The sequence below is a fragment of the Prinia subflava genome, chromosome 23, assembly GCF_021018805.1.
Source record: "Prinia subflava isolate CZ2003 ecotype Zambia chromosome 23, Cam_Psub_1.2, whole genome shotgun sequence".
Classification (NCBI taxonomy): domain Eukaryota; kingdom Metazoa; phylum Chordata; class Aves; order Passeriformes; family Cisticolidae; genus Prinia; species Prinia subflava.
In genome coordinates, this window is record NC_086269.1 from 5,226,620 (window position 1) to 5,360,325 (window position 133,706).

At 57.3% G+C, this 133,706-nt stretch overlaps 12 protein-coding genes across 20 annotated transcripts in view; 5 read left to right on the forward strand and 7 right to left on the reverse strand.

Annotated features, from left to right (window-relative positions):
- Window positions 1-15,143: 15,143 nt before the first annotated feature.
- EPS8L3 (EPS8 signaling adaptor L3) lies at window positions 15,144-20,611 on the forward strand. Its single transcript, XM_063418702.1, has 18 exons — window positions 15,144-15,214; window positions 15,448-15,519; window positions 15,614-15,687; window positions 15,774-15,838; window positions 15,918-16,073; window positions 16,605-16,742; window positions 16,815-16,900; window positions 17,500-17,755; window positions 17,838-17,940; window positions 18,018-18,082; window positions 18,689-18,763; window positions 18,881-19,029; window positions 19,120-19,332; window positions 19,417-19,513; window positions 19,628-19,741; window positions 19,826-19,905; window positions 19,997-20,129; window positions 20,400-20,611. Exons 1-18 carry the CDS (start codon window positions 15,144-15,146, stop codon window positions 20,415-20,417), a joined length of 1,965 nt encoding a protein of 654 aa, XP_063274772.1. The 3' UTR covers window positions 20,418-20,611.
- Window positions 20,612-21,261: 650 nt separating this feature from the next.
- On the reverse strand, window positions 21,262-24,010 carry LOC134561303 (glutathione S-transferase Mu 5-like). Its single transcript, XM_063418182.1, has 8 exons — window positions 23,899-24,010; window positions 22,770-22,845; window positions 22,614-22,678; window positions 22,460-22,541; window positions 21,993-22,093; window positions 21,760-21,855; window positions 21,571-21,681; window positions 21,262-21,488 (listed from the first exon to the last, which is right to left on the reverse strand). The coding sequence occupies exons 1-8, from the start codon at window positions 23,929-23,931 to the stop codon at window positions 21,393-21,395; spliced, it is 660 nt and encodes a 219-aa protein (XP_063274252.1). The 5' UTR covers window positions 23,932-24,010; the 3' UTR covers window positions 21,262-21,392.
- Window positions 24,011-25,508: 1,498 nt separating this feature from the next.
- Window positions 25,509-27,814, reverse strand: LOC134561471 (glutathione S-transferase 2). Its single transcript, XM_063418507.1, has 8 exons — window positions 27,664-27,814; window positions 27,421-27,496; window positions 27,003-27,067; window positions 26,847-26,928; window positions 26,676-26,776; window positions 26,369-26,464; window positions 26,191-26,301; window positions 25,509-25,678 (listed from the first exon to the last, which is right to left on the reverse strand). The coding sequence occupies exons 1-8, from the start codon at window positions 27,697-27,699 to the stop codon at window positions 25,583-25,585; spliced, it is 663 nt and encodes a 220-aa protein (XP_063274577.1). The 5' UTR covers window positions 27,700-27,814; the 3' UTR covers window positions 25,509-25,582.
- A 183-nt stretch (window positions 27,815-27,997) lies between these two features.
- Window positions 27,998-37,739, reverse strand: AMPD2 (adenosine monophosphate deaminase 2). Of its 2 annotated transcripts, none has more exons than XM_063418501.1 (18): window positions 37,625-37,739; window positions 34,643-34,773; window positions 33,916-34,046; window positions 33,563-33,631; window positions 32,877-32,988; window positions 32,594-32,780; window positions 32,366-32,507; window positions 32,191-32,280; window positions 31,812-31,941; window positions 31,515-31,709; window positions 31,254-31,385; window positions 30,997-31,160; window positions 30,755-30,881; window positions 30,505-30,668; window positions 30,295-30,415; window positions 30,047-30,220; window positions 29,682-29,792; window positions 27,998-29,050 (listed from the first exon to the last, which is right to left on the reverse strand). In XM_063418501.1, exons 2-18 carry the CDS (start codon window positions 34,670-34,672, stop codon window positions 28,841-28,843), a joined length of 2,289 nt encoding a protein of 762 aa, XP_063274571.1. In that variant the 5' UTR covers window positions 34,673-34,773; window positions 37,625-37,739; the 3' UTR covers window positions 27,998-28,840. The 2 variants fall into 2 exon arrangements, with proteins under 2 accessions (XP_063274571.1, XP_063274572.1); XM_063418502.1 differs by lacking the exon at window positions 37,625-37,739 and adding an exon at window positions 36,281-36,436.
- GNAT2 (G protein subunit alpha transducin 2) lies at window positions 36,577-47,553 on the forward strand. 2 transcript variants are annotated; one of them, XM_063418503.1, is made up of 10 exons: window positions 36,577-36,653; window positions 39,040-39,261; window positions 40,114-40,156; window positions 40,341-40,482; window positions 40,645-40,802; window positions 41,128-41,256; window positions 41,476-41,605; window positions 42,989-43,142; window positions 43,639-43,839; window positions 45,368-47,553. In XM_063418503.1, exons 1-9 carry the CDS (start codon window positions 36,596-36,598, stop codon window positions 43,827-43,829), a joined length of 1,227 nt encoding a protein of 408 aa, XP_063274573.1. In that variant the 5' UTR covers window positions 36,577-36,595; the 3' UTR covers window positions 43,830-43,839; window positions 45,368-47,553. The 2 variants fall into 2 exon arrangements, with proteins under 2 accessions (XP_063274573.1, XP_063274574.1); XM_063418504.1 differs by lacking the exon at window positions 36,577-36,653 and adding an exon at window positions 37,727-38,073.
- Window positions 46,840-74,020, reverse strand: GNAI3 (G protein subunit alpha i3). Of its 2 annotated transcripts, none has more exons than XM_063418506.1 (9): window positions 73,847-74,020; window positions 60,808-60,850; window positions 60,564-60,705; window positions 58,749-58,906; window positions 52,233-52,361; window positions 49,525-49,654; window positions 48,974-49,127; window positions 47,938-48,131; window positions 46,840-47,746 (listed from the first exon to the last, which is right to left on the reverse strand). In XM_063418506.1, the coding sequence occupies exons 1-8, from the start codon at window positions 73,962-73,964 to the stop codon at window positions 47,941-47,943; spliced, it is 1,065 nt and encodes a 354-aa protein (XP_063274576.1). In that variant the 5' UTR covers window positions 73,965-74,020; the 3' UTR covers window positions 46,840-47,746; window positions 47,938-47,940. The 2 variants fall into 2 exon arrangements, with proteins under 2 accessions (XP_063274576.1, XP_063274575.1); XM_063418505.1 differs by having other exon boundaries at window positions 46,840-47,863; window positions 73,847-74,018.
- A 1,222-nt stretch (window positions 74,021-75,242) lies between these two features.
- On the reverse strand, window positions 75,243-77,262 carry GPR61 (G protein-coupled receptor 61). Its single transcript, XM_063418412.1, has one exon. It carries the CDS (start codon window positions 76,542-76,544, stop codon window positions 75,243-75,245), a length of 1,302 nt encoding a protein of 433 aa, XP_063274482.1. The 5' UTR covers window positions 76,545-77,262.
- Window positions 77,263-82,903: 5,641 nt separating this feature from the next.
- On the forward strand, window positions 82,904-85,956 carry AMIGO1 (adhesion molecule with Ig like domain 1). Its single transcript, XM_063418229.1, has one exon. It carries the CDS (start codon window positions 82,904-82,906, stop codon window positions 84,413-84,415), a length of 1,512 nt encoding a protein of 503 aa, XP_063274299.1. The 3' UTR covers window positions 84,416-85,956.
- A 1,264-nt stretch (window positions 85,957-87,220) lies between these two features.
- Window positions 87,221-96,138, reverse strand: ATXN7L2 (ataxin 7 like 2). Of its 4 annotated transcripts, none has more exons than XM_063418239.1 (11): window positions 95,993-96,138; window positions 93,055-93,129; window positions 92,826-92,930; window positions 92,453-92,636; window positions 92,107-92,369; window positions 90,737-90,819; window positions 90,426-90,652; window positions 89,688-89,868; window positions 89,399-89,520; window positions 87,868-88,657; window positions 87,221-87,446 (listed from the first exon to the last, which is right to left on the reverse strand). In XM_063418239.1, exons 1-11 carry the CDS (start codon window positions 96,087-96,089, stop codon window positions 87,432-87,434), a joined length of 2,142 nt encoding a protein of 713 aa, XP_063274309.1. In that variant the 5' UTR covers window positions 96,090-96,138; the 3' UTR covers window positions 87,221-87,431. The 4 variants fall into 4 exon arrangements, with proteins under 4 accessions (XP_063274309.1, XP_063274308.1, XP_063274307.1 ...); XM_063418238.1 differs by having other exon boundaries at window positions 89,688-89,847; window positions 93,055-93,213; XM_063418237.1 differs by having other exon boundaries at window positions 93,055-93,213.
- A 1,489-nt stretch (window positions 96,139-97,627) lies between these two features.
- On the reverse strand, window positions 97,628-102,930 carry SYPL2 (synaptophysin like 2). Its single transcript, XM_063418241.1, has 6 exons — window positions 102,300-102,930; window positions 101,603-101,674; window positions 100,150-100,268; window positions 99,279-99,480; window positions 99,005-99,196; window positions 97,628-97,990 (listed from the first exon to the last, which is right to left on the reverse strand). The coding sequence occupies exons 1-6, from the start codon at window positions 102,348-102,350 to the stop codon at window positions 97,862-97,864; spliced, it is 765 nt and encodes a 254-aa protein (XP_063274311.1). The 5' UTR covers window positions 102,351-102,930; the 3' UTR covers window positions 97,628-97,861.
- A 302-nt stretch (window positions 102,931-103,232) lies between these two features.
- PSMA5 (proteasome 20S subunit alpha 5) lies at window positions 103,233-113,024 on the forward strand. The gene is made up of 9 exons (XM_063418354.1): window positions 103,233-103,404; window positions 104,331-104,397; window positions 106,078-106,204; window positions 107,475-107,542; window positions 108,113-108,220; window positions 108,306-108,364; window positions 109,089-109,191; window positions 110,100-110,186; window positions 112,749-113,024. Exons 1-9 carry the CDS (start codon window positions 103,376-103,378, stop codon window positions 112,824-112,826), a joined length of 726 nt encoding a protein of 241 aa, XP_063274424.1. The 5' UTR covers window positions 103,233-103,375; the 3' UTR covers window positions 112,827-113,024.
- Window positions 113,025-132,321: 19,297 nt separating this feature from the next.
- Window positions 132,322-133,706, forward strand: part of LOC134561409 (sperm-associated antigen 4 protein-like) — a 6,391-nt gene continuing 5,006 nt past the window's right edge. The window contains exons 1-2 of one of the 3 annotated variants that reach the window (XM_063418373.1): window positions 132,323-132,991; window positions 133,102-133,166. In XM_063418373.1, the coding sequence (XP_063274443.1) occupies window positions 133,109-133,166 (58 nt within the window). In that variant the 5' untranslated portion in view covers window positions 132,323-132,991; window positions 133,102-133,108. Of the gene's footprint in view, window positions 133,167-133,706 lie in introns of all 3 variants that reach the window. The other 2 variants (XR_010082906.1, XM_063418374.1) reach the window with 2 other exon arrangements.

Below are 133,706 nucleotides of genomic sequence, written 5' to 3' on the forward strand. Positions count from 1 at the left end.
GCTGGAGGGGGTGTGTGGAGCCGTCCAGCCCGGCCACGGAGCACTGCCGGGGCGTCGCAGGGAGAGCCCAGAGCCAGAACAGAGGAGCTGTTTGTGCTCCCGCCGGGGCCGCTTGTTTATCGGCAGCCGAGCTGTTTACATCAGCCGCTGGCCCCGATGTCCGCCGCGGACACCCAGACGTGGGGGCCGGCCCCGCCTGCACCCCGCGGTCCCCAGGTGCCCGCTCAGCTTTGCTGGGAAGGAGGGGAAGCGGGGCTGGGGCTGGGGCTGAGGCTGGGGCTGAGGCTGAGGCTGAGGCTGAAGCTGAGGCTGAAGCTGAGGCTGAGGCTGGGGCTGAGGCTGAGGCTGAGGCTGGGGCTGAGGCTGAGGCTGAGGCTGGGGCTGAGGCTGAGGCTGAGGCTGGGGCTGAGGCTGAGGCTGAGGCTGAGGCTGAGGCTGAGGCTGAGGCTGAGGCTGAAGCTGAGGCTGAAGCTGAGGCTGAGGCTGAGGCTGAGGCTGAAGCTGAGGCTGAGGCTGAGGCTGAGGCTGAGGCTGAAGCTGAGGCTGAGGCTGAGGCTGAGGCTGAGGCTGAGGCTGAAGCTGAGGCTGAGGCTGAGGCTGAGGCTGAGGCTGAAGCTGAGGCTGAGGCTGAAGCTGAGGCTGGGGCTGGGGCTGGGGCTGAGGCTGAGGCTGAGGCTGAGGCTGAAGCTGAGGCTGAGGCTGAGGCTGAAGCTGAGGCTGAGGCTGGGGCTGAGGCTGGGGCTGAGGCTGAGGCTGAGGCTGAGGCTGAGGCTGAGGCTGAGGCTGAGGCTGAGGCTGAGGCTGAGGCTGGGGCTGAGGCTGGGGCTGGGGCTGAGGCTGAGGCTGAGGCTGAGGCTGAGGCTAGGGCTGAGTCACAGTCTTATCTTGCTCCACACCCACTGGCAGGATCCAGCCCCTGCTGAGCTCCTTTCCCTGCTTGCACCCATCCTTGAAACCTGCAGGACCCCGAGCCCCAAGGGACCCCCTGCCAGCCACAGGGACACCCTGGGGATCAAGGGCTGTTCTCACAGGGTGCAGTGGGGCTTACGGCCATCATCTTCCTCACTGCGGATGGAGGGGGACAAAGACAGACAGACAGAGGATTGGACAGACCCCCAGCAGTGTGTAACTCCATCATTGCATTCCCTGACCCCTGAAGGGCAGCTGGGGGCTAATGGGGACGGGGCACAGCAGGGCCTTGCTTGCCGGGGAGGGAGCCCTCGCCTCCCAAAAGGAAGCAGCTCCTGCCAGGAATTCGAGGCATTACTCAGCTCGCAGCCATGGATCAGCTGTTTGGCTGCTTTGGGGCTGTTTTTCATTAGCAGCAGTGGTTTTAGCACCGTGGAGCTGCCTCCTCCCTCCTGCCAACAGCTCCAGGATGGCCTAGGAGAGCCCCAGCCGCACCTGGCAGGTGGGATGTGAGGCAGGTCAGCGATGCCAGGTGTGGTTCACCTCTGATAAGCCTTGGCCGTGGGAGCTGTCAATGGCTCACCTGAACCCAGCCCTTTGCTGTGTCAGGGATGAAGTTCAGGCAGGTTTATGGAGGGATGGTGATTCTTAGGAAGCTGGTTGTGGCTCCACACCTGAACTCACCCCTTTCCCATGAGAGAGGTGAAGTTAAGGTTGAGTTTTGGAGGGATGGTGATTCTTAGGAAACTGGTTGTGACTCCACACCTGGACTCACTCCTTTCCCATGAAAGGGGTGAAGTTAAGGTTGGTTTTTGGAGGGATGGTGATTCAGAGGAAGCTGATTGTGGCTCTACACCTGGACTCCCCCTTTCCCATGAGAGGGGTGAAGTTAAGGTTGGTTTTTGGAGGGATGGAACTCACAGGGGAGCCGTGGGTGAATCCATACCTAATCCATCCCTTTCCCAACACGGAGATGAAGTTCAGGCTGGTTTTCAAAAAGATGGAGCCCCTGGGGGAGCTGTCAGTGCTCCAGGACACACAAGAAGCTCCCTCAGGAGCCAGGCTGTCCTGGCAGCCCTGGCTGGGGCCAAGTGGTTCATTTTGGGCTGAAAACAGGAGATTTTGAATTTGCAAAGGCTGGTGAGGGGAGGGTGGTGATAAGGGGGTGAAGAGGTGTTTGAGGGCTCACAAAGATCTCTCCAGTCTCGCTCTTTTCCAGCTGAACACCGCACTTGGGAAGGGTCTGGAACCCTCTCAGGTTTATTAGAAGCATCTTTTCAGCTCTGGAAAGCCAAATAAAAATGATACAAATGTCAACTCCAACCCCCTGCTTCCAGGCAGCCCAGGTATCACAGGAGGGGACACATCAGGATGGAGCATGGACAGAGCTGTGCCGGCATCTCCGGGCGCGAATCCGGCAGCCTCATCCCGCTCCCGCTGCTCCCACGCTCCCAGCCAGCGCCGAGGCTAAATCTGGCCTTTCCCAGCTCCGTCACAGCTGGACGAGCAGCTCCTGCCTCCATCTCATCCTCACTCCCCAGGGACATTCCCCATCCTCTTCCCCCCACTCGTGGCAATTCTGTCCCGTGCCAGAATGGAGCTGAGCAGCTTGCAGGGATGGGGTGAAATGGCTCCAGCTGCTTGTGTGTGATTGGACACTCAGATTTTGGTGTTCTTGGCTGCTTTCACCAAGAAAATGAACTGTCCTTCCAGCAGGTGAGCAGCTTTCCTGCTCATCCAGGGATCAAAAGCCCCACCCAGCTCTGGGTAACATCGGTGCTGTGGCTGCAAAGGGGTGGCTTGAGGATTGCTGAAAAGTTCTGCTCATGCAAAATCAGCAAGAAATGGGGTCTCACGGCAGTTTGGGGGTGCTGCAGTCATGTTTGGGGCAGGAGATGTGTCGGAATTGTAGTGTGTGTACCCAGAGGCCGCTCTTGCACCTAGGCCAAGAGCATTGGATCATCCCCGGGACAGCACAAACAACCTTCAGCCACCACCAGAAAAACACAGGCGGATGCATCTTGGCATGCACTGCTGCGCCTCCGCCCATCACCCCGCCCAGCAGCCCTGCAGCCCCCGGGAGCGCCGGCAGAACAGCTCCTCTGGCCCCGCAGAGTCCTCCTCGGAGCAAGGCGCCATCCCAGCGGGAGGAAAGGGTGCCCTGAGGGACTGAAGAGCACAAAATCATGATTAAAAAACCTGCCTGGGCTCTTGTGGCCCCAGAGAGTGGCAATGCTCAGGGGACCCCTCACCTGGACCCTGAGTGTGGGGCACTTTCCACTGCTGGCAGGGGGAGGATGCAGGATTGGGGCCGGGGTGCTGGAGGCATCCAAGCCATGGAGAGTCAGCAGCTCCCAGAAATATTCCTCACACCCAAAGGAATGTAATGAATCAAGAATCCCAGAGGATCTTGGAAAAGTTCAGATTTAGGGCCTGAGATGAGCCAGACAAGTCCCAGCTCCACGAGGAGAGCATGAGGCAGAGCCATGCCAGCCCAAAGCCATCTCCAGCCACGGGCAAGGGGCTCCACAGCACCCCCAGCCCAGCCCTGCTGCAGAGTCCATCTGCTGCTGCCACCCCCACTTCAGCACTCGTAATTAATCCATCAGAATTCCATCCCATGGCTGCTGCTGCCACATCTGGAAGCTGGAGTGGACTGCTTGTAGCTGTGCGGTATTTCCAGGGAACCACTGGGATTTTCCATCCCCTTTTGATTAGCGTCTGGTTGCCGCCCCTGAGCCCCAGGCAGGGCCAGCAGCCCCACACTCAGCCAGGGACCTCAGCCCTGAGAGCCCCCCAAGCAGTGGTGGGCTATTAAAATTCATGATGTCCCTGTGGCTGGGCTGTGCCACCCCTGGGGACTGTTCAGCTCCTGCAGGGGGTGGTGGCACAGCACTGGGGACCTGGCTCCTGTCAGCAGGCCATCCTGCCTCCCAAAAAACAGCCCCAGGACGGCACTGGGCAGTGGGAATTGCCGCAGGTCCTCTGAGGCTGTGCCACACCCCGGGGCTGGTGCTGCTCCACAGCCTCTCCCCAAGGTCTGGGGAGCCCCTGCGTGTCCCTGTCACCCCTTCCTTGGGGACACCCAAGGACACTGTCACCCAACAGGTGAGATAAACCCCCAGGAGCTCCTGACTCTCAGGCCCGAGCTGCCTGACAGGTCCCTTGCGCTGTCCCTGTGTCCCCAAGCCCTGGCCACCCCCGCCGATGGCCCTGCAGCAGCAGCCGCCGCTCCTCCGCCACATCTGGGGCTGATTTCCAGCGCGAAGCCGCGCTCGCCTCTGAGGCTGAAACCGCGCCGGGAGCGCCGGCGGGAGCGAGCAGCAGCCCGAGGGCTGGCGCAGGATGTGGTGGCTTCACCGGGAGGAAAGAGGGGCTGGAGGGGCACTGGGGGCCCGAAACTCCCCCTCCCTGTGCTGGCCAGAACCGGCTGTGGCCCTGGGGACGGGATTACGCCGAGCCGGAGGCATGTCCTGCGGCGAGCCCAGCGCTCCATGACCTCAGCACCACGTGCCTGCGACGAGGAAGGAAAAGAGGAAACTCTGCTTTTTTTCAAGAATAACTTTTGCCCGAGCTTTTCCTGGGGGTGAGAGTGTGACCCACGGCCAGCACCACTCACCCTTTCCACAAGAGCATCACTCTGGGGTGACAGCTGAGCTCCCTGCCCACTCACATCCCAGGATGCGGGGATAGACACGAAGAGCTGCAATGCACCTCCCCAGATGTCCCTCTGCCTTGTCCCAGCAGCACAGCCACTCTTGTCGTGGTAGGGGTTGTCACCCATGGGTGCTGCACCCTCCACACATTGCACATCCTGGGTGCCTGTGGAGAATTTGAGCTGGGAAACTCGGGGAGAGGAAGTTGTGCCCAGGCTCATAAACACATCAAAACTGTCTGTGGTTTCCACATGGGTCACATCCTCCTTCTCCCACCCCTGTGTGGTGTCCCCAGGGGTCAGAGCCCTTGGCTGGATCCCCATCCCTCCCCAGGGCTGGAGCCACCAGGATGCAGCCCAGGAAGGGAAATGGGAATTTAAAATAATGAAAATATTTGGAAGGGCACAGGCCTGGAATGCAGCCCACACCAGCGATGCAGCCCAGCTCCAACTCTAGGGCTGGATCCTGTGTCCACCCTTGAGGCTGGATCCCATCTCCAACACCAGGGTGCAAAATTTCCACCTGGCTGCAGCAGAGACCAGGATGGGGTTTGGAGCAGAGACCTCTGGGTTTTCCCAAGCAGATGGAATAGCTGTGAAAAACCAGGACATGAGCTGGGATCCACTCCCTGGGAAAAGCCCAAACCACTCAGAGCTGCCAGTTCCTGCTGCCCTGTACCAGCTCTCCCAGCCAGGACATCCCAGGGTGGTTTGGCTTCACATCAGCCCTTCCCTGGCAGCCCTTCCTTGTCACACCTGATCCCAAAGCAGCGCCTTCGCTTTGCCATGAGGAAAAACAAGCAAATCCCAGGGAAGGAGGAGACACTGGCAGCAGGATCACCCCCAGGACACAGATTCAAAAAAGAACAAATTTAATCCATACCCAGGAGCATGAGAATGAGCTGATGAGTCCTCCCTGTGCAGGGAATGAGCAGGACCTGAGCTCATTCCAACAGAGACGGATTTCAGCTGGGATTCGGATTAGGCTTGGTAAGAACCAAACAGCCTCTGTCAATGCATCCAAAACCTTTCTGCTGAGCTGGGGGGACAATTTTGTCTTCCCTGGTATCAGGACTAACTCTTGGCAGCTGGATCCTCCCAGGAATGCCAGGGTGGCTGGGCAGGATGCAGCCGGGCATCACCAGAGCACTCCTCCCTTGGAAAGGGATAATCAGATCCAGGGAGATCGATTTGGCCTTCCCCAGGAAGGGGCTGGATTTGGGGGTGTCCAGGCAGGTTATTCAGTGCCAGAGTCACAGCCCACCCTCACAGCCCCAGGATGCTGCTTTTGGGTTGTTTTGTCCTGATTTTCACACATTCCAGCTGGGCTGGGAATGTTTGGCTGAAGGAGGGATGTGGGACCTGCCAGGGGTCTCAGGACCTTCTGGCCTCCTGCCTCCCACCACGAGGGAGACCCACAGAACCTCCCCAGGGGGGAGTAGCCCCAGTCCCAAGGCACCTTTGTTAATGAGGCACCCTAGTTAAAGGAACACCCCAATCTCAGGGCATCCTCATTAATGGGGCATCAAAATTAACAAGGCACCTCCTCCTTGGGGTGCCCTCATCGTTAAGGCACCCCATTAAAGAGGCACCCTTGTTTTGAGGGGCGTCCTGCCTCCATGGCACCCTCATTAACAGGGCACTCTCATTAATGGGACAGCGCCATTGATTGGAGACCTTCACTCCTGGGGTACCCTGGTTTTCAAGGTGTCCTTATTAATGGGGTACCCTCATCTCTGGGGCACCCTCATTAATGGGTCAGCCACGTTAATTATGGACCCTCACTGCTGGGGTGCCCCTTGTCTCCAGGGCACCCCCGTTAATGGGGCACCTCCATTTCAGGGCACCCCTATTAACCAGGCACCCTTATTAACAGGGTTATGTGACACCCACCCCTCCCTTGGCATCCCCCCCTGTTTTGGCAGCCCCACGAGTGCTGCGTGCCCACAGAGGATCCCATGGAATGGGGCTGGGTGCCCCAAAGGCAGACAGAGGGTGCAAGGGGGGTGGGGGGCACCCATCACTCTCTGCCCCCCCATTCTGTGAGCTCCAGGCCTGGCTCTGTGCTTGCAGAACCAGAAGCCAACTGTGGTTTGGAAAAGAAGAGGAAAATTTGAGTTTTCCTCCTCTGTAGGAACGAAACTGGGGGAAGGAGAAGCAGCTCTGCATCCTGGAGCTGTTGGTGGACTTTCCTCCCTGGGGGAGGATTTTATTCAGCTGATACAAACGATAGCTGGGGCTTTCTTGATTCTGGTTTCCTCCCGGCAACGGGTGGAGATGAGTCAGAAATCCAAAATAAAGATAAATAAGTTTAAAAATAAAGGGAAGCAAAGGCACAACTCCCACCCCACTTGTAAATAAACGCCAGAGCTGCTGGATGGAGCTGCAGAGGCTGGAGCCAGAGCAGGAACCCCGAGAGCTGGGTGGTGTTCCAGGACAGGTCCAGAGGGATTTTGGGGCGCTGAACTGCCAGCCCAGGGCTCGCTGTGCTGCGATGCATTCCCTGCTCCACTGCCAGCCCAGGGCTCGCTGTGCTGCGATGCATTCCCTGCTCCACTGCCAGCCCAGGGCTCGCTGTGCTGCGATGCATTCCCTGCTCCAGGTCCCCACAGGCCATGGATCAGGCACGGAGCGTGGCTCCTCAAGGGGAACGCTCTGCCTGGATTACGGTTAATAATCCAAGAGTTTGGCTAGTGGAGCAGGAGTTTGGATGGTGGATCAGGAGTTTGGCTTTACTCAGGCGCCGGCTCTTCCCGGGATTTAACCCCTGCGTGTCCCCGGGCCGTGCCCATCCCGGGGTGCCCGCTCGGCGTTCCCGCTCCGTTCGGTGCAGCCGGACACTGCCGGGGCCCGGAGCCGCCTGGGCGGGTGGTCCCGGCAGGGATTTGGGGACAGCCAGCGTGGCTTGGCCAGACACCCTGCCCGGCGCTGCTCCTCATCCTCACCGCCACCGCAAACCCCGCCGGGCTCTGCTGAGTGACCCCGGGGCCGCCTCCACCGCTGGATCCCGAGCCAACATCTGGGTAGCGCCTCTCCCTTAATTCCTAATTAAGGAATTAAAACACCTCCTGGCCGGGGAGGGGGTGACGGCGCGGGGGCCGCTCGCCACCTCCAGTGACGCTCTTTGCAGCCCCAAAATTCCCACCACGGCCGTCGGCGCTGGATTTTGGCAGGAGCAGCCACTTACTCAGTCTGGAAGTGAGCGGGGGCAGAGCCCTCACCCCTGCGGCCGGCCGCGCTCCGGCTCAGGTCCATCGCTCCGGCTCAGATCCATTGCTCCAGCTCGGATCCATCGCTCCAGCTCAGATCCATCGCTCCGGCTCAGATCCATTGCTCCAGCTCGGATCCATCGCTCCAGCTCAGATCCATCGCTCCGGGTCGGATCCATCGCTCCGGGTCGGATCCATGGCTCTGGGTCAGATCCATCGCTCCGGCTCGGATCCATCGCTCCGGGTCAGATCCATCGCTCCGGGTCGGATCCATCACCCTGGCTCAAATCCATCGCTCCGGGTCGGATCCATCGCTCCGGCTCAAATCCATCGCTCCGGGTCGGATCCATCGCTCCGGCTCAGATCCATGGCTCCGGCTCAAATCCATCGCTCCGGGTCGGATCCATCGCTCCGGCTCAGATCCATGGCTCCGGCTCGGATCCATGACTCCGGCTCAGATCCATCACTCCGGGTCAGATCCATCGCTCCAGCTCAAATCCATGGCTCCGGGTCAGATCCATCGCTCCGGCTCAGATCCATGGCTCCGGCTCGGATCCATCGCTCCGGCTCGGATCCATGGCTCTGGCTCAGATCCATCGCTCCGGCTCGGATCCATGGCTCCGGCTCAGGTCCATCCTCCCCGAGCCTTTTCCCTCGCTCGGGTCACCCGCAGGTGCTGCCTGTCCTGGGCACCCCGGGACCTGCCATCCCCAAGGGTGGATCCCGGTCCTCCCTGGAGAAATGGGATGCTGCTGGGGAACTGAAAAAAGAGAGGAGGGAAAATCAGCAAAATAACAAAAGAAAAGAAAACAGCTCAAAGGGTGACAGCAGGGGCGGTGCTGCATGGAGCATCCACACAGGATGGGCTCTGGGATGCCGTGGGGAAGGGATCTCCTCTCCCTCTGCCCCGTGGACCTGGGTCCTTCTAGTTCCACCACCCTGGAAGCTAGAAACAGGTTGCATTTTATATTTTATTTTATTTTACTTCTATTCTATTCTATTCTATTCTATTCTATTCTATTCTATTCTATTCTATTCTATTCTATTCTATTCTATTCTATTCTATTCCATTCCATTCCATTCCATTCCATTCCATTCCATTCCATTCCATTCCATTCCATTCCACTCCACAAGTTTTTTATCCTTTATTTAATTTAATTTATTTATTTGACTTATTAAATTCAATTTCATTCTGTTCTTTTATTTATTTCATTTCATCTTATTTATCTAATTTATTTTTTATTCAGTGGATCTAATTTTACCTTTCTTCATTTCATTTCCCTAATTTTCTATTATTTTATTTTGTTTAGGTGGCAGCAATTGCTCAATTTCAGCATCTAGATCCAGAAATTCCCTTTTTTGAGGGCTGGGGTCTCTCTGAGCCTGGAGCATCCTGGCTGCTGAAGGGCCCCACGAGAATCCTGCCTTGAAGGGCCCCACGAGAATCCTGCAGGGGCTGAGCCCTGGTTCCCATCCCCCCTCCAGTGCCAGACCCTGCCATGGCTCAGGGACCCTCCGCTCTCTCCCGGCCCAGCCCTGGCCAGGGCATCTCCAGCCAGAGCAGCCTGAGGAGGAGGAGGAGGAGGCACCAGCGTGGGTCCCGTATTCCCCCAGACCCCCCCACATCCTGCAGGAGTAACAACAGGGATCCCCTTGGGAAGCTGCTGGGAGCATCTCAGGAGGCATCAGCCACATCCCAGCTCCACAGATCCTGGATCCTCCCACACTGAAATCCAAAATCCTTCCATCTTCCCTGTCCCTTAAAAGCCACTTTGAGTCTGGGGGATGCCCAGGTGACAAATTCCCCCCCAGGGAATTCCTCTGGCTCCTCCTGACCAGGACAGGGCCCTTCAGGGATGAGCTGTTCCTCAAAGTGAATCACCTGGCTTTGCTCTTCCCTTGCCTTTGCCATCTGTTGCTGGCAGGGACATCCAGCATCTTCCAAACCAGGATGAGAAGTTTGATGAGGATTTGGGCTGGGTTCAGACTGGAGGTGCTGCCTCGGGCTGGCAAACCAGGGACAAAGCCTGAGTGAGTGTCCATGACTCCAGAGGCTGGACACTTATTGATGATTGATAGAGCGATCGGAAGACTGATTCAGTGATCAGAAATCGATTTAAGACAGATTTTCCAAAAGCTTATACACTGTTTCAGGAAAGTTAATAATTACCCACTACAGTAACCAGGTTAAAGATCATACACACAACTCACACACTTTACAACGTCTTTTGCCTGCAGAAGTTTTGATTGAATCTCCTCTCTTCCCATAAGCAGGTTTAATCCCATCTTCTGTAATCTTCAAAGCTCTGTTTGTTCCTGTTGTGGCACCTTGGTTATCAAACCAGCTGTGCTAATTAGGTCTGTTCGACTCTCTGTCTTGTGTGTTCCCACAAATACTCTTCTTCAAAAAATCACATTTTGGACCAACTTTAGGACCTGTTCAACCCATTCCTGTATGGAAAGTGGTCCTGGATATTCACCTCATCCAGGGCACAGCCCTCCTGATGTCCAGCAGAAGCTGCACTGGCTGGAACGGGATGAGTTCCTCCTGCTGTTCAGCTTCCCACAGGAGCTAAACAATAGGGAAGGTCAAACACTTTCCATTCCTAATATTTATCAATGGAATTATGTTTTCTGGCAGAAAACAGTTGAATTTTGGGGAGGAAAAAATAAGCCTGGACTATGTTGGGAGCAGTGCTGGGGGGCCTGGGACAGCTGGGCTCCGGTCCTGAGGCTTCCGTGGGGTGTGAGCGATGCCCACTGATGGCAGGAGCAGCAGTGGGGGTTTTGTAAAACACATCACAGTGCCCCTCACCCTGCTCCAAACAGCTCCCAAACACCCTCCTGGGAGCTCTGTGCCCTTCTTCCACCCCTTCCTGCCCAGCTCCCACCCCGAGGGAGAAAGAACCCACAGGTGATTCCGATGTGGGAGGAGGAACCTCCCACCCGATTCCCAGGGAAGCTCCTGCCGGGGTTCTCCCCACCCCGCACCCCACTGAGGGCACTGCTCCCCCTTTCACAACTTCCTCCAGAGCTTCTCCCTCGGGTGCAACACCCCCAACCCGTGCTGAGTGTCACGTTCCACACCCATCCCCCTCCCCAGGGGGTTCCCAACCCGATCCCAGCGCCCACGGGATCCCCAGGAATGCTGACTCAGCAGCACCTTCCCACGGGAAGGGAAGGGAATATTTGGGGGTTTTTCTCCTAGAAAAACTCTGACTTGCACCCTGGATCCCATTCTGCTCCCCATCATGGCCATAAGCTCAGAGTCCCCAGGTTCATCCATGGGGACGATGGGTTTGGGTTTCTGACCAGCTCCAGGTGCTCCATCCACCCAAAAAACTCACATTGTTTCCTTCCAGAGAAGAGTTGGGATTCCTGAGCTTTGCTCAGCACCTTTTGCTGCCATTCCAGGACCCCATTGGGTTGCTCAGATCCCAGGATGGGGAATTTAGGGCTCATCCCTAAATTTGGGGGGAATTTAGGGGTGGAAGAACATTCCGAGGCCCAGATCCCACTACTAAAGAGGTGCTGCTCTGGCAGAGCATGTCAGGAATATCTTGGATTAGGTTTTCCCCTGCTTGTGGAAGCGATGAGGAGCAGGGAAGGGCTGGGAAGCAGGATGGAGAAGTAAAAAAGACACCAGCTCTCCCATGAGGGAATTCATCCCAAATGCCACAATGGGAGGAGAAAAAGCCAATTTCCAGCTTTCCTTGCTTCCCTCACTTGGATCCCAGGGTATCAGGGACCCACTCCCCATGCTGGAGATGAACATGGAATAACTGTGGAGGTTACTGGTCAGTGTGACAATATCCTGACAATATCAGTGTGACCTCCCTGAGCTCCCTCCTTGCCCTTACCTGGCCATGCTCAGCCTTCCCCTGGCACCTGGAGCATGGGAAATGTGGGAAACACCTCCAGAGCCTCTCAGGATTCTCACGGCCTTGGCCACCCCCGAGCAGAATTTAACCTGCACATTTGCATGCCTTCATCACCTCTAATTAAATCTGTGGTGCCACTGTCCTTTCAGCCCCCACTGTCCCTGGAAATCCCCGGGCTGTGCTGCCAGATGAGGGATGGTGGGAAGAAAACAGGATGGGTCCCACACACAGGAGTGGCCACGGGCACGTTGGTTTTTCCCTCTTCACGCTAAAAAGAAGGTTGTTGCAGGTTTGTGGCCAAAGCCATGGGGTCGTGGAGGAAAACCAGCTCTTTTTGTGGCCATGGGGCTCCTGGCCTGTCCCTGAGCTGGGATCAAAGCTCAGATCACCCGAGTGACAGGTCCCCAACGCTCTGCAGCACGTGCAGCTCCCACACTGAAATCCAAAACATTTCTATTTCAACCTCCTCAAGGCAAAAATCTGATGGTGTGAAGGTCACAGGGCTCCAGCCAGGAGCCACCAGCTGTGGACACCCCTGGCTGAGCCAGGCACAGGCACAGCACTCCCAGAGTCCCCCAGATGTCACCCCCTCACCACCTCCATCACCCTTTGGAAATGGGAGAGGGAAAATAAATCAGCCTCCAGGATGTCACAGGGGGAGTGGGGAAGCCAACGGATTAAAAAAAACCCGGATTTTGTCGTGTTTCTCTGAAGAGATGGGATCAGCAGCACACGGGGAAAACCAGGACAAGCCAGAGCAATGTGGGCCAGGACACCCCACAGCCACTGAGCCCACAGCACCAGGCTCAGGGCTGGGACTTCAAGGGGCTCTCTTGGGGTGACTCCAAGGACATCCCCAGGGAAGTGAGGGGCTTGGTGGCAGCACTGAAACGGGACCTTCAGGAATGGAAGAGGAGATGCAACACCCAGTGACACCCACCACAAAGGGACCAGCATGGTGACAGGGACCAGCAGGGTGAGGCTGGCAGGGTGATGGGGACCAGTAGAGTGACCAGGACTAGCAGGGGATTGTGCCAGGGTGACCATGCCAGGGTGATCATGAACCAGGGATGGGCCAAACAAGACGTGGAGGCAGGGTGACAGTGAAGTGTCACCAGGCATCCTTCTATCTTTTCCTGTCACCCCAAAGGAGCGTGTGAGCCCAGCAGCTGTGACAGCTGGGACATAAACTTGTCACTGTCACTACCAAGGAGACCCCGTGGAGGGCAGGACCTGTGGATCTGAGCACCTCTGAGAGGCACAGCCCTGGGGCTGTGCTTGGTGCCATGACACCCATGCCGTGGGTGTGACCCAGGGAGACTGATCCCACAGAGTCTCCCAGCCCCTGAGGGGTTAAACGTCCCCAGCCATCCTCAAAATGACGAAGAGACGCTGGTCCCCAGCAATTAGGTGACAGATGCGGGTACACCGCAGCCCTGCTGGTGACGTGAGGACGGATCCAGGCTGGCTGGCGGTTTGTCCCTGGCTGGCACCCAGCCCCCGGAGCCGCAGCTGCTTCCCGGCCCCGCGGCCGCATGGCACCTGGCCGGGAGCGATGTGTCACCGGGAATTCCACACACCCTGTGCCCCCCTCTGCCGGGTGACCCCCCGAATTCCCCAGCCCCGTGTTGTCTCTGGGGTGGGGCTTGGTCAGGTGTCTCCAGTGGGGACAGGGTGATGTCCCCACACCGAGCTGGGTGTGCAGTGACCCTCCCCAGGAGCAGAACAGGGGGTGCAGATCGAGGCCATCTCTCTCCACAAAGCAGCTGCTCTTTGGGGTCAGTTCACAGATTTTGCCCATTTTGGTGCTGGGGGTTTCAAAACCTGAAATGGGAAAAGATTTCTGCGTCTCCAGAAGCCTCCGAGCCCTTCCTGGCTCTTCCCAAGGGGTTGGTGTCTCCTGGGGATTTCCCGAGCCTGGGGAAGGACGAGGGGGACACAGCCGGGATAGGGATGTGCAGGGAATTGTGGCCTCCAGCTGGGAATTGAGGAGAAAAACAACTAAAAGGGGGGTTTGTAGTGTATCTGCAGACGGTGCCGTTCCTAGTTTAGCCTGTGGGGTGACTGGGAGGAGCTGGGACGGGGCGGGGCGAGGGGTGGGGATGGACGGGCCACGGTCCCGCCGTGCGCTGGGTGCTGCCGGGGGGGTCGCAGCGGTAAATCGGGAGGGGGGGCTGGGCTTTTGAGGGAATGTAACCCGAAATCTGCCACGGGGACCGCAGGCGGCCCCGTGTGTCCCCTGCCCTGAGAAGTGTCACCCAAATGTCCCCAGCGCCAGGGACTCCGGTGGTGTCGGAGGCGTCAGCAGGACGTGGGACCCTGCACATCTGGGGCTCCACATCTGGGGGCGGCATACAGCGGGGGGGTTTGCACAGCTCGGGGGGGTCACACGAGTGCCACACACCTGAGGCTCCCCGGCTGGGGACGGTGGCTGCGCCTCTGAGGGGGCTGCACATCTGGGGCGGTCACACATCTGGCGCTCCCCACCTGCGGGGTCACACATCTGGCGGGACACATCTGGAGGGTGACACATCGGGGACGCGGCGACGCGGGAACGTGCTGCCCCCTCGTGGCCGCAGCTGGGACTGCACCCCGCCCCTCCCCCAATGGGGAAACTGAGGCACGACCCTTCCCCCGGCCCCCCTTCCCCGCCCCCTCTGGGGGGAATTCGCAGCTCCCCAAAGTCTGTTCCTCCTGGTTCTGCCCGTGTGTGTCTGCTGGGTCCCCGAACGCCCCCAAAGGGGGTCCCTGCTCCTGTAACCCCGGGGGGATGCAGGACCCCGGGGTCCCTCCGTGGTGGGGTCAGTTTGCTCCACAAACCTGAGAAAAAACCGGAGAGAGAATTCAGGCTGGATGTGACAGCCTGAGGGACTGGGGAGCGCAGATGGGACCTTCGGGGACACAGGGGGCACGGCCCGGCTGATCCATCACCCCTCAAGCTGCACCGGAGAAGCCAAAAGGCTTTAAATGAACCCAGATCCCACAGCTCTGTGCCGGGAGAGGGGGCTCAGCGGGTCACTGCAATCCCACAGACACGACCCCGGCCACCCAGTGTCCCCCGGCCACCCCGTGCCCCCCAGCCCAGCTGACCCCACGGCTCCGGGGATGAAGACCCCGTGCATCCATCCATCACCCAAATCCTGGATCCCCCCCGGATCCACCCCCTTCCTCAGCACAATCCTGGGAGGATTTTCCTGGCAGTGACAGCTTCGGGATGAGCCCGGGATTGCTCCGCGGGCAAGGGCACAGAGTCCTGCGGGTGACAGGGCTGGGTCCTGCCAGGCGAGACGTCACCGACACCCAGCCCCGGGGTGGGGGACACTGGGGTGGGGGCACCCCGGGGTGCGTTCCCCGCTGGATGCCCCGGGGCCAGCACGGGGTGGGGGGCCCCGGGTGATTGCAGAGGTGGTGGCTGTGGCAGGTGGTTTTGTCCCCCCCGTCCCTCCCCCGCTTTAACGAGAGGGCAAAGAGCAGGTGGGTGCGGTGCCGATGACGAGCCCTGTCCCCTGCCCGTGTCACCCTCCGCAGCCGCAGCCCGAGCAGCGGAGCCAGCGATCGCGGTGAGCGGGGACACCCCGGGGCAGCGACCCGATCCCGGGACATTGGGGGTCTGCTCCGGCCGCTGGGTGACCCCCCCGGGGCTGGGATGGAGCGGAGGGACTGCGGATGGAGGGTCAGGGGGGTCCTGGTGGCGACGGCAGCGTCCGGGGTGGGGAGCGGGGTGGCATGTCCCTCAGGCGGTTGGGGACGCATTGGGGGTGACACAGGGACCATGCCCAGGCTCCCACAGCAGGATCGAGACGCTCTTGCTGCTCCCCGGCGAGATGGGAGAACCCTTGGGCCGCTGGAGCAGCAGCCTGTCACGGTGAGCACCAGGGGGAGGCGGGTCCCTCCGTGGGACCCCCAAGGCTGGGCGGGGGAGGGGTGCAGGGGCTGTGAAGGTCCCTCTGTCCATCCAGGGGTGAATATGACGACAGGACCCCGCTCCAGCATTCCAACAGCTTCGTCCGCCTCACCGGGAAAAGCATCTACAGTGAGTGAGGGCTGCCTCCCAAAACCCCCTCTGACCCCCCCGCCACCTGTCCTGTCCCTGTCCCCTCACCCTGCGTGTGCCCTCAGACCAGCGCAAGGACTACGGGCAGACCCTGCTCAAGCCCCAGAACGATTTCCAGCACCACGTTGAGGTACAAGCTCCCTCAAGCTGCCCCGCACCCCCAGCCCCTCCAGGGCTCCCCTGTGACAGCGGGCACCATGTCCCCCCAGCACCTGGTGACGATGCGCCTGGAGCGGGGCCTCCGCAGCGCCGAGGACTGCCTGAGCCGCCTGCGGGACCTGGAGCAGCAGGGCCGGCTCTGGGGGCAGGATGTCATCCTGGCAGTCAAGGACCAGGAGCTGGTGCTGAGCGACATGGAGAGCAAGGTACCCCGGGCAGGGCACTCGCAGAGCCTGCCACCCTCTGGGCAGGGAACCCTTCGGTGGTGTGACCCCACAAAGCCTGGTGCCCCCTGAACCCCGGTATCCCCCAAGCAAGGCAACCCCAAAGCCCAGCTCTCCTCAGCCAGGACACGCCTTGAATCTCGGTACTGGTGGGTCAGGGCATCCCCAAATCCCGGTACCCCCAGGCCAGGGTATCCCCTAAATCCTGGGATCCCCTGGCTATGGGAACTCCCCAAATCCCAGTCCTCCTGATCCCCTTTTGGTATCCCCAAACCCCAGTACTGCCCCCCAACCCCGGCCCAATCTGGGCAACCCCCCAGTCTGGCACACACAATCCTGCCCCACCCCCAGACTCAGCCCCCAAACTCTGCTATCCCCCTCCTATGCCACCCCACCACCCCCATTAACCCTCAGACCCCACAAGCCCGATCCCCACAATCCCACTTGCACCCCTTTAACCCTTTCCTAGCCGTTCGGGTGGGGGAGCTGAGCACTCCGTTCTCCCCCTTCCAGGAGGAGCTGGAGGCTTTCCCGCTGGGAAGCGTGCAGGGATGCTCTGCCGGGCTGGACAACACCGTGCTGGCGGTCACTGTCCAGGAGAGGAACCCGCCGGGGACCAGCGTGCTGCTCTTCCAGTGCCAGCGGCTGGGGGTGAGCCCAGCGGGGGCAGGGATGGGGGGCAGCCCCCCGGAATGGGGGCTGATGGCAGGGGGTCCGTGCCAGGCAGAGACGCTGAGCAGCAGCCTGGAGAAGGTGCTGAGGCAGAGGAAGGAGGAGCAGAGCAGTCACTACGGGCACAGGTATGGAGGGTAAGTGGGTCTGCGATCCCTCCCTGCAGACAGCTCGGCTGGGCCCCCAAGGTTCGCTCCCCAAAGTTGTGGTGAGTGTGGCCATGGGGTCTCCTTGTGGTCCCCCAAAGAGCCCTGTGGGCACAGCCCCCTCCTGAGGGGCCTTTCCCCAGTGCCCCGTCCTGGCTCAGCTCGCCCATCTATCCCAACCCCCCCAGCCCATCCACGGGCTCAGCCTCCCTCCTACCCCTCCTATTCCATCCCCATGGGCCCAACCCCCCCATCCCATCCACAGGTTCAGTTCCCCCCTCCCACTCCCTCCTCCTCATCCCCATGGGCACAGACCCCCCCGCCCGTGCCACCCCTGAGCTCGGTGTCCCCTCATCCCCACGGGCACAGGGTGTTCCCCACTCCATTTCCCATCGCTGGGAAATCACCCCCATCACCCCCTCTCCTCCTGCCTCAGCCTCCTCCCTCTCACCCCCACACCCCGTCCTTGGGATCAGCCCCACTCCCGCCCCATCGCCCCGCACACGAACCCATCTCCGCACCCAGCACCGCCTCCCCGGGCTCAGCCCGCCCTCACCTTCCCCCTCCCGGTCCCTCCTGCCCCGGAGCAGCCCGGACACGCCGCCGAGCCCGGTGCCCCCGTACGCGGCCCCGGAGAGCCGGGCAGAGCCCCTCGAGCCCCCCCAGCGTGGGCCGCGCTCCTCCGACCACCGCGGGTCTCGGGCGGGACCGCACCGTGCCTCAGTTTCCCCAGGAGCAGGGGGCGGTGCTGGGGACCCTGAGGTGTCACCAGACGCGCCGGACCCCCCGCGGGTGCCACGGGCCCAGCCCCCGGCCCAGGCTGTGTCCCAGGTGGAGCGAGATGTTGTAAGTCCCAACCCACCCGACCCCCAGGGATGGGGGCACCGCAGCCTCCACCCAGCACACACCGCCCCCCCTGCACCCACAGGAGGTTCTCAACCACGTCCTGGACGACCTGGACCTCTTCGTACGCCGGCTGAAGACGGCCCTGGGCTCGGCCAGCACGAAGAAGAAGCAAAAGAAGAAGCCGGGTAGGAAGGGAGGGGAGTGTCCTTGGGGGACTGCTTGGGGTCCCAGCCCGGTGCCAGACACAGCTCTGCCCCTCCAGCACTGCCCCCGAAGGACGCGTACACGGATTTCTTCCAGAAGGTGAAATACGCCCTCAACCTCGTGGTAGGTCTCGCTGGGCTGGGTGGGGGCGCTTGGGGGAGCGGGCGGATCTGGGGAGGGGGGATAAATGGGAATAGGGGGCTGTGTGGGGATGGGGGGCTATGAGGGAATGGGGGCTGTGGACAACCGGGGAAGAGCGTGGGGAAAGGGCATCTGTAAGGGTGGAGGGGGCTGTGGGGATAGAGGGGCTGTGGGGACACCATGCAAGGATGGGGGGACTGTGGGGATAGGGGGCTGTGCGGGGATGGGGGGCTGTGCAGGGCTATGTGGGGTGGAGGGGCTGCATGGGGTGGAGGGGCTGTGCGGGGCAGAGGGGCTGTGTGGGGTGCAGGGGCTGTGTGGGGATAGGGGGGCTGTGTGGGGGGGATGGGGGGCTGTGTGGGGTGCAGGGGCTGTGTGGGGATGGGGGGCTATGTGGGACAGAGGGGCTGCGTGGGGTGAGGGAGCTGTGGGGGAACCGAGGGGCTCTGTAGGGATGGAGGGGCCATATGGGGACAAGGGTCTGTGTGGGTGTGGGTGGACAGGGGGGCTCCCTGGGGTTGGGGGGGCTGTGTGAGGACAGAGGGGCCCCGAAGGGACACCCCGATGGGACACCCTTCCCCCCCCCAGGGCCGGACCCACCCGAACGTGACGGAGCCCGACCCCCGCGAGCTGCTGCACCTCATCTTCTCGGCTCTGTCCTTCGTGAGTGCCCCCAGACGGGTCCCACCCCGCAGAATGTGAGGCTGGTGGGCGCCACCCCTCACTCCCCCCGTGCTGGGGGTCCGTTTGGGGGCGCTGCTCCATCCCCGGCCCCTGCAGGTCCTGGCCCACTGCCCCAGCCCCGGCCTGGCCCCTGCCGTGGAGAGTCCGCTGCTGCTGCCGGAGGCGCTGCAATTCCTCGAGGAGAACCTGGGCGATGACGACTACGGCGTCTGGAAGAGCCTCGGCACTGCCTGGAGCAAGTCCAGGTGCGGTCCAGCCCTCCGACACCGGGAAAGGGGGTCTGGATTTGAGGGGGGTCACAACACCCACCCCGGTGTCCTCCCCGATGGTTGCAGGGCCGAGTACCCCAACAGTGCCCAGGTGCCCGCGTACACCCCGGTTTTTTCTGACGGGTGGCTGCCCCCCGTGATGGAGCAGGAGCGCCACGGGGGCCTCCAGGACACCCCGCCGCCTGCCTCAGTTTCCCCAGCTCACTTGCGACGCCCTTCCCACTCCCTGTCCCCGGCGCAGTCACCGGCCACCGGCTGGAGGGACAATCCCAGCCAAGTGTAAGTGTCCCCCTTTCCCTAGGGATGCGGAGGGTCGGGGTAAGATTTGGGCTGGGTGTTGATCCACCCCCTCACCACTTCCAGATCCCCCCTCCCTGCCCAGGGGCTGGTCCGGGCTCTGTACGACTTCCAGGCTAGGAATTCGCAGGAGCTGAGCGTCAGGAAGGGGGACACGCTGCAGGTAGAACCGGCGGGGGGTGGGTCCCGGTGCCCTCCATGGGTGCTTGTGGGGAGGACGAGGTTGGCACCCCGGGGCCCTGGCCCCCCACCCTGCCCCCCTTGTCACCTCCCGCAGGTCTTGGACCAGCAGAGGAAGTGGTGGCTGGTGCAGGACGAGTGGGGGGACAGGGGGCACGTCCCGGGCAACATCCTGGAGCCCCTCCCGGAGCCGGGGCACGGCGCCAGAGAGGTGGGTGTCCCCTCTCCCCGCCTTCCCGCGCCCCCCCACCAGGAGGGGGTGGCCGATGTCCCCTCCCTTTGTCCCCCGCTCCAGGACAGTCCCCCCACCCTGCAACCCAACTCCTCGCCGGCAGAGGTGACAGCCTGGCTGATGGACAAGGGCTTCTCGCGGATGTAGGTGTTCCCCTGAGCCCCCTCCCCCCAAACCCCGCCGGGGTCCATTTGGGGGTGGGGGCGAGCCCGGCTCACCCCTGCCCGCCCGCAGCACGGTGCGGACTCTGGGGGTGCTGCGGGGGCACGAGCTGCTGCAGATGAGCCCGGCCGAGCTGCGAGGGGTCTGTCCCGAGGAGTGGCGGAGGGTGCTCTTCAAGCTGTCCCCCATCAGGACATCCCTGGAGGTGAGGGACTCCCACCCCCGCACCCCCAGCCCATCTCGGGACTTTCGCACTCTCAGCCCCACGGCCCCTCCCCACCCCCGGGGCCAGCCTTGAGGGTGAGGGACCTCCATCCCTGCGACCCGTCCCCAGCCCAGGGTGGGCGTGGGACCCCCGGGCCCACACTCCTCACCCCCAGGCTTTCCCTGTGGGTGAAGGACCCTCATGCCCACGCCCCGTCCCCATCCCGGAGCTCCCCACACACAGACACTTCTCCCACCCCCTTCTCTGCAGGTCGGTCCCAGGGACTGAGCCACCGAGGCCACGCTGATGTCCCCAGCGTGTCCCCGCCCCGGGTGGAGCACCCTGGGCACGGCTGGACTCGGGGGCGAACCCACCCCCAACATCCCGCCTGGCCCCCACCCCTTGAAATCAGAGAATCCCCCAAAGGCAGCGGTGACACAGGGCTCGGGGACGTGCCCCCCGCCCAGGAGGGCTCCTGGGGACCCCCGCCCAAAGGAAGCAGGGGGGCAGGGAGGCACCCCCTCGGCGGGGTCAGGCGCTGTGAAATGACTTCGCACCCCCAAAATGTGAAGCGACTGATGTGGAAAATAAAAGTGACGGCAGTGGGGTGTGCAGAGTCTGGGGGTCACCCCGGGGGCAGGGAGAGGGACGGGGGAGGGGGAACAGGGGGACGGGGACAGGGCAGGAAGAGGGACGAGGGCAGGGAGGGGACACAGCAGTTCACCCCCCCCCACCGCACCCAAGGCTCATCCCTGCTCCCCACCTTTGCCAGCTGATGGCAGCGAGGGGCTCCTGGGGACAGGGCTGTCCCCAGCCCACCCCACTCAGCACCCTGGGTGGGTGGCACGGCACCAACGCTCCCTCCCCCCAGCCTTTGTCAGGGCTGCCTCATTAGAGCTCATTAGGAACGCGCTAACGAGGAGCGGGGGTGGGAAGAGCAGAGGTGCAGCGCTCCTTTCCCAGAGCAGCGAGGGAGGGCTGAGCTCGTGCCCCCAAACCAAACCAGCCCCTGAGACTGAGCCCCTTGGGGCAGGGACCCCCCTTACCCCACACCCCCCACCCCCCACCCCAGCCATGGGTGGGGGCCACCTCAGTGCCCCCCAACACCACAAGACCTGTGGGGGACTCAGGGTGCCACATCTACAAAGGACTTTATTGTCTTGGGGGGTGTCATGCCAGCGGTGCCATCCCCCCCCAAGGATGGAGGATGTTGTGGGGGCTGCGTTAGGACTCCCCCCACCCTCTGAGCCCCATGCTGAGCTCCTACAACTTCTTGTTGCCCCACTTGGCCATCTTGTTGTTGATGGGCATCTTCTGGAAACGGCTGGACTTCATGTAGGCAGCCACCTTCTCCAGAGCCTGGGGACACACACGGAGCGTCAGGGATGCCCCTGCCGCGGCAGCCCCCACCCAGGGGAGACCTCGGGGTGCCCCTGCTCACCCCAAAGCGCTCCATGAAGTCCTTGAGGTTCTTGAAGGGCTCCAGGCACTTGGGCTCAAAGATGCGGTTCTGATCCAGCACGTCGAACATGAGGAAGTCTACGAAGGTCAGCTGGGGACACCGGGGGGACACAGTGAGGACAAGCCCCCTCCCCAGCCCCCTCAGCCCCCTCGGCGCTCCTGGCAGTACCTTCTCCCCTGCAAACCACTTTCTGTCCCCCAAGAAGTTGGAGAAGAGCTTCAGCTTCCCTGGGAGCTGCTCCAGGTAGCCCGGCTTGAGCTTCTCCTGAGGGAGGAAGGAAGGGGTGAGGATGGGCAGCCCCAGCCTGCCACCCTGGGCAGCACCTCCCAGTATGGGGTCCCCAGGGCTGGCACGGGGTCCCCAGTGCTGGCACGGGGTCCCCCAGCCTGCAGGACACTCACAAACTCAGGGTTGTAGCAGATCATGACAAGGCTCATGCGGAAATCCATGATCTGGTTCTCCAGCATGTCCACACGCCGGGTCTCCTCCTCTGTCTCACCACCTACACAGGGCGATGTCAGTGCAGGGGGCCCAAACCCCCCCTGACCCCAGTCCTGCTGCTCCAAACCCCCCTGACCCCAGCTCTACTTCATTAAACTCCAGCTCCACGCCCATGCTCACCCTGACTCCAACCCATACCCCAATCCAACTCCAACCCCAAACCAAGCCCAACCGAACCCCAATTCAATTCCAACCCTACTCCAATCCCACCTCCAACCCTGCTTCAATTCCAACTCCCAACCCAACCCTAAGACTAACTCTACTCCAACCCCAACTCAATTCCGACCCTACTCCAACCCCAGCTTCAATCCAAGCCCAACCCAAGGGAACTCCAATTTAATTCCAGTCCCGCTCCAGTCCCACTCACACATGCCGTGCTTGCGGGCGATGTAGCGCAGGATCGCGTTGCTCTGGGTCAGCTTGGTGGGGCCGTCGATGAAGTAGGGGAGCTGAGGGGACAGAGGGGCATGGGGACACCGGGACACCCCCAGTCACAGCCCCCCCAGCTCCAGAGCACCTACGTTGGGGAAGTCAAGGCCCAGCTTCTCCTTCTCGTTGATCCATTGGCTCTTATCGTAGTCTGGAGCTGGAAGGGAAGGGGGGGCTGGGTGATGTCGTGTCCTCCCCAAGAGCCAGAGAGGTTGAGGGGGGTGTGGGGACCCCCTGAGCCCCCTCACCCTCCCCACAGCTGTAGAGCTTGTCCTCATAGGGCGTCTCCGTGTACTCCAGGAGCAGGCGGATGGCGTGGGCGAGCTGGGGAGCAGGGTCAGTGAGGCACCCCAAAAACATCCCCCACACGTGAGCCCAGAACTGGCTCACATGTGGGGAAACTGAGGCACAGGAGAGGGCAAACTGCACCCCCTTCCCAGTACCCCCAGTCAGCACCCCCTGCACAGGGGGACCCCCACCCCAAAAGCAACATCCTCCCACCCCCAAGTGCAGCAGGATCCCCCCCCAGTCCCCCCGCAAGACATCCCAGACTGTCCCCAAAGGATCATGGACACCTCCAACAGCTTCTCCAAAAGACCTGAGGGTCCCTGCAGACCCCCCAGGAGACCAGAGGGACCCCTGCAGCTCCTGCCAAGGTTGGGAAGGCAGCCCAAGACCTCCCAAAAGCCCAGAGGGACTCCCACAGACCCACCTCAGCCCCCCCAAGGATGACCCCCTTGCAGTCCCCCCCAAGACTAATGGTCCACCACAACCACCTCCCCCAAAAACCAGAGGGATTCCCAAAACATGCCCCAAAAACATAGGAGACCCCCGAAGACCCCCCCCAGACTCCCCGAAGGCACCCCCCAGCCGTTCCAAGCCCAAAGGGACCCCCCGCAGTCCCCTACAGGATCAGTGGGACCCCCGACGACCCCTAAAAGCTCAGAGGGATCCCCACAGCCCCCCTAAGGCAAAAGGGAAGCCCACAGCCCCCACCCCCCAAACCAGAAGCGCCCCCACGTCACGCCAAAAGCTCAAAGGGACCCCACAAACCCCCCGAACATCCCCTGCAGCCCCCGAACGACCAAAGGGACCCCCGGAGACCCTCCGCAGCCCCCCAAAAGACCGCGGGGAACCCCGAAGAGCCCCTAAATCCCCCGAAAAAGCGCAAGCGGAGCTCCCCGGTCCCCCTCAGGAAGCCTCGCGGTCCCCGCAGCCCCCTCCCCGCGGGTCCCCGGGGGGGATGGCGGGTCCCCGAGGCGATGGCGGGTCCCCGAGGGGGTGGCGCGTCCCCGGGGGGATGGCGGGTCCCCGGGAGGGTGGCGGGTCCCCGGGGGGGATGGCGGGTCCCCGGGGGGTGGCGGGTCCCCCACTCACGCCGCGGATGTCCCAGTACCCCAACACCGCCATGGCGCGCGCGATCTCCGCCCCGCCCCCCGCGTGACTCGGCCACGCCCTGCCCGCAGCGGGGTTGGGGGCGGGGCTTGGGGTGAACTTGGGGCGGGGCTTAGGGCGGGGCTTAGTTGCGAGTTTAGGGGCGTGGCGTGGGCGCTGCTTGTGGGCGGGGCTTGGGCGGGGCTTAGTGGTGAACTTAGGGGCGGGGTTTGGGGGTGTTGCTTGTGGGCGGGGTTTGTGGGCGGGGCTTTAAGGGCCCGCAGCTCCTCGGGAGTCCCCGTTACCCCGGCTGTTATAAATACATACTACAAAAGTGGCTTTTCGTAAACATCAAGATGAATTCTGTATGTCTAATGTTTGTTTTTATTTCTGCTATTAGCAAAGCGAGGCACAGTAGCGATAGGTGATCCAGTGTGCCTGAACTGGCTGCATGGTTGGGGTAACACCCAGTGAAGGTGTAATGACCCCTGCTACTGCCAGCTATCAGCGCCTGCTGTCTGAGGAAAGCACGGACCGAGGCCCAGACTGGAGGTGATAATAAAACCCCAGCCGAGAAACATGCGTGCTCTAAACAGGCGGACCCAAGGGGGAACCACGCTGAATAGTTTGTGAAACAAACGTGAATATGCCACCGGGTGATGTAATAGAAAAGGTATTTAGGAGCATCTCCGAGATAGTTGGTGTGCTCTTGGCTGAACGCCAAGCACGCGGCCGCTTAACCCGTTGTTTTATCTCTGTCTCGTATTGCCTTTTTATTAAACCTTTTACATTTTACCAGGAAAGTGAACCTCGTTTTTCACACGGAAGTCCCCCTTACACTGGGGGTCTGCAACCCCCCAAGCTCCGTGGGGTCCCCCGTAACAGAGGGCTGTGTGACAGCCCCTCCGTCCATATGGAACCCCCTTATCCTGGGGACTCCACACCCCCTCAAACTCCACGGAATTCCCTACATCCCGGGAGTTCTGCGACCCTCCCCTCCCCATGGGAACTCCCTTATCCTGGAGTGTCTGTGACCACCCCAAGTTCTATGGGGTTCGCCCTTAACAGGGGGCTCTGTGACCCTCCCCATCCCCGTGGCTTTGCGACCCCCTAAATGTGGTCCTCCTTATCCTGGGGGTTCTGTGACACACCCCATCCATCCCCAAGGGAGCACTTTATTCTGGGGGCACTGCAACCCCACAAACTCCGTGGGGTCCCCTTATTCTGGGGCTCTGCAGCCTCTAAATTCCATGGGTTCCCCCTTTTCCTGGGAGCCTCGTGACCCCTCGAACTGCATGGGAACCCCCTTACCCTGGGGGCCATGGGTCTCTCTGTGACACCCCCTCAAGCTTCAGCGGGGTCCCCTCTTTCAATCCCATAAGCTGCAGGGGGGGGGTCTCACTTTCCTGGGGGGGACAGGGACCCCACCTTGGTCCCCACAGTCTCCATGGGGGTCCCCCTTACCCTGGGGATGCAGAGAGGAATGGGGATGGGCTTTCCCCATCCCAGGATCCAGGAGGGCCCAACATCCCCCCAGGGGTTACCCCACAAATGAGGGGTTCCCACAACTCCCACCACAGCCCCCCGGAGCTCAGTGCACCCCACACAGTGGCTGGCAAAGGGGGAGCCCCCCACAATTTATTCGGGCATTCTAGGGGTAACCTGGGGGGCACGGCGGGTCAGCCCCTCACTCCTTGGTGTTGCACCACTTGGCCGTGCGCCAGAAAATTGGGGTTTTCATGAAGCGCCCTGAGCGCATGTAGGCAGAGATCTTGTCCAGGGCCTGGGGAACAGGGACACAGGCATGGAGACACCACAGGGTCAGGGACGGGGACACCGGGGTGCTAGGGATGGGCACAGGGACACCGGGGTGCTGGGACAGGGGTGGGGACACCGGGGTGCCAGGGATGGGCACAGGGACACCGGGGTGCTGGGACAGGGATGAAACACCAGGGGGTCACAGATCGGGACAGAGATGGAGCCTGGGGAGTCAGGAATTAAGACAGGGACATTGGAGCATCAGGAATGGGATGAGGACATTGGGATGTCAGTGACGGGGACACGGGGTGTTAGGGACAGGGATTGGGACACCAGGGGGTCAGGGACGGGGTCACAGGGGTGACAGGAATGGGGGTGGAGACAGAAACACTGGGCATTTAAGGGTGAGGCTTGGGATGGGACACGGACACAGCCCCTGAGGTGTCAGGGATGGTGATGGGGACAGTGGGGTGCCAGGGATGGAGATGATGCTGGGGACACCGGGGTGCCCCCGGGCTCTCCTGTGCCCCTGCTCACCTCAAAGCGCTGCAGGAACTGGGCCAGGTTTCCCTTCAGCTCTGGACAGTCAGGCACGAACATGCGCTGCTGGTCCAGCACGTCGTATGCCAGGAAGTCCACGAAGGTGAGCTGGAGGAGGGACAGCGGGGTCAGCCCGCAGAGGGACTCCCCAAACCCCCCTGCACCCCCCACCTACCTTCTGCCCTGCAAACCAGGGCCGGGAGCCCAGGAACCGTGACAGCTCCTGCAGCTTCTTGGGCAGCTGCTCCAGGTACGCCGGCTTCAGCTTCTCCTGCACGGTGGGAGGGGCACGGTTCAGGGGGGCTGCTCCCCCCTGCCACCCCAGAACGCAGGGGCATCACCCCCTGACTGCAGCCAGGCACGGGATGTGCCCCAACGCACACCCCCGTGCTGGTGGTGGCTTAGCCCCTTGTCGCTTTTGGGGTGACAACCCCGGGGTCTGGGGGGATCTGTCCTCCCCTAACCCCCACGGGGGTGCTCACAAAGTCGGGGTTGTAGCAGAGCCGGGCGAAGTTCATCCTCAAATCCATCAGCTGGTTTTCCATCACATCCACACGCTGCTTCTCCTCCTCAGTCTCACCACCTGTGGGGTGGGGAGGTGTCAGCCCACCCCCCACAAACCCCAGGGACCCCCGGGCTGGGCCCCCACTCACACATGTTGTGCTTGCGGGCGATGTAGCGCAGGATCGCATTGCTCTGGGTCAGCTTGGTGGGGCCGTCGATGAGGTAGGGCAGCTGTGGGGTGCAGGGGGTGGGAGTCAGCCTTGGTGACCCCCACGCCCCCCTCCCACACCCTCCCCATCACCTACGTTGGGGAAGTCCAGCCCCAGTTTCTCCTTCTCGTTGGTCCAGTCGCTCGGGTCATAGTCAGGGGCTGGGGGGGACACAGAGATTGAGGGGGGGCTCCCCCAGCCCCTCTGCCCCACTCGTGGCATCCACAGCAGCGGGGGGTGCGGGCATTGGGGGGTGTCCCCCCTCTGCCCCGGGGCAGCCCTTGACCCCTCACGGGACAGATAAGGGCGAACCTTGCCCCTGAGAGGGGTCAAGGTCCTTTTACGGGGGTTGCGGAGGGGACAAAGGTGACCCCCCGAGGTGGCCGGAGGGGGTGGCGGGAGCGGGACACGCTGCGGCGTGGGGGCGCTCCCCCCGCTGCTGACACAGCACGAACGAGGGTGCCGGGGCAGGGCTGGGGGGTTTGGGGGTCACCCCCGCTTGCCCCCCGCTCACCTGGGCCGGGGCGGTACTGGCGCTCCTGGTAGGGGGTGTCCGTGTACTCGAGCAGCAGGCGGATGGCGTGGGCCAGCTGGGGGGCACAGCACCCGCTTTTGGCACCCCAAAGCCCCCCCGGACATTCCCCCCCACACGCTGGGTCCCCCAGCACTCCCACACCGCTCTGGGACCCCCAGCACCCCCAGACCCGCGCACAGCCCCGTCCCCAGCGTGCCACTGTCACCCCCGGATCGCACTCACCCCGCGGATGTCCCAGTACCCCAGTGTGACCACCATGGCGACACCCGGCCGAGGCTCTGGCAGAACACGGACTGGGACGGATCGGCACGGACCGGGACAGAACCCTCCCCCGTCCCCTCCCCCTGGCGTCAGCGGGGCAGGCAGGGCGCAGGCAGGGTGCCAGGGCGTCCTGCCAGCGCTGGCGCTGCCACCGCCGCTCGGGATCCGTCCCCTGACCCTCCCCCATCACCCTGGGGACCCCAAACCCAAGCCATGAGGGGACACAACCCCCTCCTGTGCCTCCGTTTCCCTCTGGGGCTGCGCTCCCTCCCTCCCCCTCAGTTCAATTTCAGTGTTTACTTAAATACTTTTATTTTTCATGCTTTTTTTTTTCAAAACTTTTTTGTTTGTTGTTTTTACAGTCGCCATTCGGTTTTCCTGGGAATGCCGGCTCCAGATGCAGATGAGCCGGGCTAGGATGGAGGACTGCAGGGATAGAGGGGGTAATGCCGCGCCGGGATGGGAGGAGCCTGGTCCAGCCCGATCTGGGCCAGAGACAAACATCTCCTGGGAGTGTTGGGGACAGGGACACATGTCACTGGTCCCCTTTCCCTTCATCCCTGAGATGGTGCGGATGAAACATTCCCCATCCCACCCCTTGCCTTCCTCCCTGCGGTGATGAGGATGGAGCACCCCCCACCAGGCACCATCCCCCTGTCCTCTGGGCCACTGTGTCCCCACCGACAGCAGAGACCTCAGGTCTGGGTTCCTTTGGTTGTCCCCACGGGGTAGAAGAGCAGGCTGAGAGGGTGGCAGGCTCAAAGAGTGTCAGGACCTAGGTGGGGCTGGGCTGGGACTCCCACACTGCCACCACACCAGGACCCCCAATTTGTCACTGCGTCCTCAGCTTGGGAGGTAAATCCAGGACCCCCTGGCTGTGCCCTCCCCTGTGTCACCTCCTCCTGCCATCAAGCCTGGCAGGGCCCAAGCCAGCAAGGAGACATCAGTTAAAAACAACAGAAAAAACCCCAAAAAAAACCACCCATAAAATAACCAGAACAAGATGAAACGGAGAGGACTCAACAAACTCCGTCCCCTGCAGCAGGACAGCAGCAGGAGCGGCCCCTTCCCAGGGCAGGAGGTAGCAGGTGGGGGGACAGCGGCGGGGCCCTGGAGAGCTCAGAGGGGATCTGGGTGGTCAGTGGGTGCCCAGGGAGATGCTGAGAACATCCTCCTCCTGGATGGGCTCCAGCTCAGCGCTCTGCACCGCCTGCGTGATGAGCGTCAGCTCCTGGCACAGCGTCTCGAAGCGGTAGCTCACGCGGATGTCGGGAACGTTGGTCCGGCGGATGTCGTTCCCCTCCGGACCTTCCTTCAGGTAGTTGGGGCCCAGCCAGTAGCTCTTCACCTGGGGGAGTTGGAGAGGGTCCCATGGCTGCCCGGTACTCCTGAGTGCACCAGAGCCCACGGGGAATGGGAGTGGACAAACTGGAATGAGGGAACTGGGAGTGGGGATGGGCAACTGAAATAAATCCCCCTGTAGCCCCTCCGATGTTCCAAGGCTAGCTCAGACCTTAGAGGGCTTTGGAGGAATATTTCAGGGACAGGACAAAGGATCCAAAAGAGGCTCTGATCCCCAGCTGCAGTTCAAGACGTTTATTCCAGGTGGTGACCAGAGGGGAAAGAGGATGAGTGTGGAAGGAGAGGGCCTTATCTGAGCTTCTCCCAGGGAGGGGTAATTGGACACAGCCAGTAGGGTCAGAAAGGGGAGGAAGGGTTAAACAACACGGTTACAGGCTCCAGGGGTCTCTGAGGGGAGAGAAACCATTCCCCAGGGAATGTAACAGGCAACTGGGGATGGGGGTGGGCAAATGTGGGCACTGGGGATGGGAATGGAGAAACGGAGGCGAATGGGAATTGGGAAGGGGGTTGGGCAAATAGGGGAAAGAGGGAATTGGGAATAGGAATTGGGAAATGGGCGCAAATGGGAATTAGGAATAGGCAAACTGCAGAATTGGGAATGAAGGAATAGGCCTCACCTTGTGGGAGAAGCCGCTCATGAGGACGCTGTTCCGGGCCAGCTCACACATGTCACAGGAACTGAGCTTCCACACCTGGGTGGCGATGCTGTACTCCTCCATCAGCGGCTCCTGGGGACAGACACCCCTCAGCTCCCGCCACACCGACCCTCCGGCAGGACGGGGGTCCCCAGCACCCTCCTCCAGCACCCTCCAGAGTCTGTCAGTGCTGCCAGTGGCCCCATCTCGCCACCAGCCACACTGTACCAGCAATCCCACCCCATCACCAATCCCACCCCATCACCAATCCCACCCCATCACCCAGCCCGTGCCCACCCCACAGCTGTTCTGGGGGGGTCACTGGCTGGTGGCCCCCAAATGCTCACCTTGGTGAAGTGGAACTGGAGAGGATCATCGGTGGAGAGGGACACCATGAGCCCCCGTGAGAGGTACTCGGGCAGGGGGTTGCGGTGGTAGCTCAGGAAGAGGCTGTTGTTGCTCAGCGGGGACATGGCGATGCCGATCTGCGCCAGGTAGTACAGGTACTGCAGCACAGGGGCCTGTGGGGCACAGCAGGGTAAGGGGGGCTCCCACCACACCCCCAGCCCACCCCAGGCACCCCCTCCCCGCTCACCTTGCGCAGCAGCAACCCGTGGGAGATGTTCTCTGAGACCATGAACCCTGACACGAGGTGGTGGATGGGACCGGCCTCGCCACAGTGTGGGCGCAGGACGAAGGTGTGGAAGCCCCTCTTCCTGCAAGGGGTGTTTGACTGTCACCACCCCCCTCTGAGCTCCCCGGAACCCCCTGAGGGGCGCAGGGTCCAGGCCAGGGCTGTCCTTACCGCCGCAGGTGGTTGAGCACTGTCATGTTGGCATACATGTAGTACAGGTAGTAGGAGTAGGGTGGGTTGTCCTCCTCCACCCAGTTGCCCGGCAAAGGACTGTCCAGGTTGAAGATGTGATGCTCCGGTTTGGATTCATCATCCACACTGTCGAAGCCATCCACCTGCAGCAGAGAGAGCCCCAGGGTGGGATGTCACCCCTTGCTCCAGCTGGGTTTGGGTGTCCCCAGGAGCAGGACGCAGCACTCACATGCTCCAGGAAGAGGTGCAGCTCTGGGTGCTGGGCAGGGTGGATGGTGGCCTCGTAGAGCGGCAGGAAGATATTCTCCAGCATCTCCTGGAAGTTGGCCAACTGCTTCTTGGTCCGGTAGATGTCACTGCAGGGAACGGCCCCACTCAGAGCCAGCTTTCCCCCGTCCCTGCCCCAGCCAGCAGAGGGGTGTCCTGGCTCTCCCCAGCCCACCTGAGGGCTCCTCTCCCCCCTTCACTCACAAGAGCCGGGGCACCTGCACGAGCCAGCGGACGTTGTTGGAGTGGACGCGGTGGCTGACGGCCCAGCGGGCCAGCTTGTCCCACTCATCCCGGGAGCGGCCGTAGATCGACAGGCGCAGCTCCGCGTTCTGGTACTTGCTCTCCTCCAGGTCTGCCATCACCTCCTGACGGGAGGGGACAAGTGACAACTGTCACCGCTTGGCCACCGGGAAGGGGACATGGGCTGCACTGCCACCACGAGGAGGGGAGGGGCCCACCTTGATGATGTGGGCGAAGTACTTCCCCGAGACGCGGTTGTCGGTCTTGATGAAGATCTCCCGCAGGATGGACTCCCCAATGGGGTTGTACTTGGCATTGAACTTGTCGAAGCGGTGGAAGGTGTTGCGGTCCTGAAGGTGGGACAGGTGTGACCTGAGACCCCTCATGGCCCACCCCACCCCTTCCACAGCCCCCAGCAACCCCTGCCAAGGATGGGCTGGGGGCTCCGCTCATGCCCAGGGTCTGGGAGCCTCCCATACCGCATGGACATCCAGCGTGTCCACGCTCAGGTCGTAGGCTGTGAGGTTCATCGTCTCAAACACCTCCTTGAGCGTCTGCTCCTTGCCCTTCTCCACGTGGACAATTTCATCCAGGTGCTTCTTCATTGCGCGCTTGATGAAGCGCAAGAGATGCTTCTGGTTCATGCAGGACGAGGCGTGGATGTGGGTGTCCACCTGCACCAGTGAGGTGATGCTCAGCCCTGAGACCCTCCAGGAGCTCCCCAGTCAAGCCAGGAACCTCCCAGGACCTGGGACTGGCTCAGGATCCACAGGTACCTTGCGGATGTTGTAGAAGTCGCGGTGAGGCACCTTCTTCTGGGCTGCCAACTCCTTCATCTCGTTGAGCAGCACATGCATCTGGAACTTGTTGCTCAGGTATTGCAGTCGGCGGTAGCAGAAGGATTTGCTGCCCAGAACAGGGAAGAGGGGCTCAGTTTGGGGGTGAGGAAGCAGAACATCCAGCCCCAAAGGGCTGGTGCCCCCACGGATCTGGGAACACAGACTCTTGGGCACAGGTGAGGGTGGATGTGGGAGCTGCACCAGCACCATGTGCCAGTCACTGCCATGTCCTTGGGGCTGTCCCCTGGGTTCTGTCACACCCCCATCATGGGATCCCCCCCTGGGTAGGACCCTCCCATGGGACCCTTCCCCTTACATGGGCCCATTGATGATCAAAGCCATGAGGAAATTCATGTCGGCGATAAACTCCTGCAGGTCGGGGTATGGCAGGTCCAGCTCCGTGCTCCTGGGGGGACACATGTGGAGGTCATACAGCCCCCCAAAAAACTCATCACCCCCGTGAGTAGGACCCTCCTCCTCACAAAACTCACTTGTCCGTGATGTCCTGCTTGGTGTAGACATGCACAACACCATCCACCATCTTCAGCCCAAAGCCCAGGTCTGCCGGCATCTTCTGGGGGTCCCACATCTCATAGGGGTGCTGCTCGGCAAACGGGGGGTGCACGGGGGCATCTGCAGCCAGGAGACACCAAACATTAGCCCAGAAGCTCCTCCAGCACCCCAGCCCAGCACTGAAACTCTCCCCACACCGTGCTCACCAGCAGCCACAGGGGTCTCAGGCACCTCCTCGTAGCCGTGGGTCTCCAGGGGCTTCTCGGAGAGCTCCTGCAGGTAGCGGGCCGTGGTCTTGCAGAAGCTCTGCAGCGACAGCCCCATGTACTTCTCCCGCACAAACAGCGCCTTCACCACGCTCTTGGCCGCATCCAGCAGGTCGGTGAAGGGCACCTGGAGAGAGGACAGCAAACAAAAAGCACCCCCCAAGCTGGGGTTGGCGGCCTGGTGACCCTTGCCTGGGTTCTGGGGGGTCAGGGGGAGGCTCACCCCACATTTCTCCTCCCCAGAGATGGTGACCCGCTGGAATTCTCGCTCCAGCAGCGCCTCCCGCTCCTTGGGGACATGGTCCACCCGGCTGTCGTTCTGCTCCTTGAAGAGCCTGTGGGGACAGACGTGGCCAGTGGGACAGTGGCAGGTCTGTCCCATTCCCACGTACTCCAACAGCAGCATGAGCCCCACCCCAGGGACCGTGTCCAGCCTGGAGTGGCAGGACGGTTGTCCCCAGGGACTCCACCACGAGGCTGTGGCAGCTGTGCCACCCATGTCCTCTGTGATGGTGGCACATGTCCTCTTTGTCCCCCTTCCCCAAACACATCCCCCAGCCCTGATGAGCACAATAAAAAGTGGGGGGAGGAGGGGGGGCACAAAGAACAAAACAACTCACGACAGAGACAACTCCCAAGCGGAGACAGGAGGGAGGGGGACACGCAGCGTCAGACCCCCCATCCAGGGGAAGACAGGGCCAGGACAGGGCTCCTGTGCCAGCAGCAGAGCTGGGACCCCCAGCTCCCCCCAACCCCCCTCCCCAGGCGCGTTGACTCCTTCAGTGGCAGCGAGAGTGGCTGGGAGGGACCTCTTGGCTCCGTGCTTGGGTGTGCTGGGTCAGAGCGGGGCCAGGCGGGTCCCCGATCCCCCCCGAGGCCCCGGCCGGTGACACCGAGCCGGACACTCACTGTAAGTCCGCAGCACTGTCAATTTTCAGGAAGTCCTGTTTGGCTCTGAGCAAAATGTCGGGCTCAAGTCTGGGGACAAGGAGGCGGCGGTGGAGGGGGGGGACAGCCGGGGGGACGAGGGGAGAGAAATGGGGGGGCCGGGGAGAGAAAACACCCCGTTAATGCCGAAACAACAGAAACCAGACAGAAACCAGCCAAAAACTCACTGTAAAGGGGACACCAAGTGCGACACCCACGGGAGAGGGGACACAGAGCTGGCACAGAGACAGCCTCTTGTGGGGGGAGGTGGCCTGGCCCCATGCAGGGCTCCCTTCCAGCGATTTGGGGGGATATGGGGGAACCTCCCAGCTTACTTGACGTCCTGGCTGATCTGGCGCTCCAGGCGCTGGCGCCGCTCCTCCAGCTGCTCGATGGGGCTCTCCTCTGGGAACTCATACGGGGCCGTCCGCATCTCATTCTCGGCCAGCGAGCGGCAAAACAGCTCCTGCCATGAGCAGCCCTGCCGTGAGCTGAGCCCAGAGCAGCCCTGGCATGAGCTGAGCCCAGAACTGCCCTGGCATGAGCTGAGGCCAGAACTGTCCTGGCGTGAGCTGAGCTCAGAGCAGCCCTGCCGTGAGCAGGGTGCAGCCTCAGTCCTGCCGTGAGCTGAGCCCAGAGCTGCCCTGCCATGAGCTGAGCCCAGAGCTGCCCTGGCACAAGTTAAGCCCAGAGCAGCCCTGGCACAAGCTGAGCCCAGAGCTGCCCTGGCACAAGCTAAGCCCAGAGCAGCCTTGGCACAAGCTGAGCCCAGAGCAGCCCTGCCATGAGCTGAGCCCAGAGCTGCCCTGGCATGAGCTGAGCCCAGAGCTGCCCTGGCATGAGCTGGGTGCAGCCTCAGCCCTGGCATGAGCTCTGCCTGGCCTCAATCCCCTGGGTTGAGAGGGAAAGGCTCACAAGGATTGCTACACTCAAAGCTGAAAAAGTGGGAAGGGAGGAGGGTTTGGGGAGGATAAGAGTGGGAAGGATGGAGAGGAGACCCCCGTGCTCCCCCAACATACACTCACCCCCCAAGACCTGGCACACTTGGTCCCCCAGACCCACCTCAGCGATCTCCTTGTATTTGCCATCCATGGAAGTGCGCAGATCCACTGGGAAATGCTTCAGGCAGTGGGGGGTCCCGGGCAGGGACCAGGCTGACTGCAGGGGTCGGGCCCCTGGGCCCCCCCGCAGCTCTGCAGGGAGTGGGACAACATCAGCTGGGGGGATCTGGATCCCCCACCCAGGCAGGAAGGGGTTAATCAGCCCCTCCACAGCTCCCCCTCCCCACCATGGAACTGGGATGCTCTTCCCAATGGCGGTGATGGGGAAACTGAGGCAGCTCAAGGGTAAGAGGGACCCTCCCTCCCCTAATCCCCCTGGGGCACTGGGAGGGCTGCTGGCTCCACTGGGGAAAAGCCAGGAGTGAATGCGGGGCTCAGGGCTGGGCTGCAGGACCCCCATGGCATGGGGGGCACAACACTGGGACCCCCTATCAGTGCTGCATCCCTGGCCCCCCATCCCATCCTTCCCATCGCAGGGACACGTCCCCACACTGGGAGGGAGGGGAGGCAGCATCGGCCCCTCCAAACACACCCCATTGTCCCCATTGTCCCCCCCTGCTCCCACCGCCATCGGGTGGCACAGTGCCACCCCCCAATGCCAACACCCTCCTCTGCAACCCCAAACCCACCACAGCCCGGGGGGGCTACTGGTTAAACTGGGTCCACCAGTAAGAGCCCCTCCACTCAGCACAGCCTGGGGGGAAGGCCCAGGGCTCCTGACCCCCAAACAGCAGCCTCCACCCCTCTGCTCCCTGCATCACCCCAGCGGGAGAATGAGGGCGCTGGGCTGGTGTCACCCAGGGCAGGGATGGCACTGGTGCCTCACCTGGGGCACGGCAACACCCAGGGTGCCCTGTGCCCCCGGGACATATCCTGTGCCACCCACATGTGTGACAGGTGGCAGCCCTGGTGGCACTCCGAGATCTACCCCCAACACGGGTGCCCAACACATGACTACCCCAAAGTGCCACCATCCAGGACACCCTGTGCCACCCACCCAGGACACATGTGGGTCACCAGAGTCAGGGGTAGCCCCAATGATGCCCCTAGACAACCACCCCCCCCCAAACTACCAGCCAGCTGACAACCCCGAAGTGCCACCACCACCCTGTGTCACCACAATCACCCTGTGTCACCACCACCATTTGCCATCCACCCAGAACACACGTGTGCCACCCACGTGTGGGAACAGCCCCAGTGACACCCTGAGTCCCTCTCTCAACAGGGCCGGCCGGGTGCCAGCCACAAAGTGCCACGCTGCCCACCCCGTGCCAGCAGCCCCCCAGGTGCCACCCGAGATCGCCCCCGAGGAGCTCCCCCGCCCCCTCCAAGCCGGCCCCGCATCCCCCGGCGCTCCCCCTCCTTCCTCCTCCTCCTCTTCCTCCGCTCTCACTGCGCCACCGCGGCGCTGGCAGGAGGGGACACTCAGACCCCCCCAAAGCCGCCGCCACCCCTCCCGGTGCCGGGACACGGCGGTGGGCTCCCCCCGCACCAAAACCCCTCTAAGCAGCAACGCGGCATTGCCCCCCTCCCCAGACTGATCCCCCCCGCTGGCAGCAGCGCGTCCCCCCCACGCTGGGCGTGACCTGCGTGTCCCCCGGGCCGTCGGGAGGGTGCGGGGATTTGGGGGGGGTCTCACCTGCGGGGCTGGGGGTCTGCAGGCTACCCCGCTTCTTGAAGGGACACTTGGCCGGGGGGACAGAGGACATGGCGGCTCCAGGGGGCTCGGGGAGGGGCGGAGGGGTTGATGCTGCTGGTGATGATGGTGATGATGGGGATGATGGGGGGGGCAGGGGCTGGCGGGGGGCGCCCGGGGGACTCTTACGGCGGCGGGGCCGCAGCGGCCGCTCCCTCCCCTGGTTGATGATTGATGCAGGAACCCGGGAATGGACCAAAGTCCCCGGCGGGGCCCGGCCGGAAACCGGGACGAGGAAGAGGATGGGGCGGGCGGAGGATGTGGCGAGGAGGAGGAGGAAGGAGGAGGAGGAAGGAGATGTCTGCGGCGCTGGAGGGTGGGGGGGGCAAGACCTGGGATGTGAGCTACGGGGGTGCGGGGCTGAGACACCCCCGGGACCCCCCTCACGGACAGCCCTGTGCCCACCCGGGACAAACGTGACACCCCCGGAGGACCGCCCTGACCCCGTGTGGGGTCAGCCGTGACACCCCCGGGACAGACGTGTACCCCCCCGTCGTGTACCCCCCCGCCCCGACAGCGCTGTGCTCCCCCGGACGGCCGTGACCGCCCCCCCCCCCCCCCCCCGGCAGCTCTGTACCTCTGTGGGAACACCCGTGACCCCCCAAACCGTCGGGGACCCCCTGGGACAGCCCTGAGCCCCTCCTCGGGGACAGCCCTTACCCCCCCGCCTTCAGCCCGAACGTCCCCCCCAAGCAGCCATCGTGCCCCCGCGAGAGGTGGGATTGGACCCCCCCAAAGTGACAGCGACGCTTCCAAAACAGGGTAACCCTCCCCGAGGGGGACATTGTCCGCCCCCAACATGGACATTGCCCCGCATCCGACAGGCACTGCTCCCCAAAAAGACAGGGTGTCGTTCTTCCCCATCCAGAGACCCGTGGGAATCCGTGTGCCCCCCCAGGATGGGCATCCCCCTCCCCAGGGCTGGCGCTGCGCCCCCAGCACAGACCGTCACCCCCCGTTAAACACTGTAACCCCCAAAGGCACCGAGTACCTCCGAAATCAGCGAATACCCCCAAAATGGGGCATCACCTCCTCCACGATGACGATCCCCCCCCAGATGTGGTATTGCACCCCGAAAGGACTCACACTGTCAGCAGCACCCCCCCGGCTCGGACCCTGCTGGGGGGCTGCCCTGAGCCCCCCAGGAATGTCCCCATGGAGCCGCTGCTCCCCCGAATGCCCCCACTCACCCCCGGCCAAACTGGGGCCACCCCAGAAGCAGGGCCCGGCTGCGGGGGTGCCGGGGGTGCCACCTTTGCCCCTGCCTCGGTCTCCGCGAGTCCCTACCTGGGCCGGGGCTCCCGGTGCCGGGGTGGCTCTGGGTGGCTGTCGGGCTGTGTCCCCTCCGCGCGCCCCGAGTGTCCCCTAAGCTGCCACCAGCGCGGGGGGGTATTTTTAGCCGCTGTTAGAGCGGAGGGAATGTCACCCACCCCCCTCGCTGTGTCCCCCACCCCTTGTCGAGGGGCTGAAGGGACAGCGAGGTGACACCACCCACCAGGGCCACCGCTGTGCCAGGCTGGGAGGGCACAACAGCCACGGGGCACAATGGGGACCCCCAGCCTGAGTCATGTCCCCTGCCCGGCAGTGTCCGCACACCGAGCGGGAGGGGGGGTGGTGTCTGGTATTTTAATTGGACCCCCCTCATTAGCGCCGAGTTCATTAGAGGCTCAGAAAGGGCTTTGTGTCCGCGGGGACAGCGGGAACAGAGTGTCCCCAAGCAACGGCGCTGGCAGGGAGTATGCGCCCGGTGGGACGTGGGGACACCGGTGCGGGGACATGGAGCCCCCAGTGGCCCTGTGGAGTGCAGGGATTGAGGGCACCTTAACCCCAAACATCGGGGACCTGCAGGACTTTTGGGGGTCCCAAAGCCCACCCCGGGGCGGGGGCCTCCCCCTGCGGCCCCCACCTGGAAGCAGCCTCGTAGGAGAAAGGGGGAAGCACTTTCCCCAGGGCTAGGGAGGGCCTGCTGGGCGGGGGGATGGGCTGGGACGGGGGTGCTGAGCCCGGGAAGAGGAGGAGGAGGAGGAAGGCTGAGCCACGATCCCATTAAAGAGCTTAGGCAGCGGGAGGGCGGCACCCAGCGGGGCAGGATTAGGGGGCCTCGTTACCCACCCTCCGAGGGTAATTAGCTCCCTTTTCCCTGCAGGAGGAATCCCCCAGTGTCACCATCGCCCGCCATCAACCCCTGCCACCACCCCGTCCCCCTGTCACCACCCAGTCCCCTGTCACCACTCTGGAGCACCCAGGTGCAGGGGACACACAGCCAGGGGCTTATCCCATCCTCAATGCCCCCCAAAAGTGGGATGACAGCCCACAGACAGGAGCGAGCCCCAAAATGATCTCCACTTCCCAAGTCACCTCAGGGGACCAGTCCCCACAGGCAGGGGGTGTCATGCTGATGGCCCCCCCTTATGTAAAGCCCCCTGCCCACCTCCCTGAGATGCTCCATCTTTTTTTTTCTCCCTGAGCCCTAATCTTTGCCATCTTGGGCTAATTGGATTTCCTGGGTCACATGGCAAGATAAAAAGTCCCCAAATCCCACGGTCAAAAAAAATCAGGTTATCCATGGGGAATTAAGGGAGAGAGCGGGGGGCAGCCAGCAGCGAGGACCCACCAAAGAGTGCTGCCGGCTTGGGGCACCCCTACATCAGGGTGTGGGGTACCTGACTCTTCTTTTTTTGAATTTCTGGTTCACCCCCCAGTGCCCACCTCGTCTGCGAGGTGTGCGTGTTATCTTCTTGAAGAGCTGGAAAAGCCTGGGGACCTAGAGGAGCTTGTGGAGTTATTGGAGGAGGAGGACGAAGCCATGGGGAGCGGGGCCAGTGCCGAGGACAAGGAGATGGCCAAGAGGTCCAAGGAGCTGGAGAAAAAGCTCCAGGAGGACGCGGATAAGGAGGCAAAGACGGTCAAGTTGCTGCTGCTTGGTAAGGCTGGGGGGGATTTCCCCTGGAGATGTCCCTGTGTCTCCATTCCATTGAGGCTGAGGGGATGTGAGGATGGGGAGGGGGACAGGGAATCCATGACCCTCTGGGCTCCTCCTGCCCTGTCCCTGGTACCCCTCAGACAAGCTGCCCTTGGCCTGGAGAGGTGGTCCCGCCACCAGGACGTTCCCAGGGTTACCCTTGGGAAGGGCTGGAGGTGCCATCAGCTCTTGGGCATGGCAGGCACAAAGGGGGAAGGGACCCCTTGGGGGAAGGGACCGAGACCCTGGGTCCCACTGAGGATGTGCCACATCTCAGGGGGCTCCGCGAGAGCCTGGGGAGCTCCTGCCACCAGCACCCCAAAACCTGCTGGTGCGTGCCAGGCAGGAGATGGTTCCTTGGGGGTCTCTCCACACCCCACAGGGCAAGAGGGTGACCCTGTGGGGCAGGGGGTGACTCCATGGGGCAGGGGCCAGCAGTGGGGCCTTATCCAGGTGGGGGGGCTGGGGTCAAGGCGATTAACACCCTAATTCTAAGCAGCTTCCTGTGCTGCCTTAAGCTGCTTACGGCCCTAAAGGCATCGCCGGGCACTGCCCACGGTGGGCGGGAGGTGTGAGACCTGGTGGACCTGCACCCAGGAGATTCCCACCACTCTGGGGGTCCCCGAGCTGTGGTCCCACACTGAGTGCAAGGGGTGACAGGAGTGTTGGAATGATGGTGGTCATGGGACAAGGCCAGGCTGGGTATCCAGGCAGGGGATGGGTGGGGGACAGTGGCTTTGGTCCCCGTGGGGTGCCTATCACTGTGGCATCAGGCCCTGATGGGCACTAAGGTGTCCCTCCCACCCTTTTGCAGGGGCTGGAGAGTCAGGGAAGAGCACCATCGTGAAGCAGATGAAGTGAGTATGGCTTGAGCCAGACTGGGGAGGGGGAGCCCACCAGGATGAGCCACCAGCTCTTGGACATGGGGTGGCTGGACCCCCAGTCACCCCCGCCATGTCACCTGGTGGTCCCCAGTGTGGGGTGGTGATTCCCCCCCAGAGGGGATGTCCTGGCTTGGGCTGAGGCCGCTGTGCCTGCCAGGATCATCCACCAGGATGGTTACACGGAGGAGGAGTGCATGGAGTTCAAGTCCATCATCTACGGGAACATCCTCCAGTCCATCCTGGCCATCATCCGCGCCATGTCTACGCTGGGCATCGACTATGCCGAGTCCTCCTGTGCGGTCAGTCAGGGGTGTCCCTGTCCCCCCAAACTCCATGATGTGGGGCCAGGCCAGCACCTGGAACCAGGGTCCACAGCGGCCCCATGTTGTCCCCCCACTCCTGAGGGCACTTTGGGGGGACAGGGGCCACGGGAGGGTTGGTGACGAAGGTCCCTCTTGCAGGATGAAGGCCGGCTGCTCTTTAACCTGGCTGACTCCATCGAGGAGGGCACGATGCCCCCCGAGCTGGTCGCCTGCATCAAGAAGCTGTGGAAGGATGGGGGGGTTCAGGCGTGTTTCGAGCGCGCTGCCGAGTACCAGCTCAACGACTCAGCCGCGTAGTGAGTGGGGACATGGCGGGCACAACAGGGACTGGCCTGGGGCCCCCCTAGCAGCTCATGGCTGGTTCCAACCCACCCTGGCAAAATCCATCTGCTTCCTGCTCCTGGGAAAACCCCAGCCTGCCGTTCTTCATCCCACCAGTGCCATCCCCATCCCACAAGTGCCGCTGACCTTGATGTCCCTCAGCTCCCCTGGGGATGTCACTGCCCTGGAGTGCCAGTGTTTGGCAGAGCTCAGCCCCACAACCATCCCCAAACCTCCAGGGGGAGGGGGAGACATGGGCAGCCCCTTGGCAGCAGGTGACGTCCCTTCCTGTCCCCTCAGTTACCTGAACCAGCTGGACAGGATCACGGCCCCCAACTACCTCCCCAACGAGCAGGATGTGTTGCGATCCCGAGTGAAGACCACAGGGATCATCGAGACCAAGTTCTCTGTCAAAGACCTGAATTTCAGGTGGGTGGGAGCCTCCCCCACCTCCATGACCATTCCTCCATGATTCCCCCCAGCCCTGATGGCGGGGAGTGATTTTTGGGATGATCCTGACACTTGAGGGGTCACCAATGCTCTCCCACAGACAGTGATTCCTGTCCCCCCGAGGATGTGGCACTGGAACCATCACATGGGGGGGTCAGGACCAGGTGTGTGTGTCCCTCATCCTTGTCCCCTCCCCAGGATGTTCGACGTGGGAGGGCAGCGCTCAGAGCGGAAGAAGTGGATCCACTGCTTCGAGGGGGTGACCTGCATCATCTTCTGCGGGGCCCTGAGCGCCTACGACATGGTGCTGGTGGAGGATGACGAAGTGGTGGGTCGGGGGTCCTGGGGGCACTGGGAGCCAAGGGGGAGAGCAACAGGGAGCTCTGAGGGGGCTCTGAGGAGGGAGGAACAACACTGTGCACTGTCAGGTGCTCTGCGTAACCCAGGAAAAGTGTGGGAGATGCAGGATGGAGCTGGTTCCACCCAGTTGTACCTGGTAAAGGTGTTTGCACTTCCTCTGGGGCATGAATCCATGGGGCTGCCTACAAGGAAACCCCCAAATGCTCCTGTGCAGATCCTCAGAGCCACACAGCCAACAACTGGAGCAAAGCCAAAGGGAAGGGTAAGAAGAGCCAGGAACCTGCTGGGATGAAGGAAAATCTTGTCCTGAGGCACCTCATGCCTCGCTGTGCCCTCCAAGGTGAGCAGAGGGGTGAGGAGGGGCAGCTCCCACCCTCCCAATGTGAGGGCAGAAGGACGTGATCCAAAATGTGTCCAGTGAGGGATGCACCAGCAGAGCCCTGGGAAAGCAGCTCGAAGGGCAGATCCAGAGAGGAGGAACACGAAGCTCCATAATGGGTTTTTCTTTGAAGAAATAAGGAGTGAAGAAGAGAAGTGCAGGAGAGACTTCTTCCCTGGCATCTCCTCCAGGCCCCATGGCTGCTCCCTGGGATCCAAATACCTTCTCCTGGAGCTGGATCAGGGCTGGGATCTGCCATCCCTGGACCCTGCCATGGCCAGGCAGGAGCTTGCAGCCTTTTCTCAGCCATGTGCAGGAGAGCACATGGGAACCCCTGGGAGAGGCTGGAATGCTCACCCAGGACAGCACAGGATTTGGCCAAAGCCAGTGCTCTGCATACAGAAAAGCTGCAGTGAGGGGAAGCTGGATGAGGGAAAACCATCCCTGGAGAACCCACCTGCTGCCCACAAAGATGGAAGATCTCCCTTATATCAAGAAAACCCCCGCACTGGACTTTACTCTGCCTAGATGAATCCTCATTCCCTCAGGATGACCCAGCAGCAAACTAAGAACTCAACATTTGCTCTAAAAACTGGAGTTTTCCTTTTCCCAGCTCCTTCCTGAAGCTGTGGGTAATGGCTGGAAGCCATGGTCCAACATGATCATCCCTCTGATGACTGGAATGGTGCTCGCTGAGCACCTTCCTCACAGGCTGCGAGGTTTCCATGGATAATTTTCCCAGTGAAATCACCACAATCCTTCATTTCTGACAATCCCAGGAGGGGCTGGAACCACTCCGTACCCTGAGCATCACCTGGATTTATCTGTGATTTTGGGTGGGCATGAGGAACTGGGCAGGCAGCAGGACCAGCTGCAAACAGGGAAAAGCTCTTTTCTTGGGAATGGGGGCTTGGGGGTGGGCTGCAGTGGCCCAAAAGCAGTGTCAGTCCATGATGATCTGCTTCCCTGCAGAACCGGATGCATGAATCCCTGCACCTATTCAACAGTATATGCAACCACAAGTTCTTTGCCGCCACCTCCATCATCCTCTTCCTCAACAAGAAGGACCTTTTTGAGGAAAAGATCAAGAAAGTCCATCTCAGCATCTGCTTCCCAGAGTACGACGGTGAGTCGGACCCTTCCTGGCCTTACCCCTCCTCCTCGAGCCCCCCCAGACCAGGGGCTGGGGAGTTGTGTGGCCCCAGCAAAGATGCAGCGACTCAATTTTGGGATATGTTGTGATAGGGCTGGGGAAGGGGAGATGAGGATGATGAGAACTGGCTCTATCTCAAAAACAGGCTGGGGAAGAGGAGAGAGATGAGAACTGGCTCTATTCAAAAAAAAGGCTGGGAAGGGGATGAGGAGGATCAGAGCTGGTTTTATCCCAAAAAGTGATGGGAAGGGGATGAGGAGGAGCAGAACCAGCTCCATCCTGCTCTGTGGGGTGGTGAGTGACCCTGGAAGGTTGGAGCTGAGGAGAGGATGAACGTGGCCTCAGGAAGGCGTTTGGAAGAATGGAAATGGGGTAAAAAGGAGTTCTGTGCTACACACGGTCAGCACTCCACCCTTTTCCTCCAACGCCCGCCCCCATGGAGCAGCTTGGCAGCTTTCCCTCTCCACAGGTCCAAACACATTCGAGGACGCAGGGAATTACATCAAGACCCAGTTCCTGGATCTCAACATGCGGAAGGACGTGAAGGAGATCTACAGCCACATGACCTGTGCCACAGACACGCAGAACGTCAAGTTTGTCTTCGACGCTGTCACAGACGTGATCATCAAAGAGAACCTCAAGGACTGCGGCCTCTTCTGAGCACCAGCAGGTACGGGAGAGAGGCTGGAGCCAGAAAATAGGGACAGGAGAGGGGAGAAGGGTGGTCAGAGCTGGCTCCATCCCAAAAACAGCTGGGGAAGGGGATGAGGAAGAGCAGAGCTGGCTCCATCCTAGAAAAAGGGCTGGGGAAGGGGAGGGGCGTGAGGATGACCAGAGCTGGATCCCTCCAAAAAAAGGCTGGGAATGATCAGAGTTGGCTCCATCCCAGAAAAAACTGGGGCAGGAGAGGGAGATGAGGAAGAGCAGAGCCAGTTCCATCCCAGAAAAAGGGCTGGGGAAGGGGTAAGGCTGATCAGAGTTGGCTCCATCTGAAAAAAAGGGCTGGGGAAAGGGAGGGATGTGCAAATGATCAAACCTGAATCCCTCCCATAAATGGCTGGGAAAGGAGGACAGGGATGAGAAAGAGCAGAGTTGGCTCCATCCTCAAAAAAGGCCTGGGAAGAAGGAAAAAGAGGAGGATGATCAGAACCAGCTCCATCCCCAAAAGAAAGGGCTGGGGTAGGGGATAAGGATGATCAGAACCAGCTCCATCCCAAAACAGAGGGCTGGGGAAGGGGCTGGAGATAGGGATAAGCAGAGTCAGAGCCATCCCCAAAAAAAAGTACTGGGGATGAGGATGAACAGAGCTGGGTCCCTCCCCCAAAAATGGGCTGGGAGGGGGATAAGGATGATGAGAGCTGGCTCCACCACACTTTGTAGGGTGGTGGGATGTAGGTCCCCCCTGGTTTTGCCATCAAGTCCTGGAAATCCTAGGAGTAGAGGAGGGGAAGATGGACTGGGAGCAGTGGGGGCATCTGGGGTCCCATTAGCCCAGGGACGTGGTCACATCCCTGTGCTGAGCACCCACGGGATTCAGTCCCATCCCACGGTGGGGTGGGCTCAGACAGGCAATTCCCACCCTTGCACATGGAATGACCAAAACAGATTCCCAAGTCCTCCACCTGAGCTAGAGGGAATGATTTTATTTCTCTCCTGTTGCAATTCCACCTGCCCAGCCTCAGCGGATGGCAATATCCCAAGGCACACTCTACTGCTCCCAGCCTTTTAGCTCATCCTAAAACTTTAATTAGGGTTTATCACCCTAATTAGGGTTTATCATCATAATTCTTGCACTAATTCTGAGCAGCAGCAGGAATTTCATCCTCTCTCCCCCCTTTCCAAGCAGCTCCCAGCCACTGGCTCTGGCATTTTGCTTTTCAGGGAACCTCTGGTGATTCCCTTATCCTTGAATATTAACAAAAAAAGCAGCAAAAAGCTAAAAAAATGATACCAAAACAACCAAAAAAACCTCAAGCAGGTTCCCTGCACGCAGGAGGCACCAGAAGGTGACACTTGGAAAATATGGGGGGGGTGAAGGGAGGATGCTCCATCCTCATCACCACAGGGATGAAGGCAAAGGGATGAGGTGACACATGTCCCTGAACCCCACCTGAGTTTTTCCCTTGTTTCCATAAAATTGCTCCTTCTGTCCTTCCCTGGGTGTGTTTAACTCCCTGTTTTCTCTCCCTCCCTCCCAGAAGAAGAAATCATTCCCATCTCACCGTTCTGCTGAGCAGAGCCAAAGGAAGAACCAACCCCCACCACACGTCACTCGCTCCCACTTTTTCTATGACCTACCCAAATCTCTCTTCTTCCAAACCCCAACTAGGAAGGGGCTGAAGCTCAACTTCCTGCTCCCTTTCATGGCCATTTCCTCTTTTTTTTCCAAGGAAGAACCCCTGTTTCAGCGTTTTACAAGAGGTTTGACACCTGAGAGCACAGCCAGGAAAAGGAATATTGAGGGAATTTGGGAGGTAGGATAGACATTGCCCCCTTGCCCATCCCTCTGCAGCCCATTCCTGCCCTTGGATCGAAGCTGGATTAATCCAGGATGGAATTTCTGGGGAAGGTGGAGGCTGCGTTATCTCCAAATCGCTCCTGGGAACCAACCTCAGTCTTTCCTGGGACCCAACCTCAGCCCTTGGGCAGGAGAAATCAGGGGTTTGTGACGTTGTTTTGGGCCCTAAATGGAGGGAATTTCTCAGGCAGCAGGGGCTGGGGAAGGGAATCTCAACTCCAGCCCAGGAATGGGCTGGATAAAGAGGAAATGGTTACTTGAAAGATTTTCATTCTGCTACTTAGAGCTGCATTTGCTCTGTCTGTTTGTAAATAATCCATAGATGAGCCCTGTATCCATCCTCTCCCTGATTCCTGCAGAGATCTCCCATCCAGCTTTATTTAACTGTAGGAAAACACAATAAAGGAATACGCATGATGTGGATGTTCTTCCTTTCTCCCACTTCCACTTTGCTCCATTTCTGTGTCCCAGAGCTTGGATCAAGGGATATTTCACCTGCTTTGCATCCATCCTGAGGGTGTGTGGATCTCTGGATCTCACCTGGATCACCCCATGGCCACTGCTGGGCTCCTGGGGGCTGGTGTGGGGGTCACCATCCCAAAAAACTTCCTGGCCAGTGCTCTTTGATGAGATGAAGCTCCTGGATGAGTTTAAAGGATGGGTTATCCCATGTAGGATGGCTGGAAGGGAATTGTCAAGCAGACACAGCTCCAGACAGCTTGGAATAGATTCCAGAAGAGGGAATCTCCCTCAGGGCTCCCCCTGCCAGCATGCACGAGCCTCCCTGAGGAATTTATCCTGGATTTCTAAGCAGGTGTTCTCAGAACACCTCCATCCCGCAGAAGTGCCCAGAGCAGGATTCCCAGGGGGGTCACAGCAGCCAGTGAGGTTTGGCCTATAAATAAGCAGTAATTATCCATCTGCCAATAATCCCACGGGCAACGGGATTCCTGGCATGATCCAATTGTGCCAGCACGACTCAAGTCTTTGGGAGCAGCACAACACCAACACTGGTGGGTGATAAAGCACCAGGAACCTCCCTGTCCAGATAATTCCACCCAATTCCCATCAAAGCTCCTCCTTTCCTTCTCCAGCAAAGCACAAAAGCTGGGAACACTCCTGGAAAAAGGAAGAATAAAGTGGAGAAAAGGCTACAATCTTTACTCACCATTTTAATACTGCCAACAAGTCTAACAGATCCAACTGTACACATGACAAACTGGGAGGAGTCTGGATGCAATCATGGATCAGCAAAGGAATGTAGGACTGGTTAGGGATGGCACTAGAGGGAAACAGGGATTTGGCACCACACAGACAAAGTAAAGGCATGCTCAGGACAAGGCTGGGCAGGGAGGGCCATGGGAAAGGCAGCACAGAATAATCCACCGTTTTCATCCCAAAAAATGCACAGGAATCAGTGGTTTGAGAGCTGGGAAGCAGCAGTTTCCCCCCAGCGAGGGCTCAGCTCCTCTCCCCACTGAGCTAGGATTATGCTGAGCACAAATCCCTTCTCATACTGGCATAAAACTGGGCTCAAACCCCCAACAGAACCTAAACCCTCCTTCTGCTGCAGGAGCCTTTCCCAAAGCCTGGGGGGAGCAGGATGGTAACAAATCACACATGGAAAAAAAGCCGAAGCTCTAAGGATCCCTTAGTAGCTGCAGAAATATTAAATCCTGGCCATAGCAAGTGTTAAAAACAAGGAATTCCTGCTAAGAGGAATATTTTCTGCAGGATCTGCTCACATGTGCATAGTTAAGTGATTTTTTTTTGTTGCTTTTTTAATTATTATTATTTTTAAAACAAGGTTTGCAAATAAAGAAATAAAGTTTAGTAAAGTTATAGTTTTCTCGATGGAAAAAAAAATAACCTTAAAAACAGACTAGTGGTGGCTTGTTAACCAAAGGAAGAGAGAAAGCTACATATCCAAGGTCTGGAATCCAGCTGGAATGCACCGCACATCCCGGAGTTCACGCCGTCCAACGATGCCAGGAGGATCTACTCCCACTACGTGGCTTCACTGTGCCCTAATTCCACATCCCACAGCAATAAAAGGTCCCTAAGACAGAAGATTGTGCTAAAGAATTCCAGGATTCCACATGTTCTCTGCTCCTGGGTCATGCTCGTCGCTGTCCCCACGAGGCAGCAAGAGGCTGGGGCTCACCAGGCAGAAACACTGGGAAGGAAACCAGGAATGTAGAAGGGAGCAGAGAGAGCAGTTCCCAGCGGGACACCCAGAGCTGGATTTACCTCTCAGTAGAGCCCACACTCCTTGAGGTTGTTTTTGATGATGACGTCGGTGACGGCGTCGAAGACGAACTGGACGTTCTTGGTGTCGGTGGCGCAGGTGAAGTGGGTGTAGATCTCCTTGGTGTCCTTCCTCCGGTTCAGATCCTCGAACTGGCACTGGATGTAGGCGGCTGCCTCCTCGTACGTGTTGGAGCCTGGAAAGCAGAAGATCCCTGGCTTTGCCCACCAGCTCACGGGAGCTTTTAAGTCCATATTAAGCTGCTTGCAACCATCTGCCTTATCCAGCTACAAATCCAAATCCACCATTAACTCCTTCTGGGAGACCTGAAGTCTATTCCCTGGCCAGTGACTTTGGACGTGGGATCCAGGGATTGCTGTGTGCTGGGACAGCCATAGCTCCACAAAGAGTAACAAATCATGGGAGTTATGGGCTTGAAGGGACCTTCAATCCCATCTCATTCCACCCCTGCCAGGAATAGGGACACCTTGCACTACACCAGCTCGAAGCCCTGTCCAGCCTGGCCTCAATCACTTCCAGGGAGAGGGAATCAACAGCTTCTCTGGGAATCACAGAAATCAACAGGCTTGAAGAGATCTCAAGGAATTTTTTGAACATGTAAATGCCTCGAGCAGTGCCCAGGTAAAACCTTCCACGTGTGTGGAACCACAGCAGTGACAGCTCCAGAACAATCTGTGCTGAACACAGACACTCCAGGGTGGACAGGAGCCAGAGCAAGACGTGGTTAAGTTCCACAGCCTCTAAAATTGAATTTAAATGGAATTATTGTCCCAGTAAGGTGTGAAAACAGAGAAGTGACCTGGATTTGTTGGAGTGCAATATTTTACTCCAGGGAAGGACAAAGGTTGTTCCCAACCACAGCTACCAGCCAAGTGAACAGGCCAGAGACGCTGTCCAGGAGGCACAGAGAAGGAATTGGAGCAAAAGTTTGTAACTGATTCTGGGTTGTGCAAGGCTCTGACTCACCCATTCCTAGCCCAGTGACACAGATCCATGATCCCAGGGATCCCAGCCTACCTGTGTACTCTGGGTAGCAGATTGTTAGTGGGCTCTTCTTAATCTTCTCCTCAAACAGGTCCTTCTTGTTCAGGAAGAGAATGATGGAGGTGTCTGTGAACCATTTGTTGTTACAGATGCTGTCAAAGAGTTTCATACTCTCATGCATCCGGTTCTGGAAAAGGAAATCCAATGGAAGAGATGTTAGGGAAGGGTGGGATAGGGGAGAGAGGCTCTGCTGCACAGGTCAGACTCAAAACTGGGGTGTCACTGCCATTGCCCCGGGAGGAACACAGGGGGACAGGCCACCTCCTCCTGTTCCTTCCTGGAGTGACTCACACGCAGGGAACAAGCCATGAGAACAACTCCAGGCACCTCCCAGCAACCAGGAAGGTGGAAAACCTCATGGATGGGTTGTATTTATCACTTTGTGGAGCAAGATTCCACTTGTCCTTGCAGCTCTCAGACAATTTAACGGGAGGAGTACACCAGGAGCATTCCAGCCCGGTGCAGGATGGAGCTAGGCTGCTCCCAGCTCCCTTCCACGCAGCCACGGATCCCACATCACGCACCATCTCCTCGTCCTCAGCCAACACCAGGTCGTAGTCACTCAGGGCCACACAGAAGATGATGGCTGTCACCCCCTCGAAGCAGTGAATCCACTTCTTCCGCTCCGAGCGCTGCCCTCCCACGTCGAACATCCTGGGAGAGGCGGAGAAGGGGCTCAGGAGCTGTGCCCACGCTCCTGCCCGGCCCCCTGGCGTCCCAGGGATGGGGAGGCTGAGCCGTGGGTTGGGAACACGCAGGGGTTTGGGAGCTTCTCTTGGGACAGGGGGTTTAAAATTCCCTTCCTGGGAGAGGGGATTTTAAATCAGAATTCTCTATTTTCTTTCAAGCCGGGGTGGATAGAGGTTGCAGCAATCTGGGCTAGTGGGAGGTGTCCCCTGTTCCAGGTGTCCCTGGATGAGATTTAATATCCCTTCCAATCCAAACCATTCCATGGTTCTGGTTTTCAGCAGGAAGAACTGGAAGTCACCATCCAGAGCTCTGCTGATTTTTTTTTCTCTCTCCTATTTCTTTCTATTTCCTTAGTAACAACCCATTTGCTTGACTGGACTCCAAACACTTTCTCACAGCACCTCCAGGGAAATGGATTATTGGGAACACACTACTTGCAAGCTCCTGCTGGGACCCAGGAGGAAATTAAAGGGGTTAAGAAATAATTTCATGTATTAAAAAATAATCTTGAGGTACTGGAGGTTAAAGGCTGAGCAGTTGCTTATGGAATTTCTGTATAAATTGAATTAGTTTCTAATTAAATAGAAATTTGTGTCACAGGTAGTTCCAGCCCCCTGCTCATCCAAATATTTTGATGAGAGTCTAGGATTGGGATTTAATTAAATCAAGTTAATATCTGAGTTATTAAGTCATAGACATTGATTTGTTCCCAGAGCAGACAAGGAGCTGTCCAGGGGGGATTTAATGATCCCAAACTAACTGCCATCTTCTATTTAACCCTCTGGTCTAGTAGGAAAGATGGAAATCTCTGTGAGAATCCAGGATATCTACATAGTTTGAATCATTTGCCATTAGCACAGAGAGATCCATGAAAGAAGAGCATCCCTGACAACTCAGCTCATCCCAATTCCAGTCACTGCAGCTTCCCCATCCCATTATTAATGTCTGAGATGGAATATCACAGCAGAGCTGGCAGCACCAGGGTTTCTGATGGATTAATGCTTCCCTTGGTGGAGCAAATCCCCCTGGGATAGCACCTCGTGTGTCTGGGGCTCTGCACAGGATCAATGGCTCCAGGCGGGATGGGGAAGGAGGGTGGAGATGATTAAAGGAACACACTGGAGATGCTAATCATGATCCATCACCATGGGAAGACAAGTTATTCCCTGGGTGAACCAGAAGCTGCATAAATAAATCGATGATGCCGAGTATTTTGGCATTATTGTTAAAAATGTTCTTAAATTGCACAGTTCAGACGCCAAAAGTTCTCCCAAAACTGTGCAAAAGTTTCCTTCTCCAGAGGAGACCACAGAGATGCTCCAAGGACTGGAGCCCCCCTGCTCTGAAGCCAGGAGAGCTGGGAAGGAGAAGGCTCCAGAGAGACCTGGGAGTCCTTTCCAGTGCCTAAATGGGGTCCATGAGAGCTGGAGAGGGACTTGGGACAAGGGCCTGGAGGGACAGAACAGGCTGAATGGCTTTCCACTGCCAGAGGGCAGGGTTAGACAGGCTATGGGGAAGAAACCCTTCCCTGGGAGGGTGGAGAGCCCCTGGCACAGGGTGCCCAGAGCAGCAGTGGCTGCCCCATCCCTGGAAGTGTCCAAGGCCAGGTTGGACGGGGCTTGGAGCCACCTGGGACAGTGGAAGGTGTCCCTGCCCATGGCAGGAGGGTGGGACTGAATGGGATTTAAATCCCATCCAGTCCAAACCAGTCTGGGATCCTATTTAAACCCTTGGGATTTAGAAGCACCACTTGGATTTTGCTGCAACTCCATCAAAGTGTTTCACACCCCATTTATAAATAAGCCAACAGATGCTTTATAGGAATGTGAGCAGGAAAGGCTCCAAACCACTGGCACAGACAGAGGGAAGGGCGCTGAGCCACAGGCACTGCACTGTCCTACACCACCCTCCAGCACAGGAATGCCGTGGGGCTCCGGCTGTTTGTCAGGACCTGAAGCAAGGAATTCCTAAGCAGCAGGAAGGGGAGCTACAGGGATCCAAGGTGAGGAACGAGGGATGCAGCCTCAGCGTACGGAGGCAGCGGGAGCCGCTCTGAGGTTAGAGGAAGCTCGTTAGTGACATGTAAAGGGACACTGGCAGGAGCAGGCTGGATCCACAGCCTGGCAGGGACTGGATCAGCAGAGGGGACAGGAAAGTCCCAGCCCCTGCAGTGCCAGGCACAGCTGGCAATTCCCAGAGGAACACATGGAGCACACCATGCACCCCGGAGCCACAGCCTGGCTGCGGACACGGCTGGGTTCCTCTGCTCCGAGGAAAGGGTTAAACTCAAACTCAAACTCCAGTCAGTGTCCTTTTAGTATTACTTTTGGGATTGGATCCTGGAAACGAGCAGTCAGTACCTGTGTCTGCGATTCCAACATAAAAGCAGCTGAAAAGAACAGAAGGCAAATCAAAGTCAAACCGGTCTCTCCAGTGAGCGATGCCAGCGGAGAGGGATAACGGAGGGAAGGAGGACAGTTAAACCAGGAGCCAGAGTGGGGTGTGCCCCCAGGGCAGGGCACAGGCACAGCCCTTCACTCACTTGAAATACAGGTCCTTGAAGGTGAAGTGAGTCTCCACGATTCCTGTAGTTTTCACTCTGGTCCGCAGCACATCCTGCTGAGTCGGAATGTAGGTCGGCTGGGATATTCTATCCAAGTCATTTAGGTAACTAAACCAGAAGAGACAACACAAGAGGCTTTTTTTAGTCGGCTGCCTCACCATGAATCTTTTATAAACTGCAGAACAAAGCACTGAATTTATTTGTCTCTCTCACACAGCACAGCCCTCCAAGCAAACAACCCCCCTGGGGCTGTCCTGAGGGATGTTTTGGGGGTTTGGGGATTTTAACCCCTCCCTGCATGACCTTGGAGGTGGTGCTGGTGGAGCTGAGCTGGCTGCGGAGGGTAGGGAGGGAATGCAGAGCTGTGCCAGGGCTGGATTTCCCAGGGCAATCCACAGTCAAGGTCTCTCGCTTCAAAGCACAAGGCAATAAATCCAAGGGTTTGTTAAAGGGCAGGGATGCGTCAAAGGAGCCAGGAGGGAGGGATGAAGCCTTAAAAACCATCCCAAACCAGGCAGATCCAGCCACCTCCTTCCCCAACAAGCTGACACAGCACTCTCTGAGGGTACAGCCCTGGAAGAAGCCACATCCTTGCAAAAATTTTCCCACCAAGACCTCAACCAATTCCAGCCCCAGCACATTCCTTTTGGAGTTCAGCTCCCAGGCACACTGGCACGAGGCATAGATGATTCCCAGCAGGATCAGAAATCCCACTGCAGCCAGCAACACCTCTGAGCTCATCTTCCCTCCAGGCTCAGCCTCCTGCTTTCACAAGGATGACACAGATCCCACAGCTCTGCTGGGATGGCACAGGCCACGCTCTTTCTCGGGAGCAGGTTTTAATCACCCCAGCCCTGTGTCACTGGGAGGGTTCAGGGGCACGAGGGCTCTGATGAGTGTAATAAACCCTCCCAAATCACACATTATTATCACAGTTGTCAGCCAGGAGTTACTTCTTCCCACGTGCCCGGAAGCTGTGCGAGGAATCCCTCCTCCAACAGCTCCAGCATCCTCCTGGCCAGGACTTGCAGAGCCCTGCCCTGTTCCCAAACCCCAGAGCCCAATGATCTGCCTCGACCTGCCCAGTGCCATGGGGCTTTTCCCACGGAGCTGGGATCTGAGAGTGGATTTAGTGCAGGAAGTGCTGTCATCCCTCTCTGGGCTCCAGAAGGAGGGCAGGTGTGTGAGCTGCTCTGGGACCAGGGCTGGGCCTGGCTTTAGTTTCAGTTCAGTAAAACATGATTTGGGAGGTATTTACCTTCCTTAGCTTCAACCAAGGAGTATTTCTGCTGAGGCAGTAACATGCCCAGACTTTTTTTCTCCTCTCTCTTCTCTCTCAGTGTAAATTTAGCAGAGACACAATGTATCAAAAGCCAATGGCAATGCTAAGACCTGAATAAGCAGCTCTTTAAAGCCTGGCTTTGACACAGGTCACACCACTGAATGTGACAAATCATGGAACCGTTTGAGCTGAGAAGTCCTTTAAGATAGAGCCTCACTCTTATCTCAGCACTCCAGCCCAAGCTGAAGCTGTCAAGCACCTGCTCCCAACAGCCAGTTGGAAGTTTGGGCACTGAAATTAGTATAATTCCTAATTAAGGATTGGGAGCAGCCAGGGAGGAGGGAATGGAGCTGGCAAACTCCCAGAAAACAAACTCAGTCAGGAAATAAGGCATATCAGATTCAGTGGTGCTGCCTGAAACAATAAACTTTGCCAGACTAATTCCAGAGAGATCTAAAGGGCAAATCCCATGGACATATAAGCGGTTGGAAAACCCAGCAAAGGGGATTTCTGGGAAACCCTGGAAGTCCTGCCAAGTGTGGACAGAGGAAGCAGCTGTGCCCTCCCAAAAATCCAGGCCGTGCAGCCCAGCTAGTGCCCCTTGTGTTTCAGGTTAAGTGGAACTTGAAAAAGATACACCAAGAATCTGGAAAAGCAGGGAGGGGAGGGAAGGGGAGGGGAAACGAAAAGGGGAGAGGAAAAAAAGAGGATGAAAGAGGAGGGGAGGGATAAAAGATGAGAGGGAAAAAGAGGAGAAGGGGGGAAAAAAGAGCAAAAGGGAAAAAGAGGAGGGGAGAAAAGGAGGAGAAAGAAAACCCTACATAGAAATAATCTAGGTTTTATCCAGCACCATGTTAGGGAATTTAGGCCAGAACTGGCATTTGGGAACACAAGGAGATGTGCAGGAGTAGAGAAAGGCTCATCAGGAACTGTGCTAATTGCCCATGAGACTGCAGATAATTACCTACGGCTTCCACAGGCTGGGATCTGCCTGAAATCCAGGGAAAGTATCAAAACTAGGAAAACACTTTAAAGCGTTATGTGCTTGGTGATAGTTCCAAGTATCTTGAAAATCTGGAGACGTGTGAAATGGAAATAATCCTGCTGCACCTCAAACGGGTTTAGAGGGGATATTGGGAAGGAATTCCTCCCTGTGAGTGTGGGGAAGCCCTGGAATGGCATGCCCAGAGCAGCTGTGGCTGCCCCATCCCTGGAAGTGTCCAAGGCCAGGTTGGATGGGGCTTGGAGAAACCTGGGATGGTGGAAGGTGTCCCTGTCCATGGTAGGGGTAGAAGAAGATGAACTTTAAGGTCCCCTAATCCTGGAGCCCCTCTGCTCTGGAGCCAGGCTGAGAGAGCTGTCAATGTTCAGCCTGGAGAGGAGAAAGCTCCGGGGATGGAGACCTTAGAGCCCTTCCAGGGCCTAAAGAAACTGCAGGAGAGCTGGAGAGGAACTCTGGACAAGGGCCTGGAGGGACAGGACAAGGGGGAATGGCTTCCCACTGCCAGAGGGCAGGGTTAGGTGGGATATTGGGAAGGAATTCTTCCCTGGGAGGGTGGGGAGCTCCTGGCACAGGGTGCCCAGAGAAGCTGTGGATGCCCCATCCCTGGAAGTGTCCAAGCCAGGTTGATGGGGCTTGGAGTAACCTGGGACAGTGGAAGGTTTCTCTCCCCATGGAATCAGATGGGAATTAAGTTCCCTTCCCCAACATGCACAGAGGTCCCAAATGCTTCTCCATGGCACTGGCTGGAGGCAGGAGCTGTGACCCACAGAGCCATTGCTCACATCAGAGGGAAAGACACATGGGAAGTGGCAAAAAGGCAAGTTATACAAATAAACATTTGCAATATTCCACAAAGCCCAGGGTGGTTCCAGGGGGCTTTATCAGATGGTGCTGGGAAAGGCACTGAGAATTTCCACATCAACAGCTTGGACCAGGAGCTACTGAAGTGGTTTTTTTAAAAAAGAAGGAAACATGGAAAATGCTGTGATTCCAGGAGAGATTGTTTGATTAGCGTTATCCTCCACCTCCTCTCCTCCCATACCATCTCCAGCCTGCCAGGGCAGTGCTCTGACAGGCAGGATCTCTGCCTGCACAAGGCAAAAGTGCCCAGTAATGCAGGAAACAGCAGGAAGGGGAGTTTTTGGAACAATTCCATGCTGAAATGCTCTGCTCTCTGCCACAGCACCTTTGCTCTTGATGCCACCTGATTTTCACAAGCAGTTACTTGTCTGTTCCTCTCTTCCTCCATTCCATGTGTCTCAGCCCCAGAATCTGATCTGGATCTAGAACTGGTTTGGAGAAACAGCACTGAACTGAATTTCAGCTGGAAAACCAGAAAATGGGGCACAGATTTAACAGCTGCTCACCCTGAGGTTTCAGTGCTGTTTGTAGGAGCTAATGAAAGGAATAGGGAAGTGAAATTCCCAAGAGAAATGGGACAAAGCCTGCGTCATCCCAGCATAAAAAGGGGTGCACGACATCCATCCTTGGTGGTCGGGTGCTCGAACAGCTCCCCAGGGAATGGTCACAGCCCCAAGGCTTGCAGAGCTCAAGGAGTGTTTGGACAACGCTCTCATCCATGGAAAAATCCCCTCAAACACAGGGTGGGATTTTGGGATGTCCTGTGCAAAGCCAGGAGTTGGACTTGATGATTCTTGTGGGTCCCTTCCAGCTTAGGATATTCCATGGTTCTAAGGATGGACAATGGAATTAATTAGGGAACACCAGAGATAAGGCGGGTCAGATGCCATGTGTGGAGGGAGAGGAAAATCCTGGGAATTCTGCAAGTCCTGGGGAAGAACCAGAAGAATTTTAACAGCATGAATTTACTACGAAGTAATGAAGCCACTGGCAGCATTTCCCAACCACAGAGTTGCTGAGCTGCAGATGCATCGTAACATCGGTTTGGTGCAACTTCCTGTGGTTTTGGGACAGGAAGTTGAATTTTCTGGGGCACTTCTCAGAAAATGCCTGGGTGGCTCATCCCAGGTGCAATGTCCCCATGCCAGGCTATGCCAGCTCCTCACAGCAGCCAGACCTGCACTGGACCTGGACACAGGTGGGTGGCAAATATCCAGGAACAAGAAGAACCCTCCAAAATCCCCCCTCTGGAAGGCAGTTGGCTCAAGCAGGCACCTACAAAAGCGGGGTAACACTCTCTTTTCCCAATCTGCTCCATTTCTCCAGCTGCCTTCATATCCCTCCTCTTCCAAAGCCATCCAGACACACACCAAGGTTCCTCCTCCACCTCCATTCCTGCTCTCTGCCCAAGTCCTTAAGCTTTCCTCCTCTTCTTCACATCTTTCTATTAAATAATTCCTTCCTTTCCCCCTCCTCATCAATCTCTTTCCTCCCTTGGAATCTGAATTTCCTCCTTTCCTGCTGCAAAGGCATGCACAAATCCAAGAAAACTGTCAGCCCTTCCCTTGATCCAAACCCCTGCCAAGGTGCTGCAAATGAAGGAGGATTCTGCCTTGTTTTCAAGCTCAAATATGCTCTGAACAGCAAAACCTGGCAGGCAGTGAGCTGTGGTACAGCTAAAACTCCTCCACAAACCTCTTCCCAACTCAATTTTCTTCCCAACTTCCAGTTTTTCCAAGGGTTAAAGCTTAAACTGAGATGAGTTTTCAGCTGGAAATGCTGAAAATCACCTTTCAGAGTGTCAAATATTTGTTGTGGAGAGACCAAGAATATGAGTTAAAAAAGGGGAAAAAAACAACAACTGTTTTGCTCATCAAAGGAAGAGTTTCCCCTTCCTGCACTAACCTGCCCTTGGAAAAATATGAGGCATTTCATCAAAAATTCCATTAGCAGCCTGTTTATCTACTCAGAATCTTCCAGTTGTTCAGAAGCTGTGTTGATTTTTGGACCAGAACAAGGAGATTTTAAAATCAGAACAGTTTAGAGGCAGCATTGCCTGTGAGGTGCCAGGCACAGGGACAGGAGGAAAGGGAAAGCTGTAAGGAGAAAACTGGGAATACTGACATGCAGGGTGAGGGGATCCCATTTTGGAAATTGCTGAATGTCAGGAAAGTGGCAGTTTAAATTTTAGGAGTGCTGCTCCCCACTGCAGGAACAATGGAGGTGACACAGCCAAGCAGCTGCCACTTCCATGGAACCCCAGAATCGCTGAGCTTGGAAAAGATCTCCAGGATCCAAGCACTGCCCTTGTGACCAGACCAGAACAGAGCACTGAGTGCCACGTCCAGTTGTTCCATGAACACCTGCAGGGATGGGGACTCCACCACCTCACCTGAGCAGCCCCTTCCAATGTCTGAGCACCCTTTCTATGAAGAAATTCCTCCCGATGTCCAACCTGAACCTTCTCTGGCACAGCTTGGGGCCACTTCTCCTCATCCTGTCTCTGTTCCTTGGGAGCAGAGCCCGACTCCCCTGGCTGTCCCCTCCTGTCAGGACTTGTGCAGAGCCACAAGGTCCCCCCTGAGCCTCCTCTTCTCCAGGCTGAGCCCCTTTCCAGCTCCCTCAGCCCCTCCTGGGGCTCCAGCCCCTTCCCCAGCTCTGTTCCCTTCCCTGGACACGCTGCAGCCCTCAATGTCCTTCTTGTCATGAGGAACCCAAAACTGACCCCAGCATTGGAGGTGTGGCCTCAGCAGTGCCAAGGACAGAGGGACAATCCCTGCCCTGGGCCTGCTGGACACACTGCTCCTGACCCAAGCCAGGAGCCTTTGGCCTTGTTGCTCCCCTGGGCACACCTGAGCTCGTGTTCACCTTAGCACAAAATGACAAGTTTCTTCCATGAAACCAGCAAATTTGTCAAAAATCACATTTTTCACAATCAGATTAAATCCCTTGCTGTGAGGGAGGGGAGGCCTTGGCACAGGCTGCCCAGAGGAGCTGTGGCTGCCCCATCCCTGGAAGTGTTTAGAGCCAGATCAGATGGGGCTTGGAGCAACCTGGGATAGCGGAAGGTGTCCAGGCCCATGGCAGGGGGTGAAATGAGACATCAAAGGCCCCTTCCAACCCAAACCACTCCAGGATTAAATTCACCAAGGCACAAAACAAGGAATGTGAGGTTTTCCCCAATGCTCCATAGAGAGAAGACAAACAGCCCTCCACCCCCAGTGTCCCCCAATCAGACCAGTGTAGACAGGACCTTCCCACCCAGTCCCGCCCCGCTCCAGCCACCCTGGCCCCTCATGGACCATTGTGGGAGCTGGGAAGAGCCCAGGAGCTGGTGTTGGTTCCTTACTAGGAGGCAGAATCGTTCAGCTGGTACTCCCTGGATCTGCTGAAGCAGGCCTGCACTCCAGGGTCTCTCCAGAGCCGCTTGATGACTCCAGCCAGCTCAGCCGTCATCATCCCCTCCTCCGCGCTCCCCGCCAGCACGAAGAGCTGCCGGGCGTCGTCCTGTGGGACAGGAACACATCCATGGATGTCCATCCCAGAGAGATCCCCACCAACAGCAAGGTGAACATCTCAGCACTAATCAATCACTGCTCTACTCAATCACAGTCCAGCCACGTTTCTCCCAAAAGTCACGGAGCTGATACCTCCAGCAGCTTCTTTTGGGGAGAAAGCTCCAGGCTGTGGGGTGAGATGCCCTGATCAGGGATGGTCACAGCACTTCCATGGGGATCACAGCTCCAAAGGCACCATTCCCATCAAAACCATGAGATTTCAGTAATTTGGTGCAATGTTTCAGAGAAAGGGTGGGAATGCTGATGTGCTGCTACAGATCAGTGAACTAAACTAGAGGTTTCACTTGGAAAATCTCTGCTGGTGTGACATAGCACAGGGAAAAGGGAAAAAAGTGAGTTCTGAGAGGTGATGGGACCAAAGCTTTGAGGATTTGCGTTTTGCTGGTGAAGCTGTCAGAAGTGAGGGAGACAGATTCCCTAATGAAACATTTCATCAGGAGATGGGAGGGACTGATTGGGATCTGGGCATGAAAAATCCCCCTCAGATCCCAAGGACCGTGCTCTTGTCCAGGTTATCCAGTGGTTTAGGACAGGGAACCCCACGCTGCCCTGTAGCCCCCTGTGCTTTTATTCCTACTCTGATCAGATCTGTCAGGTCCTCCTGGGAGCTGTGAGACCTTCCCCTATCCCAGCATTCTCCTTCTAACACCGGTTCCTCTGCCCAGAGCCCCAAACCCTGCATGTGCCAAGCCCAGGGCACTGATCCCAAATCCACTTTATCGAGGTGTTAACAGCCAAATGCAGAGGGACCCAGTTCTGGATCTCTGTAGGTCACTCCATGGTTTGATGCATTTGGCCTTTTCCTGGGAAAGCATGGCAAGGTTTTTGCCCTTCAGGATGCTGAAAATTCATGGCACTCATGTCTTGTGAAGCCACCACAGCATGGGCAGGTAACTGAGAAAGGACTTGGATTCAGCATCTTCCCTGTTCCAGCTGCAAGATCCCAACTCAGCTTCAACAAGCCAAGAAAGGTGGAAGAGAACTCCAGGAGGATTTGAAGCAGCAGCTGAACAACAGCCTGGGTGAAGATGTGAGTGAAGATGTGCCCTTTGGCCAGGACTGGGAATCATAAATCCAAAATAAATACCATAAATTCAAAGTATCCAGGGCTGGATCAACTGCAGCATGAGGCAGAACAGTCACAGTGCAGCCCTGTGCTGACACAATTCCTTTCTCCTGCACATTTCCAGGAGTCCCTAGTTCCCACCCTGTGCCTTTCCCATCACAAGGATCAAGGCTTCCTGATTTCCAGCTCAAAATGCTGGACACAGATGCAAGGAAAAGGCCAGGAAATGTGCAGAGCTAGAGGGGAGGGGAAAAGCAGGGCTTCAAACCTCCCAAAATTTCAAACTCAAAATTCCCAAAAATTCAAATAATTTAGAGAAAGATTTGGGGATTTTTTTTTGAGCATTCAAACTACTAAAGGTTCTTACCCAGAACCTCAGTAAAACGTTGTTTTGCACTGACAACAGACTAAAGTTTTGACAGGTTTTTTGCTAATTTATCTGGTAACACATTCTGCCACAGACTGAAACTCCAGGATTCATTAACACAGTTCAGGCTAAGGAAATAAATGCAATACTCACTGCTCTGGCAACTTCCCCAAAGTCTATCTTTAGCCTCCCCATGGCTCTGATGATGGCAATGATGGATTGGATGGTGTTGCTGTACACAACCACTTTGTACTGTTTGCATTCCTCCTCTGAGTAGCCATCTTCATGGATAATCCTGGAAGGAAACCAGCTTATTACTCCCAAGCCAAACCAAAAGGACACCACACATATTTTTATCCCATCTCACACAAAAATAAAGGTTCCAGTCTGCACTCACTTCATCTGCTTCACAATGGTGCTTTTCCCAGACTCTCCAGCACCTGAAAAACACAATAAACATCCATTAGTCATATAAAACTGAAAGGAAAAGCAGGATGTGCTTTCTCCAGTTCCCACAGAGAAGCTGATGGGGTCTAGAGTAGGATATTCCTTTTGCCTTGCTGCTGCTGGTAGAGTTCCACCGTTCTGTCCTGGCACATTCTTCCTGGATTTTTTATTTACACATGCCAACAGTCACCATTGGCTCATTGGCTAAAAACCCCTGAATTTCTCGATTTCCAGAGGTCAGCAAGGGCAGCCAATTGGGAGGTAAGTCTGAGGAACTGGGATGAGGATTTATCCAACAGAGCAGCTCCCATCCCTCACTCCATGCCAAGACAGCCAAAGTGCACCTTCATCACAGGATGCTGTTACTGAGCTGGGCAGGAAAGGCCTAAAGGCCTTGGACAAGCAGGTGGGGAGTGACCCTCTGGCACAGGCTGATTTCCAGGTGAAATCTCAGAGCTGCAGGCACATCTGCACCCCAACAGCCTTCCTCCAAGGAATGTCAAGAATACATGGCTTCCAAAGCTCTGCAGAGCTGGGGGGGCAGTTATCCCTAGGGGGGGGGTCACTTATCGCTGGGGATGGGTCACTTATCCCTGGGGATGGGTCACTTATGCCTGGGGATGGGTCACTTATGCCTGGGGATGGGTCACTTATCGCTGGGGATGGGTCACTTATGCCTGGGGATGGGTCACTTATGCCTGGGGATGGGGCAGTTACCTCTGGGGATGGGGCAGTTACCCCTGGGGATGGGGCAGTTATCCCTAGACAGGGGTCAGTTATCCCTAGACAGGGGTCAGTTACTCCTGACTGCAAAAAACCCAGCAAGTTCCCTGTTTCTTCCTATTTTCTGTTGTCACAGATATCAGAGCATTCCCCAACCAAGTCTGTCCTGCATGGCAGTGGACACCTGGGATTCCAAACCATCAGTTATCCTGGTTTCTGGAGCTTAGCAGAGCTGTCCCAGATGCCTGTCCCTAGCCAGGAACATGCCAAAGGCAGGCACGGTGTTCCTGAAGTCAGCACAATCCCAGGACTTCACCTCGTGAGGTAGCAGGAGCTCAGCTCAGCTGGCTCTGCCACTGCCTGAGGGCTCCTCTGCCTCAAGGCTCCCTGAGCTGCAGAGCTGGGCTGGCTGTAGGCAAGGAATGATGTTGGACCTGCTTGGATTTGGATAGATGACTCAGGTGAGCCCAAATGGAATAAAACACCCATAGAATTACAGGATGGTTTGGGTTAGGAGGGTCCTTAAGCCCCATCCTTGTTGTCCCTTGGCAGGGGCACCTTCACTATCCCTGTTTTCTCCAAGCCCCATCCAACCTGGCCTTGGATGCATCCAGGGATAAGGCAGCCACAGTTTCTCTGTGGGTAAATTGGGCAAATTGGGCCAGGGCCTCACCACCCTCCCAGGGAAGAATTCCGTCCCACCATCCCATCGAACGGTGCCCTTTGTCAGTGGGAAGCCATTCCCCTCTGTCCTGTCACTCCAGACCTTTGTCCAAAGCTCCTCTCCAGCTCTCCTGAAGCCCCTTTAGATTTCAGGTCTCCCTGGATCCTCCCCTTCTCCAGGGTGAACATTCCCAGCTCTCCCAGAGCAGCTCAGTGTTTGCGGTCAGGTGTGAAAACATTAACACTCCGTGGACTCAGCACTTCCACTCTGGCAGGATACAAATTCTTGTTTTTATTTCCCACACTCCCAGGATCCAAGTGCTGGGATTTCAAATCTCTGCTGTCCCCAAACAGCCCCGAATCCAGACTGAGAAAGGACTTTTGATATGCCCTCTCTGCTTTTGCCTTCTCAGCACTGTATTTACTGTCGTTTCCTCCTTAGATTATCCCAAAATAATCTCCCGCAGCAGCCAAGCTGTTCTACCTGTCACCAACCCCATCAGATCCAATCCTGCCAATACAGCACTAATTCCAACCAGATTCCTTTAACCCCTTCCCTTCCCCCCTCAATCCTAAACACTGCCTGGTAGAGCAGGAATTCCTCTCTCCAAGGTTACTCACACATTATTTCGGAGGAACAAAGAAGGAATCCACATCCTCCAAACTCTCCTCACCAACACACTACCCCAAACTGGCTCCTCAGCCAGGGCCAAGCAGTGAGCTGTTATTCCTAAAGAGGTTTTTCCTGTTGTTCCAGGTTCTCTCTCTCAGGCAGGAGCCACCCAGACAAGGTACCTCATTCACACTCACTGAAAAACATCTCCCCTCCAGCTGCAGCTCTGGGATGGAAGGCTGGAGCTCCTGCTGGGATGGCCCAGGAGATGGGCAATGCCAGGGAAAAAAGGGATTAACACTGCCCATGTCTAGTCTGACACCGAGGAATGGATTCCCTCTGACAAAAAGAGGATTAGATGGGATATCAGGAAGGAATTTTGTGAGGGTGGTGAGACCCTGGCACGGGTTTCCCAGAGAAGCTGTGGCCCTCCTGCCATCCCTGGAAACAACCAGGTCTAATGGAAGGTGTCTCTGCCCACGGCAGCGGGTTAGATGAACTTTAGGGCCCCTTCCCACCTAAACAATCCTGGATTCCATGATTCAGGAGCCCCTCTGCTCTGGAGCCAGGCTGGGAGAGCTGGTCATGTCCAGCCAGGAGAAGAGAAGGCTCTAGAGAGACCTTAGAGCCCCTTACTGTGCCTGAAGGGGCTCCAGAAGAGCTGGAGAGGGACTTGGGACAAGGACCTGGAAGGACAGGATGAGGGGGGATGGCTTCCCAGCACCAGAGAGCTGGGTTCCATGGGATTTTGGGAAGGAATTCTTCCCTGTGAAGGTGGCAAGCCCCTGGCACAGGTTGCCCAGAGCAGCTGTGGCTGCCCCATCCCTGGGAGTGCCCAAGGCCAGGCTGGACAGAGCTTGGAGCAGCCTGGGACACTGGAAGGGTCCCTGCCATGGCAGGAGGGTGGAATGCAAGGTTTCCTGGAAGGTTCCCTCACTCCACTCCAGCCAATCATTCCCATTTTACTTTTCCTTCCTGGACCTAATTTCAACATCTCTAAGTCTCACTTCTGTCCTTTGATGCTTCTCTAAACACTTGCAGATGTTCACAATGGACAAGCTGCCATTCCCCTTTTCCCAACCCACTGGAAAGGGTTTGCCTGAAGGGATCCATAGTGGACAACTCAGCAGCTTTTATTTTGCACCCTTCACTCCCAGCTCTGGGGACCGCATTTGACCTGTGGATTCAGTGTGGCTGAATCCTTCCGTAGGGGAATTACAAATGGGAATTTAAATGCTACTAAAACACTGCTTCAACCTACAGGAAACTGATGCTCCACACTAGAAATTCACATCAAGAGTGGATAGAGTTACACTGGATTTCTTACAGACTCCTCAGGCAAAGCCTCCAACTCTGGGATCTTAGGCAGGGACTAGATGGGGAGCCAGGAAGACCTCAAAGATCATGAGATGTGAGAATGGATTCAAACCCATGGAAATCAGGGTGTTTCTGGGACATTTCTGCCTGTCAAAGGAGAAGCAAACCTTTCTCTTCTGCTCCCATGAGCACAGCCAGACAGGGATCACGTTCTGCCACAAGAAACCAGGGCTGAGCTCAGCGCCAATGTCGTAACCCCATGGAAAAACTGCTGCAGAAGCCATAACTTCTCTTTTCCCAAAATAGCAGTGAGGAACCTCTTCATACCACCCTGGACACAAAGAGCAGCTCATCTGTTACAGGGATTGTGCCACTCCACGGACACACTGGGCAAGAATTCCACAATGTCCCTGTCCTCAGTGCATCCTTCCACAAGAGTTCAACTATTCCCTCTGGAAACCAGACGGGGCCAGAAGGTGTCACAGCTTCTGAAACCCCCACACCTCACCCAGTAACACCAGACCACACCAGTGACATCCCAAACCAGCCCAGTAACATCCCAGTAACACCACAAGTTCTTAGGGAAAAGCTCAGCTCGTAAGTGCTGGAATTCCATCTCCAAGGGTGCCAATCCCTGTACACGTTCCTACAGCCAGATCCCTTCTCCTCCGGAGCGGGAGGGAAGTGGAGCAGCTTTCCAGCTGGATCAGCGCTGGCCCTGGGAAAGCAAAGGACACATGGGGGGAAATTCTCATCCAACCACTTCCCCCAAGGAAGCCGGAGGATTTCCTGGAGCAGCAGATGGGAAGCCAAGCAACTTGGCATGGGAGATTACAGGGAAGAGAGCAACAAAACACAGCTTGGACTGGGAATTCCAAGGGAGGAATTCCACACAACTGGAGATTTTTGCTTTAAAAAATCTCCAAGGAGGTAGGTCAGACTCCCTAAATCTTCCAGACACAAGCATCCAGTTTCCTGCTCTATAAGGTCCTAAAAGTCCTGTTTGCAGTGCTTTTTTCCCCTGAAGTTGTATCAAAACTGCATTAAACTGTACTTCAGGAAAGGAATTCCACATACATAATTAAGGAGAAAAGCCCTGGAACATCTGCAAGTTTCTGAAGAGAAACCAGGTCACTGCTGAAACAAATCCTTCCAGGGACAGAACAGGGATGCACCCGGAAAATACATTAAAGTACAAATGAGGAAAACAAAACTGAAGGGCCTGACACAGACGTGTGGCTTGGACCTCCAGCAACAGCCAGACCAGAAACTCTGCAGGGATTTGGCAGGAACTCCACTAGCCCATTCCTGAAGTGCTGCAGCCCTTGCTGAGCTCTGAAATCCAGGGGTATTTCTCAGTAGTTCCAACAATCCCTGATAAACAGCTTGGGAATAACCCCAGGAGTTCACTTGAAGCTCCAGGGGTGAGTTACAGACCAGGGAATGCTCCATACGAGGAGCAGGCTAGAGGCAATGCTGGATCATCTGACTGTGGTTACAGCTCCCAAATCTCAAACGGAACCAGCTCCCCTCAGACAGGCTGAAAGGGGCCCAAACAACAGCACGACCAAGCTGGGAGGAGTCCAGGTCCAAAAATATCTAATGGCTTGAGATCCCCAGGAAGCACAGAGCAGGAGCTGTTCAAATCACCCTAAATCTCGATGAGTATCTCCCTGATAAACACATTTCCTCTATTTAACACTCACCCCACAGCCTCTTTATTTAACACTCCCTTTATCCCATTTCCTTTATTTAACACTCATCCCACAAGGAACAGGGACACCTCCCCTTACCCACCGACAGCCTCCTTAGCTTTCCACAGCACTGCATTCCTGGATTGTATTCCATGAGGAATATCTCCCCTACAACCCAGGGACCCATGCAGCCACAGCTGGAGAAAGCTGAACTAGCAAATCCTCATCCTCTTCACCACTTCCCTCCTTCCAACCTCACTGTGTGGAATGCATATCCCAAAATCCTGTGCTGCAATCCCTGATAACATAGATCCCATGTCCCTTTGTTGAGGTTTTTTATTCCAATGGACACCTAGAAAACTATTGGATACCACAGAATCACATGCAGCAAGAGAACTGCACTGGGAATCAGGAGAAAGAAAAAAGCAGTGGAGAAAGGAGCAGTAGTGTTGTACCACCAGGCTTGAAAAGAACAGCTATTGTTGGAAAAGTCAACAGGAACCAGGAAAGATTAGGCTGATACGTCTAGTTCCAAGAATGCTGGGAAAAACAATATATTCAAATCAAACAGGGCACATGGGCTGGCTGCAGCCTCACTGCAGAGAGAACAGGAGCCAATGGCACAGGATAAACCACTTGAGGCTGTCACTGCCTTTGCAGGAAAAAAAAGTGAGGACTTGGCTAAGGAATGGAATATTGAAAACAGAAGCAACACTAGCCCTGGGATCACACCAGTGAAATTCCAGGCACTGCAGGGCCCGGTGGAGCACGTGGGCTGAAGCTGACACGGCTTTTCCCACCATACCTGGAGATGCACACGGGAGCAGCAGCCCAGATGGAAAATTTAGAATCACAGAAGGAATCCTGGAATGCTCTGGGTTGGAAAGGACCTTAAATCCCATCCCACTCCACAACCTGCCACAGACAGGGACACCTTCCAATATTCCAGGTTGCTCCAAGCCCTGTTCAGCCTGGCCTTGGACACTTCCAGGGATGCAGGGGCAGCCGCAGCTGCTCGGGGCACCCTGTGCCAGGGCCTGCCCACCCTCAAAGGGAAGAATTCCTTCCCAATATCCCATCTAACCCTGCCCTCTAGCAATGGAAAGTCCTTCCCCCCCATCCTGTCCCTCCAACCCTTGTCCAAAGTCCCTCTCCAGCTCTCCTGGAGCCCCTTTAGGCACTGTAAGGGGCTCTACGATCTCCCTGCAGCCTTCTCTTCTCGAGGCTGAGCATTCCCAGCTCTCCCAGACTGGCTCCGGAGCAGAGGGGTTTTCCTTTTTGCCTTGAAATTACTGAAGCCTCAACTCTGTTTTAATTAAACAATTACTTTAAAGCTTAGAAATATCCCATGACCACTCAGAAGGTTGAAGTATCTCCAGGAATTCTGCACCATTCCTGGAAAACATCAGGCTGGAGAAAACTGCGCCTGTCCCCTACACCCAGACCTGCATGGCCACTGACAGTTCTGAGAAATTCCTTAAGGAGTTGCTGAAATAGCCACAAACCAGCAGCAAACACCCCTCTGCTGCACCCCTGAAAGTGCTTCAGGCCAGGCTGGATGGGCTTGGAGCAACCTGGGCTAGCGGAAGGTGCCTCTGCCCATGGCAGGGAATGGAATAGGATAAGCTTTAAAATCCATTCCAGCCCAAATCATCCTGGGATTCTGTGAGCACAGACCTCAGATCTGAATTTGTTTTCCCAGCTCTTTGATCTCCCCCAGGAGTGTTTTGAAGGACTTATGGCTGTTGTCGAGCAGCGTGGCTGGAGACCCCCATGGAGAGGCCTTGTGTGGCTCTTGGCTGAACATCAAGCCACCATCTCCAGCCTCCTGGGCAGCCCCTGATCCCCGGAGCTCCTCATCCACACACGGGATTACAGGACCATGCAATCCTCTGGGTTGGGTGTGGCTGTAAGGCTCTTCCCATCCCACCCCCTGCCACGGGCAGGAACACCTTCCATTATCCCAGGTTGTTCTAAGCCCCATCCAACCTGGCCTGGAACACTTGCAGGGGTGGAGACCTCAGAGCCCCTTCCAGAGCCTAAATGGGCTCCAGGAGAGCTGGAGAGAGACTTTGGACAAGGGTTGGAGGGACAGGATGGGGGGGAAGGACTTTCGATTGCTAGAGGGCAGGGTTAGATGGGATATTGGGAAGGAATTCTTCCCTGTGAGGGTGGGAGGCCCTGGCACCCTGTGAGGGTGCCCAGAGAAGCTGTGGCTGCCTCATCCCTGGGAGTGTCCAAGGCCAGGTTGGACAGAGCTTGGAGCAGCCTGGGCAAGTGGAAGTGCCCCTGCCCATGGAATGGGATGAGCTTTAATGTCCCTTCCAACACAGTCCATTTCAGGATTTCATGATAAATGGATGTACTCGAAGATATGGGATAAAAAGGCCAAGTCTGGTGTCTTTGGATCCAAGTCTGGTTGGTGACAGCAGAGAAAGAGCCAAGCAAGGCCTGTAAAACAGGAGTTGGATGATAAAGCAACAGATAACTTGGAAAGAGAGGGAACAGTGGGAAGACCTGGGCTTGGAAAAGATATTCCTTATTCTTTCTGATTATCAAGCATCACCTTGTGCTGGGCCCATTTTTAAAAGTCAAACATCCTCTGAATTTCCTGCAGGGACAACAATCCTGAGCAGTTCCAAACATGCAGCCGGGCTCTCCCTGCTGAGGGATAAGCTCATTTCCCAAACACCGGGGGCCTGCAGGGCATGGAGACCCCAAACCATGGAGCTGCAGGAGGCCAGCCTCGTGTCCCAGCACTCGCAGTGTTTGTGTCTAAAGCTGACCCACCCCGGTAACCAGAGAAGGTTAAAGGAGACACTGAAGTGACCAAACACCAACTGGGAAAACATGAAACAAGAGCCAGGCATCGGATCCCCAGGAACAAAGGAGACAGCACAGGGATCACCACAAAGAGCGTGCTGGAAAAATAATCAGCATCTGTCCCTCATTTCGGCTCCAAACACCATTTAAGTCATGAAGAGACCATTTTAAAATCCCACTTCTTCAGGGAACAAGTGCCTGCTGCATCCCAGGAGGTGCGGGCACAGCTCTGCTCACTGCAAATTTCCAGAAGATTAGATCCACAATCTAATTAAAAAATTCCTCTTTACAGCTCCCTCCCTCTTCCAAGAAAAGTTATTCCAATGCTCTGCCTCAGAATTTAATGAAACTTGAACCATATCCAGAGGGCTCTTGGAGCATAGATGGAATCACAATTCCTCGACCAAGCTGTCTGCTGGGAATTGTCCATCCCCAAATCCCAGTGCTGGGCATGGACACTCATCCTCATGTCCTGACACAAGCACGTGACATACACATGACACAGGGGACAGAAGAATTCCCATTCCACAGCTGGAAAAGGGCACCTGACCCTGGGGGAACAAAACCTCTTTTCCAGGAGATTAAATACATCATGGCTGATTCCTGAAAAACTCAAGGGGTTCAGGCACTCTGGAGGTAAGGAGCGTTTTGCCTACCCTGCATCTGGGTTTGGTGGGAAAAGGGCAGAAAAGAAAAATAAGGGGAAAGTGCACAGAGACCCAATCGAAAGGTGGGAGAACATGGGTGGAAGCTGCAGCTCCTGCACCTGAGGACAGGGAAATTCCAGCCTCCAGTGCAGCTGTGGAAAGACCTCCAGGGAGCTCAAAGCCCAGAGAGGAGCTGTGTCTTCAGAGATCTGACCTGCTATCAAAGAATTACAATCATGGAATTGTTAAGGTTGGAAAAGCCCTCTGAGATCGAGTCCCGTCGTATCCCAGCTCTGCCATGTCCACCCCTAATCCATGTCCCCAGTGCCATATCCACGTTTTTGAGCATTTCCAGGGACAGAGACCCCACCACTGCTGGGGCTGGGCAACCTTTTCCATGAGAAAATTTTCCCTGATATCCAACCTGAACCTTCCCTGGTACAACCTGGCCTGAGGCAGGTCCTTGTGAACTGTGTGAGGAGAATCCTCCCATGGCCACGAGCCACCAGGACCCTCCAGCAGACCCAGATACCTTCAAGATCAGAGGAACAACAGCTCCTTGCAGCTTCCCCAGCAGGATTCCTACAGCAGATCCCACAGGGAAGGACACCTGGAGCAGCAGCCACTGCTGGGACAACATCTGGAGACCAACGCAGAGCTTCGTACCACCATTCCAAGGATATCCAGTAGCTCCAGAGCTGAGGAGCAGCCATCCAACCCCCAGATGGACCCCCTGGAACAGGGAGCCAAGGCACACTGCTGTGCTCCGAGAAAAGCCACTTCAATTAACAACATCATTAACTGCAGCACCAGCTCTGCCTGCATTTGCATCTCCAGAAAACACTTTCCTACCTCAAACCAAAACACAACCAGAAGTGTCCTGAGGAAGCTTTGGGGAATTCAGGAAAGAAAAAAGGTTGGAAAAATCAGTGTCAGGAAAAAGCCAAGGGCTCCTGGAGTAGTGGAAGGGGGTAAATTATGCAAATTAAGGTTATTTTAAAACAAACGTATGCTTTTAATTGTTTTTGCATTAATTAGCAGCACCACTTCAACATAATTACACAGCATATCCAAACTCAGAGAAGCTGTCCAGAGTGTTTTGGGCAAAACTAGTCCAACACTGGTGCACCCCCAGAGCCATGTTCACTGGAATTTGGGAATGGGACAGCTCTGGAATCCAGCTCCATCACTCAGGGTCACACAGACCCTGAGACACAGCCCAGAACAACCTGCCAGGCTTTGAAAAGGCACTGCAGGCAGAGTGAAGGATCTGGGTTAGCTCCTACCCAACCAGGAAGAGCTCCAGCACCTTCCTCCATTTGGCTGGAAAAATCTGCCAGGTTTCCCCATCTGCAGAACCCCTGTGTGCCTGCCGAGGAGCCTTTCCTGGGGGCAAATGGGAGGAGAAAAATGGGAATGACGGCTCCTAGGCCATTCCCAGCCTGTTCCCAGCCTCTCAGGAGCTTCGGCTGCTGTTCCAGAGAGTGAATCCACTGTTGCTGTCACTCCAGCCATGCCGGTGCCAATGCCAGCAGAGCTGCTGGTGGCATTCCAACATGGAACAATAATTACATCCCACAGGGCCGTAACAACCAGGGTCAGCCCTTATACAATACTCAGTTTTCATTTGTTTTAGAAAATATCCCCAGAATTTAGAATTGCTCAACAAACTTAGGAGTTGTGAAAGGGAAACACAACGGAGGGACTCAAAATCTCTGAGGAGAAGCTGCCAGGAGCAGCTCCGGGATTAATTTTATCCCAGCAATCCTGCAGTTATCCAGGTGCTGGAGCTGCTTCCTCCAGCATCCGAACCCTCTCCCAGGTGGAAGGTGCTGAAAAAGTCAAGCCAAAGCTCCTGGAAAAAGGGAGCACAACTGGAATTCTCTTTCCCTCCTCTCCTGCTCAAGAGAAGATAAGGGTTATGGAGGAGAGAAAGGAAAACACACCCAAACCCTGATTTGGGGATTTCTGACTTTCTGTCCTCCACCAAATCTCCTGATTTTTGGGGTATTTGACTTCCTCTCCTCTCCTCAGATCTTCCAATTTTGGCTGTATTTTACTTTCTCTTTTCTCCCCAAATCTCCCAATTTTCAGTGTCTTTACGTTCCTCTTTCTCTTATCTTCCTAAACCTCCTGATTTCAGGTTTACTCCCTCTCCTCTCCCACGTATCTCCTGGTTCTCATGTGTATTTGATTCCTCTTCCAAATCTCCTGATCTGGGCTGTGTTTCACTTCTCCTCTCCCAAATTTCACTGTATTTCCCTTCTTCTCCCTCTCCTCTTCCAACGCTCCAGATTCTGGGTCTATCCCTGCCTCCTCACACTCCAGCTGGGAAGGATCCAGCTCCCTCTCCACAGGCACAGCCCTTTCCTTGCTCATCACAACTCTGCAGATCTCAAACTGGGGCAGCTCTTTTAATGGAGCAAGGAAGGATGTGTGGACTCCAAATCTCAGGAAAAATCCTTTTTTTTTCACCAACCCTCCCTGAGAGGGGCAGAAACCACTCAGGGAATGACACGAGACCCTGCAGATCCAGACAGATTTATGTGGGATAAAAAACTCTTCCTCAAACAATGGAAAAATCCTCATGGACTTTTCCATCGGCTTCTAGTGTCTCATTGAAAGGATGCTCCCACTGCAGACAATTTCTCCTGGAAATCCCCTGTTCTGCTTTACCTGCACATCAAGAAGGATGTGTGTGTGTACGGGGGGGATTTCAGCATTCCCTGGTATTCCCAGGAATCACCACACTCAGTTTTAAAACCAGGAAATACCTGAGAGAGATTTAACAGTGACAACCAGGTGCAAACCTGACCTGGGATCAGGCAGATCCAGAGGTAGGTCCAGCTCAACATTCCAGTTACTCCTAAAAAAGCTCCTCACCTGCAGACACACCAGGAAATGCAGGAATTTTCCTGCCATGCAAAGCCAACAGTGACCCAAAATCAGCTGCTGCTCTGTGTTCTAAAGCCTCACCTGGTTTTTAACACATTCCAGCTGATGATTGTACAATTTTCGGGATACTCCCCCCCATTCCATGTTTGCTGATAAAATCAATCTCAGCCTCAAAGCCTTCAGTGCTTTGGAAAAAACGTCACACAAAAATATGAGGAAAGAACCATTCCATTCCAGGGAATGTGCAAGTGCTGCTTATTAACACCAAAACAAACACCTGGAGAACAAAGGATCCTCCTGACACACAGCCAAGAGCTTTTCCATGGACACATCAAGCACACAGCTCAGAGCAGCTCCTGCAGGGAGCAAAGAAAACAGGCTAAATGGGAAAGAAAAAGGATTCCTGGAGCAGAACGGTTCTTCACACATCCTGCTCTAACAGGACCCACTCAGCACTGCTGCTCAGATCCTCACAGACTCCATCTGTCTCCTCTGAGACAGAAAAATCAGGATAACAGAAAATATATACCCAGACCTCGAAAAGAGGGACCAGCATGAGCAGATGGTTCATCAGCCCCAAGTGGTGCTTATAAAATGTGAGGATTTGAAAGGAATCCCAGAGTTCTACGCTGATTTGGGTTAGAAACTCATCCCAGTCCATCCCCTGCCATGTGCAGGGACACTTTCCACTATCCCAGGTTGCTCCGAGCCCTGTCCAACTTGGTCTTGGACACTTCCAGCGATGAGGCAGCCACAGCTGCTCTGGGCACCCTGTGCCAGGGCCTGCCCACCCCCACAAGGAGGGATTTCTCCCCAGTGCCCAATTTCTCCCCAGAATCTCATCTCAATCTGCTCCCCCAGCCTTCAGGAAGGGCACTTCGTGCCTCCTCTGAGCTCCCATCATCACTTCCAAGAACTCCAAAACACAGCTCAAACACAGCAAAACTCCACTAAAGCGAATCTGCCACCCCTCGTAAAGAGAAATCCTCCATCCAGCTCTTCCCAGATCCTGAGAAAAAGCCAAATATTGACACCTCCTGTTCCCATGCACTTCATCCCCCCAGGATCTCCCACCTCCGCTGGTCCCAAACAGACACCCGGAGCCGTTCTACCCCCACTCCCGGACTGGGAATTTAATTCCAGTCCCAGCAATCCCTCCCTTCCCTGCCCGGACCCGCGGGATGAGCCGTGCCCTGGCCCAATCCCACCCGGGAGGGACCGCCCTGCCCCCGAGCAGCCTGCAGGGAGCACGGGGAAATTCCAGCGGGACTCAGAGGAGACATTCCATCGGGAAGAGCCCAGGGGCCGCATCCCAGGACAGCCCCCACAAGGACAGGCTAAGCCATGCCCTCCCCCTCGGAAGGGGACCAGGGGACTCTCAGGACTCTCCTCAGTGCCCGGGGATCCCTGGGGACCCTCAGCCCCTCCAGGGATCCCTCAGGAACCACCTCAGCCCATCAAGGGATCCCTCGGGAACCACCTCAGCCCCCCAAGGGACCCCCTCTTCTCCATTCCCAGACTCCTTTCTGAGGGCGGAGACCTCCCCTTCCCCCCAAAAATCCCTCCGGAGACCGGAAACCCCCACTCCGCTCTGCCCCCCCGGCCCCTCCTCACCGAGCAGCAGCAGCTTCACCTCCTTGGCCGCCTTCTCGCCGTCTTCCCGCAGGTTGCGGTCGATCATTTTACTCCTCTCCACCGCCGCCTTATCCTCGGCGCTCAGCGTGCACCCCATGGCGGCGGCGGGGGCGGCCGGGCGGCCGGGGGCGGGGTGGCCGGGACCGGGATCGGGACTGGGGCTGGGATCGGGACCGGGGCTGGGATCGGGGCCGGGATCGGGATCGGGGCCGCAACTGCCTCGGCCCGGGCGGCTCCTGAGGCGGCGCCGGATTTCCGGTTCTCCGCCGCAGGGCACGCCGGGAAATGAAGTCCGGCGGGAAGATGGTGTGAGTACTTCCGCCCCGATAGAGCGGGGCATGATGGGAGGAAACATCCTCTTCCGCCACGTTAGAGCGGAGTATGATGGGGGGGAAAGCGCTTTACTTCCGCCTCGATAGAGCGAGACGTGATGGGAAATAATCTACTTCCGGCTCTGTTTGGAGGGCATGATGGGAGTTGTAGTCCTCGCGGGGGTCGGTAGTGGCCGTGGCTGCCCCAGACCCCCAGCCCCCGCCTGCCCCCCCAGCCCGCCCTCACGAAGGGGATCCAGGCTCCGCACCCCCAGAGCACCGGGCCTCGGCTCCGCGGCTGCGGGGCGGGCTCGGGGGAATGGGAGCTGGTCTCCGGGCCTGAGCAGGGGTCTCAAGGCCATGGGGGGATGGAGGGGACCCCCTCCACAGGCAGCCCCCCTCCCCGGCTGTAGAGGGGCAACCCCTCCTAGGGAGACCCCAAACATGAGCCCCACACTGTTATCCCTGGCCCATTGCTGGGCTTGTGCACCCCAACTGCAGCCCCCAACCGCGGCAGTGTCCCGGGACCCCCGATCCCCGCAGTGGTGGCACTGCTGACCCCCCACCGCACCAACCCAACGGGGGTCGTGGGACCTCCCCCACCTGGTCACCCGCAATGGCAACAACGAGGACCCTCCCACACCCCGATGAGCAGGGTGGGATCCGCGATCCCCCACGGCAATAAGGACCCCACACACATCAGCAAGAGTCATAGGATCCCCAATCCCCCGCTGTGGTGACAGAGACCCCCCAAACCCCAACGGGTGCTGTGGGACCTCAAATCCCCCACAGCAATGAGAATCACTCCCACTCCATCCAGTGCCATGGGACCCCCAACTCCCTATGGCTGCAGCACAGAGCCCCCACCCCATCACCCCTGTGGGTGATGTGGGACCCCCAATTCCCTGTGGCTGCAGGGAGGACCCCCCAACCCCCATGGCAATGTGGTGTCCCCAGCACTGTGGGACCTCCAACCCTTGATAGCGGTGACGAATCCCCCCCCAACAAGTCACTATGAGCATCTCTCTCCCCTCACAGCCACATTTACCCCAAACCCCCAAACGCTACAGCCCCGCCTTGGCAGAGCCCGCCACGGGCACGAACACCCCGCTGCCCCCGCCCCACTCCATCCCCTCCGCCGCCTCCTCCTCAATCTGCCCCGGGATGCGGAAATCCACGGGGGGCAGGTTCCGCTGCGGGCTGGGGGGCTCTGGTGGGCGCCCAGTGCTCTGGAGGAACTGTAGGAAGTTCTCCTCGATGGAGCCCTCACGGCTTGGCAGCCGCAGGTCCTCCTCGGGGGGCTGCTTGAAGAAGCAGGTGAGGAGCCGGCCGAGCTCCCCGCGGATCTGCCGGTTGAGGCAGCCGTAGAAGAAGGGGTTGGAGGTGAAGCAGCAGAACCCCAGCCAGGTGACCACAGTCTCAGCTGCCGGCCCGGCTAAGGGCCGAGTGCTCAGCGCTGTGTACACCTGGAAGGAGAAGTAGGGCAACCAGCAGAAGAGGAACTGGCCACCCACGGCCAGCAGCACGGCGGCCGCCTTGCCCCCGCCAAACATCCTCTGCGGGGTGGTCCGCGGAGCCCCCGAGGTGGTGACCATGGTGGAGCGGCTGCTGAGGGACACCGAGCGCCGGCGCGGCGTCTCCAGCCAGGTGGGCGGCGGGCCGTGGTGCATGGCTGCCACCCGCGCCACCTTGAACATGCCGCAGTAGACCACGACGATGATGAGGAGGGGCAGGACGAAGTAGAAGGCGGCGAAGAAGACCACGAAGACCTTGCAGGATGGCCCGCGGCTCCACTGCAAGGAGCAGCCGTGAGCGCCAGGCGCCGGTGGGCGGTCGGGGGACAACCAGCCCAGCACGGGCACTAGCGAGGTGGCCACAGCCTTGAGCCACACTCCAGCCAGCACTCCGGCCACCAGCCCCGCGGTCATCCGCACCTCGTAGCGCAGCGGGTGCACCACGTAGTAGTAGCGCTCCACATTGACGGTGGAGATGGAGAGGATGCACATGGAGGTGAGGCACACGCTGAGGAACAGGTACACGCGGCACACGGCCTCGCCCAGCCCCGGGCTCTCGAACACGGCGGAGCCCGACAGCATCTCCAGCGGCATCAGCGTGAGGGCGGCCAGGAAATCCACCAGGCACAGGTGGAACACGAAGACGAACTTGCGAAGCGCCGGCGTCTTTGCGATGACCGTCATGACGGCGGCGTTGCCCACAATGGCCGTGAGGTCCAGCAGCACCATGAAGAACAGCCCCACAGACTTGGAGGCCACGTCCTTGGGCTTGGCCTCGGCAGTGCTGTTGGGGGGCCGGGACCCCCCTCTAGAGCCATTCCAGCCCCACGGGGAGGGCAGGAAAGGCTCCATCCTGTGCCGCCGGCCTGGCGGCAAGTACGGCACGGACGGGCATCGCCAGAGGTCACATCCTCGGTGGTCCAGGCTGGGGGGGCCGCTGCGGGGGTGGCACTCAGAGTACCCAAAGGTGCCCCCCAGCCCCACTCATGTCCCCGCTGCTCAGCGAGGGGGTACCTGGGGGAGGTGGAGCTGTCACTGGAGGGGACAGGACCCTGGAGGACCCCTGAGTGCTGAGCAGGACCCCCAGCTGCAGCCCCCCCAGTAGCTGGGGTGAAGGTGGAGCTGTCATGGGGGAAAGACCCTGGGGGGAACCCTGAGAGCCCAGGGGAGCTCACGGGTGACCTCTGACAGCCGTGGCAGGGGGCGCAGCTGTGTGGGGGGGAATGTGGAGGTGTCATGAGGGGACACAACCCTGGGGGGACCCCTGAGAGCTGACCCGGACTCCCACCGGCATCCCACAGTACCTGGGGGCAGGTGGAGCTGTCAGAAGAGGGAGAAGACCCTGAGGGAGCCCCTGAGAGCCATGGTGGCATCACAGCCGACCCCTGAGAGACACGGGGTGGGTCTCAGCCCAGTTGTGACCCCCATCCACAGCCCTCAGGCACCTGGGGGAAGGTAGAGCTGCAAAAGGGGATGGGGAGCTCTGGGGGACACCTGAGATTTCAGGGAGGGTTCAGCACAGCTGTGACCCCACACACATAATCCCCATCACCCCCTATCTATCTCCACAACCCCCTACATCAAATCCCTTCTCCAACCAAAAGCCTTGTTCTGCCCAAAAATGAGTAGTTCTAGGGCAAAACCCCCAAATTCCAAGGTTTCAACCCAAACCACTGCAGTGGAGCCCTTTGCCCCGAGTGTGGGGACCACAATGGGGGGCTGGGATGGGTGGGGGTTCCTGAGAATGAGGGGAGGGGAGGGCCCAGCACCCCCAAGTCCTGGGTTCACCCCTTGTGCTTGGAGGCCTTGTGTGACCCCCCCCACCCCGAGCTCACACCTCCTCCACGGGGATATGAGGGGAATGTGGGGGCTACCCCGGGCCCCCCCGGGTGTTCCCCAGGGAGGTTGGGGGTTCCCACCCCTACACCCACTGCACCCCGAGGGGGGGATGCTGACGGAATGGGAGCATAGCCGCGGGTCCCCCTCCCCTTCTCACTGCCCATTTCCCTCGCCCAGAGCTCCGGAGCGATGTCACCGGTCGGGGACCCCCCTCCCACCCCCGGGGGAGTCTCCCCCACCTCCCCAGTATCTCCCCACCTTCCCAGGCCGTGGCCCCGGCGGGGCTGCTCGGCCGCGGCACCTACCCTGGGGGTCTGCATGGAGCCGGCCTGAGGGCGCGGGTCCCCGCTCCGGCCGGGGGAGGGGTCGGGGCTGGGGGGTGTCCCCGGGGTGGCGGGGGATGCTCGGGGCTGGAGCCACTGCGGCGAGGGCTGCTCCGCACCGCCCGGCTGCCGGGTCCTAGCGCCGCCCGCCTCGCCTCGGTACCCCGGGAACGGCGCCCGGAGCCCCGGAGCTGCGGGCCCCGGAACGCGGCGGTCGCTGCCGCCCGAAGCCCGGCTTTGCCCCCGCAGGGGAGAGCGGAGGGTGGGGCGCGCCCGGGTGATGCCCCGCGTACCGCTTCGTGCCTCAGTTTCCCCGTTTGCCTCCCAAAAGCGGTGGGGAGGGCACGGGGCCGTCGCTGGGGGGGAGAAGCCCCTCGGGGAAGGGAAGGGGGGACTCGGGGGGGGGGGGTAGAGCGGAGGTGGTCTCAGAGGGGGACAGGTGGGAAGGGGGGGATGCGGTGCAGATTCTCAGTGGGGGACACAGGATGGGAGTGGGGATGCGGAGGGATCTGAGGGGGCCGTTCAGAGGGGCCGCAGAGCCCCCCAGCTCTGTCTGCCCCCACCCCAGCGCCCTTTCCCGTGCTCCCAGCAAATGGGATGGGGTCAGTGTCCCTCCCCGCCACGCCTCGTGCCTCAGTTTCCCCAGGACATGGCCATTCCCCTCCAGGAAGGGGTGCCCATCTTTTCCATCCCTCCAAAATCTCGCTCGGGCTGCGAAGTTTCCCCCCGCAGTGCCCTGGCCCCCGTCCCAAGGGTGCCCGGGTGGGATGCGTGATCCCACCGGATCCCATTCCCGGATGGGGCTGACAAGTGATCCGTGGGTGACGCGTGTCCCTGCCCGTCACGTGCCCATTGCCAGGCTACGGGCTCCCAAAAATAAATCCACCCAAACCAGATTAGAAACGCCCGACCTCGGATGAACCACCCACGACATTCTGGGGCCCGCGGGCGGCTCCCGGCGGGACCCCGGCACCGGGAACACCGGGAATAGCGGCGTGCGGGCTCCCGGTGAGCGGGAATACGGCGGATCCACCCGGGTCAGTCCTGCCCGGGGTCCGGCCTCTGTGGCAGAAGCAGAGCACGGGAGTGAGTCCTAATCCACAGAGTAGGGGGACACACAGAACCCCCCCCTTTCCTGGGAACCCGTGTGGGCACCCTCCATTTGTGTGGAACACCTGAAGACACCCCGCCATGGCAGACACCCCGCTCTGGTACCCCTGGTATCCCTGACACTGCTGGCACCCCACATCCCAGTTCCCGAGCGCCCCACTGTCCCAGGACCTCGGGACCCCAGTACCTCACACTCAACACCCTGGCATTCCAGTACTCAATACCTCGGCACTCCAGTGCCTCAACACCTCAGCACCCTGGCATCCCAGCCCCCCACACCCTGTCACCCTGCCCCCCCCAGTATCCCCCTGCCCTGGCAGCCCAGTACCTCAGCACCCAGGCACCCCAGTGAACGTCCCAGTGCCCCTGAGCAGTGGACACCCAGTATCTCAGTGTCCTGTCACCCCACTGTCTCAGTATCCTGGCACCCCCAGCATCCCAGTCCCCAAGCACCCCCCTATCCCAGCACACTGGAACCCCAGCCCTGAACATCCCTTCATCCCAGTACTCAATACCTTGGCACCCCAGTACCCCAGCGTCCTGGCACTCCAGGATATCAGCACCATGGCATCCTAGCACTGCTGACACCCCAACATCCTGCTACCCCAGCACCCCAGTCCCCAAGTAACCTACTATCCCAGGACCCTGGCACCGCAGCAGTTCAACACCCCAGTGCCCCAGGACAGTGGTACCTCAGTACCTCAGTATCCCGGTAGTCCAGTACTCTGGCCCCCCAAGCCCCTCAACATTCTGGTACCCAGCACCCCAATACCCCAGGCTCTCCATCCTATGGCACCCTTGCACCCCAGCCCCTGGCACCCCAGCACCCCAATATCCTGGGATATTCATCCCCCAGCACCCCAATACCTCAGCAGCCAAATCCTTTAGTGCCTTGGCACCCCAGCACCCAGGGTTGTGAAATGCCAGCACCAAGACCCCTCAGCACCCCAACACCTCGGGATATCAGTGTCCCAGTACCCCACCCCTGGCACCCCTATCCCATCTGCAGAGCCCCTGCCCGACACACAGGTTCAGCACATTCACACGTGTGTGTGTGTGTGTGTTTGCACACCTGGGTACATGCTTGTGTCACATGTGGCTGCCTGGGGGGGTCACACACATCTGGCAGACACATCTGTGTGTGCACACACGTGTGAGGGGGCACACACAGTCCTTGGGCTGTGCACATGTGTGTGTGCATGGGGGTGTGTGTGCTGACACACGTGTGCTCCCATGTATCACATGCACCCAGGACCAATCCTGCTGTCCCCTGGGACACCCAGGGCCCCCCCAGGGACACCCAACGCTGGGCTGGGGATGTCGGTGTGGGTGGGGCCGGCTGTCGGGAGGGGTGCTGGGCAGTGGGTTCTGGGCAGGGATTAACTCCCAGATTAAAACTGGGAAAATAAGGACGATCCAAGGACAAAATTCCCTGTCTGATTAAGGGGGGCATCTGGCCGAGGGGGGAAGTTAGGGTGAGGGGCATCCTGAGGACATCCTGTTCTGTGTTCCAGGGGTTCCTTTTAATCCCTGCCCCCCTTCGCAGTAAAAAGCTGCATCATCACAGCATGGTTTGTTCCAGCTCTTTTCCCTCTAATTTTGGACCCAAAATCCGGCACGAAGGTTTAGATCTAAAAATACTGCTGGGAAGCAGAGCCACTAGTGGGGGGTGCGGGGCTCCCTGCTGTCTGGGGCGGTGACACCCGGGAGTGCCCCTCGGGGAGCCCCGGGGCAGGGGAGTCCCCTCTGTCTGAGGGTGGTGGGTGGGGCTGTGGGATGGGGTCAGGACTTCAGGTGGAATGGGGAGTGTGGGGCTGTGCCAGGAGAGGGGATGAGAGTGGGATGGGGCTGGGAGCGTAGGTGGAGCTGGGGCTGGCAGGGATGGCACAGGGATGTAGATGGGGACAGGATGGGGATGAGGATGGGGATGGGGACAGAGATGGGGATGAGAGCTAGGATGTCGTTGGATTGGACGGGATGAAATTTAAATGGGGATGAGAACAGGGATGAGATGGGATGGGGATGATGGGGATGGGGACAAAGGACAGGGATGAGAATGAGGATGGGGAGAGGATAGGAATGGGAAATGGGGATGAGGATGAGCACGGGAATGGAAGGGGGATGATAGGGATAGAGGACAGAGATGGGAATGAAGATGGGGATAGGAGAGAGCTAAGTGTGAGGATAGAGATGGGGGATAGGGATGGGGATGTGATTGGGATGATGGAGAAGGGGACAGGGATAAGGATGAGGATAAAGATGAGGATAGGAATACAGGATAGGGATGGGAATAAACAGGGACATGAGGTTGGGAGTAGGGAAGAAGCTGGGGAGGGAGACGGGAATGAGGATATGGATGGGATTGGGACAGGAACGAGGATGGGGAGGGGGATGGAGAGGGGAGTGGGAACGGGCCGGGACAGGGATGAGGATGGGGTCAGGCACAGGACTAGGGAGGGAAATGAGCAGGGGGCCGGGACAGGGCCGGGGCGGGAGATGGGGTCGCACACGGGGCCGGGGCCGGGTCCGGCGCTCGGCGGGTTAAGCGGCGCGCTGCCGCCATTGGCGGAGCGCAGAGCGGCCGCAGCCAATGGGGACGGGCCGTGCGCGCCGCGCCTGCCCCAGACCCCGTCCCGGGGCGGATCGGGGCGGTTCGGCCGCGCTCGGGCCGGGTCGGAACCGTTCGGCTGCGTTCGGGCCCGGCTCGGCTCTGTTCGGCTCAGCTCGGGAAGGTTCGGCTACGTTCGGGCCGACCTCGGCTCTGCTCGGCTCAGCTCGGGGAGGATCGGGAAGGTTCGGCCCGGCCCGGTTCGACCCGATTTGGTTCGGCGCGGCCCGCTCGACTTCTTTCGGCCTCGCTCGGCTCAGCTCGTCTCGGTTCGGCCTCTCTCGGCTCGGTTCGGCTCCGCTGGGATTCCCTCGGTTCGGCTGCGCTTGACTCTGTTCGGTTCGGTTCGTCTGGGCCCGGCCCTGCCCGGTCGCCGCCGCACCGGGCCCGGTAACGCTCCGACCCCATCCCGGGTCCAGGCCCGAGCTCAGCCCCGGTAACGCCCCGGGAGGAAGGGGGGAGGGAGGGAGCGAGCATCCTCCGCCGCTCCGTCCGCAGCACGGCCGGGACCGGGGGGCGGGGGATCCTGGCCGGGGGGAGCAGGCAGGAGCCCCGGGCCAGACGTGCCCCGGGCGGGCCGTGACAGCGGGGCCGTGACGGTGGAGACAGAGCCACTCCGCACCGTGACCTGGGTGGGCAGTGACCCACGGACACCCTGTGACACCGGGGGACCGAACCCCCCCAAGGCGTGACACTGAGCACCGGGGCACAAAGCCATTCCATGTCGTGACACCGGGGGACCACAGCTACCCCAGGTAGTGACACTGGGTGCACACCACGGCACTTGGTGACAGCTCCCCTCAAGGCTGTGACACCAAGCACCATGACACCAGGTGAGCAGCCAGACCCATGTGCTGTGACACTGGGTGAGCCCTGACCTAGAGCATGCCGTGACACCGTGTGGCTGAAGCCATCCTGGACTGCTGACTTTGTGTGAGCCCTGAGCCTGGCACAGGCTGGGACACTGGGTGACCAAACCACCCTGTGCCATGACTCTTGGGTGAGCCTGGTACATGCTGTGACACTGGCGGACCAAAGCCACCCTGGACTGTGACAACAAGTGATCAACCAATCTGCCACTGGCTGACTGAAGCCACCTCGGACTGTGATACCAAGTGACCAAGGCACTTTGCACCATGACATCTGATGAACTCTCAGCCTGGCGCTAGCCGTGACACCGTGTGACTGAAGCCACCCTGGGCTGTAGCCCTGGGTGAGCCCTGCACCTGCTGTGACACTGTGTGACTGAAGCCACCCTGTGTTGTGACACTGGGTGACCAAGCCACCCCACATGATGACACCATGTGACTGAAGCCTCCCTGCCGCTCTCCATGCTGCGCGTCCCCATCATGCCGCCATCCTGTCCCCCGTGTGTGGCCATGCGTGTGCCTATGGGGCCGCTGTCCCTGCTGCTGGCGCTGTCCCTGCTGTCCCCCCCGTGGGGGTCTGCGGCAGGGAGCTGCCCCCCGCGCTGCGTCTGCGCCTCCAACCTGCTGAGCTGCTCGCAGGCCAACCTGAGCGTGGTGCCGACGCCGCTGCCGCGCTTCACCGCCGTGCTGGACCTGAGCCACAACAACGTGACACGGCTGCGCGCCGACTGGGCGCCGGCGCGGCTGCCGCACCTGCACGCGCTGCTGCTGAGCCACAACGGGCTGGCCTTCGTGTCCACCGAGGCCTTCACCCACGTGCCGCGCCTGCGCCACCTCGACCTGTCCTCCAACCGCCTGCGGACGCTGGATGAGAACCTGTTCAGCGACCTGGGCGAGCTGGAGGTGCTGCTGCTGTACAACAACGAGATCGCCACGGTGGATCGCACGGCCTTCGAGAACCTGGGCCGGCTGCGCAAGCTCTACCTGGGGCAGAACCGCATCGCCCGCTTCCCGCTGGAGCTGCTGCGGGAGGGCACCCGGCTGCCGCAGCTGGCGCTGCTGGACCTGTCGGCCAACCGGCTGCGGGCCGTGCCCGCGGGGGAGCTGCAGGCGCTGCCTGCCTGGCTGCGCGACCGCCTCTACCTGCACAACAACCCCCTCAACTGCGACTGCCTGCTCTTCCAGCTGCTGGACCGCGGCCGCCGCCGCCACCTCAGCGCCGTGGAGGATTTCCAGGATGAGCTGCGCTGTGCCCTGCCCGGAACCGGCACTCAGGTCAAGATCCTGGACCTGGCGGGCAAGCAGCCTCTCAACTGCAGCAAAGCACGGGAGGCGGTGCTGGAGGCGCACCTCGGGGACACCGTGACGCTGGGCTGTGACAGCCGGTGGCAGGGGGTGCGCAGCCGGCACTGGGTGACGCCGGGCGGGGACAGGGTGCTGGGGGACGGGGGCAATGGCAGTGTGGTCCTGCTGGCTAACGGCAGCCTTGAGCTGCGGGCGCTGCGCCCTGAGGACACCGGCACTTACTCCTGCTGGGTGGCCGGACCCCTCCTCAACGAGACCGTCTACGTGGAGCTGCTGGTGCACAACTTCACCCTGCACGGCCCCCACGACACCCTGAACACGGCCTACACCACGCTGGTGGGCTGCATCCTGAGCGTGGTGCTGGTGCTCATCTACCTGTACCTCACCCCGTGCCGCTGCTGCTGCTGCCGCGGTGCCGAGAAGCCGCCGGCACCACGTGATGACAGCATCAACTCCTCGGTGCTGAGCACCACCCCGAACCACGCCGGGGGTGCCGGGGAGCCCTGCGGGTCCCACATCGCCTCCAGCGCTGGCACGGGGCAGAATGGCAGGTTCAAGGGTGGGGGGACACCCCCGCTGCCCGTCCGGCAGGGTCCCAAGGCGCAGAGGAAGGTGTCGGATCCAGACTCGGTGAGTTCCGTCTTCTCCGACACGCCCATCGTGGTGTGAGGGGACCCTGTGGGGACAGTCCCCAGGGACACGCCATGGCAGCCACTGCAAGCTGTCCCTGGGCAGGAGGAATGGCCAGACCCCCCACAGCTTGAGGGGTCACACTATCACACCCCAGGACTGAGCACTGCTGCTGGCCCCCGCCAAGGTCACTGACACCATGGGACAGTGAGAGACAAAGATGTGACACACAGCTTTGGGACAGTCTCCCACTGTGACCTGTCCCTGGGCAGGAGAGGTGCCTGGACCCCCACCACCATGGCCCCAGCTTTTGGGGATCCCATCATCATCCCCCAGGACTGAGCCTTGTCCCACACCCCCAGTGAAATCACAGAGGGACCGTGAGGGACAAGGGTGTGAGGGGACACACCATGGGGACAGTCCACCGGGACACCCTGTGTTCCTGCTGCTGCTGTGACCTGCTCCCCATGGACAGAAGGGGTGGCTGGACCCCTATGCCATGTCCCCAACTTGGGGGTCAACACCACTGCCCCCCAGGACAGAGCATCACTGCTGGCCCCCACGGTCACTGCGCAACCGCAAGGGACAAGGATGTGAAAGGACACTGCATGGGGCAGTCCCCATGTGGCCTGTCACCGGGCAGGAAGGGTGGCCAGACCCCCACCACCATGTCCCAGCTTTTGGGGGTCCCACCATCACTCCCAGGACTGAGCATCATCCCTGGCCCCTGCTGAGATCGCTGGGGGACTGCGAGGGACAGGGGCGTGAGGGGACACACCATGGGGAGTCCCCAGGGACATCCTGGGTCCCCACTGCCACTGTGAGCTGTCCCCAGGCAGGAGGGGTGGCTGGACCCCCATCACCGTGTCCCCAGCTTTTGGGGGTCCCAGCATCAGCCCTCAGGACTGAGCATCATCCCTGGCCCCTGCCATGGTTGCTGGGGGACTGCAGTGGACAAGAGTGTGGGGAGACACACTGTGGGGACAATCTGCTGCTGTGACCTGTCCCTGGGCAGGAGGGATGATCAGACTCCCACCACCGTGTCCCTCGTTTTTGGGGGTCCCACCATTGCCCCTCAGGACTCAGCATTGCTGCAGGTCACTGCAGGACCACAGGGACAAGTCTCTGTGAGGACAACGTGGCCACCAGCTGCAGGGCATCAGCCCCACCAGGCACTGGAGGACCAAGGGACAGTGACAGTGGCACCCGTGAGCCCCCAGGAATGGCAGCACCACAGGACCCCCCTCCCTGCAGCTCTGGCCCCCCATTCTCCCCAGCCCCTCTTGGCATGTGCATGGCCAAGCATGAGTCCCCCGGGGAGCATGTGCCACCCCCAGGGGGACACCGGGGGGTGTCACCCCCCTGGGGAACCCCCAACACCCTCCTGGCCCCCCCTGCAACCCACAGCTGCAAACAAAGCCCCCTCCCCCACAGGGGGTGGGACCCGCGGGCTCCGGCACCCCACAAAGGTGGTGCCCCCCTCACATCCCCCTGCCAGCCCAGCCTGTGTCTCCCTGCCCCCACCTGGATGCTCCCCCCCTGCACTGGGCAATGCCCATTGATGCCTTGGCCAAAATAAACGTGTTTCCCTTGTGCCTGTGTCACCTTCACCCGGCCTGGGGGACTGGAAGGGGCATCCCCAGGATGGGACCCCTCGCTGGGGTGGGGGTGGGGTGGGTTGGGGACAGGGGGACACTGCTGTGGGACCCCGCGTGGTGAGGGGTAAGGCTGAGTGGGGGGCCCTGCTGCCCTCCCTGGCCCCCATCTGGGGTGCAGGGGGTGAGATAAGGGGCACGGGAGGATGGGGGAGCAGGGGGAGGCACCCCGGTCACCCCAGTCATCCATCCCAGGGTCCCTCTGACCCTGATCCCGGGCTGGGAGGGGGCTTCTGGGCAGCCCCCTGTGGCCACCCCCACTCCAGTGATCCCCCAGCACCCCAATGACCCCACTGACATCCCAGCACCTCAATGACCCCCTGTGGTCCCCAGTACCTCCCCTTTAACCCCCCCAGCACCCTCATAACCCTCCATGGTCCCCAGGACCTCCTCACTGTGCTGAGCCCCCCTCAAGCAATTCACTGATCTCCCCCCACATTCCCCCCCAGGCCCCAAAGACCCTCTGTGGTCCCTGTACCTTCCTAGCACCCCAGTGAACCCCACTCACTCCTATGAGCTCCCAGCTGCCCCCTGAGCACCCCAAAAACCTCCTGTGGTCCCCGGTATGCCCCCATCCACTGACTTCACTGAGCCTCCCCATCACCCCCTGACCTTATTTACCACCCCTCAGCACCGCAGCCAACCCCAGAATCTCAATGACCCCACTGACCAACTCCCAGCCCCCAAAACCCTTATGGGGCCCTGCCCACCCTGCAGCACCCCGAAGACCCCCTACAGTCCCCACTAAGCCCCCCAATGACCCCCTAAGCCTCCCAAAGACCCTTATGAACTCCTGCCCAGCCCCACAGCTCCCCCAGCACGCCAAAGACCCCCTTTGCTCCCCAGTACCCCCCACAGCCCTCCAGTAACCCTCCACAGCCCCCCCCAACAAGCCCCCCAGTACCCCACTGCCCCCTCAACACTCTTTAACCACTCCAGTGAACCCCTCCCAGCTCCCCAGTGACTCCCCCCGTAATTCCCCATGGTCCCCAGTATCTCCCTGCCCTGCTGAGCCCCTCCATCCCCCAAAGACCCCCTGGCCCCCTCCCTCACCCCTCTGCCCCCCAGCCCCCAAACCCGCAGACCCTCTTTCCCCCACCACGCAACTTTTTTTTTTTTTTTTCTCTTTTTTTTACAAAAAAACAAAAACAGCGACAACCGTTTCTTATAAATATCCGCGGCCGACGGGGCCCCGGGAGGTCCGGGTGGGTCCCCAGTGCCGCCCCCCCCGTCCCGGGGCCGGTTTAGCAGCAAGAGAACAGAACTGAGAGTTTTGAGGTATTTTCTGGAAGTTTGGGATTTTCCTTCGCGTTTCCTTGGGATTTTTTTTTTCTCCCTTCATCGGTTTTCTGGCGTTTCCCGGTGGGGAGGACACGGGGGGGCCCCCGGTGACCCCTCTGTTAATGGGCTTTGGACTGCGGGGGGGGAGAGGGGACAATCAGCCCTCGGAGGGAACGCTGGGGACACAGGGCGTGCTGGGGACCCGCGGGGACTCTCCACAGGGCATGGGGAGCCCCACGGTGTCCCCATGGTTGGGGAGGTCCTCACGGTGTCCCCCCACAGGACAGGGTGTCCCCCGGTGCCAGACCGGGATGTCCCCGAGCTTTTCCCCCTCGTGTCCCCCCACAGGACAGGGTGTCCCCCGGTGCCAGACCGGGATGTCCCCGAGCTTTTCCCCCTCTGGACGATGCTGTCCCCCCCAAGGACAGGGCATCTCTCAGGGGGGACCCCAATCCCAGTGCTCCACCCCATCTCCTGCTGGTCCCAGTCACCCTGAGGAGGGGTCCCCCCACTCCACCACCCACCCACGCCCCCGCACCTCCACCCCAGCCCTACCTTCAGGACGCTCCTCTTCTCCTCGAACCCCGGGGGCGTCCCCGGCTTCTTCCTGCGGATGGAGCCCCCCGAGCCGGAGCCGCCGGAGCCGGGAGGGGCCGGGGCGCCGGGCAGGGCGGGCGCGGCTTTGGCCTTGAGGGGTCGGCAATAGGTGGCCGCGTTCTTGCGCTTCTTCACCTCATCCTCGGAGAGCCCCCGGGGGGGCCCCCCCAGCCCGTGCAGCGGCGGCGTTTGGGGGTCCAGGGCGGCGGGGGGGGCGCGGCAGGGCTGGGCTGGGGGCGGCCGTCGCACCCGCGGGGTCCCGTTGAGGATGGCGATGGAGGGCGAAGCCGGGGGGGTGAGTTTCGTCTTGCCGGGGGGTGTCACCCCCTGACTTTTGCCCTTGGCGCTGTCCCCCAGACAGGTCCGTTTGTAAGGGGGGCTGCCGGCCGTGAGGGGGGGCTGCCAGGGCCGCGGCTCCGTGTCCATCCCGCCGGACGCCTCCCGTGCCCGGGGGGATTTGCTGGCCTTGCTGGGGGGCAGCTTGCTGAAGGAGGGCGAGGGGGTGTTGGCGGGGAGGGGGGAGGTGATGGCCTGCGTGCCCCCTCCCCCGCACTCGGGCTGGCTGCAGGCGGCCGCCGCCGGCGGGGACCCCACGGTGTAGGTGAGGCTGGTGGGGACCCGGCAGCCCCCGGCCCCCGAGAGGCTCCGGAGGGGCGGGGAAGGGGTCGCAGGGCCGTAAAGGGGGGCAGCGGGTCTGGGGGGGGCTGCGGGGAGGTGAAGAGGGGGGACGACGGCTGGAGGGATCTTCCTGTGGGAAGGGAGGGGGCGGGTGAGACAGGGACTGCTCCAAAAATCCCAATCACATCCCCCCACTTCAGCGGGGGAGAGGTGAGACGGGACCTCCCATTCCCATCCCTGCAACCCCACCCTGTCTTCCCCAAATCAGGCATGGAAAGGTGAAATGGGAGCCCCCACAAGTCCTCACTCCCAGCCCCGCATCCTCACCTTGTCCTCCCGAGTTTGGATGGGAAGGGGAGAAACAGGACATCCCCTCAAATCCCCATTACACTCCTGCATTGTTCACCCCAACTCAGGTGAGGAGAGGGTGGAAGGCTCCTCATCCCCAAAATCTCTGCTCTCAGTCCTGCATCCCCATCTTGTTCTTCCCAACTGGGGTAAGAAGGGGGTGAAATGGAATCATCCAAATCCTCACTCCCATCTTTGTCCCCCTCAATCCTTCCTGATTCAGACAGGGAGGGTGTCCCAAATCCCCACTCCCATCCTTCCATCCCCACCTTATCCTCATCAGTTTGGATCAGAATGGGGCGAAATGAGACCCCCTCCAGCTTCCCACTTGCATCCCTGCATCCTCACCTCACCCTGCTCAGTTTGAACGGGGAGGGGGTGCAACAAGACCCCCCCCAAATCCCCACTCCCTTCCTTCCCGCAATCCCAACACCATGCTGGGACCCCGGGGAGCACAACCCCTTGCTGTGTCTGGGTGGGTTTGTCCCCTGGTCCCACCCCGGGCACGGCGGGACCCCCTCACCTCCACCTGTGGGCGCTGAGGTGCCGCTCCAGCATGGAGCCCAGCGCGGCGCAGAACCGGTCCAGCCGCCGGTCAAACACGTAACAGCCAGGGGTGACCAGGCGGCTCCCGAAGGTGCAGAACTGGGGGGGCACCACGCCACGGTCACTGCAGCCCCCCCGAGCCCCCACCTCAACCCCCCCGCCTGGCACAGAGCCGGGAGAAGGAAATGTGGATGGGTCGCTGGCAGAGTTGGGGGTCCCCGCCCCACTCTGGCGTCCCCGCCCCACTCTGGGGTCCCCTCACTCACCGCCTGAGGCCGTGGGGGGCGCACGGGGGTCCGGGGGGGCTCCTCGCCCCCCTCCTCCTCGCTCTCCTCGCTGGACACCCGGCTGCCCCCCTTGGGCAGGGGCAGGGGGAAGCTCCCCATGCTCCCCTCCCCGGAGGTGGCCGGAGCTTCCTCAGGGTCACTGTCAGAGGAAAGGCAGGCCCTGCACCAGGGAGGAAGTTTTGGGGTGCTCGATACTGGGGGGGTCACCGTGAGGCAATGCCCTGCCCCAAATCCCCACTCCTAATCCTTACAATGTGTCCCCCAGTTCAGGTGGGGAAAGGTGAGATGGGACGCCCCAAATCCCCGCTTCCATCCACTTCCCCTCCCAGTTGAGGTGCAGAGGGGCTGGGACAGGACCCCATAATTCTGCACTCGCATTCCTGCTGCCCAGCCACACCCTCAGTGCAGGTGGGGAAAGGTGAGATGGGACCCCCCCAAACCCAACTCCCAGCCACATCTTCCCCTAATTCAGGAGGAGAGGGGGTGAGACAGCACTCCCCAAATCCCTGCTCCCATCCACATCCCCCCAAATTCAGCTGGTGAGATGGGACCCCACAAATCCCTGCTCCAAACCCCATCTCCCCCCAGTTCAGGTGTGGAGGGGGTGAGATGGACCCCCCCAAATCCCCACTCCCATTCCTGCCCTTTCAACCCATCCCCCCCAATTCAGGTGGGGAAAGGTGAGAGGAGACCCCCCCAAATCCATGGGGTACTCACCTGGGGGGGTGCAAGCAGTGGGACAGCCTGGCTCGGCAGGGAGGGGTATTGGGGGGCTGCAGCAGTGCGGGGGTGTCCTGCAGGGCAGGGTGCAGTGGGTCCTTCTCAGGGGGGCTCCTGTCTTTCAGGGGGTCCCCTCGGCGGGTGCTGGCCTTGAGCTCAGCCACCAGCACGTCGAAGTCCTTGGCCCGACCCTGCACCTCCCGGCGCTGGTGAACCGAGTGGATCTGTGTGACAGCAGAGAGGGGCTCAGGACCCCCCAAAAACCCCAGGGTGGGATATTGGGGTGTCCCCTCCCCATTTCCCACTACCTTGCAGGTCAGCAGGCGGGTGCAGAGCTTGTTGGTGTCGGGGTTCCGCACCCCACACTGCCGGTTCAGGTCACACTCCTTACCTGGGGGGACACGGAGGCAGCGGGTGCTGGGGAGTGCTGGGGGGGCACCCCAACACCCCCCACTAGGGCTGGGCATGGAGCACCCACTCCTCTGAGCAGCTCTGGGAGGGGGACACAGCCCTGGGAAGTTTTGAGGGGTGGGGGAGGTCACCATGTGCTGCTCCCTCCCCTTTCTGCCCCTCTGCAGGGTGACCCCCCCCCCTTTTTTGCCCCTTCCCTGGGGTGACCCCTCCCATTTTCACCTGGGTCCTGCTAAAGGCATTGCTGTTACCTGAGAGTGTCTGTGGGCACTCCAGCATTGGCTCCTGTATTTTGGAGGCAGGGGGGACAGGTTTGACTCCCATATTTTGGGGAATATGTGTCAAATGCCCATTTTTTGGGGTGACATATGTCCAAACCCCATATTTTGAGGGGGCACACACATTTGACACACATATTTTGGGGTGATACATATTTGACCCCCATATTTGGGGGGTGCATGTGTTATACCCCCATATTTTGGGAGGGACAACACATTTGGCCCCCATATTTTGGGGGGATATGTATCCAGCTTTCATATTTTGAGTGACACATGTCCAACTCCCTTTTTTTGGGGTAACACGTGTCCAACCCCCATGTTTTTGGGGGGACATGTGTTCAACCCCCACATTTTCAGAGGATACGCATTTGACCCCTGTATTTTGGGGGGAACATGTGTTTAGCCCCCAGAGCTGGGGAGACCATGCACTTAACACTCCTATTTTGGGGTGACACATTTGACCCCCATATGTTGGAGAGATACACATCCAAACCCCATATTTTTGGGGGAACATATATTCAATCTCTGTTCTGGGGGACACCTATTCAACCTCTGTATTTGGGGGGGAATGCACATTTGACCCCCATATTTTTGGGGGGGTTACATATCCAATTCTCATGTTTTTGCGGGGGACACAAGTTCAACCCCCATATTGTGGGGGGACACATTTCCCACTTCCATATTTTTACAGGGCACACATGTTTGACCCCCATTTTTGGGGGAACACATGCGAATTTGGGGATCCATCCTCAGCTCCTGCTCTCGCTGTGGCCATTCCTTGGGAGCAGCCAAGTGGGGACCCTAAACCTGCAGGGTGACCAGAACTGAGGGGAGGGCAGGGACCCCCCAAACCCACCAGAGGAGCTGGGGGAGCCACTCCCCTGGTACCTACCCCACTGCTAGACCCGGCTGCCGGAATCCCGGCACCAGGACGTCCCGCTGGGATCATCCCTTCCCCCCCATGGCCGGCAAGGAAAGGGGGGACTCACGCGCCAGCTTCCTGTGGGGCCTGGGGGGCGCTTTGGGGGCCCCCACATCCTTCTCCCCCGGAGCGGGGACGCTCTCCGGCATGGCCGAATCCCCCCCGACCCCGGCCGGCACCGGGGGCTCTTTGGGCACCACGGCAGCCGCGGGTTTCCCCAGGGATTCCTTGGAGTTGGTGGGGACGGCTTTGGGGGGCACCTTGATCCCGTGCCCGTCCGGTTTGGGAATGCTGGGAATCTTCTCCAGGTTCACCACGGGCACAAACAAGCTGCGGAGAGAATTTTGGGGAGGAGGGCGTGGGATCAAAGCGACCCCACGGGAGCGCCGGTGTCGCCCCGTGCCAGCGCTCACCAGAGGTTGTTGTCCTTGTCCGTGTGCTCCGGGAGGGGCTGGGCTCTCCCTCGGGCACCAGGATGCTTCTCCTGCAGGGCTTTGGCCGCTCCGGGGGTCCTCCCAGGCATCGGCTGCCCATTCATGGTGACGTGGCACGCGGTGGCACGGGCGTAGAGCTTGCTGAGTGGGCCGTGCCGGCGTTCTGGGATGGGGTGGGATGGGATGGGATGGGATGGGATGGGCTCACTGTTAGCCCACACCACAGCTTGCACCACTGCAAGCCCCCGCCCTGCCCACAGGCTGCAGCCCCACAGCCAGCCCCGTGGCACTCCCGGGTGCTGTTCCCAGCACCACAGGGTGGAATTGCCATTCCCGGAATTCCCTGGCTCACCACAGTGCTTCTGGAAGGCCTGGGGTTTCACCACCTGGCTGCAGTGGTTGCAGACCACCAGGTAGAACTCGTCGTGCGCGGGGCAGTGCCCGAAGATGTCCATGTCTGTGGGGAGAGCTCAGTGAGCTGGCACAGACCTGGTACTGCTGGAAGCACTGCAGACAACGATCCCAGCTTGATGGCTCACACAGCCCTGAAATGCTGGGTTTCACCCCAGAGAGGATCTCACCTTCCTTAATCAGGGTCATGGTGTCCAGCTTCTTGCTGCCACTCTTCCCATTCTCCTCCAGCTCTGACCCTGATCCTGCCAGAGACAAAATCCTGTCAGTGGCTGGCACAGGGATGGTCCCGGTGCTCCCACACAGGGATGGTCCTGGCATTCCTGCTCCTGGAACAATTAAACCAGACAAAATTAGACCAGAGACACAGATCCATCCCGTGAGTGGTGCTGTCCTGTGGTGTGTCACCATCTCCAGGGTCCCCATCCTGGCAGCCCAGTGCCAGCAGGATTTTCCTGGTGACATCCCAGTATGGGATGTAACACTCCTGGGAAAACCCTGTCCTGGGATGTGGCACCCCTGGGATATATTTGCCCTGGGATGGAACATCCCTGAGGACACCCTGGTGTGGGGATGGAACACCCTTGGGGACAGACCCATCCTCATTGGGATGGAACATCCCTGAGGACACCCGAGTCCTGGCACATGACACCCCTGGGAACATCCAGGATGTGACACCCTTGGGACACCCTGGTTCCCATACTGGTGGCTCCACTGGCTGTGCCTGGCTGGTGTCCTGGGCTCTGTTCTGGGGGCACTGGTGGCCACTGAGCCAGTGGTGATGGTGACCTGGCCAACTGTGCCAAACCAGGTGCCCAGTCCATCCCCAGTCCTATCAGGCCATGCCATAATTGATTCCCAGTTCCATCCAGCTGAGTCATACTGGGTAACCAGTCCTGCCTGCCTGGCCATGCCATATTGGGTGCCCAGTGCCATCTAGCTGTACCACCCAGACCCATTCAGATGTACCAGTCTGGCACAGCCAGTCCCAGTGCTGAGAGCCCACTGGGACACTGCCAAGCTTCCAGTAAGGGGCACCTGGCTCCCAGTGCACCCTGCCCAGTTCCCAGTGCAGGATATCCCAGTGCCCAGCATGTGATGCCCAACGCCCTACCTGGCTTTCCCAGTACCTCCTGCCTGCTCTGGGGTAATGGTGGCTACTAATTCCCAGTCCAGGCTCTCCAGTTACTGCTCTGCTCCCACCAGTGTCCACTGCACCTGGGATATCTGGAATCCACGATGGGGCACCCAATAACTGGCTCCCTGTAAGGATCACAGGGTTCCCAGTGGGCAGACTGGGGTGTCTGTTGCCCAGTTCCTAGTGCAGAGCTCCTGCTGCCCAGTTCCTGAATCCCAGTGTGGCTGCCAGTTCCCAGTGCAAACAGAGTGCCCAGTTCCAGGTGCCCAGTGTCCCCTGCAAGATTCCCAGTGTTTGGTTCCTGGTATGAGCAACTTTTGTAGGATGCCCCATTCCCAGTTCCCAGTGCTGGGTGTACTGTACATCCCAGTACAGGATGTCCTGTCCCCAGTGCCAAATGCCCAGTTTCTGGTACTGGGTGCCACATCTGGCCGTGCAGTGCCAGGTTCCCAGTCCCAGTTCCTGGTGCCAGATGCCCGGTGCTGGATGCCCCATTCCCAGTGCAGGAACTGCCCAATCCCAGTTGCCAGTGCTCAGTGCTGGGTGCCCAGTTCCCAGTACTGGGTGCCAGGTCTGGATGCCAGTGCCAGATTCCAGGTGCCCATACAAGGCGCCCCTTTCCCAATGTCTGGTTCCCAGTGCAGTGTGCCCATTCCCAGTACCAGGTTATCGGTACAGGATGCCTCATTCCCAGTACAAGATTACCAGTGCAGGGTGCCCCATTCCCAATGTCTGGTTCCCCAGTACAGTGTGCCCAGTTCTGAGTACCAGGTTACCAGTGCAGGGTGCCTTATTCCCAGTACCAGCTGCTCAGTACAGAGTGCCCAGTTCCCAGTACCAGGTTCCCAGTGCTCAGTGCTGGGTGCCCAGTTCTCAGTGCCAGGGTGCCAGGTCTGGATGCCAGTGCCAGATTCCAGGTGCCCATACAAGGCGCCCCTTTCCCAGTGTCTGGTTCCCAGTGCAGTGTGCCCATTCCCAGTACCACGTTCCCAGTGCAGTGTGCCCAGTTCCCAGCACCAGTATCTCAGTGCAGGGTGCCAGATCTTGCTGCCCTGTTCCCAGTGTCAGGTGCCCAGTGCAGGGTGCCCCTTTCCCAAAGTCTGGTTCCCAGTGCAGGGTTCCCATTCCCAGTGTCTGGTTCCCAGTGCAGGATGCCCCATTCCCAGTACCAGCATCCCAGTGCAGGGTTCCCATTCCCAGTGTCTGGTTCCCAGTGCAGGATGCCCCATTCCCAGTACCAGGATGCCAGTACAGGGTGCCCCATTCCCAGTACCAGCATCCCAGTGCAGGGTTCCCATTCCCAGTGTCTGGTTCCCAGTGCAGGGTTCCCATTCCCAGTGTCTGGTTCCCAGTGCAGGGTTCCCATTCCCAGTACCAGGATCCCAGTGCAGGGTTCCCATTCCCAGTGTCTGGTTCCCAGTGCCGGGTGCCAGGTCTGGCTGCCCTGTTCCCAGTGCCAGATGCTAGCACAGGATGCTTCACTCCAGGTGCCCAGTTCCCAGTGCCAGGGAACATCCCAGGACGTGCCAGGACAGCCTGCTCCGGGCACCAGAAACTGGGCACCGGGAGCCCTGCCCTGGGCATCCAGACCCTCTGCCGTGCGCCCAGGTCCCGGTACTGGGTGCCGGCTCTCGGTGCCCAGTGCAGGGCTCCCGGTGCCGTTTCCCGCTGCCCGGTGCAGGATGCCGCGTTCCCGGTGCCCCGTTCCCGGAGCAGAACGCGCCGTTCCCGCTGCCCGGTGCAGAACCTGCTGTCGGTTCCCAGCGCCCGGTGGAGGATGCTCCGTTCCCGGTTCCCAGCGCGGGACGCCCCGTTCCCAGCGCCCGGTGCAGGATGCCCTGCTCCCGGTTCCCGCTGCCGGACTCCCCTCTCCCGGTGCCGCTGCCCGCCCGCCGCGCGGCGGCGCTCGGACCGGGGGTCGGCGGGCGCGGCCCCGCTCGCCAAGCCCCCCCCGCCGCCGCCGCCCTCACCGGTGTCGGCGGGCGGCCCGGCCCGCTCCACCCAGGCGCTCCAGCTCTGCCCCGCGAACTCGTCCAGGCCGGGCACCGGCCGCCGCTCCGCCGCCATCGCCGCCGCCGCCGCCGCGGCACCGCCGCCCCCCCGCGCCGCCCCCGCCCCGCGCATGCGCCGCGCGCCCCGCCCGCCCCGCGGCACCACGGGCACGGGAGTCCCGGCGCGACCCCCGCCCGGCGCGACCCCCGCCGGCCCGCACCGGCACCCCGTACCGAGCGGGGGCACCCGCTGGCCCGCACCGGCCCGGGGGTCCCAAGTGATCCCTGTACCGGGCTGGGGTCTCCCGTTATCCCTGTGCGGGGATGGGGCACTCGGTATCCCTGTACCAGGTATGGGGCACTCGGTATCCCTGTACCAGGTATGGGGCACTCGGTATCCCTGTAACAGGCACGGGGCACTCGGTATCCCTGGTTATCCCTGTGCCAGGTACGGGGCACTCGGTATCCCTGTACCAGGTACGGGGCACTCGGTATCCCTGTAACAGGTATGGGGCACTCGGTATCCCTGTACCAGGTACGGGGCACTCGGTATCCCTGTAACAGGTATGGGGCACTCGGTATCCCTGTACCAGGTACGGGGCACTCGGTATCCCTGTACCAGGTACGGGGCACTCGGTATCCCTGTACCAGGTACGGGGCACTCGGTATCCCTGTAACAGGCACGGGGCACTCGGTATCCCTGGTTATCCCTGTACCAGGTATGGGGCACTCGGTATCCCTGTAACAGGCACGGGGCACTCGGTATCCCTGGTTATCCCTGTACCAGGTATGGGGCACTCGGTATCCCTGTAACAGGTACGGGGCACTCGGTATCCCTGTAACAGGTACGGGGCACTCGGTATCCCTGGTTATCCCTGTACCAGGTATGGGGCACTCGGTACCCCTGTAACAGGTATGAGGCACTCGGTATCCCTGTATCAGGTATGAGGCACTCGGTATCCCTGTACCAGGTACGGGGCACTCAGTATCCCTGTAACAGGTATGGGGCACTCGGTATCCCTGTACCAGGTACGGGGCACTCGGTATCCCTGTACCAGGTACGGGGCACTCGGTATCCCTGTTCTCGGCTGGGATTCCCTGTTATCCCCATACCGGACCCAGAACCCCAGTTGTTCCCATAACGGGCTGGGGTCTGGTGTAGTTATTGCTATACTGGGCTGTGAGCCCAGGGTATTGCCATACAAGGCTGAGGTTCCAGGTTATTCCTGTACAGGGCTGGGGATTCCCGTTACGCCTATACCAGCCTGGGATCCCCCATTATCCTTCTGCTGATTCCCTATTATCCCTATTTGCAGCTGGGAGTCCCCGCCATTATTGCCATACCAGGCTGGGGTTCCAGGTGATCCCTACACTGGAGTGGTGTTCCCAATATTATCCCAATACCGGACTGGGGTTCCTGATTATCCTTTTATAGGATAGTCAGACAGGTCTGGGGTGCCCTGTTACCTGTCTGAGACCTCCCTTAGCCGAATACTGATCTGAGCTCCACAGTTAACCCCACACCAGAGATGGGACCGGTTTATTCCTATACGGACCAGGATGCCCAGGGGTGTGCACGCCCCTCCACCCCGAGGCAGACACCAGGAGCCCCAATCCAGAGCTGGTACCCAGGACTTTATGCACCCCATACAGACATGGACCCCTCGGGGTGACACACAGAGCCCCCCACAACAAGCGGGACCCCCGGGGTTCCGTGTCCCCCTTCGGCATCCCAACCCCCGGCGGCTCCAACCGCGGGGACAGCGACACCCCGTCCCCGGGCTGGCGGCCGGCGCGAGGTGCCGGGGGCCGGGCGGGCTCCCCGGGCCAGGTCGGGTCCCCCAGGGGTTACTGCTTGTCGATGGCGCCTTGCTCGGCCGCGCTGTCGCGGGGCTCGGGCGGCCGCAGCCACGGCGTCTCCCGCAGCACGAACCAGCAGTTCCCGGCCCACAGCAGGAAGTTGAGGAACCCGAAGAGCTGCAGGGGAGGAAAGGGGGAGAGGGGAGAGGGCAGAGAAGAAGGGAGAGGGTCCCACAGGGCACTCTTGGGGGAGCATAGCACCAGCACCCCACACACTGGCACCCCATGAGCTCCAAGCACCCCATGTACCCTGCACATCGTGCGTGCCCTATGCACCCCATACACCCCATGCACCCATACACCCCATGCACCCCATACATGCCATAATTCCCGTACATCCCATACACCCCACTGTGCTCCAGTCACCCCATGTGCCCCCTGTTACCCACATGTAACCCATGTCCCGTGCCCCACAAATGCCATACTCCCCATATGCCCCATGTGCTCCATGCACCCCAGGCACCTTATCCACCCCATGTGCCCTACATGTGCCATGCAGCCTGTGCACGCCATGGACCCGTATGTCCCATGCACCTCATGTACACCATGCAAATCACATGCACCTCATGCACCCCACTTCACCCCATAAACCTCATGCACCCCACATGCCCTATGCCCCCATGCACCCCACACATCCCAAACACCAATACCAGGGACTGCATCATCACCACCCACCCCATCCTGGGCGTGGGGGGTGCAGGGTGGATCCCGCATCCCGTGGGCACATACCACCCAAGGCAGGTGGCTGTGGAATGTTTTCAACCCCATTTCCATGTGTGTGCGTGCCCATATTTTTCATCTGTGTGTCCACAATCCCACTGCCCTCTCCTGGCTGAGCTCAGGAATCTGGCACACGTGTGCACACACAAGGACACGAATGTGTGAGCGCCTGTATGTGTGCTGTGTATGCGGGGTGTGCTCACATGCCCACCTGTGCTGTCCTGTGAACACACGTGTGCTGTCCTGTGAACACACATGTGCCTTCACACGCACAGGTGTGCAGCCTGTGGCTTGCATGTGTGTGCACATATGCTGCTCAGCTCCGCCTGAACCCCCTAAACTGCGCTCCCAATGAAAAAATCACACGTGTTTGGCCACGTGTGCCCACGTGTGTGCCCGTGCGGCCCTCACCACCGAGATGTTGGCCAGCCCCATGGCCGGCGTGGTGCCGGCGTTGCAGACCACCCCGTCGCCCTGGCACACCCCCATGGCAGAGATGAGGGTGGAGGGGCGCGTGGCTGCCTTCACATCGCTCAGCCCCTTGCCCCACGCCGCCGCTGCCACCAGCCAGAAGAAGGCAAAGCAGACGGTGACGCAGAAATCCTGCCGGGACGGGAGACCGGGGTCAGCTGCCGTGCTGGCACAGCGCTGGATTGGCGAGTCCCGGGGGATGAGCCTGCCTTACTGTGAAGGGGAGCTTCGTGTTCTCGGTGTACAGGGAATGGAAGCGGAGGTAGAGCACCAGAGCCGCCATGGAGTAGAGGAAGGAGAAGACCCCCAGGGTCACGAAAAACTCAGCGGGAGCGGAGAAATCACCAACGAGGTACAGGGTGCGGGCTTCTGATTCATCCTCACAATTCGGCATCCCAAAGGGGATCTGGTATAACCTGGGGTAGAGGGAGGGGTGTGTCAGGGCCCTGGGAATGGGGAGGGTGATAGGGGTAGGTGCTATAACCACGCTGGGTTGGTCCCCTGGGAATGGAGATGATGACAGGGATGGCTAGAATTACCAGGCTGGGGGGGTCCCCCTGGAATGGGAGGGATGGATGGAATAAGTGCTGGGGTGGTCCCCTGGGAATGGAAGGTTTGATGGGGATGGCTAGGATAACCAGGCTGGGGTGGTCCCCTGGGATACAGGGCACAGATCTGCTGCTGTAACCTGGATTCTTTTCCAGGGTTTAGTATCCTGGCCTAGGGCTGTTGGCAGAGGAAAGGGGTTAGAACCATGATTTTCATCTGGCCTAACCCCATCATTGCCTTCCCAGATAAATCAGGATTCCCATGGTCTTCCCCGAGTACTGAGAATTCTCCTCCTTTCCCACCTCGGTCTTTGATGACTAACAAGAATCCCCCGGGATGGTGCCAGGAACTGAAGCCAGGGGATGTCCCATGGTGTCAGGGTGTGGACGGTCCCCAGCTGAACACGGCACTGCAGAGACCATGGCTGTGGCCCCATGGAGGTCCTGCCAGCAGGAAGGGAGCCTAACCCCAACCCAGCATGTCCCAGCTTGTCTGGGGGCAGTCCTGGGGGGTGTCAGGGCTCAGCACTCCCTCACCTGAAGGGGTACCCGAACTGGATGCTGATGGCTGTCATCCCTCCGCTTTCACATTTCACTGTGGCTCCGGTCTCGCCGCTGAAGGAGCCGCAGGAGCCGAAGGCGAAGATGGCAAAGAGCTGCAGGAGAGGGCAATGGGTCTGGGGGGGTTGAGGCTCTGGGGTACCCTTTTCATCCTTGGGGGGTGGGTTGTATCCCTGGCACTGAGTAATGGGCAAGCTGCCATCCCCCAGCTGTTGGCCTCAGGTGCCTCCCTCCAGCACTGGGATTCTACTGGCACCAGGATTTGAGGATGGGGGTCATGTTTGGGGGAGTGGGGACATCAAGGCCAAACCCACCCTGACCCCTCCTTAATTTTGGGCAGGGTACTGAGTGCCAGAGTGGGTTTCCAGACAGCTGGGAGCACCCCTGTGGTGGGACCCCTGGAGCTGTCCCCTCCCCAGGAGCCAGCACTGCCCTCCCTTGCTGCTGGAATCACACTGTCCTCATCTCTTGGATGAGGGTGCTGGGAAAACACCATTCTCAAAGTGAAGTCCCCCTGGCTGAGCTCCCAGCCTCCCGGGTGAAATGGGGAATCTCAGCTGCCAGGCCTGACGCTGCAGGGATGGGCAGCCCCATGTGTGGCACTAAGATTTAAACACGGGTGTCAGTGGATCCTTCAGGGATTTTCTGCTCATTTTTGTTTTTGGGCTGTTCTTGCATGTGGGGTCTGATCCCATGTGGTGGCTTCAATGGCAGGGGGAGCCCAGAGCCTCTGTGGGTGGGATTATGCAAACCAAAGAGCTGTAGCATGGGGGGAAAGCCCCTCAATCTGCCTCCTCCTGGTGGGAGATGCCCAAAGAGGGCTGAGTCCCTCCTGTACCTCAGTTTCCCCCTGGAGCCCCCCAGCCCTGGCAAAGCTGAGCTGCAGAAATGCCACCCTGAAATCCAATCTCACAGGGAGCCATTCATGGCACGGCCAGGACGGGACAGAGCCACGGGCCCCTGGCTCCCCCCCACCCCCAGGGTCCCCCTTCCTGGGGCTCACTGACCCTCAATCCCTCTCCTCACCCACCCACCCAGTGCCCCCTGAGCCCGTGGGAATGGCAGGGAGCTGACACCCCGATGTCACTGTCCCCTTTGGCATGGCTGGGCAGAGCCACCTGCTCAAGGTCACCGGGGAGGGGCTCGTGGCCTGAACCCAGGCGTCTGTGTGGCCCTGCTCCCCTCCTCCCCCAGAGCCCCCAAAATGGGGTCTCCACTCCTGGTGCTGATGGGGTGCAGGAAGCTCTGGAGGGGCAGGAGGGGGTCTGGGATTCCTTCGTTCTGGGGAGGCTTCAGGAAAGCAAAGGAACACCCCAAATCTGGGGGGACCAGGTCCTTGGGGGGCAGCACCAGCAGTGCTGGGGAAGGGGCTGTGACGGGGGGTCCGGGATCAGGGCCGGGACAGGGGGACACACCAGGGGTCACTCACCCATTCCAGCACCTTGATGAAGCCCAGGGGCTCCTGGAGGCGGCCCCAGCGCAGCCCACGAAGGACACGGTCCTGCAGGAGACAGTGGCGGGAGGGAGGGAGCACCGGGACGGCACCGGGGCTGCACCGGGGAACCAGCGGGGCTGCACCGGGGGAGCTACCCGGGGGACGGGGGTCTACAGCGTGGGCTACCCCCGGTTGCCAGAAAGGGATTGCAGCGGACAGAGGGCTGCAGCGGGGGATCAGAGGGCTGCAAAGGGGTCTGCTCCGGGCTGGGGGTTACCTCGGTGGAGAGGGGTTTGCTCCAGGAAACAGGGGTGACTGCACCGGGGGCTGCCCCGGAGAATCGGAGGGGCCGCACCGGCGGACCGAGGGGCTGCCCCGGGGAAACGGGGGGATTGCCCCCGGCAGGGGACTGCCATGGGGGACCGGGGAACGGCATCGGGCACGGCACCAGAGCAGCGGAGGGCTGCACCGCGACACTGGGACGCTGCACTGGAGGTCGCACCGGTGGCTGCAACGGGACACTGTGGGCTTCTTCGGAGGGCGGCACTGGAACACCATGGACTCCTCCAGGGATCGGCTCCGGGACACCGTGGGGGGACCGGGAGTTGTCCCGGGCAACTGTGCCGGGACACCAAGAGCTGCACAGGGAGCCTGCCGCGTTCGCCGTGAAGGGGACGCACCAGAGCCCTACCTGGATACGGGGCGCTTTATCAACAGCCGGGGGGGCGCCGGGCTCCGACATGGCCGGGCCGGGGGCGGTCGGTGCTGCCTCCGCCGCCCGCTGGGACGGCTCCGCTGGCGGAGCCGCCACCAGGCACCCCAGCGCCCCCGGGGCGGGCAGCACCGCCCCGCCCCCGGCAGCGCCCCTGGGCCGGCCCCGGCTCCCCCGGGACAGCCCCCCGCCCCGGCCCGCCCCCAGGCCCTCCGGCCAGCGCTGGGGGGGTCCGTCCGTCCATCGGCTCCTCCGATCCCCCGGCAGTCGGGAGCGCTGGAACGAGGCGGGAAGCGCGCCGGGGGCCGCTAACGGGGCCGGCAAGGAGGCTGACGGCGTCGCACCGTGTGCTGGGCGTTGGGGTGCCGGTATGGCCCCGGGGGGCCCAGGGGCATACACCCCCTCCCGGTATCTCCTCCTGGTATTCCCTTCTCTGCAACGCGGAGTCCCTTCCCGTGACCGCCTCCAGTAGCTTCTTCCCGGTGCCCCATTCTCGCTATCCCACCCCTGGTACCGCCTCCCCGGTCCCCCTTTCCCGGTCCCCTTTCCCGGTCCCCCCTTCCCGAGTCCCCATTCCTGGGAACCCCTCCCGGCACCGCGCCGTGCCCGCTCGCAGGCCCCGCCCCCTGCTGCCCTGGCCACGCCCCCATGACAACCCCTCGGCGCCCCGCCCCATCCCACTTTGGCCCCGCCCCCACGCCCAGACCACGCCCCTCCACAGTCGCCTCTGCGCTGTGACCACGCCCCGTCCGTCCGAGCCCCCCTCGTGCGATGGCCCCGCCCCACTTCTGGCCCCGCCCACCCCCTGCCCCCCAATCCCCTCCCAGCCCCTCGCCTGTGGGCTGATCCCGCCCTCCGCGCACTGCCATTGGCCGGGCCGCAGGGCCGCTGTCCAATGGGGGGGCGGCGCGGGCGGAAGTGCTGCTCGGGGCCGGAAGCGGCGTTGCAGCCCCCGGTGAGGCCGCGGCGCTGCCGGTGCCCCTGGAAGCCCCGAGCCCCTCCGGCACCTCCGGAGCCCCCGGGATCCCCCGGAACCACCCGGCCCCGCCGCAGCCATGTTCCTCACGCGCTCCGAGTACGACCGGTGAGTGCCCGCCCGTGCGGCTGAGTCACGGGCCTGCGCCCGGCGCGGCCCGAGCGGTCCAGGGCGCCCCGACCGGCGCCTGCCGCACTGGGACCGCACCGGGAGCGGCCAGGAGCCCGCAGCGATGGTGGGGGACCGGAGGCTGCCGGGATGGGAGGGACCCGAGGGCGGGGGGACCCCGTGAGCCCCTGGTTGGTGTGTGGGGTGGGGTGGGTTGGGATATCCAGGGAAAGGAGCGCGTCCAGTGGGGAGCAACGGAGCTGCGGAAGGGCGAGTCTGGAGCCCCAGGAGGGGCTGAGGGAGCTGGAAAGGGGCTCAGCCTGGACAAAAGGAGGCTCAGGGGGGCCCTTGTGGCTCTGCACAGCTCCTGACAGGAGGGGACAGCCGGGGGGGATCAGGCTCTGCTCCCAGGGACAGGGACAGGAGGAGAGGGAACGGCCTCAGGCTGGGCCCTCAGGGGTGTTTAGTTTGGAAATTGGGATTTTTTTCCTGGAAAGAACTATCCAGCCCTATGGCAGTCCTCATCCCCAGAAGGGCTCAAAAACCACTTTGATGTGGCACTTGGGGACAGGTGTCAGTGGCAGCCTTGGCAGTGCTGGGGGAAGGGCTGGACTCCATGATCTCAGAGGACGTTTCCAACCTCAAGGATTCCATGATTCCATGGTAAAATGAGACTTTTCTCGTTCCTGGTGCATCCTTTGGATTCTGAAGGCTTCCAGCACCCACAGTGTGCTGGGACACCCCACCTGCTTCTCACCTGTCCCTTGAACACCACGATCACCCTGAATCCAGGCCCTGGGGGTGTCCTGTGCTGGGGGGGACATGTCCCTGCTGCCCCCCTGTGCCCAGGGGGCTTCACCCCTGAGCAAGGAGGTGCCTTCCCGTGGCTTCCTGCCCCTCTCACTGTGTCTGTGTTGTCCCTGCAGGGGTGTGAACACGTTCTCTCCAGAGGGGAGGCTCTTCCAGGTGGAATATGCCATCGAGGCCATAAAGGTACTGTTAAAAACTTTCCAAACTGGGACATCTGGGGCTCCTTCAAAGCCCAGGCGTGGATTGCTGAGGACTAATCCAGGCTGTGTTTCCTCCAGCCAAACATCTGATCTTTTATGGGTCATTAAGAACCAAACCCCATCAATTTTTCCCAGAGTTCAGCAGAATGTTCCCACTCCTGTCCTACCAAGGGGTTTATCCCCAACCAGAATGCAAAATGCAAAACCAAAGCTGTTTATCTCCAGATCAAACCTGAGACACTTCTTGGGTGGATTTAAATGTAGAGGCTGTTGCGAGCAAACCACCTTTGCAGGGTCAAATGGCCTTTGGGGATTAAAAATCCTTAACTGATAAATGTCTTTAATTAATAAATATTCGGTTTTATTATATTGATAGAATGTGGGTGTTGATTTGTAATAAATTTAAATTTGGAAGAAACAGGTCAAGTGATGAAGGGAAAAAGCTCTGAGGTGTTTGGACTGGGGAAAAGTGTCCTGACTTTATATTCCCTGTGTTGCTTTAGCTCCTTGGAGCACAAAAAAGAGGAATAAAGTAATAATGTAACAGAAGAAAGTAATAAAATTATCAAGGACTTGGCAATTAAAGCTCCCAGGAGGATGTTGGTGATCTTGCATGATAAATTAAATTAGATCTCCTGCCATACCTGTGGCTTCAGGTGCCTCCCAGGGAATTTTGGGGTTAAAATTAAACCCCGTGTCTTGGGGTGGATGTTGGGAGTGAGCATTGCACACTGCAGCTGAGACAGCTGTGCCAGGAAATCCCGTGGTGTGGAAAAGCTGCAGGTGCTGGCAGCAGTGGGGGGTCCAGGCTGGTGAGATCAGGGTGGGATGAAGGTAATTGTTGGTGGGATCAAGGCTGGATCAAGCTTAGGAGTTGGTGGGATTAAAGTGGGGTTAAGGTTGGAGCAATGTGGGGGCTGGTGGGGTTAAACAGGATCGATGTAAGGGCTGGTGGGATCAAGGAAGGGGCAGGTGGAACCCAGGTTAGGAGCTGGTACATCCAGAAAAGCTCAGGCAGGATCATGGGGGGATCAAGGCATTGATGGTGTGAGCAAGGTAGGATCAAAGTAGGGGCTGTGGGGATGAAGGAGGGATCTGTGGGATCAAGGCAGAATCAAGGTGAGAGCTGGTGTGATTGAGTTGGGATCCAGGCAGGGTTTGTGGGATCAGGACAGGATCCACACAAGGGCTGCCAGGAGCCCCTGAGCTCAGTCCCTGTGGCCCTGGTGACAGTGAGGTGTCCTGCAGTCCCAGGGTGGAATTTGCTGCCCGGGATGCTGGGGAGAATAGGAACTTATGGAAAACCAAGTGCCCAAGGCAGAGCTGCAGTGGGATTTGTACTGATCGAGGAAATTCTCTCACCCTTCAAGCTCTTCTTTCCCTTTGGCAGAGGAGAATTCCCAGGGCCTTTTGCACTCACCAGGCTCCACAAACTGCTGTTGGATGAAGGATGTGCAGCAGCCCCACTGGGTTCTCATGGGAATCACATGGATTTCACCTTCCCCATTTCCCACTTCAGGGAATAAACTTTTAAATCCACCCTGCAAAGCCAGAGTGGGTTTGTGTGTGGGCGATGCAATTGAATTCAAACCAACAGACCTGCAAATAAGTCAGAATTAGCATTGATACTGTGTGAGCTGGAGCCTGTGCTGGTGTTTTGCAGCTTGGCTCCACAGCCATTGGGATCCAGACCTCAGAGGGAGTGTGCCTGGCTGTGGAAAAGAGGATCACATCTCCCCTCATGGAGCCCAGCAGCATCGAGAAGATCGTGGAGATCGACTCCCACATCGGTATGGAGGAGCATTCAGCCCTGGGGGTCCCTGAAATTGTGAATTATTTGTGACAAGAGTCTGTCCTCTGGGAATTTGGGAAGTTGTGTTTTGGGATGAGCCCTCCCTGCAGGCAGTTCTGCCTGGAGCAGGAACGCTCATCCCTCCCAGTGCACACCAGCTGCAAGTCACTGGTTTTCCAGGTTCCAAGCCAGAACAAGGTAGCTCCAGGAAGCAGAAAGAGGCAGCTGAAGCACTGCCTCCTGCCTCAGTGACCTCCCTCATCCCAAATTTAGCTCTGGGAGGGCAGGGAATTATGGTTGGTTTGAGACTGGGGCCACTTTCTCCAAGATTACAGATGCCACCCTGGAGCCACCGACACCCTGAGTGGTCCACAGCGGGCTCATGACCAAATATGTCACCCTGAAAGGCAGGAAACCTCCAAAATTCCCATGTTATTGTTGTTCCATGGGCATGGGAAGAGCTCTTAAGAGTCCAATTTCCTCCTCCCAGGAGCTTGTGATGCAGCTCCCTCTTCCCAGAGCAGAGTCTGTGCTGGGGGCTCCTGCATCTGCTGGCTGTGGGGCAGCCAGGGCCCCTTCCCTGCAGGTTGTTCTGGAGCAAATCTGTTTCAATCCCACGGAATCCTCGAGGCTGGAAACGCCCTCCAAGATCACTGAGTCCAACCAGACCAAGGTCATCCCTAATCCATGTCCCAAAGTGCCACATCCACACTGTTTGAACCCTTCCAGGGGTGGGGACTCCACCACTGTTCCCAGGGCAGCCTGTGCCAGTGTCTGACCTCGCTTTCCATGAAAAAAATTATTTAATATCTCACCTCAACTTCCCGTGGTGCAGCCTGAGGCCATTTGCTCTCCTCCTGTCCCTGTTCCTGGGAGCAGAGCCTGACCCCCTCCGGCTGTCCCCTCCTGTCAGGAGCTGTGCAGAGCCACAAGGTCCCCCCTGAGCCTCCTTTTCTCCAGGCTGAGCCCTTTCCCAGCTCCCTCAGCTCCTCCTGGGGCTCCAGCCCCTTCCCCAGCTCTGTTCCCTTCCCTGGACACGCTGTAGCCCCTCAGTGTCCTTCTTGTGAGAAACTCAAAACTGACCCCAGGATTCCAGGTGTGGCCTCAGCAGTGCCCAGCACAGTGGGACAAATCTCTTCCCCACCTTCCCACTCAGGCAGCAGCTTCTCCCTGCAGCCCTTTGTGTTTTATAGGCTTTGGGCAATCTGGGGGAAAACATAGCCCAGATAATGGGTGGAATGACTCCTGTTTCCTCTTTCCCATTCCAGGGTGTGCCATGAGTGGCCTAATAGCTGATGCAAAGACCTTAATTGACAAGGCCAGAGTGGAGACTCAGGTAAGATCCAACATCTCTGTTCTTAAATTAGCAGCACAAATCCCAGGAACTCCTTGAAGGTCCTGGGGAAGGGAAGATCAAAGAAGCTGGTGGGGAGCTGGAGGCTTGCTGGGAGCACGGGGGCTGTCTGACTGTTCTGGCAAAATACTGCATATATTTATTTTATTTTTATCCTCTTAAATTTCCTGGGTGCCTCAGGATGCTTGGAGGTCCCAGGCACAAATCTGTGCTGCTGCAAAGGATTTTCCTGGGGTTTTCTCCTGCATATCAGCACTTTTTAACTCTCTGGAGAGTTGGGTAACACATAACTTCCAGAGCAGATGTTGGGGTAAAGCCCTTCAGCCTTGCATTTCCCTATTGGCATCCCAAGCCTTGGTATCCAATTTTCTGTGGATTTTTGTACATCCCACTCTGCCCTGATGCTTCCATGGGAGAAGTGGCTGTGCCCTGAGTTCCACAGGGAAGTTACCCCTGAGTCCACACAGGGTCTCACTGCACCTCAGCCATGCAGGGGTGTCCCATTTTGGGAAGATGGGGATAATGGGAATCTTTGTTTGGGTTTTCCTGCAGAATCACTGGTTCACCTACAACGAGACAATGACGGTGGAGAGCGTGACACAGGCTGTGTCCAACCTGGCCCTGCAGTTTGGGGAGGAAGATGCTGATCCAGGAGCCATGGTGGGAGCCAGGGGGGATCAGGGGGGTGCTGGGGAACCCCCCTTTCCTTCCCCTTGTCTGAGCCATCCCCTCTTTCCTCCTGCAGTCCCGCCCGTTCGGTGTCGCTCTGCTCTTCGGAGGAGTGGATGAGAAGGGACCCCAGCTGTGAGTTCTGCTCTCTTAATCCAGGGGAAAGACCAAACCTGCACTGCAAAATTCCCAGGCTGTTTTAACGACTCAGTTCTGGGATTTTCCTTAAGCCAAGCCCCCGAAGTTTATCCCATTATGTCCCTGATATGTTTGTTAATCCTGTTAAACCCTTTCCAGAGCCCCACCTGCCTGTTTGGCATAGAGAAAACATCGTATCTTCCCCAAAAAATCGTATCTTCCCCAAAAACATCACATCTTCCCCAAACCCTTGCTGTTTTTAAATTAAAAATTAGATTTCCTGGGGAGGAGGGAAGCATTAAAGCTCTTCTCGTCCTGGGTGTATTCTTACCTTTCCCTAAAGGACCGGCAGAGCCACCAGTAACATAATCCATGTGACATTCCTTGGGGAGGTGTTGGAGCAGCTGTAACCTGAACTCAGGACTCCAAATGGCCCCACTGAAAGTGGGAAAGGCTTGGCAGAGCCACACCAGTCAAGTCTGCCTTCCAGCAGGGAAAACTTGCTGAATTTATTAAAAAACAAATACAATAAGGTGGGAAATGCAAAGGAAAATGGTTCTGTGAGGAAGGAGAGCAGTGTCAGTGTGTAAGCTGCCAGCCTGGGAGCTCTTGGGGATGAATCCCAGCTCCAGCAGTGCAGGGAGCTGTGGGGGGCTGGTGAGAGCTCTTGGGGTACCCCAGGGTGAGACGGGGTGCAGGTGGTCACCCCCTGTCCCCGCAGGTTCCACATGGACCCCTCGGGAACGTTCGTGCAGTGCGATGCCAGAGCCATCGGCTCCGCCTCCGAGGGAGCCCAGAGCTCCCTGCAGGAGGTTTACCACAAGGTAAGGGCTGCATTTGGGGTCACATCTCCTGGGTCTGGGGTCCCTCATCACCTGCCAGGACCCCCTAATTCCCTCCCCCAGTGAGGATTTGAGGTGCCTGAGCTGCTCAGGACAGGATCACTCCTTAGTGGATCCTGTGAGTAAGTGCTGAGGATCTCCACGAGCAGAGCTGCTCCCAGCAGCCACTCTCTGCCTGTGAAATAATTAAAGCCATGTCAGGAAGTTCTCTATAAATAAAAACTGAGCTCTGAGTGCTGCTGTCAGCGTCAGGCCCCTTGGGGATACAGCTGGAAGCATCCTGAGCTCACACCAGCACCTTCACCTCACCAGGGGAGGGAGCAGCTTTTGTGCTGCAAATTCTGGTCATGTTTAATATTAAATGGGAATTTTTTTTTCTCATTTTGGGTGGTAAGAAACAACACTAATGAAAAGCACAATTAGTGATGGTGGCTGGAGACACTCATTTGTTCACTAGAATTCTCCAAATTACCCAAATTCTGGACTTCATGGATTGTAAACCCTTTTTCAAGTGCAAATAGAGTGAAACAGCTGTGCTGCACATCCCTCTGGCTCTAGGGATGCATGGGATTTATTGGATTAAATGCAGCACAGAGGCTTCTGCCTAGAGGGAATCTGGCTTTTTGGGAGGAAATCGGAGAAGAGAAACAGCCCCTCCTGTCCCATCAGATTTATGTGCCCAAATTAACCATTTTTAAATCTCAGAAAGGCAGGATTTCACTCTCCCTGTGGATTTCCCTGCCCTGCCTGCTCCAGTCTCCCAGGGATGCTGCAGATCCCTTGATAAGCTGCTCCCTTGGCTGCCTGGCTCAAGGGATTTGGGAAAGGGGAGGGAGAGGGACTGTGTCCTGAGCCTGCAGCGTGTAATCCATGAGCCATTTGTTTTCCAGTCCATGACGCTAAAGGAAGCCATCAAATCTTCCCTGGTCATCCTGAAACAGGTCATGGAGGAGAAACTAAATGCCACCAACATTGAGGTGAGTCCTCCTGGAGTCAGGATTGCCCCTGGAGCGAGGAATGGAGCAGCTCAGGGCTTCCTGAGCCAGCTGCTGCAGATGTTCCTGCCCTTTTCATCATACTCTGTGGGGCATTTTGGAAAAGTTGAAGCTTTTCCATCCCAGAGGTTCAGAGCCTGGTCTGTTTTCATGCTGATCTGTGATGAGCAGAAGGGATTCTCTGCCCTTCTCCAGTCAGCAGAACCCAACACACCACCCTGACTGCTCGTTCTTCCCCTGCATCCAGCCATTCTTTTTTGCCTTGCTGCTTGTAATATTAGAAGGAATGAAAATTACCCAGCTCCTGGGCTGCTATATTAGTCCTGGGGCAGCGCCAAAAATCCCTTGGACAGTGGGAGCAACAAGGATCCTCCAGGAATGGCTGTGCCCCTGGAACCCTGGGGGCAGGCAGTACCCACAGACCTGGGGATGCTGGGCCCCCCAAACCTGCTCCAGAGGCTCCTTTTTGGGTGGAAAAGGCACAAACCCTCTGCCTTGGGTGGGGTAACTGGGAGATGAGAAGTCAGGCTGGTGTATAGAGTTTGCTTCTATTTCGGGTGGGTTATGAGACACCAGACCTTTCCAAAGTGTGGCATTCCAGCTCCTGAGCTGCTCTCTCCTCCCATTCCTTCCATCTGAGTGCTGGGAAACGTTTTCCCAAAGTCCCCCAAGGTATTCACCCCATTTTTGTATTAAATGTTGCTGCAGGGGACCATTCCTGGCGGGATTAACCAACTTCCTTGGGAGGGGAAGGCCAACAGCACATGAAAACTTGGATACTCTGTCCCCAAATCATGCCATGAGGCTGGGATCTCCTTCCCAGGTGCTCTTCCAGCCCTTAGCCATACATTTTTTTCCTGGTACAGTGCAGGCAGAGGAATGTGTACAGTATCCTGATGTCATGTCCCTGTTTTAACAGGGCTTAACTGTGCTTGGCACGGCCCTGGAGTGGGGTGGAATCGTGTTGGGGGGAAGGATGGCAGGAATGTGCTGAGGATTAAAAGGTTTCTATTGACTCAATTCACCCCCTGCCTGAAAATCTGCCACCTGAAGAGCTCTCTGCTTCCTAGAAGTATGTGCCTCTCCCATTTCTTGGCTCCAGCCACGCTGCTGTGGCATTTTCCATCTAGGAACAAAGAGAAGAGGGAAAGTGTGGCTGTGGAAGAGTTAAATCCATGGATGGCAAAGGTCAGGAGCCTGAAAGAACTTCATGATTTTAGATTAATGACTTCCCTGTGAAGCCTGTCAGGGAGTCCTGGAGTAAAGCTTTGGTAGGCAGAAGGTGAGGGACAGGTTTAAGGAGGTGTGGAAAAGCAAAGCAATTGCTTTTGTTTTATTGTCTCTGCTGGTTTGGGGTGTTCATAAAGGGAGTTTTTTGTACTTAGAGCTGGTTTTGGTGCATAAATCTGGGTCTTGTTGAGCCTGGTTGGGTCCAGGATCAGCCCAGTCCCTGCACACGTGGTTTGGTGCCCACAGCAGCTGTGGCTGCCCCATCCCTGGCAGTGCCCAAGGCCAGGCTGGACGGGGCTTGGAGCAGCCTGGGATAGTGGAAGGTGTCCCTGCCATGGCAGGGGTGGGACTGGATGGGCTTTAAGATCCCTTCCAACCCAAACCACCCCATGATTTGAGGGGCCTAAAGTGGCATCTCCAAGTCTCTGCCTTATCTGAGAGTTCTGGGTGAAACTCTTAGGCTGAGTGCTGGGATGTTTCCACCTGGAAAAACACCTCGTGCTACCTCCCTGCCCCTGGATCAGCTCCTTCCCATTGTGCTGGTGAAGGGGGGGCGCTGTGAGAAGTCACCTTGGAAGAGCTCTGGGATCTGCTGGGATGCTCCAGAGCTTTCCTTCAGCTGTTTGGCTGCATCCAAACACTTTGATCCCTGGAGATCAAACCATGTGCCAGTGCCTGTGAGTTCAGGAGCATCCCAGCCCGCTCCTGCCCCATCCCAGCCTGTTACAGGATACCCCAGGGCATCCCAGCTCTCTCTGGAGCCTTGGCATTTCCACTGGCACAGCTGTCCCTGCTTTGGGCTCCCATCCCTGAGCCAGGTGTGAATATTTCTGCTCACGTTTCTCTCCCAGGCTTGTCGTTCAAGTATCCCTCATCCTTGGTGCTGCCTCTGGAATGTTTCTGCTGTCTGCCCTGTCACTGTGTTGTCCCTGTCCCTGTTTTCCTTAGAGATCTCTGCCTCAGTGTCCCTGAGCCAACCCTGAGTTCCCTCAGCTCCCAGACAGGCCAGGATTTGTCCCCTTGGTTCCTGGGGCAGAAGAACTTGGAGAGGCAGGAATTCTTTCCTGGGAAGTTTTGGTGGCTTTTCCCCCATCAAGTGGGAGCAGAGCCTGCCTGTTCCCACTAAAATTCCCTGCTGCTGCTCCTCTGAGGAGACTGAGTCAATTCAAAGCTATTTGTGCAGCAGGCAGCTATTTTAGGGAGTCATGGAGCGTGTTCCAGGCTGGAATGATCCTGCTGGTCTGGCAGATCAGAAGGAACAGCTGCTCCCTGCTCTCCTCAACCACACTTAACCCCTTCTTCCTTCTCTTCCAGCTTGCCACGGTGGAGCCTGGCATGAAATTCCACATGTACACAAAAGAGGAGCTTGAGGAGGTCATCAAGGATATTTGAGAAAGAGAGAGAGACCCCCAAAAGCTCAAACCTCTGCCCTGACCAAAGGAACTGGTCCAGTTCAGCCAGCTCCTGGGACTTCCCTCCCCACAGCACCTCTACCTGCTGCTCTGCCAACTCCAGAGGTTTTTTACGGTTTCTGGACAGAACTGAGCTTTGCCCCAGGAGGGAATGAAATAAATCATTTTGTTACTCTCATTGGGCTCCTCTGCAGGGGGGAAAAGGTGGGAAGGCAGGGATTTGGAGCTAAAACTGGGGGTGGATCTGAGAGCAGCTGTGCCAAGGGCACTGCCAGGTCTGCTGCAGCAGCGAGTCTCCCTCTCGTGGTGCTGTCCATGGGGAAATCCAGGTGTCATTCCACACTTCTTTTTAAAAAATGGGAGTTGTTAATCTGTTCAGCGCTCTCCTCCCTCCTTCTCCAGTGTTTTTTATCTGTAAAACAACCTCCGGAACTCAATCTCCTTCCCTGCAAAGAAATCTACAGCCTTGGGGTTTGTGTTACCTTCTGGTAGGGCTTGAAAAAAATCCATAAAAACTTTTAGATCAGAGCTCACCAAGCAGAAAGAGGGATAACGGGCTGAGACAGCCCCTCACCACTAAAATCCTGCAGGTATGCTAAGTTTTGACAGTTAGCCTTATTTTTCATCAGAAGATTCCTAATCCCACTTAGATTTTTGTTCTCCAGCAGAAATCTCTGTGTCCTCAAAACAGTGTCAGGGTGTCAAAGATGGGTCTGATAGGGGAATAAATTAAGATTAAAAGAGTATTTTCCTATAAAATCATGGTTGTGGGGAAAGCCAGCTCTGCCTCAATCCTGGCAGCTGGCTCTGGGCTGCCCCCAGAAGGGCAGAGGCCTGGAAATCAAATTCCAGGAAAAATTACAATTCTAAATTACAATTTCAGGATAAATTACGATATCACCCTGCACCAGGCAGCAGTGGCTGGTGTGGAAGAGCTGGATACAGGGAAATAGGGACACTGTCCCCAACATAACGCTAGAAATGAGGAAATGTGTTTCATCAGCTGGCAAAGCCCAATCCCCCCCTCCAGCCCCTGCCTTTTTCAGAAGGGAGGATGCCCACCCTGTTGGTTTTCCCCTCTCTCGCCACTGCCAGATGGATCCAGGAAGGCAGGCAAGGCCTGGAAAACCAGTCCCTGGATAATCTCAATTTCAGCACAGCCCAGCGCCCTCCTCCTGGAATTCCTGTGGGGTCTCCTCTTTAAAGGGAACCCATGGGATCATCAGGTGCTGTCCGAGGCCCTGGCGGGAGCTGGATCCAACACCCGCAGGCAGAATCCAATTATTGTCTGATGGACTCTCCTCCTTTGGGAAGACATTGCTGGGAGCCTGGCTGTGGGGCGGCAGCCTGCCCCTGGCTGTGCCTCTGCCCCTGGCTGTGCCTCTGCCCCTGGCTGTGCCTCTGCCCCTGGCTGTGCCCCTGCCCCTGCCCCTGGCTGTGCCCCTGCCCCTGGCTGTGCCCCTGCCCCTGGCTGTGCCTCTGCCCCTGGCTGTGCCTCTGCCCCTGGCTGTGCCCCTGCCCCTGCCTCTGGCTGTGCCCCTGCCCCTGGCTGTGCCCCTGCGCCTGGCTCTGCCCCTGCCCCTGCCCCTGGCTGTGCCCCTGCCCCTGCCCCTGGCTGTGCCCCTGCCCCTGGCTGTGCCTCTGCCCCTGGCTGTGCCCCTGCCCCTGGCTGTGCCCCTGCCCCTGGCTGTGCCCCTGCCCCTGCCTCTGGCTGTGCCCCTGCCCCTGGCTGTGCCCCTGCCTCTGGCTGTGCCCCTGCCCCTGGCTGTGCCCCTGCCTCTGGCTGTGCCCCTGCCCCTGGCTGTGCCTCTGCCCCTGGCTGTGCCTCTGCCCCTGGCTGTGCCCCTGCCCCTGGCTGTGCCCCTGCCCCTGGCTGTGCCCCTGCCCCTGGCTCAGGTTTAGGGTGCTGGCTCATTCCCCATCCATTCGGGGCGGCTCTGAAGCGGGACCTGCCGCATCCTGAGCGCAGGAGCCGGGACACCCTGAGGCGCAGCCGGGCCTGGCCCTGCCCGGCCGCCCGTCCTCGCGGTCCGGCACCCCGGAGCTGCTCCCCGGGGTGGGCCCGGCCGTGCTCCGGGCCGAGCGCCCCGCGTGCCTCTGTTGGTGTCCCGGGAACGCGAACCCGGCTGCTTCCCACGGAAGAACAGAACGGCCCCGTGTGCGCTGGCCAGGCCGGGCAGTCCGGGGCGGCCCCAGCGCTGTCCCCTCCCGGCCCCAGCGCTGTCCCCTCCCCGGCCCGGGGCCGCTGTCCCCGAGACCTCCGGCCCCGCCCGCACCTTGGGAATGGGCGTGGCGGGCGCCCCATGCTCCCTTGGCTTCGGCCAATCAAAAAATAGCTCCGGCGCTCGCCGCCAATCAGAGGCTGTCGCTGGGTAGATTAGAGACCGGTGCTAAGAGGAGGCGGGATTAACGCGTCGGGCAAGAACTGCCAGCCAGTCACAGGAGGAGGTGGGCAGTGATTGACAGAGAAGCTAACCAATGAGAGCTGGCCTGCTGTGCCGGTGAGGAGGCGTGGCCGCAATCTGAGCGACAGCTCCTCCAGCCAATCGCAGCCGCCCGTGCCGGCCCAGCGGGACACGCCCCCCGACAGACGGACAGCATTAGACGGATGGACAGCAGGACAGACCGATGGACGGACGGACGGACAGAAAGACATCCCTCCTTGCAACCCCTGGGACTGACAGACAGACAGATACCCTTCCCTGCATCCCCCGGGATGGACACACAGAGAGACAGACATCCCCACTGCATCCCCCGGGATGGACAGACAGACAGACACACAGACAGACAGACATCCCCTCTGCATCCCCCGGGATGGACAGAGAGACATCCCCCCTGTATCTCCCAGGACGGACGGACTGACGGACTTTTCTGTGCTTCTCTAGCACCGCTTCTAAAAGCATAAATAAAGGCAAGTCACAGGCAGCGTTGTCTCCCAAGCAGGCACGGAATTCCCAGGCACTTCTGATTCACTTGGAGTCACAGAATGTCCTGAACGGGGAGGGATCCACGAGGATCGTCGAGCTCGCTGCTCCAGTCTGGGGGGACTCATGCAGGTGAGTTCCCCTCCCCAGTTGGGGTTCAGGGGCTTTGTGAGCCACCCAGCCACAGTCTGGGGGTGTTGTCACAGAAGAGTGAAAGCTTCAGACAAGCCCTGCCTTAGTCTCAAATTTTGGCAAGAGTCAAGTTGATCCACAAGTTCTAATGATGGCAAATCAGATTTATAAAAATGAACAATTTATTAAATGGACAAAGGTAAAAGATGAAGGATCTTAATCAGAGTAACACAGGATAAAAATCAAGAACTACAAGTAGATTACAGCATAACATAAACAGTGCACTACAGCAGGGGCCCTGTATTAAAGCTGGCAATAGGAATAGGATTGATTAGGAGCTGGATGTAACTTGCCACCAAAACAATGAAACAATGATCCTGTGCTCAGATTCCTTCACTTAACCCCTGAGGAGTAACTGTGCAGAGGGGTCCCCACTCACAGGAGAAACCCCACACATCTGCAGGAAAACGTGCAGGAGATTTCTGCTTTGTGGAAGTTTGGTGTGGCTTTTAAAGAGCGTGTGTGTCAGTCACAAATCCAGCTGGTCTTGCCAGCTCCCACTTTAACAGTGAGGTGCTCACGGGCAGATGGGAGATGCCAGCCCAGTGCTGATGCTGGCTCCAGAATCACTCACTACAGGACAGCCTGTCCTGCTTGGTTAACAAACAGCAGCCCAGCCCTTGTGGGGGTGAGATGCTCTGCTACAACAATGCAGTGGCAGCACAGTCACACCACGGTGCTCTGCACTTTCCTGCCCAGCTGTGGGCTCAGCTCACACACTGCCAATTTTGCAGAGACCAAAGTGCCCACGTGCTCTGCACACAAAGGTGTGCTAGAACAGAAGCAGGTGCTGGGTGTGCCTTTCTTGTAGCAGCATTTCAACAACACAACACGGGGCTGTGCACCTTCCTTCTCAGCCAGGCTCTCTCACATTTCCCACTCTCACTGAGCCCAGCTGTAGATCTCACACATCCAGGAGCTGCTGCCATAAAAACAAAATCCCAGGGCTGGACTGCACGTTTCCCTTGCAGCTCATAAACCACACCAAACACACTGTTTCCCCTCAACAATTGCTTCACGAATTCAATCTCACACAACCTGAAGGTAACCCAAAGATTCCAGTTACAGCTCGCAGAGGAAAATGTGCCAGCACAGAAAGCCTTCTGTGGCCTTCCCCTTTACAATTGCTAACTTGCACTCAGACTGCATTCAGGCACTCACTGCCTCCTTGAAATTTGGAAACTGCACACAGCTGATGGCCCTGGCACATTTTCTGTGTGAAGGTGTATCAGGATCTTTGGCCACTGCAAGGTGAGTAAGGTGCGGGATGATGCTCAGCAGAGGAGGAGTGTGCAATAGGAAAGTAATTTCTAGGTTGTGGAAAAGTAATTTATGGGTTGTAAAGGAAAGAAGATTGCCACTTGATTGTGGTGCAGATACAAGTTTCCACATGGAAGGAATAAGGTCCAAGCAAGCTTCTTGTCCTGGCACAGTGATCTGTGTGAGAGGCAGCTTTTTTAGATTACAAGAGGGAATGTTTTTAGACTACAAGAGTGACAGAATGTGGTGGTTCTTAGAGCTGGGAAGGAAAGAGCCTGGCACTGGGATGTTTCAACCAGGAGCTCCACCAGTGAGCTCCTACCACAACTTCAGTGGTGGCATACTGGGGTTCCCAATATCTCTGAGGGTCCAGCCCTGCAGAGAAATGGCTTAATGATAGCAAGACAACTTCTCTGGACATGCTTTGTAAAATAAAAGGTTTTAATAATGATGAAAATAATAAACATTATTGAACAAAGAAATACAAGCTGAACACAGTGTAGAAAACACTCTTACACTGGCTAAGGCAGTCCAAAAAAGCCTAGAGCACCTCTGTGCTGTCTCTTTAGTACTTGATTGTTTAGGTGGGCTATTTGGCGCCTTGCCCAATGAAATTGGCACCAGGCTTTGAGGTGCACTTCCAAAGCCCAATCAGTGCCTCTGTGCTGGTGCTGGGCCAGTTACAATGAGCAGGCTTTAAAAAATTCTAGTTTAACTTCCTTACATGTTCCAAGGTCAGCTGAAACTCTTTTGCCTTATATAAAAACACCTGCTCAGGTGTGGAAATGCATTGCTACAGTGGGACAGTGTTCTGTGTGAGAAACACAGGAACATTTTGGATCTGAGGGAGTGAAAGGGTGTGATGGTTGAGAACGAGCCTGCAGAGCTCCCTGGCTGAGTGGCTGCCTCTCGAGTGCCTTCTGAATCCAAGTCATCAATGGCAGCAGAGAAGTCAGTGAAAGTTACCTGTGCTGGCTCATTTCCTGTACAAGCCCTAGGTGGGAACAATTCCCTGCAGCTTTAGGCTCCGAAATTCAGATTCTGATCCAAGTGACAGGGAAAGTACACAGTGCACTGGGGAGTTTGGTGTGCCTTACATGTGGCAGGGGAAGGTGCAGCCCAGCACTGCCTTTTTCTTCTAGAGCATTTTGTTTTTATAGCAGCAGCTGCTGGATGTTTAAAGAGACCTGTGAGAGTGGAGAAATGCAATGGTACCTGTATGTGAGAAGGAAGGTGCACAGCCAAAGTGTGTTGTGGGCAGTTTAAGGGCTGCTAGGAGGAGGGGATAATCCAGGAACTCCCTCTGTCCTGACACTTGACTTCTCTGTGAGATTATGGCCTAGGCTACACTGTAAGATGTGCCCGCAGTCTGTGTTCTATCCCCACCTTCAGGAGCTGCTGGAACCAGCTGGGGCAGTGTTTCCCTTGCCCCTCCCTCTGGATATCTCCTGTTCATGGGCCACCAAGGCCTTGCCCTGACCCACAGGTAACTCCGTGGGGAGCTCTCTCTGTTTAATGGGCAATCAAGGACCCACTGCAGGCTCATGGAATGATTTCAGCCCGTTGGGAGAGGCTCTGCCCAGGGGAGGAGCCAGGCATTCCCACCTGGATATAATCTGGGATTTGGGGCAGCACAGGGGCCTGACCCACTGGATTCCCAGAGGACAAGAGCTACCAGACCTTTCTACAGGATCACTGCTTCAACAAGAGCGCTTCATCTGGACTGCCACCACCACCCTAACTAACAGGGTGTCACGTTGTATTCTGACTCTGTCAGTGGTCTTTTGTGCTATTGCTTTTATTTTATTTTATTTTACATTTTTTTTTCCTCTCTCTCTCTCCTATCAAATTGTATTTCTGACTTGGAGTCTCTCACTGGTTTTGCTTTCAAACCAGCACAGATACAGCTGGTTGAACTCTGTGACATTGTGTGTGAAGGTGGTTGCCCTGTGAAGAGCAGTTTTCACAGGGAAGAGGGAAGGTCATGGAATGTTTTCTGTCCTGGCACATCCCTCAGTCTGAGCTGCAGCTGGAAACTCTCTGGTTTAGTGGTGGACTCTGTGACATTGACAAAAAGTGAAGCTTTATTGAGTTGAAAGTGTGAATCACCAGTGTTTGTTCTAGTTTGTAGGCTGCAAGGGGAAGACCAGTACTGGCTGTTTGTCCTGGGACTTTTTATGGGAGCAGTTGTTGGATGTTTTGGAGGTGTTTGGTATCTGTGAGAATGAAAGAGTGGGAAGGCACACAGATCTTTAGGGAAAGTGCACATCTCCAGAGAGTGCAAGTCATGAGTCATGTGCAGAGCCAACCACGAGAGTTCTCAGCTGACTCTGTTTGTGAAGGAGCTTTTTGCTGGGCCATTGCAATTTTGTCCCTGGGCTCTGAATGTGACTGTACAAACAGAGAGATGGTGCATGGACTGCTACTGTTTTGTGTAGTTGAAAAGTCGCAAGGAGAACAAGGGGTATTCTAGCAACTGTTTCTTGTATTGTCCTTTGACTGTGGTGAGAACTGGGGATTTCAAAAGGAAGCTGAAGTTTCTTCTAAGCTGCATGTTGAATCCTGTTCTTCCAGTCTTCCACAGAGGCTTTCAAGATCCACTGCTTTAAAAAAGAGTTCCTAGAACAGAGGAGATGGTGCTGGGCATCACTTTTCCTCTGCAGTTTTAAACTGACTCACGTTGGTGTGTATTGTGCTTTTTAGTTCAGCTGTGGGTTTCGCGTTCACTTTGAAGGATATCAACAACACCATTCAAACTGGAGCTTTCTTTTCAAACTAAATGTACTATCACATTCCTTCACTCTGGCAGAACCCAACTTTGAATCTTACCACATCCAGCAATTCTCACACTGAAAGTCTTGGAAAAAAAAATGGTAAACATTGGCCTTCACTTTCTCCTTGCACCTTACAAGTTGTGGCACTCACAGGTCTGTGTGCTCACCTCAGCCCTCTGAACTGTCAGTCTCACAGAATCCAGGCACAAACCTAAGGACATCCAGCTGCTGATCCCACAGAAAAGGTTCTAGAAGAAGGAGGCCATGCTGAAATTCACTTTTCTTTTGCAGCCTGTAAACTGCACGGCCAACAATACCCCCTCTTCCTTCCCTGCCGCATGCAGGGCACATTCTGTCAGTCTCCAAGAGCCAGGACGCACAGCTGAGCTCTTCCCCGCGCTGCTCCCACACGAATGGGGCCAGGGATGTGTTTGCCTTTATCCTGGGCACTATCAGCGCTCATCAACCAACCACACGATGCCGCTGCCGACTCGCAAGAGAAGGAAACGCGCCCAGCCCAGCTCGAAATCCCCGAGTGCAGAGCCAGGTTGCAAACGTCTCTGCTCTCAAATCTGCTGAGCCAGAACAAAAAGATTTTGCTGATCTTCCCCTTCCAAGGCAAACCGTTTCTTTGCACCACATTCAAATGGCAACACAAACTTATTCCTGCAAATAAATGTTTTCATTCTTGCAAAGTGATGCTACAAACTTGAAAACATTTGTCAAAACCCTAGCTCACAAAAGTGCCAGCTGAGAAAGCTCTTGCTGCCTACAATTCCAACTGCATCCATCGAACTGCACCACTCCAGCTGCTGTCTGCACTTGCCTTCTCAGCTTTACCATCATGAGCCTTCTGTCTCACAGGATCCAAAACTGACTTCCCTTCCCTTCCCTTCCCTTCCCTTCCCTTCCCTTCCCTTCCCTTCCCTTCCCTTCCCTTCCCTTCCCTTCCCTTCCCTTCCCTTCCCTTCCCTTCCCTTCCCTTCCCTTCCCTTCCCTTCCCTTCCCTTCCCTTCCCTTCCCTTCCCTTCCCTTCCCTTCCCTTCCCTTCCCTTCCCTTCCCTTCCCTTCCCTTCCCTTCCCTTCCCTTCCCTTCCCTCACTGGGTTTCCCTTCCCATGCCCAGCCTCGCCTGCCACTTTGGGGCCCTCTCTTACCTAACACTCCATTTGCTATCACCTGAAGTTCTTGCCTTCCCTACCTCTCCCTTGACTTGCCCAGAATTGCCTACACTTGCATGGAGGGCAAGGCAGGGCAGGGCAAGGGAAATGCAGGCAAGGGAAGGCAAAGCAAAGATGGGCTGGGAAAAAGGGGGAATGGTACTGAGAGCAAGGCAAAGTGAAGTGACTCAGTGCCTCTGCTCGGGAAGCAAAGGGCACAGTGCCAGTGCTAGTGGGGCTCTGTTAAGGCACAATGGGGAGGTAAATTCCAGCACGACTCTTCTGATGGGGCACCTTCTTCTAGGAGCAATTGTTGAATGTGTTCCATACTGGAGCTGGTGTCCAGCTTTCAGTGGTGAGCTCCCGAATGACAATGGCAATACTTTTCCATGGAAAGCACATCATGTAGCCTGAGGGTTTCAGGTGCAGATAAGAAACTGCTCAGTGGAGATCAAGGGCAACTTTCTGTCCTGGGTATTTGGTGTGGAAGCATTCTCTCCATTTGTTACAGAGTTGGTGTCTGTCTTTTGAAGGTGGTCTCCTGAAAGGGTCAATTTGGCATGTGATTTCCACTTCTCAGAGGTGGTCTCCTGAATTTCTGGCTGTATACTTATTCTGGACAGGGTAAGCAGCTATGCTGAGTCTTGGTGTGCAGCTGATGCAGTGCCCAGGGCAGGCAATGCCCAGGAACAGAGTTCTGGCACCTTTGAATGGGATCAATTCCTGCATTTTCTGTTTTGGTGGAGTGAAGCCTATTTCTTTTGGGATGGGCTCACAGTTCCTCTCTTTGTGTGGTGCAGCTGAAGCTGTCAGCAGCAACAGCTTTCTCAACCAGCACTTCTGTGAGCTATGTTTTTGCCAATGTTTTGAAACCAGATTCTGTGAGAGTTGAAAACATTTACTAGCACAAAGGAGCTCTCGTTGCCGTTTGAATGGGGTGCAAACAAGAGCTTGTACCTGGAAGGGGAAGATCAGCAAAATAATTTTGTCCTGACAGGGTTGATTTGGGAGCAGGGACGTTTTCAGCTTGGCTCTCTGCACTCGGGGTTGTTTCGAGCCGGGCTGGGCGCGTTTCCTTCTCTTGCGAGTCGGCAGCGGCATCGTGTGGTTGTTTTGGTGAGCGCTGAGAGTGCCCAGGAAAAAAGCAAACACATCCCTGGCCTGACCCCATTCGTGTGGGAGCAGTGCGGGAAAGAGCTCAGCTGTGCTTGGAGACTGACAGAATGTGATGGTGCATATAGCTGCGAAGGAAGACAAAGGTTTAATTGTTGGCTGTACAGTTTACAGGCTGCAAAAGAAAATGGAAGTGCAACAAGGCTTCTTTCTTTCAGAACCTTTTCTGTGGGACATGCTCAACATGGAATTCACATCCTTTGAATTGCAATCCTGAATATATGCAACTTTCCCTCAAGCTCTATGTACCATCCACTCTGCCACTCTTGTAGATCCCAAACCCCTTCAAAACCTCCTGCAACTGCTCGGGCAGAATAGTCCTAGAACAAAAGCCAGTGTGCATGTTCATCTTGCCCTTGCAGTCTGTAAACTAAACACACTAGTGATTAGCACTCTCTTTCTCAATTATATAGAGCATCACATTTTCTCAAGGTGGCTGAGTCCATTGCTAAAGGGAAGCAATTACAACTGCAATTCAGACTGAGAGATGTGCCCAGACAGAAAGCATTCAATGACCTTCCCTCTTCCCTGTGATATTCTCAACACAATCACATTCACACACCTTCAGTGTTGCAGCTATATCTTACAGAAAAGCAAGTGTCAGGACAGAAATTGTTCCTAAATTACCCCCTTCCTCTAGCAGCATTTAAACTGCTCAAAGGGTGCTTTGGCTGTGCACCTTCCCACATGTATGTGCCACAGCATTTTTCAGCTCTCACAGCTCCCTTTCAAACATCCAGCAGATGCTGCCAAAAAAAAATGGTTCTAGAAGAAAAAGGCAGTGCTGGGCTGCACCTTCCCCTTGCTGCATGAAAGCCACATCAAACTCACCGGTGCACTCTGCAACTTTCCCTGTCCTCTGCATCTTACCATAATGTTCTCCAGCTCTCGGAGTCTAAAGCCAAGTGGAATTGTTTCCACACAGGGCTCAGACAGGAAAATGTTCTAGCCCAGGCAGCTTTTGCTGACTTTTCCCCATTACCACTGACAGCTTGGATTTGGAAGGCAGCTGAGAGGGGGCCACGCTCCTCTTGCAGCCTGTACCCTGCACACAGGCACTGGGATCTGCGGGCTATTCTCAACCTTACCTAAGGTTTCCTTTTCCCTGAGTGTGATGTGTCCACGTGCTCCTCACAGAACGCTGTGCCAGCACACAGCCTGCAGCTCACAGCTTCTGTCAACACAGGCTGGGGCCATGCCCTTTCCTTCTCACCTCTAACCACCCTCACATTCTATCAATCCTGAGTCTGAATCGAAAAGGAAAAGTTTTCTGACTACATCTCACACAGGTTACTGTGCCAGGACAAGAAGCTTGCTCAGAGCTTGCCCCTCATGTGTGGACACTTGCATTTGCACCACAGTCAAGTGAAGTTCCCTTTCCTTTACCACCCACAAAGTGCAATCAGGCTGCTGTGCTCTGCACATTCCTCCTCAGCTCTAAGTGTCATCATGGACTTTACTGCTCGTAATGACCAAATATCCGGACACACCCCTCGCACAGAAAAAATGTGCCAGAACAAAAACATTTTCTTCTCATCACCCAGAATGTAGTGGTTTCTTGAAGGGCTTAGAGGTTAAAGAACTAATTCAGAAACTGCTTCTCTCCTGGCACACGTTGTTGAAATGCTCCCTAAACAAAGGCACACCTAGCAAGCGCTTTTGTTCTGGTACATATTTTTGTACAAAAGCACATTGACACGTTGATCTCTGTAAATTGAAAACTGCATGACCTGAGCTGAAGTCAAGCGGAAAATCGCAGAGCAGCAGAGTGAGAATGCAGCTCATACAATGCAATAGGGAAAGAGGTCTCCACTTGGGGTATGAATGCAACGTGTGAGGGGCATGGTCTGAGCAAGCTTCTTGTCTTGCTGCATTTATCTGTGTGAGATGTGTTATAGATACATATTATATTATTGACTTTTCACAAATATTAAGATGAATATTATATGTATAATGTTAGAATAAGTTTGCTGTATAAATATAGCTTTTATTTCTGCTATTAACAAAATTTAGAAACAGTAGTGACATATCTAATACAAAGTTATGCTTGTAATTAAACTATCTGCTTAGTTAAAATAACATTCAATGAATATATGAAGACTCTGCTACTAACATATTAACTATTAGCACCTGCCATCTGCAAAAAATACAGATTAAATCCCAAACTAAAAGTAATAATAAAAAAAGACCAAAACCACAGCTAAGAAACATGCATGCTCTAAAAAGGCAGACCTAAAAAAGAGCCATACAAAATAGTTCCTAAAATATATAAACTAGTTTATAAAAAAAGTATAAATATGCATAATAGTCTATAAATATAATGTAATAAAAATATTTTTAAAATCTCCAAAAATAATAAGTATGCTCTTAGCCAAATGCCAAACACCCAACCATTTAAGCCTTTACTTTTTCTCCTATTATCTTTTTATTAAACCTTTTAAATTTTACTGAAAAATTAAAACCTTGTTTTTCACAGATGTAACTGAAAGCTTTTCAGTTTAAGGTGGGCTAACAGGAGAGGTGGGATGTGATGGTAGAACTGCTGAGGAATGTGCACAGCACAGGTGTGGGCTGCACTGCTGCTGTGCCAGCAGGTGGATCTGGGGTTGGTTTTCCTCAGATATGTTGGTTAAGAGTCTTTTTTTCTCTAAAGCCTGTGCCAGAAGCAGAAGAAACAGTCAGAGTTCTCCAGTTCTGGTTTCTCAAAGTTGTTTATTATTTCTTATCTCTCAGTTCTTTCAGTGCCCTGCCAAGGTCTTTGCTGCACTGAGGGCACAAGGTGACTCCCCCCAGGTCAGGAGGTCTCTGATCTTTTGTACCTTTTCTCTGACCCAGCCATCATCCAAGATGTATTTTTTATTTACAACTGATTACCAATACCTACTACCTATGTTAGACTTCTATTCCAAACCAATCCCCTGTGACCCACCACAGCAGAAGATGGAGGGCAAGAACAAGAAGGAAGAAGGACAGGGCCACACCCTGATCCCTCCATCCTGCCTTCCCTGACTCCATTCTAAAACCCCAAATTCTACATTTGCACCCTGTGATAAGCTAACCCCTATTTATATCAAACTCTTGTGGCTTGTAATTCTTCATACAAGGTTGGCAGCTTCTCCCACGGACTGAGGTCAAAGGCAGTGTTGTTTTGGGCTCTGTGCCAGGGTCTCCAATCCCCCTGCCAGGGTCCCAGGGTCTCCAGGGCAGCCAGAGGGATGCCCTGGGCTCCGACAGGTGGACACCTGGGACTGTGGGGTAAGGGAAAGGGGAGGCTTCATCGGGCCGAGAAAAGCCCTGTGGAGCACCGTGGTGGTGCATGCAGTGCACAGGTTGCAAGAGGAGTGTTACTGCTTGTCTGAGGCTCCCACTCTGCCCATCAGGAAAGGAATAAGGGATTTGTGTTTACAAACAAACTCTGGGTCTGCTGGTGGATAAAGCTAGATAATGACAGATGAAAGAAACAGTGGGGAGGACCAGAAATTCCATAGGAGCTCCAGTGACTAACACAAGGAAAAGAAAAAAAAGGGGGGAGGGGGTACACATTAGAAGGGGGTCTGTGTTTAGGTGATTTGGGCAGTCTGTACCTCTCAAGTACCTCAGGCAATGGGGAAAGAGAGAGGGAAATGTGGCCTGGAAATCAGGATAGAAAGGAGGCTGCGTCCTCTAACAATTTGGGAGACCCCGTGGGAAATGCCCATGACCTCTCCCTTTATTCAAATAAAGTAACAGAACTCCTCTGTCTCCTCTTTGGACATAACCCTCTGGTGTTTGTGGATTGATTTTCCTGGCAATAACAAGTTCAAACTACAGCAGCAGAGGCAAAGAAGACTGACTGTTGCACATGCACAAAAACCCCATCCTCGATGAGAAATCAGCTCTCCTGTGTATCTGTCCCTTTTGAATTCTTGGTTGTGCAAGGACAAGCAGCTCCCTTATGGATTTTCACTGAAGAAAGCACCATACTTCCCCTGACAAGGCTTTGTCCCAAACATGACTCCTGAGTATGCTGGGAGAGCTTACTTGTCCTGTAGGAGTTGCGAACTTTTAATGTCACAGAGCCTTAAAACTCATAAAATAAATGGAAATGGACAATTCAGATAATTACAAATCAACAAGTTCCCATAACCACTAATATGATGGAAGTTACAAGCAAGAACTCAGATAGACCTGGTGGTATGAAAAGAGTTACTCTCTAAGACCAAAAATGCAATTAAGTTCAATCCCACCCTGTGCCTGAGAGCATTCTCCAAATCCCCCCTGGCAGCCTTGGGGCTGTGACCATTCCCTGGCACCACAACCTGAGGTCCAGGTTTGATTGATTATTAGTTCAGGTTTAGGAGACACGAATTTTCTAGTAAAAAAGGAAAATATTGATTGATTGCATAGGGTGTTGTACTATGTTTAGTAATTTGACGCTTATAAAAATATTTTATGGCTGTCTATGAAGTTGCAGGTGCTACCATTCTTGTGGAGGAATGTACCAGCAGAGCTAACCTTTTCTATTTAAATTGAGAGAAGCATTATTTAATTTCACTTAAAATGTGCTCTTTTGTCCATTATAGCTTGGAGGGGTGGATTCTAACCTTTTAAACATTTTTTAAGGAAGCAAACCAAACCTTTGACTGTGACTTAGTGTAGGTGGAACACCTGAGCTGGTGAAAGTCAGATAATCTCTCACTGATATCCACAATTAGCAGAGCTGTTGCAATCAAGACCTAGAAATACAAAGACATTAATATTAAACACAGGCAGCTCACGAACCTAGCAGTCAAGATAGAGAATAATTTTCTTCACTAACACTTTTTTTTTGTTTTGTTTTTGCATTTTAAAGTGTGTAATTTAATAAATGCAGATGTATTTGAAACTCAAGTCCTATCCTTCCTAGTTTATGACAAGTGTGTGGCAGATAGGACTTTTCTGTTTAAAGAAATGTTGAGCTGGAGTGGAAAAAAGGTTTCATGGAACAAGTGTGAAAGAATAAAAAAGGATAAAAGGGCTTATATTCTCTTTTGTCTGTTTAGTGGTATGAAAATTCTGGTGATGACATCCCTCCTGGCTCTGAGGGAGCAGTGAAATATGATCCTTTATTTCGTGTATTTAGGTATTCATGCTGTATAGTAATGACACAGAGGAGAAGCCTTACTGGAATTTTTTTCTCCTGACATGGCTCTCCTGTGATGTGTTGGGGTGAGGCAGGGCCAGCTGCAGGTGCAGGTGAAGGTGGCATTGCAGCCTCTCCCCTCACAGCTGCAGAGCTGAGGGGCAAAAGCTTTCCTAAGCAATTGTGCAAAATTCCAAATACTTTCCTGTGTCTGCATCAGGAGAAAACCATCTGGGCCAAAGAGCTTTTTGGTGAAGCAAAGGGTGGAAGAAAGACATTTCCTAGAATAGCAAATATCCTCATAGAGATGCAATAATTTTTTTTTTTTGGTAGAAGCTTAATTCTACACTGAGGTGAAAGCCAGCTGGAATTTATACCTGCTGGCCTTCTTCTGCTTAGTTCTTCCTCAGTTCTTTCTCTCCTCTGACTGAAGAACTGGAAGGCTGACCAAGCCAGACAGCTGGGGACTGACCAGCCCAACACTAACCCAGTGTGTCGTCCTAAACAGGTGTAAACTTCAACCAGAGTAAAAGCTGTTGAGAAATCAAGAATTGTAACCCATCCTCCAAGTCAAATTCTTGACTGTTTACTCACTACTGTTGATTCAAATGTAGTTGCCAGCTATTACTTTAAAATAGCACTTAAAAAGTGTAATTTTCCATACCAGCAAATTCTTGGTAACCATAAGAGAAACTTTGTGCTGAGAAGGTGCTATAGACACATGGCAATGTTTGCATATAGAGATTTTGTCTTCCTTCAGATGAAGTTATCTCTCCATTTCAAAGCTTAGTGGAAGGATTTTTGGGTTTATCATGATCTGATATACAAATCTATCAGCCCTCTGCTAGAGGTGCAGCATAATGACTCAAATTTAAGCACCAAAGTTTTACTTTCCATTTAGCTGTCATTTCCCCTCTCCCTCTTAATTCTTATCTTTAAAATGTCAGTTTAAATATTTGCTTACCTGCGGTAAAACAGTGCCCTGCTTATCCCAATAAGATGAACTACTTATCTGAAAGGCAGAAAGCTGATATGAGCAAGAAAACTGTTAGGAGAAGGAGGCCTCCAGGAGAGCTGCACAGTGACTTTGGACAAGGACCTGGACTGACTGGACAAGGGGGAACAGCTTTAAGCAGAAAGACAGTAGATTTAGATTGAATATTAGTAAGAAATTCCTCCCTGTGCGGGTGGGGAGCTCCTGGCACAGGGTGCCCAGAGCAGCTGTGGCTGCCCCATCCCTGGAAGTGTCCAAGGTCGGGTTGATGGGGCTTGGAGTAACCTGGGATAGTGGAAGGTTTCCCTCCCCATGGAATCAGATGGGATTTAAGTTCCCTTCCCCAACATGCACAGAGGTCCCAAATGCTTCTCCATGGCACTGGCTGGAGCCACAGAGCCATTGCTCACATCAGAGGCAAAGACACATGGGAAGTGGCAAAAAGGCAACTGAGAAGAGAGTTGGCTTTAAATTGACAGGCAGTACATTTAAATATTATGAAAAAACTCTTGAGGGTGCGGGTGCTGAGGTCCTGGCACAGGGTGCCCAGAGCAGCTGTGGCTGCCCCATCCCTGGAAGTGTCCAAGGCCAGGCTGGATGGGGCTTGGAGCAGCCTGGGACAGTGGAACGTGTCCCTGCCCATGGAAGAAGATGATCTCCCAGGTCTCTTCCAACCCAAACCATTCTGGCATTCTAGTTTATGTTCTTCATCTGCCCAAAGGGAGGGAGAAATAAAAAAGGAAGCACAAGAGACCAGCTCCCTAAGGAAGGTTTGTGAGGGTAAGGAAGACCCTTGCAATGAGGTTCAGAGTGGAGCCCCTTGCTTTCTAACCTCCTCTGACAAAGCCTAGATTCAGCTAGGCCTAATCTTAGGCTCAGATTTTGACAACGGTTTGTGTTTAATGGAATTATCTATACAAAGTTTATAACAGTTAATACTGAAGAGCTACATCGATTTTTTTTAACAATTCAGCATGCCATCAGTCACTTACTGAGGATCTGTTGCACCTAAGAAATCCCTCTGCCTTGGGCATGGAAGGAGCTCTTAATTTCAGGTGAGGGATCTGAAACCTTGAGTGGTGCCTCAGTTCAAGAGTCACTGGTATGCAGTCCAGCTGCCACGCAGGGACAGCTCAAATTTGGCTTATCCTGATGGCAATATTTGTAGAGTGAAGTAATTGGCTGCTAGTCAATAGTTTAGAGAAGATGTCTTTGTTTTACCTTTGTTATCTTCCTCTGTGCTTTAGTTATTTTCGGCTTTTGGGCTTTGAAACCACCTTTAGAAATATTTTTCCAAGGCACCTTCTCTTCCTTGTACATAAACCAGAAGCTTTCCAGCTCTCAGGCCACCACATGGTGTGAGCATAATCATTTCCCTGAACCTAAGCCAGGAATTTCCAGCTCACAGATCCACCACAGGGCGTGGGGCCTGTTGCTGCATACTTGGCCTGATCCAAAGTAGAGCTGAGGGTCAAGTGTATCCATAAGAGGCACCACAGCAATATTTATAAAACTGCCTTGGGGCCTCAGTTGCCATCTCTCTCTGTCACTGGTTATGTTCCTATACTTGCAGGGGATTTTTTCAATAGACAAGAGAGTTTTCTTCTAATTACAAAATTCAGTGTCAGCACGTGACTGGTTGTTATGGATGGAGGTGACGGCTTAGGCAACTCCTGCCTTTGACTCAGATTTCTGGCACCAGCTCTGTTTGAGGAGGCCTGCATCATAAATGTCTCACACTTGCAAGTTCTTAAGAACAGCCAGTTAGATCTATTACAAAATGAATTATTTATTGAGTAGACACAAGACTAACAGACTTAGGACTTTAAACAGGCTGCTTACTACACAGGATGAAACAAAACCAACTACTAGTAGATAAAAAAGGTACCTATATCACAACTAGTGAAAAAAATAGTATAGATTAGGAGTTAATGTAATTTAGCATCAAATTGATGATGGAGTACACACAAGGTCCTTTCACTCAATTCCTGGGAAAATATCTGTGGAATTTGAGTCCACCTCTGGGGAGAAGTCCTACACATTTCCAGGGTGTGTGCAGGAGACTTCTGCATCCATGAAGGTTTGTGCAGCTTTTATGGTTTCTAAAGTGAGGTGTCTGTCAGTCAGAAATTCCAGCTTATATCCCCAGATCTTGTTCTCAAGGCCAGTTGTTTATTGTCAGCTGGGAGTTCCACCCCTGGTGCCAGAGAGAGAGAACTCACTAGCCAGAGATGATCACTAGTCAGGCAGGCCAGCCTGGGTTATCCCAGCAATTCATGTGATGGGGAACAATGCCCAGAGCTGTGGCACCAGCTGATGGACAGAACAGATCAGCTCTTCTGTGCTGGGGAACCTCCTGTCAACGTTTCCAAGCAGTGGCTGGAGTTACTATGCAGACAGGCAGAAGTGACAGCTCTTACTGCCTTTAGGCAAAGGACTTGGGTTCCCACATGGCCTTTTGGTCCTTTTTTCGGTTATGTAAGACTGTGGTGCACGCATGAGCATATTTTGTTGGATACTCCATCAGAAATGCCAGATGGGTCTGTTCCATCTGCTGTGGTTGTGGTTTGGCAAAGCCTGCTCCTCTCACTTTCTCACCACAGGTTTATCAGTAGATTTATCAGTCTGAAGTGGTGAAGGGAGCTCCTTTCTTGCCAGCTTGCCCTCCTGCACATCTCCTTTTCTTGCCCTTCTTGGCTTCCCTTACAGCAGCACCATGTGAGCCATCAGTCAGGGCTGAGGGTACCAGGGGCTGTCTTTGCCTTCCATCAACACAATCCCTTTCGGAGCAGGTTACAGTAACTTGCAAGTCTTTGTGGTTCCCTGTTCTTGGAGAACAAATTGGATCTTGCACACGCAAGGTCTGAGCAGGTTGATATTGCCCAGGCTGTAAACCAGAAGGGAAAAACTGTTCAATGCAACTGAGGGTAAGCTGGGAGGAGGAAAGGAGAAGAAATGAGATGTTAAGGATGTTTTATTGGGGCAAGAAACAAGATTAATGCAATGACATTATTTGTGCATTCACTCTCTCTGGTAATTATTTAGGCACTATGATCAGAGCCAATTTGGCAGAAGTTAGAAGATCTGGAGATAATAAATTTCCCACAACCTGGTAGTGTAGCGGGAACAATTGGGTAGCGGAAACAAGCTCAAGTTAATACTTCTGTCCAGCAATGACAACAGCAATAAACTTTTATAGATAATAGAAACTGATAGGAAAGGTATGGTTGCTCTAACCAGAAAATCACCTCTGAGTTAGTCACTGGGCACCAAAAGTCTGTCTTTCACACACAAAGCTGTGAGAAACTGGGCTTCACACATTCCAGGGTGTGTGGTTCTGTTACTGTAAGGTGAACAGGCCCCAGCTCATGGCCTCAGGGGCAGCCTCCCTTCATGTGCCAGCCCAGGGAACAAGTCCCTGGCAGCACTGGTGGTGCTGAGGCTGAACTGTAACAACCCCCAGAATTCAGACATGTGTAGCCCTGCAGCATCCTTCCAATCCAAACCGTGCTGTAACTGCAGGATGATTCTCTGATTCCTGGCCCTCTGCAAGCATCCTTTGATTGTTTATATAAAACTTACTAGTTAGGTGGTGAGGTGAACCATGTAACCTTAAGGCAGACCTCCAGCACTGCCTTTTGCAAACCCACACGGGTTTGCCGACCCACAGGTCCCGTGTGGCTGTCACCCTGGGCACCCCAATTGTGAGAGCAGAGCCACCACGGCTGTGAGGTCACAGCAACTGCCTGCACAGCCCTGTGGCACGGGGACAGAACCCGGAGTGGCTGTGTGGCTGTCAGTCTGGGCTGACATCACCCCTGCTGCAGCTGAGAAGGTAGAGCTGGGCGTGGAGGGGTGAGGAGGAGAAAGGCTCACCAGACAAGCCATTATCAGTCTTCCAAACCACTGGCAGAGGTGACTGTGGAGCTCAGCCCGATGAGCCGGTAGGAAGGGGGCTGCTCCTGCCCGGGGTGTCAGGTTGGAACAGTGGGATGGATGTGGCGTGACAGGGTCAGTGGGGTTGGAGCAGCAGGGGAAGCTGACAGGTTTTCTGAAGAACAGCCCTGTGATGTGTGAACCCCTCTCTGTGGGGTGAGTCCCAGCTGGAGAAGAGACTCAAGAGACAGGCATAACTTTTCTCTGGTTTCTTTTCCAAGGGACATCTTCGGGCTTATTTGGCAACTGGCAGGTGCCTTTGTCTCTCTGGGGAGAAATTTTCTGAGCCCATGCCATTCCCACAGAGTACACACTACTTGTTTCTGCTGTGGACAGGGGGCAGGATGGGAATGTCTGAGGGCCACTGCAAGCAAGAGGGACAACAGAGAGTGCTCCCTAACCAGCAGCCCAGGTCTCTCACTTGGATGATGAAGCTTGAGCACTGCTTGTGCTTTGGCCAATCTCAGGCAGAGCCAAAAGCAAAGCTCCTTGGCAGTGCCACTGGCACAGCAGAGCCAGAGCCTCTGGCTTTGGCTGCAGAAGGACAAACTGCTGTGCAGCCAAGCACTCAGGGGAGAGCCAAGCATCTGCAGGGGAAGGGTTTTCCCCAGCTGTGGCAAGAGACCATGCAGGTGTGGGAGAGCTGTGGAGCCAGTCAGACCGAGCTCCTGTGCTTCCTTGCTCTGAAGGGGTTTGCCCAAGGCTTGGGTAATCGATAGCCCCAGGACTCCCTCTCTTTCAGGCAAAAGATGGTCCCACTGAAGAAGAGCTTTCAAGTCTTCATCGTGTTGCTCTCAGTGGCTCTTGGTGAGTTTTCATGAGCAAACAACTGAGAGTGAGAGCCTGGCTGTGCTGGATACCAGCTTTCCTTCGGGGCTGTTATGTGTGGAAACTCCTGTGGCCCAAGGGCTTCCTGAGTGTGCCCTGGACTGGCTGGCTTTGGGACCACCAGGTGAAACCACCTCCCAGGCAGTCTCACAGCCATGCTGCTGCTCTGGCCACGGGACTGAATGGCTTGCTGCAAGGTTGAGACAGAAGGGCACAGGTGTTTCCCAAGCTGAACTGGGTGAGGGGTGCCCAGAGGTGAGGGGCTGTGCAAGGGGCTGCATGGGGAGGTTCCTCTCCTAGCCCATACAGCCTGGTCTTGGTGCTGACTGAAGTGAGGGAAAACACGGAGTACACCTGGGGCAACAAGCACAACTGCAGGTCATGCTGTGATGTCCTCTGAAGCCTGGGCTGATGGCCAGAGGCACAGCCAGAGGCACATCCCATCTCTGCACCCCACATTCCACACTCCTCAGCTAAGCTGGCCCCCAAGGCAGCAGGGAGCAGACAATGGGCCCTGGG

Bases quoted from the DNA above. Each gene is read 5' to 3' on its own strand.
- EPS8L3 (XM_063418702.1), top strand. From the start codon at position 15,144: ATGACGAGCCCTGTCCCCTGCCCGTGTCACCCTCCGCAGCCGCAGCCC. The intron at 15,520-15,613 runs GTGAGCACCAGG...CTGTCCATCCAG, and splicing joins TGGAGCAGCAGCCTGTCACG to GGGTGAATATGACGACAGGA. The intron at 16,743-16,814 runs GTGAGCCCAGCG...GGTCCGTGCCAG, and splicing joins TCCAGTGCCAGCGGCTGGGG to GCAGAGACGCTGAGCAGCAG.
- LOC134561303 (XM_063418182.1), bottom strand. From the start codon at position 23,931: ATGGCGGTGTTGGGGTACTGGGACATCCGCGGC. The intron at 22,679-22,769 runs GTGAGGGGGCTC...CTTCCCTTCCAG, and splicing joins GCTCTACAGCTGTGGGGAGG to CTCCAGACTACGATAAGAGC. The intron at 22,542-22,613 runs GTAGGTGCTCTG...CTGTCCCCTCAG, and splicing joins TGGGCCTTGACTTCCCCAAC to CTCCCCTACTTCATCGACGG.
- LOC134561471 (XM_063418507.1), bottom strand. From the start codon at position 27,699: ATGGTGGTCACACTGGGGTACTGGGACATCCGCGGG. The intron at 26,929-27,002 runs GTAGGTGATGGG...TGCACCCCACAG, and splicing joins TGGGGCTGGACTTCCCCAAC to CTGCCCTACCTCATCGACGG. The intron at 26,777-26,846 runs GTGAGTGGGGGC...CCCACCCCACAG, and splicing joins CGCCCGCAAGCACAACATGT to GTGGTGAGACTGAGGAGGAG.
- AMPD2 (XM_063418502.1), bottom strand. From the start codon at position 36,350: ATGTCCTCTGTCCCCCCGGCCAAGTGTCCCTTCAAGAAGCGGGGTAGC. The intron at 34,047-34,642 runs GTGGGTCTGGGG...TGCTCATGGCAG, and splicing joins AATACAAGGAGATCGCTGAG to GAGCTGTTTTGCCGCTCGCT. The intron at 30,882-30,996 runs GTGAGTGAAGGG...CGTTCCCTGCAG, and splicing joins GTGCAGGTGCCCCGGCTCTT to TGACATCTACCGGACCAAGA.
- GNAT2 (XM_063418503.1), top strand. From the start codon at position 36,596: ATGTGGCGAGGAGGAGGAGGAAGGAGGAGGAGGAAGGAGATGTCTGCG. The intron at 40,483-40,644 runs GTCAGTCAGGGG...TCCCTCTTGCAG, and splicing joins ATGCCGAGTCCTCCTGTGCG to GATGAAGGCCGGCTGCTCTT. The intron at 43,143-43,638 runs GTGAGTCGGACC...CCCTCTCCACAG, and splicing joins CTGCTTCCCAGAGTACGACG to GTCCAAACACATTCGAGGAC.
- GNAI3 (XM_063418506.1), bottom strand. From the start codon at position 73,964: ATGGGGTGCACGCTGAGCGCCGAGGATAAGGCGGCGGTGGAGAGGAGT. The intron at 49,655-52,232 runs GTGAGTGAAGGG...CGCCTCTCCCAG, and splicing joins TTCAAGGACCTGTATTTCAA to GATGTTCGACGTGGGAGGGC. The intron at 48,132-48,973 runs GTAGGCTGGGAT...TCTGCTTTCCAG, and splicing joins CTGCTACCCAGAGTACACAG to GCTCCAACACGTACGAGGAG.
- GPR61 (XM_063418412.1), bottom strand. From the start codon at position 76,544: ATGGAGCCTTTCCTGCCCTCCCCGTGGGGCTGGAATGGCTCTAGAGGG.
- AMIGO1 (XM_063418229.1), top strand. From the start codon at position 82,904: ATGCTGCGCGTCCCCATCATGCCGCCATCCTGTCCCCCGTGTGTGGCC.
- ATXN7L2 (XM_063418237.1), bottom strand. From the start codon at position 96,089: ATGGCGGCGGAGCGGCGGCCGGTGCCCGGCCTGGACGAGTTCGCGGGG. The intron at 92,931-93,054 runs GTGAGATCCTCT...CTCTCCCCACAG, and splicing joins CATGACCCTGATTAAGGAAG to ACATGGACATCTTCGGGCAC. The intron at 90,820-92,106 runs GTGAGTCCCCCC...GTGTCCCCCCAG, and splicing joins GCCCCACAGGAAGCTGGCGC to GTAAGGAGTGTGACCTGAAC.
- SYPL2 (XM_063418241.1), bottom strand. From the start codon at position 102,350: ATGTCGGAGCCCGGCGCCCCCCCGGCTGTTGATAAAGCGCCCCGTATC. The intron at 99,481-100,149 runs GTGAGGGAGTGC...CCTCTACCCCAG, and splicing joins CAGTTCGGGTACCCCTTCAG to GTTATACCAGATCCCCTTTG. The intron at 97,991-99,004 runs GTGAGGGCCGCA...CCTCCCCTGCAG, and splicing joins GGCTGGCCAACATCTCGGTG to CTCTTCGGGTTCCTCAACTT.
- PSMA5 (XM_063418354.1), top strand. From the start codon at position 103,376: ATGTTCCTCACGCGCTCCGAGTACGACCG. The intron at 107,543-108,112 runs GTAAGATCCAAC...GTTTTCCTGCAG, and splicing joins AGGCCAGAGTGGAGACTCAG to AATCACTGGTTCACCTACAA. The intron at 108,221-108,305 runs GTGGGAGCCAGG...TTCCTCCTGCAG, and splicing joins ATGCTGATCCAGGAGCCATG to TCCCGCCCGTTCGGTGTCGC.